The following is a 144179-nucleotide window of genomic DNA, read 5'->3' as shown; positions in this document are numbered from 1 at the left end:
CAATAAAATAAAAATTATTAAAATAAAACGTCGGCAGCATCATTTAAAAAAAGAACACACCCTCATTTGGCAGCAATGAGTTTCCTGGCCTCTGACTGCCAGAGAAGTATGAGTCAGAAACTCCAGTGTCATTGCTAAGAACAGTCGAGTGGCGGTGGCCACAGTGAGGGGCCATTCTCATCACATCATTGTACAGAAATTTGCTAAGTCCATTAAACCTTTCATTCAGTTAACTGCATCATGAAGGTATATCACAAATATGGAGCAGCTGCGACCACGGTTTACGGATATGCAGCTTGTGGCTCCAGGCAGTTGTGGAGATACATTGCACTGTTAGTCTCAGGAAGGTAGCTGAGTGCAGTCATTTAATATTGGTAAGAGCGTGAAATGGCGTTCATTATTATTCTGATTCATGAGTATCACATACTGTATGTTACGGAATATGTAGCGTGTAACGTTAACAATGCTGTGTTACGAAGTACAGTATGAAATAAATGAGATCCGTTTAAAGAGTGTTTAAATGCTGTTTACTGAAAGATAGTATCAGGTTTTCCAACAGTCCTCATGGATACACCATCACATCACCAATGAGGCTATGCCTCAGCATCATCTTATGCAGTGAGAGGGACATCTTTAAACGACACTAGATAGCAAAGCTATAATGTCCTAATTTGCCTGTAAACTTACCTATTTCTTCAATTAGTGGCTTTCAATAAATGCATTTATGTCTCCCTCACGCTCCATGCTTTTCATTCGTACAGAACGTTGTTCCAAACATTGCTTCATGTTAACGTTTTGTGGTCGTAGTGTTTATATTTGTGGAGAAATCTGGGGTATCTTGTTGCAGAAAGCCGTTTCGCTTTGTGTAACTTTTGCTTCTTCCTTCTATCTTCTACTATTCTCCACAGACCACTTCTTCAATACCCATTTCGGTCTTTTAGTAATCCACCATATCCAAATTGCTCCGCTTACCAGTGTGCACGTTTTCTTTTTGTTTCTGTACAAATTATAGCCAGAACATAGCATAAGTTTCGCTTCACCCACTTTCGGCAGTCACTGCTATGCCACTACCGGACACTGATTTTACGACATTGACAAACAGCTCCAATCTCTCCATATTCTTTTACAACCGTCCTTTTCTCTTCACTTCACCAATTTAGTGTTAACAATGAACCACCTTATTTACCCTTTCTCTGGTTTTTGGCTCTTCTATCATCCCTTCAGTTTTGACCAAACCAACCGATTTCTACAAATGAAATGTGAATTGATTGCAGTAGTTAGCAAGAATACACATTTTTATGCGCTACACATGATCAAGGGAGCGAGGGGCTTGTTGTAACTGGGGTAAGTAGTAACAGGCTCTTTTAACTAGGATCTTAAACTTTATTAGCGTATTTCTTTGACTCGATTTGACCTATAAACCGCGCCGCATCATGTTGCCATAGCCAGTGTCCCGCCGGCCGGCGCAGTGAGCGGAAGTGTGCACGCGCTTCACTTTTGCCAGGTAATATAAAATTGCACTGTCCTAACATTATGGTTTGCGTTATTATTATCGACCAATTGCAAACTTTCTATATCTTATTTATATTCAAATTTATCTATCTCTGATAATGTGTAACGGTTTCTCAGACTGCTGAATTGTTTAAATAGTTATCTTGATAAATGTTAAAAATCAGGTCATGGGGTTAGTTGTAACAAAAATCCTGGTGCTTGTTGTACCGTGTTTCAACATGCCCCACGTTGTGATGTAGATACCTACTTATTTTTTGTCCTTTCTTCTAGAATGAGGGTGTATAAAAGAAAGTCAGAGCGGGAAACACAAAGCCAAGAAGTATACGAGTTAGCGGCAGCTGAAGTTGTAGAAAAAAATGCAGTATTCAGAAAGCTAGTCAGACTTTCGGGTTATGTCACGTCTCTCTTTATAGATATACACTCCTGGAAATTGAAATAAGAACACCGTGAATTCATTGTCCCAGGAAGGGGAAACTTTATTGACACATTCCTGGGGTCAGATACATCACATGATCACACTGACAGAACCACAGGCACATAGACACAGGCAACAGAGCATGCACAATGTCGGCACTAGTACAGTGTATATCCACCTTTCGCAGCAATGCAGGCTGCTATTCTCCCATGGAGACGATCGTAGAGATGCTGGATGTAGTCCTGTGGAACGGCTTGCCATGCCATTTCCACCTGGCGCCTCAGTTGGACCAGCGTTCGTGCTGGACGTGCAGACCGCGTGAGACGACGCTTCATCCAGTCCCAAACATGCTCAATGGGGGACAGATCCGGAGATCTTGCTGGCCAGTGTAGTTGACTTACACCTTCTAGAGCACGTTGGGTGGCACGGGATACATGCGGACGTGCATTGTCCTGTTGGAACAGCAAGTTCCCTTGCCAGTCTAGGAATGGTAGAACGATGGGTTCGATGACGGTTTGGATGTACCGTGCACTATTCAGTGTCCCCTCGACGATCACCAGTGGTGTACGGCCATTGTAGGAGATCGCTCCCCACACCATGATGCCGGGTGTTGGCCCTGTGTGCCTCGGTCGTATGCAGTCCTGATTGTGGCGCTCACCTGCACGGCGCCAAACACGCATACTACCATCATTGGCACCAAGGCAGAAGCGACTCTCATCGCTGAAGACGACACGTCTCCATTCGTCCCTCCATTCACGCCTGTCGCGACACCACTGGAGGCGGGCTGCACGATGTTGGGGCGTGAGCGGAAGACGGCCTAACGGTGTGCGGGACCGTAGCCCAGCTTCATGGAGACGGTTGCGAATGGTCCTCGCCGATACCCCAGGAGCAACAGTGTCCCTAATTTGCTGGGAAGTGGCGGTTAGGTCCCCTACGGCACTGCGTAGGATCCTACGGTCTTGGCGTGCATCCGTGCGTCGCTGCGGTCCGGTCCCAGGTCGACGGGCACGTGCACCTTCCGCCGACCACTGGCGACAACATCGATGTACTGTGGAGACCTCACGCCCCACGTGTTGAGCAATTCGGCGGTACGTCCACCCGGCCTCCCGCATGCCCACTATACGCCCTCGCTCAAAGTCCGTCAATTGCACATACGGTTCACGTCCACGCTGTCGCGGCATGCTACCAGTGTTAAAGACTGCGATGGAGCTCCGTATGCCACGGCAAACTGGCTGACACTGACGGCGGCGGTGCACAAATGCTGCGCAGCTAGCGCCATTCGACGGCCAACACCGCGGTTCCTGGTGTGTCCGCTGTGCCGTGCGTGTGATCATTGCTTGTACAGCCCTCTCGCAGTGTCCGGAGCAAGTATGGTGGGTCTGACACACCGGTGTCAATGTGTTCTTTTTTCCATTTCCAGGAGTGTATAAAGAAAAATAAGAATAATGAATGTTTAAGAGTTGGTTATGTTAAGCCTAGACAAGTATTTACTACAGAGGAAGAGGGTAAGATGCTTCCTACCTACTCAAGTGGGCCGAAATATATTTTGGACTACTTTCTATAGAAGTAAGGAAACTAGTTTACCAATGCGGTGTGCACCTTAATGCTAAAAACATTCCTCCTTCTTGGCATCAAAATAACATGGCTGGTACTGACTCGTTCCAAAATTTTATGCTCAGAAATCCACAGTTATCTTTAAGCACACCAGAAGCGATGTCTTTAAGTCGAGCGACGTCGTTCAATAAGACTAACGTTAATTCATTCTTTGCAATATATCAACGACTTCTGCAAAAATATGATTTTAATGCTTCTCGCATATGGAACATTGATGAAACGGGGTCACAACGGTTCAAAAATCTAAGAAAATAGTAGCTGCTCGTGGCCAAAAGCATATTGGAGCTATCCCATGGGCTAAGAGGGGAACGCTTGTGCCTCTAAAACGTTACGGGTAATTTTATCCCACCGATGCTCGCTTTTCCCAGGCTCAAATATTCTGAAATGTTTATTCGTGGTGGACCTCCAGATTGCATAGGAGCTGGTAATTCCTCTGGATGGATGACCGAAAAAGAATTTATAATTTTTATGGATCATTTTATGAAACACGCCAAACCCACCAAGGAAGAGCCAGTTCTGCTGCTACTTGATAACCAAAGCTCACACGTGAATATTGGAGTTGTTGAAAAAGCCAAAGATAATAATGTCATCATGTTATCGTTTTTCCCGCACTGCTCCCACAATTTGCAACCTTTAGACGTAGGAGTGTACGGCCATTTTAAAAATTACAATAATGGGACACAGACAGTATGGATGCACAACAATCTGGGGAAAACGATGAAAGTAGATGACATCCCCGGTATTGTGAAAGAGTCGTTACCGCTTGCCTTAAACCCTGTTAATATTATGAGTGGATTTAAAGCTTCTGGTGTGTGGCTTTTGAATTCTGATATTTTCTAAGACTCCGACTTTGCGCCATCTTATGTTACTGATCGTCCAGATCCTACACAACATCCAGATGTCGTAAATGTGACAGAAAATTTATCATTTAATCTTGAAAATGCAGAACTATTAGATTCTGCCCCTGAATTAGATATCAGCACCACGGAAATTATAAGCCAAATCGAAACTGCGAACGAACTAACTCCGAGTTACTCCAGTCTACAAAAACCTTTTTCGCCATCGAAGATTAGACCTCTACCGAAAGCGCCACCAAGAAAAACTAATACAAATAGCAGACACAAAAGAAAATCTACAGTATTGACGGACACTCCTGTAATAGAAGCTTTACATAAGGAATATGAGGAAGAGATGAAGGAAAAACGGAAAAAAGATGACAAAATTAAAGGAAAAGGTAAAGGAAAGGGGAAAGGCAAAGATAAATAAACAAAACATGAAACCGGATTGAACAGAGATAAAAAAAAGATTTTATGTTCAGATTCAGAATCTGAATCAGAAGAGTGGTATTGTCTGGTATGTGGTGACGCTTACACAGATTCAAATAAAGAAGACTGGGTCGAATTTGGCTTTTGTAAGACGTGGGCACATATAGGATGTGTTACAGGAGACATTATATCTTTTATTTGTATTAATTGTAGCTTAGATGAAGACTGAACTTCATTATAATGAAAACCCCCAAATGTTGATTCGTATATAAATGCAATACTTTGTTAGATAGATATTAAAAACAGATAATTACGAAGCACACCTTAGATATAAATAATTTAATTACTCACTGTGATTGAAAAGAGCCGTGATGATTATAAGTAGTATTTAACTAAATAAAACTGTTAATTACTTAATTTTTAGGTGTTGATTACTTAAAAAGGGTATTTAAGTTGATTTTTGATAAGAATTTCATAATACCTACTTTAGAAAGATGTCAATTTTGTTAACAATAAACAAAGAATAAATGATTAGGTATTATTGTTGTTTTTTTGTCGTTACTACTTGCCCCAGTAGACGTTACAACTTACCCCAAGCACAAAATAAGTTGTAACACCGCACTTCTTCTAGCAAATAATTGATTGTAAAATAATGATCAATAGTTATGGTATTATTTTTACTTGATTTGGTAGAGGAAGAGTTACAGCATCCATCCATCTTTATTTAGTAGCAATTTCATCAATGGATCTCAAGATAAACTAGTTTTTGTGAAAACTTACAACAAGCCCCTCGCTCCCTATTATTTATACAAAAAGATGCGTTCTGCCTATTTAATAAGCCATCCTCAATCCTGGAGAATTAAACGATTTCCTGTCTTAAATATTGTTTCTTACATTTAAAACAGCCCACCAAATACTTTTTAACAAAATGAAAAGGTACTTATAGTAAAACGAATAACTCATTCCTTCAAGATCAGGCAGTTCTACCACTTTTGGAAAACCGGTCTAATGATGCGATTTTTCGTGTACCTTGTAATCTCGTACCATACCATTCATTGAACAGCCAGTTTTATATCTGAAACTTATGTACGCTCAACGGGGAGGTTATCAGCGCGTTAAGTTTCTATTAGTGATGCCAACTGCACGATATTTTTGTTTCTGTGTACTCTATGTCTGCCTGTGTGTATGTAAGAGAATATGTGTGCGTGTGTGCGTGAGTGCGTGCGCGAGTGCCCGTGTGTGTGTGTGTGTGTGCGCGCTTACAAGTTTTTATACAAGAATGGAAATTAACGATTAATGAGATTTACAATGTTTCTTATACGCACCTGGTTATTTAATAATAGTTCCATTCTGTCTTTGTTTTTGTATGTATTAGTTTTCTTATCAAGTCAGCAAGTATGTTTCATTATTTATTCTAACTATTTATATTTCTTTCTTTCTTTCTTTCTTTCTTGCACGAGGGAGTGCTAAAAAGTAATGCCTCCAAATTTTATACATGAAAACTCTTAAAGTATTTCAAATAGAAGAAAGGTTATTAACATTCTACATCTTATTCTTCATGTCCACATATTTACAGTATTCTGCCGCTAGAGGGCAGCAACTTGTAGCATGTAACATGCGATGAGTAACATGACTATGTCGGTGTGTAAGAAGCAGTGTGCTGTAATCAAGTTTCGAATTCGAAGAACTAGTCCACACATGGAACACCCTCTCCTTCAGCATGACAATGCCAGATGACACATGAACCCTGAGACATCTCCTACAATCCAACGACTTCAGTTCACTGTCATCGTTTATCCTCCGTGCAGTCCTGACTTGACACTAGCCGACGGTCATCTGTTTCCAAAAGTTAAAGAACACCTTCGAGGACTTCATTTTGATTGTGATGAAGTGGCGCAAGCTAAGCTGCGGCTGTGGCTTGTTAAAAATAGTCAAACATTCTACAGTATGGTGTCAACAAACGGCTCTCACGTTGGGAGAAATGTGTTCATCGCCAGGGCGATAATGCTGTGAAATAAAATTGTTGACATGAATAAATAACACTTAGAATGTTAATAACGTCTATTTTATTTAAGAAACTTTAAGAGTTTGCACATAGAAATTCTGAAACATTACTTTTCAGCCCTCCGTCGTAGTTAGTCCATGATTCATTTCTCTTCAGTGTTCTGCAGAAGTTGAGTCACTGTGGTATGATCTCTGTATCGGGTTCCTCTACTTTATCCTGGATGATCGTCATCACATGCATTGTATGGAAGTTGGTATGTTTCTGATTTCTGTTAGTTATGTGTGTTGAAAGTTATTTTTGGGATGTACTTTACACTGAATTTTTGTTTTGAAAGCTAATTTTATTCCGCATCTTTTAAATATATATTTCTATGTGTGAGTTTGTGGGTGTATTTAATTGTATGCCAACTTGAATCTTCTTTCTTGATGCCATGTTCTTTTTGTTTCGTTATTGTTTTGACATTGTGTGCGACTGTTTGTGCGGACTTCTGTTTCTGTGTGTAGCTGTATATTTATTGTATTTATTAATTGCATTTATTTTTTAATTTTGTTTGTGTGTTATTACATTTTCTACAACCACGACTGAACCACAAGCGAAACAAGGACTCATTGACTACTTTATGAGGGTAAACGACTCCATCTCCGAAAAAAGCTACCTAAAGCATGTTACTTATAACGCCGTTAAAAATTCCATCATGGTTATCAGATCAGCATCTACTGGACGTGGTAGGGTGACGTCCAAATGATGAAGCTCTTTATTGACGCTCCACTGGGCAATATAAAAGTGATATTAAACCAGTCGCCGGCTGGTATGTCCGAGTGGTTGTAGGTACTTCAGTCTGGAACCGCGCGACCACTACGGTTGCAGGTTCGGATCCTGCCTCGGGCATGGATGTGTGATGTCCTTAGGTTAGATGGGTTTAAGTAGTTCTAAGTTCTAGGGTTCTGATGACCTTAGATGTTAAGTCCCATAGTGCTCAGAGCCATTTGAACCAATTTTTAAACCAATCCTTAACCAAACTGTTTTCCCTCAGGCCTTGAAACAGAAACCAGTTAACCTACTACTTAAAGTGGGCATTGCCACAGCACTCTCTTCTTGCCGCCCCTATCGTTCTTCATCTTGCGCTGTCCAAGGCCTTAGAGCATGTAGCTCACAACCAGCTAAAATACTACCTAACTACAAAAAACTTATTAGACGAACACCAACCAGATTTCCGTAAATATCGCAGCACGGTATCTCCCTTAATAAAGGTACCGGATGATCAGAAGCTTGCAGTGGACGCACAAGAGGCAACTGTCCCATGCTTCGTAGACTATAACGAAGCTTTGACAGCATCGACTTCGACAATTTACTTGCCAAATTTAGGAGGCTAAATTTCTCGCCAAGTACAGTGGAATGGTTTCCCTCGTACCTTGTATCAATGTGCCACATCCAGCAGTATAACATCACAATGGTTGAAAGTAGCATCAGACGCCAACCAGGGTTCGGTATTAGAACATATACTCTGTTCATTGTACGTAAATGATGAGTAATCAGTTCTGACCTACTGCCTGCGCCACATGTACGCTGATGATCTCCACTGCAAAACCAATAAACTTGAAGACAGCTAGCGATAATTTGTAAGAAAAAACGAGGGCCTGAACTGCCAGGCATGTCACATCAAAGATTTGCATGTAAAGCTCCCTTAGCCATTATAATGTTACTTATTTACTAGCATGTTCTGTCCGGGAGCCGAGAATTTTACCGCAGCCACCTAAGAAATTCGTATCACGGAAGCGGAACGATGCATTTCATATCGCGCAGAGCCGACTACATTCGGAGGATGCGAGCAGACTTTGGGCGCTGCTGGCTGCCTTTCTTGCGTGTCTGCCTGGCATCGCTCCAGCGGTTGCAGAAATATAATGCGACCAGGGGGCGCACAGCGGAGCGTTCGGTCTCTAGCAGTGGGAAACTCTGGCATACATACAGTAAATTTCAGGATTTTAGCAAGAGCGTTCCAAAAGGATGTAGGTATTCAGCATCTTTCGGTAAATTATTCCCGGAAAACGGTGATCAAAAAATTAGAATAAAAGTTTTGAAACAAATATAACCTAGGATCGTATGTAAGGTGTTACAACTTAAAATTTACGATAAATGTGACCCTTTTTAATCTTGGTAATCACCATCTATTTAAAAGTTCTTGTTACTACACTACTATACATGAGTGCAATTGTTGCAAAAAACATGCATAGTGCTAGAGGTCCGAAAACAGTCAGGTGTCCTGATGTCTTGTAATGTAGTACACAATGGAGTGGGAAGTATCACCTCACAAACTCCAGTTCATATCACTCCAGCTTAAGCTTATGAAGATATGTAAGGCAACTCCAGTCGTATCAATTAACTGACGGAAGTGCTAGACGGAAATAAACGTTTGGATGGTAAACTGCCACAAGAGTCCTAAAATTGAGGCATGCAGTAACAGGGATTTCACACGATTTAACAGCCACATTCGCTGTAAATGACTGTATTGAGTTGAAAACTAAGTGAAAGGTAAATCGCAATGATTGACCAGGTAGATCTAAGACAGTAATGAATAAGAATAGCTAAAGCCTAAAGCACAATGTATAGGCGTTATTTTCAGTTACTGCGTAGGGATACCGGACAGCTGACAAGAGGTGCCATGTACGTGATCACACATATTTAATTACTCATCAGATATAGCACTTCCGTAATACCCAGCAATATTAATTAATATAAGAACACCGGTATCCAGACAAGATATTTGCTAGTCGGTACCATCTGGAAATGCTACAGAAGCCACAATCTGGCGTGCTGTGAAGCACTGTGTGCCAGATGAAAGCTTTCAGTCAATCACATGGATCGCAGGGACAGAACGCACGTGTACTAAATCGTTTTGGCTGCAAGGTACAGTAGGGTGAATGGCTGTCCAGCACATTTGGTAACAAAACATCAGGCGTTGTATGTCTTACAGCAACGCCTTTCATTGCTCGTCCAGAGCTTTCAGTATCTCAACAAATATCGTAGTGGTTCAAATGGCTCTGAGCACTATGGGACTTATCTTCTGAGGTCATCAGTACCATAGGACTAAGAACTACTTAAACCTAACTAGCCTAAGGACATCACACACATCCATGCCCGAGGCACGATTCGAACCGGCGTCCATAGCGATCGCGTGGTTCCAGACTGCACCGCCTAGAACCGCTCGGCCACTCCGGCCGGCATATCGTAGTGATAATGTGGGGTGCAACCGATTGCTCTTAAGTGGCCAGTTAAAGTCCTTCCGTCTGTAGTCGAGAAGAGCATTTAGCCTATTCGGCCATCATGTTTCAGGAACTCATCCATCCGACGAGTAATGTGCGGTTGGGCATTGTCATTCTTGAGAAAAGCATAAAAATACTCATACACAACCGTAAGGTAAATACGATATAGACGGCTGCTGCAACAGTACGTGCTCCTAAGGTAAAACCGTACAAAAGGACACTTCTACAGCCATACTGGTCTCTTCCCATAGTATTTGGAAAATATAACGCCTCTCAAGTATGTACCATATTAATCAGCTTTCAGACTCAACATGAAACTTCTACTGTTCCTCGGTGTTCTCAAGAAGGTCTAGACAATACACTCGAACTGTCATTTTATAGCATCTAGCAAGTAGATACGGCAACCTAGAGTTGTGTGACGTAGAGGCTTCTGGAAGTAATAAATGTGTGACATAAGATCACATAGAAGAGTAGCGACCGTAGATCTGTAGTGAAGCTGCCTAGGTTACATAAAAAGCCATAGAGCAAGTGAAGAATGACTTTCCTGACCACAAAGTAATGCAGGGCACGTTTCGGAATTATTACCACGTTATAAATCCAAGTGCAAACGTGGTACAAGGACAAGACCGTTGCCGGTTGTGTAACATATGACAGACTTCTACGAGTCTTGAAGGGATAGCCATTATGCATGTTGTACGTCTTCTGAAATGTGAGACAAGATAGCAGTCTTAGAAATCGATTGCAGCACATCGTTGACTTTGTCTATAATGTGGTTCAACATTTCCTCCCTTCTGCGATATTTTCCCCAAACTGTTGTGACGTTATGGGCTACTGTCAACTTCAGTCTCGTGCCGACCTCAGTCATTTTGTAATCACGCTTACATCCAATGATACTCATCGTGTATTTGCAGTACCATTATGTAATGACGGTTCGAATGCTGTGGTCTACATACACTATGCCACTTATAAACCCAATACCGAAATTTGTGTCGATACAGTCAGTACATACGCACTTAATGCACGTGAATTCGGCAGTTAAACACGTTCCTATTAGAATGGAACATCCAGAAACCTTAGGAATGACGTCAGATACCTCAGCCGCTCCGTAGCATGGACTTTGCGTGTGTTTCGACAAATCGCTTCCGCTGGATACAACAGATCACTCGCTGTTCTTCCGACCATCCTGTGGCTTCATACTGCCAGAAAGCTACTGCTGCTCCGAGCACCATTGTGAAGTACAGTTCAAATAAAATGTTCCATATGGAAAATTTCGTCTCCTCACAAACTAAGAAGGTCGAGGTGGATTATGTACCATCAGTCGTCGATTCAACATAGAAGCTGCAACGCAATATCACATCTTTATCTCGAATCCAAAGCAAAAATGTAAGTCCTGCTGCACTTCCTTGTGATACATCCAGTTATTTCGTCTGTATAGGAAGTTAGCCTGTGCATGTATCATAACCTGATGTGTTCTGCTTATCAAAGAGTTCGAAGTTTAGATACAGATATCGCTAAGAAACTATATGACGTCGGATTTCACAGGTATATTATGTTTTACGAAAAGAGCTAAGTATTAAATTAATCTGTTCATTGTTCCTGTCTGCAATGCCATTATCAGGTGTCAGTTATGATGTCATACGTGCATACACAGCATACCGAAATAAAAGTATTTTGTGGGAGATGGTGTGTGTCAAACCTAGAAAAACATACCCAACAGTGCTATATCCGCCAATATATACTTTTTGGGAGGCTGAACATATTATCTGTGTCGAGAACGATCACTACTCAGTGGCGTAAACTACCTCCCTGATGACGCTCATTTATCATTTCCCACTGGTTGTGATTGTCCTTGTATTTACAACAGGATTTTTTATTATCGAGACTCGAGTTTAAGCTTTAATAACAAGAGGACCAATAGGTCTATCGCAAAATGAATTACACCAATAGTTTTCTTGTTTTACTATGGGTCAGGTTATGTGAAGCAATTTTGTTTTAAAATTGAACACACATTTTTTATTTCAGATTATAGCGGGAATTGGCTGGTTTTCGGAGCTTGATGTATTGCTTGAAATGTATTTCTCCGAAATTAATGAAATTTTAACAGGTTATAGGCTTAAAGTTCTCACGTATTTTCTAAAGTAACTTTCCCTCGGCCCAAGATAAACATGTAACAGAAAGCGTGGGTTTGTTCGAAGGTTTCTTTTGTAGTTGGAAGAAGCGACAATCACTGTGACCCTACAGAGTGATATGAATTTTATGAGGAGTGATGTTCAACAGTGTTTCTGTGGGTGCTGAACAGTGAGAATAACAGTGGATGCAGTGGTGAAAACAGGTGCTACGTTGCCAGTCAGTTTCTGTGGGTGCTGAACAGTGAGAATAACAGTGGATGCAGTGGTGAAAACAGGTGCTACGTTGCCAGTCAGTTTCTGTGGGTGCTGAACAGTGAGAATAACAGTGGATGCAGTGGTGAAAACAGGTGCTACGTTGCCAGTCACAGACAAACCATTTTCCGACAGCTAGACGCATTCATTGTCTGAGCCGTGTTCGCTGTTAGTAAAGAGGTCCAGCACGCGTAGAATCAGTCTTAAATATCACTCATTATGAAACACATTAGACACTGGATTATCACAATGGTTAACCAGCTTACAATTACAAAGGAGATATTCGATACAAATCCCAAGCTTTCTGTTATGAGTTTATGCAGGACTCAGAAAAAGTTACTTTCGAAAAGTGACACGAATTTTTTCGTGGGTAATCGAAAAATTCTGTTAACTGAGATTTCGCCTACCAATACATGTGACTACAGCCTACTGAAATCTCATTGACAGCGGGCAAATGCATTTGAAACTATATAGTTCTGAATTTAGGATATCATAGCGAGAACACCGAAAACCAGACAATCCGTACTACAATCTAAAATGAAAAATATATATTGAACTTTAAAACTGCTGAAACTGCCCAAGTCCGTCGAAATGCACAATGGACATAAATGGTTGCAGGTGATCAGACAGGACGCTTACTTACGTGTCACCCGTCATAGTCGTATCTGGACGTATCAGGGGTCTCATATCACTCCAACTGCACACGCCCCACACCATTATCGAACCTCTACCAGCTTGAACAGTCCCATGCTGACATGCATGGTTCATTGATTCATGAGGTTGTACCTATACACGTCAAATGGCTCTGAGCACTATGGGACTCAACTGCTGAGGTTATTAGTCCCCTAGAACTTAGAACTAGTTAAACCTAACTAACCTAAGGACATCACACACATCCATGCCCGAGGCAGGATTCGAACCTGCGACCGTAGCGGTCTCGCGGTTCCAGACTGCAGCGCCTAGAACCGCACGGACCTATACACGTCCATCCGCTCGGTTCGATCTGAAACGAGACTCGTCCGATCAGGCAACGTGATTCCAGTCATCAACAGTCCAATGTCGGTGTTGACGGGCCCAGGCGAGATGTAAAACTTCGTGTGGTGCAGTCATGAAGGGTACAGGAGTGGGACTTCGGATTCGAAAGCCTATCGATGATGTTTCGTTGAATGGTTCGCACACTGATACTTGTTGATGGCTCAGCGCCGGCCGAAGTGGCCGTGCGGTTAAAGGCGCTGCAGTCTGGAACCGCAAGACCGCTACGGTCGCAGGTTCGAATCCTGCCTCGGGCATGGATGTTTTTGATGTCCTTAGGTTAGTTAGGTTTAACTAGTTCTAAGTTCTAGGGGACTAATGACCTCAGAAGTTGAGTCCCATAGTGCTCAGAGCCATTTGAACCATTTTTGATGGCTCAGCAATGAAATCTGCAGCAGTTTGCAATAGGGTTGCGCTTGTGTCACGCTGAACGATTTTCTTCAGTCGTCGTTGGTCCCGTTCTTGCAGGATATTTCTCTGGCCCCAGCGACGTCAGAGATTTGATGTTATACCGGATTCCTGATATTCACGGTACACTCGTGAAATGGCCGCACTAAAAAAATACCCACTTCATCGCTACCTCGGAGATGCTGTGTCCCATCGCTCGTGCACCGACTGTAACACCACGTTCAAGCTCACTTAAATCTTGATAACCTGCCATTGCAGCAGCAGTAACCGATCTAACAACGGAGCCAGACACTTGTCTTATACAGGAGTTGCCCCGTATTCTGCCTGTTTATATATACAGGGTGAGTCACCTAACGTTACCGCTGGATATATTTCGTAAACCACATCAAATACTGACGAACCGATTCCACAGACCGAACGTGAGGAGAGGGGCTAGTGTAACTGTTTAATACAAACCATACAAAAATGCACGGAAGTATGTTTTTTAACACAAACCTACGTTTTTTTTTAAATGGATCCACGCATCTCGTGGTCGTGCGGTAGCGTTCTCGCTTCCCACACCCGGGTTCCCGGGTTCGATTCCCGGCGGGATCAGAGATTTTCTCTGCCTCGTGATGGCTGGGTGTTGTGTGCTGTCCTTAGGTTAGTTAGGTTTAAGTAGTTCTAAGTTCTAGGGGACTGATGACCATAGATGTTAAGTCCCATAGTGCTCAGAGCCCTTAAATGGATCGACGTTAGTTTTGTTAGCACATCTGAAAATACAAACAAATACGTAATCCGTGCCTTTTGTTGCAATGTAAAATGTTAATTACATCCGGAGATATTGTAACCTAAAGTTGACGCTTGAAACCTCCGACGTTCAGTTGCGTGTTGTAACAAACACGGGCCACGGTCGGCGAGCAGCATCTGCAGGGACATGTTTACGATGACGACCGTGTTTACGAGTGTGGCTGTAGTGCACTGTTGTGGTTTGGTCTAGCTGTCGCAGTGTCCGCATGTAGCGCTTGCTGCTATTGTTATTCTGCATTCGTCTCCGCACGCAGACCAACAGTAGTACACCGTGTTACCAAACGTCTGTGATAGTGTAGTGTTGTAGGAACTGTGACCATGGTGTATTCGAACTCTGAAAAGGCGGAGATGATACTCATCTATGGCGAGTGTCGACGAAATGCAGCTGAAGCCTGCAGGGTGTATGCAGAACGGTACCCGGACAGAGAGCATCCAACTTGCCGCACATTGCAAAACATCTACCGCCAACTGTATGCAACAGGTATGGTCGTAGCACGCAAACGGGTCCGTAACAGGCCCGTCACAGGAGAAGCGGGTGCAGTTGGTGTGTTAGCTGCTGTTGCCATGAACCCACACATGAGTACACGGGACATTGCGAGAGCCGGTGGACTGAGTCAAAGTAGTGTCATGCGCATACTGCATCGTCACCGCTTTCACCCGTTTCATGTGTCGCTACATCAGCAATTACATGGTGATGACTTTAATCATCGAGTGCAATTCTGTCAATGGGCATTAACAGAGAATGCGTTGCAGTTCTACCTGTTTACCGATGAAGCGGGTTTCACAAACCACGGGGCAGTGAATCTACGGAATATGCATTACCGGTCCGTGGACAATCCTCGCTGGCTCAGACAGGTAGAGCGACAGCGACCGTGGACTGTAAATGTATGGTGCGGAATCATTGGCGACCACCTCATTGGTCCTCACTTCATTGCCGGTGCCCAAACAGCTGCAACATACATCGCGTTTCTACAGAATGATCTGCCAACGTTGCTCGAAAATGTCCCACTGGAAACGCGTCGACGTATGTGGCATCAGCATGATGGTGCACTTGCACATTCCGCAATTAACACTAGGCTGACCCTTGACAGGATGTTCGACGGGCGTTTCATAGGACGTGGAGGACGCATAAATTGGCCAGCCCGTTCTCCTGGTCTTACTTCTCTGGACTTCTTTCTGTGGGGTACGTTAAAGGAGAATGTGTACCCTGATGTGCCTACAACCCCAGAGGATATGAAACAACGTATTGTGGCAGCCTTCGGCGACATTGCACCAGATGTACTGCGGCGTGTACGACATTCATTACGCCAGAGATTGCAATTGTGTGCAGCAAATGGTGGCCACCACATTGAACATCTATTGGCCTGACATGTCGGGACACACTCTTTTCCACTCCGTAATTGGAAACGGAAACCACGTGTGTACGTGTACCTCACCCCTCATGGTAATGTACATGTGCGTCAGTGAAAAAGACCAATAAAAAAGTGTTAGCACGTGGACGTAATGTGCTGTTCCAGTCTCTTCTGTACCTAAGGTCCATCACCGTTCCCTTTGGATTCCTACGTGATTCTGTGCTCTCCGATACACACGATCGAACAGCGGAGGAGTGGTACTCAAGCGTCAACTTTAGGTTACAATATCTCCGGATGTAATTAACATTTTACAATGCAACAAACGGCAGAGGCTACGTATTTGTTTATATGTTCAGATGTGCTAACAAAACTAACGTGGTTCCATTTTAAAAATACGTAGGTTTGTGATAAAAAACATACTTCCGTGCATTTTTTATGGTTTGTATTAACCAGTTACACTAGCCCCTCTCCTCACGTTCGGTCTGTGGAATCGATTCGTCAGTATTTGATGTGGTTTACGAAATATATCCAGCAGTAATGTTAGGTGACTCACCCTGTATATGTACTCGAATACGCATGCCTATACCTGTTTCTTTGTCGCTTCAGTGTACATTGTAACCACCTAGTAACCGGTCTCATAATGCTATTTGGTCGTCGAGATCAGGATCAGGTGAGACGGTCACGCCTTACACATGTATGAGCTGTGGTTCAGTAATACACTCCTGGAAATTGAAATAAGAACACCGTGAATTCATTGTCCCAGGAAGGGGAAACTTTATTGACACATTCCTGGGGTCAGATACATCACATGATCACACTGACAGAACCACAGGCACATAGACACAGGCAACAGAGCATGCACAATGTCGGCACTAGTACAGTGTATATCCACCTTTCGCAGCAATGCAGGCTGCTATTCTCCCATGGAGACGATCGTAGAGATGCTGGATGTAGTCCTGTGGAACGGCATGCCATGCCATTTCCACCTGGCGCCTCAGTTGGACCAGCGTTCGTGCTGGACGTGCAGACCGCGTGAGACGACGCTTCATCCAGTCCCAAACATGCTCAATGGGGGACAGATCCGGAGATCTTGCTGGCCAGGGTAGTTGACTTACACCTTCTAGAGCACGTTGGGTGGCACGGGATACATGCGAACGTGCATTGTCCTGTTGGAACAGCAAGTTCCCTTGCCGGTCTAGGAATGGTAGAACGATGGGTTCGATGACGGTTTGGATGTACCGTGCACTATTCAGTGTCCCCTCGACGATCACCAGTGGTGTACGGCCAGTGTAGGAGATCGCTCCCCACACAATGATGCCGGGTGTTGGCCCTGTGTGCCTCGTTCGTATGCAGTCCTGATTGTGGCGCTCACCTGCACGGCGCCAAACACGCATACGACCATCATTGGCACCAAGGCAGAAGCGACTCTCATCGCTGAAGACGACACGTCTCCATTCGTCCCTCCATTCACGCCTGTCGCGACACCACTGGAGGCGGGCTGCGCGATGTTGGGGCGTGAGCGGAAGACGGCCTAACGGTGTGCGGGACCGTAGCCCAGCTCCATGGAGACGGTTGCGAATGGTCCTCGCCGATACCCCAGGAGCAACAGTGACCCTAATTTGCTGGGAAGTGGCGGTGCGGTCCCCTACGGCACTGCGTAGGATCCTACGGTCTTGGCGTCCATCCGTGCGTCGCTGCGGTCCGGTCCCAGGTCGACGGGCACGTGCACCTTCCGCCGACCACTGGCGACAACATCGATGTACTGTGGAGACCTCACGCCCCACGTGTTGAGCAATTCGGCGGTACGTCCACCCGGCCTCCCGCATGCCCACTATACGCCCTCGCTCAAAGTCCGTCAACTGCACATACGGTTCACGTCCACGCTGTCGCGGCATGCTACCAGTGTTAAAGACTGCGATGGAGCTCCGTATGCCACGGCAAACTGGCTGACACTGACGGCGGCGGTGCACAAATGCTGCGCAGCTAGCGCCATTCGACGGCCAACACCGCGGTTCCTGGTGTGTCCGCTGTGCCGTGCGTGTGATCATTGCTTGTACAGCCCTCTCGCAGTGTCCGGAGCAAGTATGGTGGGTCTGACACACCGGTGTCAATGTGTTCTTTTTTCCATTTCCAGGAGTGTAGATGGCTTGCTGGATGCCCGAAGGCGCTTATAAGACATCATTTACAAATGAGCAATTATTGTACTCAAATACACTTTGTTTTTATTTACGGTATTAAGCAGTAGCTGCGGGCAGCAGGGCACGAGCTTCGCCACCAGGTGCTGACACCCACGCCCGTTGCACGTTCTCGGCCACTGCAGGAGTGGAGGTGCACACTCAGCTCCCAGCAACATCACGGCCCTTTGGTCTCGGCTCGGCCGATGGGTACGACGTCAGATAGTCACACTGCTGCTACCGACAGGATTAATACCCACATCATCTGAGTACAAGAACAGAAGACAGACCGTGATTGCGTCCACGCCTCATATCGACTATCATTATCCGCTCCTTGACCCACCTGTTAGGCTGCCGGATGGCGTTACTGTCTATGTTTAGTCAGTTTCGACTCGAACGGCAGCTCTGCAGATTGCAATGGCAATGTCCCCTTTGCAGGACTCGCTGTTCCATGTGAGTTTGAAAATGGTCTCAACGGACGCGGAACAGACCGACACAGGTCCTACCTCTCAGTTGATCAGCTGCGAACTGAGGACAAGAGGGTCAAGCCGCTGGATGAGAGTAATATTGATACAAGAATGATCACATATGTGTTGCTGCCATGAGTCGGCAATGACTACACGTGGCCAGCTATTCTTCAAATGTGACCTTTCTTGCTGCTTATGTTGCGGCCGAAACGTTTCTTAGATTCGTCTTTCAGTGGTGGATTTATTTTACAGAGTAGGTGCCCTGAGTAATCGTTATTGCGTCCTACATATGGCTTGTTACTTAATTCTGCCTGATCAACACAATGACAGCACCCTCCATTCCCTGTAGTGTGATTTTTCTGTATTGGCGTTTCGGAGACCTAGCTTTTACGGTGTGCAGCAGTTACGTCCATCTTGCAGTAACATGTAACGTAAGTGGTCCCTACTCTTTGACACTCTGCCAGGCAGTTGGGTGCTGACCTTTCCTTGCTCACCTCTTGCACTACAAATGGAAAACTTGTGAAATTTTACTCCATTCCCAAGCCCGTTGTTTCAGATTGCTTCAGTATGGATACATATTCATGGCGAGTTGTGTAGGTGGCGTGAGTGTTGGAAAACTGAGCTACTCTGATGAGTAGCTCAAAATGGCTCAAATGGCTCCGAGCACTATGGGACTTAACTTATAAGGTCATCAGTCCCCCAGAACAAGGAACTACTTAAACCTAACTAACTTAAGGACATCACACACATCCATGCCCGATGCAGGATTCGAGCCTGCGACCGTAGCGGTCACCCTGTTCCAGACTGTACCGCCTAGAACCGCTCGGCCACCACGGCCGGCTTGATGGGTAGTGACAGTAAATCCCTGAATTTTTAAGCAATGCAGTAAGTATGAATAAGGACCCTCGTATAGTACCGATATTTTTGCAATAACAAGTGGAAAATGAAACTAAATTATTCATGCACGTCACGTTCCTTTTATAGTTCTCAGAAATTTGTCAACTGAATTGAACCAAATAAATTATAGACAATAATGAATGGCAACAGCTATCCAACATATACACTCCTGGAAATTGAAATAAGTACACCGTGAATTCATTGTCCCAGGAAGGGGAAACTTTATTGACACATTCCTGGGGTCAGATACATCACATGATCACACTGACAGAACCACAGGCACATAGACACAGGCAACAGAGCATGCACAATGTCGGCACTAGTACAATGTATATCCATCTTTCGCAGCAATGCAGGCTGCTATTCTCCCATGGAGACGATCGTAGAGATGCTGGATGTAGTCCTGTGGAACGGCTTGCCATGCCATTTCCACCTGGCGCCTCAGTTGGACCAGCGTTCGTGCTGGACGTGCAGACCGCGTGAGACGACGCTTCATCCAGTCCCAAACATGCTCAATGGGGGACAGATCCGGAGATCTTGCTGGCCAGGGTAGTTGACTTACACCTTCTAGAGCACGTTGGGTGGCACGGGATACCACAGGAGCAACAGTGTCCCTAATTTGCTGGGAAGTGGCGGTGCGGTCCCCTACGGCACTGCGTAGGATCCTACGGTCTTGGCGTGCATCCGTGCGTCGCTGCGGTCCGGTCCCAGGTCGACGGACACGTGCACCTTCCGCCGACCACTGGCGACAACATCGATGTACTGTGGAGACCTCACGCCCCACGTGTTGAGCAATTCGGCGGTACGTCCACCCGGCCTCCCGCATGCCCACTATACGCCCTCGCTCAAAGTCCGTCAACTGCACATACGGTTCACGTCCACGCTGTCGCGGCATGCTACCAGTGTTAAAGACTGCGATGGAGCTCCGTATGCCACGGCAAACTGGCTGACACTGACGGCGGCGGAGCACAAATACTGCGCAGCTAGCGCCATTCGACGGCCAACACCGCGGTTCCTGGTGTGTCCGCTGTGCCGTGCGTGTGATCATTGCTTGTACAGCCCTCTCGCAGTGTCCGGAGCAAGTATGGTGGGTCTGACACACCGGTGTCAATGTGTTCTTTTTTCCATTTCTAGTAGTGTATAATAAGGGAATCAAATGTCTAAATAGTAAATCAAAAATAGGAATACATACAAACGACTAAAGAAAAAATGTGATAAAAATCAAGTATTGAGTGAGACAGGTAACGTTTTTTAACTCACAATACTAACAGTTTTAAAGACAATGTCCTTATAAACTAGAAATCAGATATTTATCTAGGAACTGCATTGGATAAATACATCAAAATAAGTCTTTAACTATTCGCAGATGATAAAGTAGTAATGAAAGGAAGTGAAGACTAACCCCAAGAAGCAGTATACCAACCAAACCAAATATTTATAGAACGTAATCTAAAACTTTCATTAGGCAGGTTAGATAGTACGTCATTTCATGGTAAGTTCCCAGAATGGTATAACCCTAGAAGTTAACAACAAATTAACTGGAACAGTGTGAAATTTTTGACACTGTAGTCCCGCAATTGCTGGACGTTCTGAGCTCTTGCCAGTGGTCCTCGAATGTTTCCCCAGTGGATCTTTCCCGTAAATTTTAAAGGTGACGTGCCATTTTTGGTGATTGCAGGACTTTCTGTACACATGTCAGTGGTCCTCGAGTGTTTTAACCAATGTCTGATGATGCTCCTGTGAGATTAAAACGAGTCACAAATTAAGCAAATAAAAAACCAGTTGCAACAGAGACTCTCTATTCTTTCGTGAATGTCTCAAGAGGTTGCTGTACCAATAGCCGAAAGATGGAATGGCGTGATTTTCTTCGACATCTCCACGTCCTTGACAATGACCGATCAACATCTGTCACGCCCCTTATACACTGTACCAATACTATTAGCCACAGAGACCTTGAAATATAATCATTTACACAATACCGATGGCGCGTACCTGTGCGAAGCTACATTGAAATCCGACCGTGTGCTCAGTGTGCTTCACTTTTTTTCCGTGCGGTGTGACTGCTCAATAAAATCCTGAATTAGCACCCGACAAGGCAGACGAACATAGGCAAAGAAACTACAGAATTTAACTTTGTGAAGATGCTGACAAGCATTTCCTAATGTCCGTGTTTATGACAACAACATACGATACTGATTTAGCCATATCAGAAACATATGGTCAGAACAGTCTGAAAAGCATTTAAGTGTGTCGGAGCGTAGGTTGTGATAAAAAAATAAATGTCAAGAAAAAAGGCCATTGTGTGCCATTTGCGAATTAATCAACATCGAAATTAGCTAATCAGCCCGTTGCGTGCGCCAATTCAAGCGGCCCGCCGCAGACATTGTACTAAACGTGTCCTTTGGATCCTAAACCGGGACAAGAGATATATATAAAAACTGGGCGTGGGACAATAGTAAAGAACGAACCCGAGCCAAACGCTGAGCAGTTTCGTGCGCTATCATTTACGCTATGAGATCAACTGACACTAATTCTATCTGGTGGGTTGCTTGAATTGGCCCATCCAACGACCTGATTGGCTAAATTCAATGCTAATTACCTGGCGAAGGGCGCAACATATCGAATTTTCCTTTTAACAGTCATTTCTCAGCACAAGCTATCCTGCAATACCCATTCAATCTATTCACACTATTTCTGACCACCCTGTGGAAGGCATCTAACAATTATCAAAGCTCGAAACTACCTTTGCACTCTTAATAAAATATCATTGTAAACAATTTCATAGCGGTGACAATCTCCGTTTTGACGATAACCTTGTAGATTGGGACTTACAGAGTAATCAAAATTTCATTTACATCGTCGTTGTCCTTCTCATCAAAAATTTCATACAATCAAGAAACAGTGCATCGACAATGTTACCTCCCTTTATACTTCGTACGATATTACGTGTGAAATTGTTTCTTTGATATTTGAGTTCGATATGAATATAAGTCACTACATCGAACTTTGGGTTCCTAAAATACAGGGAGTCCATAAATGTTTACTCTGTAACGAAACAGTATCATACATTATTAGAGAAACATGTGTCATACCATTTTAAATTATTCATAAACATTTAATACAGGTAATACAGTTAAAAATTTAAATCAGTTCAACATGTGCACCCCTGGTGACAGCAAAATACACTCTTACTCATAAATTGAGGATAATTGCAGAATGTGGTGCCACACAACGTGGCACTAAACAAAACTGGCGCTAATAACATAGGTGCTAATAACACAGGTCTGTACGTCCACGGTATTGGTGATAAGTTGAGAAAACCGTCCCGAAACACGTGTGCTGCAAAACACCACTGTTTCCTGCGCATGTACCCCCGACACTAATATGGGATATGCACACGTACGGAGGCCGCACAACGGGTTGGCATACTCTGGATCAGGTTGTCGAGCAGCTGCTGGGGTATAGCCTCCCATTCTTGTAGCAGTGCCTGTCGGAGCTCCTGAAGTGTCCTAGGGGTTTGAAGACGTGCAGCGATACGCCAACCGAGAGCATCCCAGACGTGTTCGATGGGGTTTAGGTCTGGAGAACAGGCAGGCAACTCCATTCGCCTGAAATCTTCTGTTTCAAGGTACTCCTCCACGATGGCAGCTCACTGGGGCCGTGGGTTATCATCCATCAGGAGACAGGTGGGACCCACTGCAACCCTGAAAAGGCAGATATACTGGTGCAAAATGACGTCCCGATACACCTGACCTGTTACAGTTCCTCTGTCAAAGACATGTAGGGGTGTACGTGCACCAATCATAATCCCACCCCACACCATCAAACGACGACCTCTAGACAGGTCCCTTTCAAGGACATTACGGGGTTGGTATCTGTTTCCTGGTTCATAGCAGATGAAAATCCGGCGAGAATCACTGTCCAGATTATACCTGGACTGGTCCGTGAACATAACCTGTTAAAATGACCATGTACTGTGTTCTTGACACCAAGCTTTACGGGCTCTCCTGTGACCAGGAGTCAGTGGAATGCACCTTGCAGGTCTCCGGACGAATAAACCATGTCTGTTTAGTCGACTGTACAGTGTGTGTCTGGAGACAACTGTTTCAATAGCTGGTTCTTTGAGCCATTTTCAATTCACAGTGACCATTAGCCCGCCTGAAAACGTTTGCCCACCTACTCGCTGCACCATACTCTGACATGCATCGACACACCTCCGCATATGTTGACTGCTGCCAGCACCACCGTTCGACGACAGCAGGTCGTACCCCGAAGTGATTTAAACCCGCAAACCACCCACTAGAGCGTTGTTTCACCACGTATTGGCATATCCTTAATTTATGAGCATGAGTGTATATAGCAGATATTCTGTTTCCTACCACACATTCTGCAACTAGTTTGGTGTGATTTTGCCAGTGGCATCTCTGACGCTTTGTTGCGTACAATATGAGGAACTGCTGCTTTTTACACAGTATCTTACAATACACCCAAGAAAGAAATCTAAGCGGTTAATATCAAGTGATCTTACGGGATGATGGAACTAGGCCATCTCTGTCAGTCCAACCAAGGGGGAAGGTTTCATTACGAAAATCGATAACCTCTAGAGCCATCTTGCTGAAAGATTGGAGTGTCTCGCATATCCTGTAGCTGGGGAACAGCACAATTCATCAACATGTGTCTGTATACATGTCCACTAACATTGCTTTCAAGGAAGAAAAATGGTTTAGTCACTTGATCACACACTAACCCACACCACACTTTAACTTTTGCACTGTCATGAATGTATTCTCGTATGACATGACAATTTTCTGATCCCTGGATCCGGACATTATGGCGGTTAATTGAGCCACAAAGATGAAATGTAGCCTCAACGGAAAAACACACATGCTTCAAGAAACCATTGCCCTTATCGAAAGAATTTAGCATGTCCATTGCAAATTGTTCACATTTTAGGCGATCTTATGGTTGCAATTCTTGAACAATTTGGACCTTGCGCGCATAAATACACTAATTGTGACTTAGGAAGTCGGGATTAGCATGGAAGGTCAAGGCCCCTATAACGTCACTCCTTAAACACAACAACGAGCAGATCAATAAATTAACAATTTATTCAAGACCACATTAATAAAACAGCTAACATACAATCAACATGTGGCCGTCTTAAAGACAATATCCAAAGTGACAGATAGCTTCCTTCTCAAGCATGCTGAAAGTTAGAATTACTTAATGAACAATAAATTACAAACTGCAGTAATTTAATAAAAGTGGCTCACATAATTTTTTTTTGGTTCACATAATTTTTTTAGCAATAACACAACCAGCACAATACCTTACACTTAATATAACTCATTGGCAAGCAAATTTAATTTTTTTTTAAAAAACACATGAGAGATGTTAAGTCTTTATCAAATGGGCAGTCACGCCAGGCTGCCCTGGGCAAAAGGTGACTCAACTTAAAATAGTAGAAGCAGCAGAATAGCCGCCCAAAAGCACACCTAAACGCCGGGATCCAACCGGGAGTCACTTCCAATTACACGAAACGTCACAGCTTCCGTGCACCGAAGCGGAACGTGGTGCCGCTCCCACACACCCCAAATCGTAGAAAGCTGGAACACAAACAGACCGCAGAAAACGCGGCAAACGCCAAGCAAACATCAATTAATATAAGTTAATACATCAAAAAACAACAATATAAGTTAAAAAACAATAAGAGCTTTGGCCGGCCGCGGTGGCCGTGCGGTTCTGGCGTTGCAGTCCGGAACCGCGGGACTGCTACGGTCGCAGGTTCGAATCCTGCCTCGGGCATGGGTGTGTGTGATGTCCTTAGGTTAGTTAGGTTTAAGTAGTTCTAAGTTCTAGGGGACTTATGACCTAAGATGTTGAGTCCCATAGTGCTCAGAGCCATTTGAACCATCTTTTGAATAAGAGCTTTGAATAGAAACGACTTAAATTTTGCAGCAATATCAATGCTTTAAAACATTTAAACTAAGACTTGTACACAAATCCAGTGCTGTAAAATAGTATCAGACTTTTACACTCTCATAGTTTGCCAAACAGTATTTGCATATATGATTAAGGCCGTCAATGTGTACAAACATGAAATGGAAAATTTCAAAGTAATATCACGTTAGTCAAATGCACAACTTCACAACGAAACTAGGTTTTGTGCACATTAATATCGTTGCATAGGTCTGCAATGTAATTGGCAATTGTGTAAGCTTGGTATGCAGAAAATTACAACTAGACTATGACCTAATATCTTCAATACCTTACAGTTACTACATCTTTTGGGGACACTGATTTTCTTAAAGGAAGAAGTGACTGCTGGACTCCACACACCTTGCCGGCTGCTCTTATTTCAACAATACATACATTAGGGCAACCAACCAACGAGGGACAGTCTCTACAACGCAAATGGTTCCACGAAACGAAGGCACCAAAACCACTTACACCTTCGATGGAGAGCGTTCGAGATGCTCTCGAGGGATGGGTGTCTCTGAGCAAACAGGCACCAAAGAAATGCGTCGAGCAGCGCCCGAAGTTAACATCAGGCAGGTGCACCACAAACTCGCGACCATACTGTGAGGTAGACCGGCCGCGCCGCTGCTGGCCGAGACCGCGTGTTTTGCTCCTTCGTCCCCTCAATCACGTCCTAGCGCCTCTTAGCGAGTCCGACTACCAACTAGCCGACCGCAGATACCCGCCGCCAGATCACAAAAGGGGCAAAGATTGTAGTACAGCCGGCTAATCTATAATAGTGCCAAAGAGCTTGTGTGCCAGAAAAGGCGCACCAAGGCTCACTCATGTTCAGGAAAAACACAACACCTTGAGCGACTAGAGTCAGGACTTTCATATTCACGGGACATGTAAATTAATATGTTCTGCAGAAATTATTATCATTTCAGTCACCTCGGCTCAGCATGCGTCCTGTTTCCATTCAGACATAACTTGTTCCATGCGTGATGCAGTCGACGCGTATAAGACGCAAATGACGTCCCGTGGTATAGCCACCCATGCTGCAATCACAGTCCTAAAGTTTGCCTGTGGTGGTTGGCACTGGGTCAAACCGCTTCAGCCATCGTTTCACTACATCACACACAGATTAGATTAATTATTCATTCCACAAAAGAGGGGATCCTCCTGGGTGTGGAACATGTTAGATAAACACATTACAAAAATGTAATTAGAGAAACTTGAGTTTCATTAATTTTAATGATCCTCAACCAATAGACAGTAAAATTATGTACATGAATTAAAATTAAACTTCTAATATTTAGGGGTTTAATACTTACATCTGCTTTCATAAAATCCATCATTCACACAGTAGGTAGTTACTTGGCTATTACAACCAAATATTGTCAAACATTATAGTAAAGTATTCATTTCAATAATCCTCAGTTAAGAACAGTCTAATTATGTATATGATTTAAAATTTAACTTCCACTATTTACTAACTTAAGACTTACATCTGCTTTCCATTCATCCATCATTCACACAGTAGATAGTTACTTGGCTGTTACAACAAAGTATTGTCAAAAATTAGTGCATAATAAATTTTCATTAAATGGTCTAATGCAGTTGCTGAGAAATTCATGGATGGAATAGAAGGAGTTGGCCACCAAAAAGTTTTTGTAAATTATGTTTAAATTGTGCCTTGTCTGTATCTAAACTCTTAATGGTTGCTGGTAACTTATTGAAAATATGCGTTGCTGAATACTGTAATCCTTTCTGGGCAAGAGTAAATGATTTTAAATCTTTATGTATATTGTTCTTCTTCCTAGTATTGATACTGTGTACTAAGGAGTTAGTTGGAAAAAGAGATGTATTATTTACAACAAAATTCATTAAGGAATAAATATACTGAGTAGCTGTGGTTAGTATGCCCAATTCTTTGAATAGGTTTCGAAATGATGTTCTTGGATTTACACTACACATTGCTCTTATTATGCACTTCTCATTCTAAAAAATTTTTCTCGGTTTATGGAGTTACTCCAAAATATGATACCATATGACATAATGGAGTGAAAATAAGTAAATTATGCCAATTTTTTTATATCTATATCTCCTATGTCTGTCATCATTCGCATTGCTAACACAGATTTGTTAAGGCACTTTAGCAGTTCGTTAGTATGTCACTCCCAAACGAATTTATTATCAAGTTGTAATCCCAAGAATCTTACACTCTCAGCTTCTCCTATTTCCATGTCATCATATTTTATACACACGCTAGAAGGAAATCTCTTGGAAGTTCTGAATTACATATAGTGGGTATTTTCAAAGTTTAATGACAGTGACTGGCTATTAACCACTTATTAATGCCAGTAAAAATTTGATTAGCTGCGCTTTCTAAATTTATATTTGATATCCTATATCTTGCAATGGTTGTATCATCTGTAAATAAGATAAACTTGGCATCTGGTAATGTAACAGATGACAGGTCATTAATGTACACAAGAAAAAGTAGTTGACCTAGTATGGAACTTGGGGAACACCACATGTAATTTCTCCAAAGGCAGATGATGTCTGATTGCCTACTGCTGAAGTGTTACATAATGACACTCTTTGTTTTCTATTAGTAAGATATGACTGAAACCACTTTGCAGCACTACCAGTAATGCCATAATATTTTAATTTACTTTAAAAAATCCTGTGATTCACACGGCCAAAAGCCTTTGACATGTCACAGAATATGCCAGTTGCCTGTGATTTGTTGTCTAATGAATTAAGAACATTTTTAATGTAAGTGTAAATAGCCTTCTCAATACCAGAACCCTTAAGAAACCCAAACTATAACACATTTTCGGTTTGCAGCAAATATGGTCAGCTGGCTACCAGGGCAAAAGGCTGACACCCTGTGACACCAAAAAGGCACATGGTCGTGCAGCAACATGAGATCTTGCACTGTCTTGCTGAAAAATGGCGTCTGGGATGTTGTGCAGAAGGGGTATGCCTAGAAGCTGCAGGATGTCATTCACGTAGGTCACACTGGTCACCGTACCTTGGACAAGTACCAACTGTGATTTGTGGTTGTCCCCAGTAGCACACCACATCTTAAGGCGTTGAGCTGTTGTTATATGTCTTCTACGAATGCTGCTCGTGTGACATCGCTCCCCCTGTCTGCTGTGAACCAAAATGAGGGAATCATTTTCAAACAGACAGCACCTACATTCGTCTGGAGATGCCATTCTTATCTCCAGTCACGTCGTCACATACTCCGTGCTAACTAGCACGTTTCTGCACATTCGTCAAAGGTAGGCGGAGAACTAGACACGCACACGTAACCGCTGCCGTAATCAACGGCGACGGAGTCACCCCTGATAGGTACGATGTGTTACACTATTCTGCTGTTGCGCCGGAGCCGAGAAGGACGCAGATCTGTCCTCCAATGCCACTAGGATGCGGTGTCGATTTTCTCGGGAGCTGGTCTGGGTGGTACGACCCGATCCAGTAGTGTTCTATGCCCTCACGTGAACCATTCTGCACGCACCTGTTGCACTGCAGAAACACTTCGTCCGACGCGAGCAGCAATTTCCCGGATAGATGCATCACAGTCTCTCACGTCAATAATGCGCCCTCTTTCAAACACACTGGTTTGATGGGATGGTACGGTTCTCGCATATGTCTGTGAGGTATCTCGCACGTCCGCTCAAGTCACACAGATCCATTACTGTCTGTTTACAGCGAGAACGAGAGCCGCAAGCACACTTTACCCCCGGGCGGTGTTGCGCCGCGATATCGACGTTAAAGTTGAATCTGCGGGTCGACATGTTTCAAATACTAATCGCTTCTGCAGAACATACTAATGTACACGTCCTGCGAATATAAACGCCCTATCTGTAGTCGTTCAAGGTGTTTGGATTTTTCTGAACGTGAGAGTATAAATAACATTTAATCTTGAAATCAGGGTAAGCGTTTGTGGACACCGTATTTCTCACAGTCTGTAAGCACAAGAATCTGGGCGTAACGTGACAGTCCCTCCATCAGCGCCTAGTTGCTTGCACTTTTAAGACAGCGACGTGACGCGGAGACCCAGTCCGGCGCTGCGCTGTTGTCTCGCTACCCAGCTGCCGGCAACGGTTCTTTCAGACGGCCCGCAGCTCCCCCCCCCCCCTTCCCTACCACTCTCCGCCACACTGTTCCTCAGCTCTACGGCCCTTTAAAAGGAATTAGGGCGCAGCCAGCACGATTACAGCGCCCTGGGCGCGCAACGTTCACAAATTTCTCATTTAGAGACGTTAATTTGCTGCACGCCTTTACAACGTCATTCAGGCTACCGGCGACTCGCCATTATTACAGAAAAAAAGGTCTTTGATTCATTTGCGAGGATATTAAACTCTCGCTGCAGTCTTTTACCACTAGGCAATTGGATTTTATTAATTAAATCGACCCTTCCTTAGAATTTTCATTACTTAGAATTAACTCCGTCGGTTTCTTTCAGATGCATTAAATACTTGCATGTAAACGGCTAACAAATCTATAGCAAATTGTGTACATGTGAGTGTGCTTTAGTCTGAAATTCCCGACCGGCTGCGAAGCCCGGGAAACTTATTTATACGCGAAACACTCAAATCCCAACTAATTTTCTGTACCATTAGTAAGGTAGAATAGTTAAACTGCTTCATTACTATATAAGTCTCCAAATAAGCGATCTGAAACGGAAAAAATAACAGTACACATGTTAAAAATTCCCCTTAAAGGACCTCACGTCCATAAGCCTATTAAATGTTTTTACTTCACGTATTTTCTTGTAATCAGGTTATTCATTATCATATGGCTTCCGACAAGTAATAGCCACACAAAGGCAAACAAACACAATAGAACTATACGATTTTTTTTCTCCCACAACTGAGGATACTGGACTGATAAGATAATGCATCGATAATAAACAAGTGAGTCCTCAAAGTTATACAAAAATGGTTTACCTTACTGATGTCAAATGGGTTCTGATGTACTGATATAGAAGAGTTGAAGTGCGAGGACCAGAAGGTAATATGGAAGCTGGGGTGCAGTAACAATAAGTAAACGTTTTCACGCTGTTGACAACCTTGTAGTTTACATCGTTCATAAAGGGGTCAAACCTCTGAATGACTTCCGTCAAATGCCAGTCATTAGAGGTCAGGCAAGTATTGGTATAATATAGTCTTAAGGATTTCCCCCATCTTTTACATCGGAAGATCACTGCCCCCAACAGTCATGTGTTAGGACCTGAGTCCCTTATCATCTACAGTGATATAATTGGTCATCAGTACCCTCGGTGTTACGGAAAGCCCAAAAAAAGGAAAATATAATACACTCCTGGAAATTGAAATAAGAACACCGTGAATTCATTGTCCCAGGAAGGGGAAACTTCATTGACACATTCCTGGGGTCAGATACATCACATGATCACACTGACAGAACCACAGGCACATAGACACAGGAAACAGAGCATGCACAATGTCGGCACTAGTACAGTGTATATCCACCTTTCGCAGCAATGCAGGCTGCTATTCTCCCATGGAGACGATCGTAGAGATGCTGGATGTAGTCCTGTGGAACGGCTTGCCATGCCATTTCCACCTGGCGCCTCAGTTGGACCAGCGTTCGTGCTGGACGTGCAGACCGCGTGAGACGACGCTTCATCCAGTCCCAAACATGCTCAATGGGGGACAGATCCGGAGATCTTGCTGGCCAGGGTAGTTGACTTACACCTTCTAGAGCACGTTGGGTGGCACGGGATACATGCGGACGTGCATTGTCCTGTTGGAACAGCAAGTTACCTTGCCGGTCTAGGAATGGTAGAACGTTGGGTTCGATGACGGTTTGGATGTACCGTGCACTATTCAGTGTCCCCTCGACGATCACCAGTGGTGTACGGCCAGTGTAGGAGATCGCTCCCCACACCATGATGCCAGGTGTTGGCCCTGTGTGCCTCGGTCGTATGCAGTCCTGATGGTGGCGCTCACCTGCACGGCGCCAAACACGCATACGACCATCATTGGCACCAAGGCAGAAGCGACTCTCATCGCTGAAGACGACACGTCTCCATTCATCAATCCATTCACGCCTGTCGCGACACCACTGGAAGCGGGCTGCACGATGTTGGGGCGTGAGCGGAAGACGGCCTAACGGTGTGCGGGACCGTAGCCCAGCTTCATGGAGACGGTTGCGAATGGTCCTCGCCGATACCCCAGGAGCAACAGTGTCCCTAATTTGCTGGGAAGTGGCGGTGCGGTCCCCAACGGCACTGCGTAGGATCCTACGGTCTTGGCGTGCATCCGTGCGTCGCTGCGGTCCGGTCCCAGGTCGACGGGCACGTGCACCTTCCGCCGACCACTGGCGACAACATCGATGTACTGTGGAGACCTCACGCCCCACGTGTTGAGCAATTTGGCGGTACGTCCACCCGGCCTCCCGCATGCTCACTATACGCCCTCGCTCAAAGTCCGTCAACTGCACATACGTATCACGTCCACACTGTCGCGCCATGCTACCTGTGTTAAAGACTGCGATGGAGCTCCGTATGCCACGGCAAACTGGCTACACTGACGGCGGCGGTGCACAAATGCTGCGCAGCTAGCGCCATTCGACGGCCAACACCGCGGTTCCTGGTGTGTCCGCTGTGCCGTGCGTGTGATCATTGCTTGTACAGCCCTCTCGCAGTGTCCGGAGCAAGTATGGTGGGTCTGACACACCGGTGTCAATGTGTTCTTTTTTCCATTTCCAGGAGTGTATAACTTTACAATACAGATTCAAGTTCATTTGATTTACAGTGAGGGATTGTGCTGCCAAATCATTATCCTCTCACATATTTCTAAGGGACGGCAGCACTCCGTTATTTGGTTAATCTTTGGGTAGGCTAAACAGCAGCAAGTGAAAATTGCTTTTAAGTAGTTGTGTTTTTCACTACTAGCATAGCTGAGACATGCGAACGTCAGTTTATCATTACTGTTAGAGTTTATTTCCACATTTCCAGCCGGCCGCGGTGGTCTAGCGGTTCCGGCTCTGCAGTCCGGAACCGCGGGACTGCTACGGTCGCAGGTTCGAATCCTGCCTCGGGCATGGGTGTGTGTGATGTCCTTAGGTTAGTTAGGTTTAAGTAGTTCTAAGTTCTAGGGGACTTATGACCTAAGATGTTGAGTCCCATAGTGCTCAGAGCCATTTGAGCCACATTTCCATTTTCGTGGAGGTTCTTATACTGATATAAAACTGTGTTACTGTTGCAATACTAATTACTACAATAATAATATTACAGATAAGAAAAGTAGACTGGTCACGTCCAAGAGGTGAGAAATTCCTTTTAATTTTGTCTCTCAGGTTCGCTGAAGATGACCGTAAAAAATTACTGGACGAGGAAAATCCCAGGAAAAGTCACTGGGAAGGTGAAACTGATTCTGAAGAAGGAGACCATTATGGACGCAAAGAAAGAGACGAACATGAGTGCAGTGATCATAATAACGTTTAAGAGGTTGTGGTAAGCGCTGATAGAGTGATGTTTTTGGACAACGTCAAGTTTCACCCTTACAAACTATGACAAAAGAAAAACTTTCAGTAGCCATGATCGCACAAATTGGTCTTTATAATTGACAACCGGTGTGTAATGTTGTAACTGTAATCTTTTGGTACCCCAAAATTTTTGTTCCAAACTATGTTCCATTGTGAGTTAGTACCCCATGCCAGGCTGGCATGGACGTAGATAAAATATATCACTTTATACGCAGGTTGGTTGCAAATAAAACTATTCACAATTAAAAACACCTTGCACACATGGCCATGTTCGCATACGTGGCACAAAATATAATGCCGGTAGATCAAGACGTTCGTGTGTTTGTCCGAGGAAGGACGAGGGAAAAACTGCACATAAAGTGTTTTCATGTCCCGACTGTTAATAAATTAACATATTACAACAGCTTTCACTATCAAAAATTTCACAACAATATGACATGGTTTTTCACTGCTGAAAATCAAAAATCGTGGTATACACTTTCACAGTACCGTGTTCGCCGCTATTGTGCATACGTGCAGTATAGTAGGGTTAAACTGGAACGGCTGATTTGTTTAAAGAATAAGTTATTAGTTAGTAGGTGTTGAAAACACTTGTTAGAAACAATTTTGTATATTTTTCTGTCACATGAGAGACATCGAAATTAGAGTATGCTATTCGTTAGTAAAGAATATATTTCTCCATTAATCTGTTTGTTATATAACTGCTACCAAATTAATTTTTTTTCTAGTACTCTCCAAAGTGGTACAGACCGATAGGTTACTTCTTATGAAAGTCGAAGCGTTGTGTCTTCGTAAATTCCTTCCTGTCTTAAATTGTGGCAAAAAGGTTTTTCGAGCACTAATTTCATTAATATGTGAGTTCTAGGTAGATCAAGATTAAATCTGGTGGTATGTTTCATTGGGAGCTATAAATGGAAAGCGTCGCGCGTCAGACATTCGTTTATGGGGTCTGGCAGTGTTCAAACAGTCTACAATGCGCAGCTGTGGAAAGCAATGAACTGGCCAATATCGCACAGAAAGCTGACGTCATTTTTCCATTATGTTGCCTTCATTTGGCCGTAATATGTTTCAACACATACTCAGTTAAATTTTGTAAAAATGTTAAAGAAATGACCGGAGATAGCCCGCATGCCAAGTATGTAATGATCAAGACCGTACTGCTTTACGCAGTATGAGGGAAACGAATGGGATTAATTCACTTGCATGGGCCCTCCTAGGATTTGAAACACTTCTCTAGCACACAATACAGTCCCTTATCTGGGAGATAGTTCGCGGTTATAAGCAGTCAAAATATTCCACATTAAAAGATGTATAGAGTTCCCTAAAAATTAGTCTGAAGCAAAGCTTTTCAGGAACATTAGAAACACTCGCTCAGGGTGGTTGTTGTTGTTGTGGTCATCAGTCCAAAGACTGGTTTGATGCAGCTCTCCATCATGCTCTATGCTGTGTAACCCTCTTCATCTCCGAGTAACTACTTCAACCTACATCCTTCTGAATCTGTTCATTGTATTTATCTCACGGTCTCCCACTATGATTTTTACCCATGCTTCCCTCCAGTACTAAATTGGTGATCCCTTGATGGCTCAGAATGTGTCCTACCAACCGATTCCTTCTTCTGGTCAGGTTGTATGAAAAATTCCTTTTCTTCTCAATTCTATGCAGTATCTTCTCATTAGTTACGTTATCTATCCATCTCATCTTCAGGACTCTTCTGTGGCACCATATTTAAAAAGCTTCTATTCTTGTATAACCTGTTACATTTAGAACTATAGAAGTAAGTGCAGAAATATCAGTGGTTAGACAAAAGAGGAAGTTCCATAGCTTACAGAAGATCACGTCGGGAGGCACAAGAGAGGATAATTCTCGGGCAGTTATTAGCCTGTCAGACTAAGTCTTGACTGTAGACGAAGTTTCAGTACTCGCTAAGGGCGGAAATTTTGCAGTGACGCCCCGAATGGTTCCCACGGAAGATATTGTGGCTAATGTTGACGCAGGTATCCGTCAGCTGTCACAGCAGTCTGCTGATGTTATAAGAATGGAATGTTGCGCACATGTAAGCCACCTAATAGTAATCTATCACAGGCACAAAGGAAGGCACTGAGAGACATCAACGCAGATGAAAACATCATCGTGCTTTCTGCAGATAAAGGCAACGCCCCTGTCGTAATGATGAGTAAAGACTGTCATGAAAAAAATCATGGACATTTTGGATCCCAACAATTACAAACAACTTCAGAAGGATCCAACATCAAGGATTTTGAAAATGATCAATCAATTGGTGAAAGCGTCTTCCCTCTCTTCAGTCGACAAGAAGCACCTCTTTAAATCAGAAGCTTACTCGCCCAGACTCTATGGGTTACCCAAGGTACGTAAACCTCTGGTACCTTTGAGACCTATAGTCAGCGCAATAGCGTCTCCCATCCATGAATTAGCTGGACACCTCGAAGCTGAAACCTAATGTTGGTGGAACTGACAGTCATGTTAAAAATTCATATCAATTCATCGATATTATTAAGAAAATTAGTGTAGGCCCTAATGATATCCTGGTCAGTTTTGATGTGGTGTCGTTGTTTACCATGATTCCGGTGAATGAAGCGATCACATGTACAGCGGACATTTTTCCTAGTGATATTTTGGCATTATTCAGACATTGCATTACAACAACTTATTTTCAATATAATAATGTTATTTATGAACAGATTGACGGGGTGGCTATGGGAAGTCCTCTTAGTCCATCTGTGGCTAATTTGTTCATGGAGAACTTTGAACAACGGGCGCTGCAAACAGCTAGAAAAAGACCAGCCAGATGGTATCGTTATGTAGACGATACATTTGTTATATGGACCCATACGGAAGAGGAACTGGAGGCTTCCCTGTTACATTTGAATAGTATTAATCCAATAATCCAATTCACTATGGAAAAGGAAATCGATGGTCACCTGAACTTCTTAGATGTGACTATAATCAAACGAGAGGACGGATCATTGGGTCATAAAGTTTTCAGAAAAGACACACACACTGATCGTTATCTGCAGAAAGATTCTAACCACCACCCAAGACAAAAAAGTGGGGTGATTAAAACATGAATAGACAGGGCGCACAAAATATGTGAACCAGATCACCTTAGAGCACCCTTCAGGAAGAATGGGTTTTCTAACAGAGAGATAGATCGTGCACTACGCCCTAGACTGACAACCAGGACGGACGAGGATCGACACAAACCCAAGGGGAAAGTGTTCTTACCATTCATCAGTAAGGCCAATGATCGTATCGGAAAAAAATTTCAAGTACGATGTGGAAACTGTTTTCTGACCCACCACGAATATAAAAGAATGTTTAAGATCCGCAAAAGGTAAACGACATCCTCTGGCTACACCAGGTGTCTATAAAATTCCGTGCAGTTGTGGAAAGGTATATACAGGGTGTTACAAAAAGGTATGGCCAAACTTTCAGGAAACATTCCTCACACACAAATAAAGAAAAGATGTTATGTGGACATGTGTCCGGAAACGCTTAATTTCCATGTTAGAGCTCATTTTAGCCCGCATCTCGTGGTCGTGCGGTAGCGTTCTCGCTTCCCACGCCCGGGTTCCCGGGTTCGATTCCCGGCGGGGTCAGGGATTTTCTCTGCCTCGTGATGGCTGGGTGTTGTGTGCTGTCCTTAGGTTAGTTAGGTTTAAGTAGTTCTAAGTTCTAGGGGACTTATGACCACAGCAGTTGAGTCCCATAGTGCTCAGAGCCATTTGAACCATTTTTTTAGAGCTCATTTTAGTTTCGTCAGTATGTACTGTACTTCCTCAATTCACAATCAACATGTGTGGGCTGACGATAATCCGTACGCAATTGTGCAATCACGTCATCAACACAGATTTTCTGTGAACGTTTGGGCTGGCATTGTTGGTGATGTCTTGATTGGGCCCCATGTTCTTCCACCTACGCTCAATGGAGCACGTTATCATGATTTCATAGGGGATACTCTACCTGTGCTGCTAGAACATGTGCCTTTACAAGTAAGACACAACATGTAATTCATGCACGATGGAGCTCCTGCACATTTCAGTCGAAGTGTTCGTACGCTTCTCAACAACAGATTCGGTGACCGATGGATTGGTAGAGGCGGACCAATTCCATGGCCTCTACGCTCTCCTGACCTCAACCCTTTTGACTTTCATTTATGGGGGCATTTGAAAGCTCTTGTGTACGCAACCCCGGTACCAAATGTAGAGACTCTTCGTGCTCGTATTGTGGACGGCTGTGATACAATACGCCATTCTCCAGGGCTGCATCAGCGGATCAGGGATTCCGTGCGACGGAGGGTGGATGCATGTATCCTCGCTAACGGAGGACATTTTGAACATTTCCTGTAACAAAGTGTTCGAAGTCACGCTGGTACGTTCTGTTGCTGTGTGTTTTCATTCCATGATTAATGTGATTTGAAGAGAAGTAATAAAATGAGCTCTAACATGGAAAGTAAGCGTTTCCGGACACATGTCCACATAACATATTTTCTTTCTTTGTGTGTGAGGAATGTTTCCTGAAAGTTTGGCCGTGCCTTTTTATAACACCCTGTATAGGCACAACAAAAAGAAGTATCAACACCCGTTTGTGTGAACATAAAAGGAACTGCCGCCTCTGACATATTGATAAATCGGCTGTAGCGGAACATGTGTTTCAGTAAGGTGATCATGAAATAAAGTTTAGTGAGACGACCGTCGCATTATTATACGCGAATGTACAGATAGGTCATTGAGATTGCCTAACACTGCAATAATTTTAATAGAGAAGATGAAGGCCTTAAGGTGGATAAGATATGGATGTCAACATTGCAGCAACAGCGTGACAATCGATTAATTTCAACTTACAAAGTTGGCAATATCGGAGATCATAGCACAGCCGACGTCACATGATTGACAGCGGCGCCCTCTGGATGGCTTATACAGGGTGATTCAAAAATGCATGTAAATATTTCAAGGGTGTATTTGTGAGGTAAATATAAGACAAAAATGTTCTATACAATTTTTTCCATACTTGGCTTATTACAGAGTTATGAACAAAACAGGATAATACATTCAATACAACGTAAGGTATTTAATTCCCAGAGTTCACAGTTTAATTACAGTGCATTTGGACTAACAACGCAAACTGATAAATAAACGTGACGTAACAAACTGAAACAATTCCTCGCGAACACTGTATTAATTTAGGTCCTGTTGATTGAACTACAGCAATGCACAATAACTAAGGAAAATTGAAGCATTTTACAGACTGTACTGTACTGTACTGTATTTGCACAAATCTTAATGCAATGCATGTTCAAAATGCTGTCCCTGGACTTGCAGACAGACCCGTGCTCGTCGCATCAATGATCTCTGCACATTACACAGTCCGTTCAACTCTCCACGAATAATTTCACAACCACCTTCAATTCTTTGTTGTAGCACTTCTCTGTTCGGTACTGCAGAAGAATACACCAATGTCTTTAGTCGGCCCCATAAATAAAAGTCTAAAGGGTTCAGGTCAGGTGATCTGGCTGGCCAAGCAATTGGTCCTCCGCGACCTATCCATCGATGTGGATACGCAGAATTGAGGTACGCCCTTACGTTGCGGCTGTAATGGGCGGGAGCACCATCGTGCATAAACCACATGGTGGCTCGTGTTACAAGAGGGACATCCTGTAACAATCCAGGCAATTCTCCCTCCACAAATTCGCAGTACGCGTGCCCATTCAGCCTTGGAGGCAGAACATGAGGTCCGAGTAAGTAATTCCCCACAATACCACACCAAATGTTTATGGAGAATTGATGTTGATATCCACGCACAATTCTCGCGCCAGGATTCTCGACAGCCCACTGGTGCATATTATGCGAATTGATTACACCCGCACGAGTAAACATGGCCTCATCTGTGAATAATATCCGCCGAATGAACATTGGATCATTCAAATGACGCTCTTGTAACCACTGGCAGAATTGCTGACGGCGAGGATAGTCTTCAGGTGTCAATTCGTGCACTTTTTGCAGGTGAAATGGATGCAACTGTTGTCTCCGAAGCAGCCGCCATACAGTAGATTGTGGAAGTCGTACAGCTGCACTAATTTGTCTCGTACTGATAGATGGATCTTGGTCTACCAGGTCCAAAACATGTTCCTCGACGTTCACTGCATGCTCAAGTGGTCGACCTGAATGCGGCCCAGGACGAATGCCATACTCCCGCATACGTCTGTCCACAGATACAAACGTCTGATGACTTGGTAACCGTCTTCCTGGAAACAGCTCACTGTACCTTCGTCTTGCTGCAAGTGCATTTCCATCTGCTGCACCATACACAAGGTGCATATCAGCATACTCACTGTTTGAGTACATCATGTGCACGAAACCTTTGGCCTTCCGACGATGAATGAACGACAGGACGTACTTTTCCGTTACCAACAACATCAGCGCCATCTTCCGTACAGTAGGAGTAAACATCACGTGCAAACAAAAACAAACACTATTCATGCAGTTTCGAATCAACTGTTGGGAGATACGTATGTGAATTACGTACCAGAATATGGCATCCTGCTGCTTGCACTGCCGTCGTTTTGATACGGACATGACTTTCGTATTTAACGATAACTCTGGAATTAAACGTTTATGGAAAAACATTTATAGAACATTTTTGTCTTATATTTACCTCACAAATACACCCTTAAAATATTTACATGCATTTTTGAATCACCCTGTATATACGGCGCTCACTCGTGCTTTCGCTGCAGTTCGCCGCTTGTCCTCGGAGGATACCCTCCACAGTCGAAGGCGAAACGTCAGGGGAGAGTCTTATGTATGGAGCACGGCATCTCAGCCCGGAAGTGTTAAGTGATGATAAACTGTTTATAGTCCATTTTTCACTTCCATACATGGCTCCACTCCATACAAATAATTTTAGAAAAGACAGGTAAATCTATATTCGATGTTAAGAAAAAGCTTTTTTTTGCCATTGCCGGTCTACATTTTATATCCTCTCTACGTCGACCACCATTTGTTGTTTTACTGGCCAAGTAGAAATACTCACCTACTACTTTAGTGTCTCATTTCCTCAGCACCATCTGATTTAATTCGACTACTTTCCATTATTTTAGTTTTCCTTTTGTTGATCTTCATCTTATATACTCCTTTCAAGACACTGTCCATTCCGTTCAGCTGCTCTTCCAAGTGTTTCTATTTCTTCTCCCTGGAGTTTAATTACTATTGCAAAAAATTTTTTTGTCTCTTTTGCTGCCTTCTGAAAATACAGGTTGAATAAAATCGGGGATAAGCTACATCCCTGTCATTCTGAACCACTGCTCGCCTTTCATGCCCTCCGACTCTTATAACTGCCATCTGGTTCTGTACAAATTGTGAATAGCCTTTAGCTCCCTATATTTTCCCCCTGCCACCTTCAGAATTTGAAAAATAGTATTCCAGTCAACATTGTCAAAAGCTTTCTCTAAGTCCACAAATGTTATAAACGTAGATTTGCCTTTCCTTAACCTATCTTCTAAGATAACTCGGAGGGTCAACAGTGCCTCGCAGCATGTTCTTCCATTTCAACGGAATGTAAAATGATCTTTCCCGAGTTCGACTTCCATCAGTTTTTCCATTCGTCTGTAAAAAATTCGTGTCAGTATTTTGCAACCATGACTTATTAAACTAATAGTTCGATGTTTTCTTCTATGAGATGTCATGTCGTCAATTTTGCCTCGAGTGTTCCTATACTCCTCTGAAATCCAAATAAATCATCCCCGAGGACGGTTTCTACCAGTTTTTCCATTCTTTTGTCAAGAATTCGTGTTAGTATTTTGCAACCGTGACTAATTAAACTGGTTCTTTGATAATTTTCACACCTGTCAGTACTACACTCTTGTTGAAGTCTGATGGTATTATCGTGTCTCATACTTCCTGCTCACCAGAAGGAAAAGTTTTGTCACGGCTAGCTGACTCAAGGCTATCAGTAGTTGTAACGGAATGTTGTCTACTCCCAGAATCTTGTTTTGACTTAAGTCTTTAAGTGCTCTGTCAAATTCTTTATGCAGTATCATATCTCCCAAGTTATGGGTCAAATGGCTCTGAGCACTATGGGACTTAACTGCTACGGTCATCAGTCCCCTAGAACTTAGAACTACTTAAACCTAACTAACCTAAGGACAGCACACAACACCCAGCCATCACGAGGCAGAGAAAATCCCTGACCCCGCCGGGAATCGAACCCGGGAAAAGCGAGAACGCTACCGCACGACCACGAGATGCGGGCTCCCATGTTATCTTCATCTACGTTCTGTTCCATTTCCATAACATAGTCCTCAAGTATATCTCTTTTATGTGGACCCTCTATATACTCCCTCCACTTTTCTGCTTTCACTTCCTTGCGGACGACTTGTTGTCCATCTAAGCTTTTGACACTTATAGAGATTGTCCCCTTTTCTCCAAAGGCTTTAATTTTTCTTTGGACATCATCTGTCTTTCTCTAATGACACTGAGGCGTAGCGCCGTATACCGATCCTGCCTTGGAGACGGTTAAGTGGGAGATGTGTCTCAGAGCTGGATAGTGACAGATGGTGATGCGAGACTGGACGCGCACGTAGTTTAAGTATCAGCCGATAGAGGACAATATTGGATAGGGGGACTGTGATTTTAGTTTCTGTTGTGCCCATTAGAGTGCACTAAAGTCATAGAATGTTTTTTCATAAACTGTTCTAGTATTTTCATAAAGTGTTATTACGTCTTTTTGTGTACGTAAAATGCTATAAATGTGTTTTAGCAGTATGAATGATGCGTGAGTGTGGTTTAAGGTTAATATGAAGATAATTGTTTAACGAGTTATGTAGTAGGATTTAGTGTGGGAACATTTCGAAGAAGTATGGATATCGACAAAGGGGATTTTTGTAGAATAGATTTGTAAAGCAACTTTATGGTATAGAGAAAGTTAATTCAGGTACAAATAACAATAGTAAACAACTTTATGCATAAGCAAAACTTCAGCATTTTAGATAATTACGTCGGTAAAAAGTGCAGTCGTTAGGATTACTAGTTTTCTATTGGTTATTGATGAAAAGCGCGGATTGACGCTGGAGAATGTTGTTTTGCTAATGGCTGTTGAGTAAACTGACCAATGGTAAAGCAATATTCTGCGCGCGCCTTTCTCTGCTGGTAGAGAAGACTTAGAGTATTCTAGGGAAGAGTCGGAGCCTAGCCATGAAACAGTTCGGACGTGTGTAGTCTAACATTCTGCGTGGTGTCTGCTTGTTCTAAGTCGTGTCTCCCAACCACTTCCGTGCAACGACGCTCTGAGCGTGTTTTTTTTAGGGAATTGACTAGTTTGAACCAGGGGCCTGTTGCTGGTAAGGAGATGCCAGACCACACATGACATGTAGAGTTCAGAAGAGTTCAGTGAGACTAGCGATGATATAACCAAATACTTAATGATTTCAGCGTCAGCTCCACTGCACTCCCTGTAAAAGAATCTTAATACTAACTAAATTTAGGGGAAGGGGTTCAAGGCTTTCCTATTTTTAGTTAGCTGGTAAAATAACGTCGGAAAAGCAGTTAAGTTTACCATTTGAAATTTTATTCAACTCACAAAACATTGGTTATAAATTGCACTATTGATAAAAGGAAATATTTTAATACAGGGTGATAAAAACCAACTGCGTTCAACAAAAGTGTGAACGAATATTCCCTGAGTGGGTTTTCAAGTTCTACAATGGATCGAAGGATGACTTATGCCATATCACATCTATAATCTAGGTTTAAATTAAGTTTCACGAAAGAGAAAACTATCAAAATGGTCTACAGTGACCCTCAATTATCTTTAATTACTTATCTAACTTGTCGTAAATTACTGTGGCTGATGTGGCTTCTCAATAATTATATAACAGAAAAATCATCACATTTCAAGTTTTAACTTACGTAGCAAATGTGAATACCATGAGCTTCAATTGACGATCGACACTAGTATTACGCAAAAAGGGGATGTAACAGATGAGACTTCTGCAGTTCTGAGTGAAGCTCAAAAATGCTGCATCGCGTGCACTCATTACCTTGTCTGTGTTCATCAGGGGGCGACGGGCGGCACAGCTCCACGCACCTCGCCGTCTCGGAAGCAACTCCCTCCTAACTTCTCAGTACTAGAATTTACCGAAGTTGGTTTAAAAAAAACTATCTGGCTGTGTTTTCATCTGACCAGTCAGGGTCTCAATGTTAACCTTAAGCTCCGTCTACAAAAATTCTGTCTTTCCAATGAGAAACGTTACACTTTTCGTGGTGGGGCAATGTTTAACGTTTGCAACGTAACAGAGACGCGAAAAAGTCTCACGCTAAAATTTGCAGCTGGTGTGGCCGTTTTAGTGTTATCGTAATGTCTCTATTGTTCTTCTGGAGGGCTCTATCTTTTAACATGGGCTGTGGGGTGGTCCTGGCGGTTACTTTTCGTGCTGGGGAAATGTTTCTAACAATTGCAACGTAACAGAGACGCGAAAAAGTCTCACGCTAAAACTTGCAGCTGGTGTGGCCCTTTTAGTATTATCGGAAGATCTATACTGTTCTTCTGGAGGGCTCTATCTTTTAACATGGGCTGGGGGGTGGTCCTGGTGGTTGGCTGGCGACGTGGGTTCTGTCCCTTATCGTAGGGCCTTCTAGCTTAACACGGTTCTGCTCTCGGCTTCTGTTCTCGTTTCTTCCCTCGGAATTGCGTCTGTTTCACGGTGGGAAGGTATGACATGCATTTAGGCGTTCTTGTAGTAATCTGTGGTATTCCATTTGCTCACTCGTTGATCGTATTACTTTGGTTACTTTAATGTCACGATTTATTCGGAGCTATGTGACATACTGCCGGATTTGCTTCTCATGTCAGGGTTTTCGTGGAAGGTGTTGGATTTGCCTGACACGTTACATTAGTAGTAGTTCCGATGAAAACGATAAGTTGCCGGATCTAGCAGTGTTTCATACATCAAAAGTGTGGTAAAGTGACGGCATAATTATTCCGATGGGCGTGTAGAATTTTTCGAATTTTTAAGTGAATTTTGTGAAGAGAAAAGACATAAATTCCTAGTGGCGTATTGAGCAGGTCGGTGGCTGAAATCTGTGACTGCATTTTGTACCGACAGACTTAATATTTGGCGAGCAGTCTCAAACAAAAACAATCCGTATTTTTGTAGCTAATTCGTTTTCGGGAATTGCAACAACATAAACATGCTAACGTGAGTGAAAGGGATTGTGAGTGACTGTGTTAAGACTAGCACGGGCTTGGCAGTGATACTTGTTCACCTAAGTTTCAGAATATATTAATTGAGGACAAAATTTCCAACCATTCATTTCGTGTGAAAACTTTCTCCTGAAACGTGGATTAGTGACTTTAATTGCAGCCTGGTTCACGTCGAAGTACAGTGCGTTTCACTCGGCTTCCCTACTGATGATATGCTGAGACAATGTTCACAGGTAGGTGCTGGTTTGTCGTAAAAAGGGATGGAAAGAACCTCGCCGCCGCAACAGGTGTTCCTAAATCTTTACATTTGTCGTCTAACCATTCCTGTTTAGCCATTTTGCACTCTCTGTCAGTCTCATTTTTAGACGTTTCTATTGTGCTTCGCCTGCTTCATTTACTACAGTTTTATATTTTCTCCGTTCATTAGTTAAAATCAGTATCTCTTGTCTTACCTCAGTATTTCTACTAGCCCTCGTCTTTTTACGTAAATGATCCTCTACTGCCCTTACCCATTCTTCTCCTACTGTATTCCTCTTCCCTGTTCTTACCAGTCATTTCCTAGTGCTTCCTCTGGAACTGTCTTAGACTTCTGGTTCCTTCAGTTTATCCAGGTCTCATCTTCTTAAATTCCAACCTTCTTGTAGTTTCTTCAGTTTCATTCTAGACTTCATAACCAATAAATTGTTGTCAGGGTCCACATCATTCCCTAGAAATGCCTTACAATTTAAAATCTAGTTCCGAAACCTCTGTCTTACTATTATATAATTAATCTGAGACCTTCCGATGCCTGAGGTCCCTTCCACATATACGACCTTCTTTCATGATTCATAAACCAATGCTTAAATTATACTCTATACAAAATTTTACCTGTGACTTCCTCTTTCATTCCGTTCCTCCAGTCCACATTCATCTTTTATTTTTCTTATACGGTGCCACACTTTATAGATTCACTTTAGTGTATCATGACTCCCACTGATTTGCAACCTTTTGTCACAAACACAGGGGAATAAATTTCTTTATCATTATACCATATGCCGTTATTCTAATTTCAGAACTGTTTGCATTGTCTTATACGGCGAGAGTACGCACGTACTGTCATCCCACCTTAGGAAGTTTTTGAACATGTAACAGTAAGCAGCCCGCCGGAGCTTGTACCTGATTTGAGGCATTGTCGTCTGTACTGTCACAAGGCAGTCGGCGTGTGTCGAAAACCACGTGATAAACTCTTCAGTGCTGTGTAGTAATGTAAATAGCGTTATGTAGAAGGTGATATTATTTCCACAAATGCTTTTTTGCTATGTGGTTTGAATACTGTGAAGCCTCAAACTAAGATATTTTTACAGATGCGTACTTCATTTGCTAACAAATGACAAATGTCATACGCACGCAGTGTTTTTGTGTTCGGCAACATGAATTAGTATCAAGATTTTTCTGATGTATCACTGAGAAGCTGCAGTACCACTACTAAATTCTACAACGCAGCAGTTTACAAATATGTTTAGCGACCGAATAACACTAGTACTTATAAGCTTCAGTGCTCTTCCTGGTCGCAAAACGTATTTCTAACTTACGTTGTGGCTACTGATGTACGCTTAATAGTTGCAAGATTTAAAGTGCAGTTGGCTCTGGCTAAAAATATACGCTTAATACCTACCAGATTTAAAGCGCAGTTGGTTACTTTCTTGGAAGAATTTTCAGCACATACACGAGTGTATGTTCGTGTATGTGGTACCTTATCCAGATACCGCCTTGCAAACCGAATTGCTAACACTTTCAGATACGAATTGTTGTAGTGGGGATAGTGAACGATTGCAGCCTATGTACTTGCAGCCCATGTACCACTGAATGGTGAGTGACCGATATATAGTCCCTTGTCGTACTCTACATGTACATTAGTGAATATACAAATGAACCTCGCACGTATTATTTCGCAATTCGACATATAAAGGAAAGTACATAATGGTAAAATATCACAATAACAGCAATACCGAGACACGGATTGCTGATGTTGATGCGTGCGCCTTCTGGAGACGTCCATGTTAAGGCTCCAAACGCAGACATTAGGATGGAGTAGTGCTATTAGTTTCACGTCATCCGTTATCCCTCATGAGCAACAAAACCACGTACCCGTCGCTGCAACTTGAGTGCAGTACTGTAGAGATACACTGTTTGTCTTTGTCATCTGACGGAATACAGTGACTATGGGAAGGTCTTGATACCAGTCTTATGTTCACCATTTTCTTGCGTAAAACTACATTATTGATCAACTTAAAAAATATTTCTCGAACTTACAAGTTACAAGAGCCCTCTCTTCGGTATTAACATCAATATACTCCTTCAACCAGCGTGACAACTTGAAAGATATAGCACACGTGACTCTAACAGGTTTCGTTCCCAAACTGAGGCATTACTGGAGGTTTCTGTTATGAATTACACATCTGTGTTTAACCCCAGCGTTGTGATCAGCTTAGGGATGGAACCGTTGCACGGGACTAGACACTTAGGAAATAGCGGCAAATAGCCGCGAACATCAAGCAAATTATCGGGATATGTCAGTTCTCTCTCCTCTACATATCCCTCACCAGAATCAGCAGCCACACCAGAAAATTTACCTAATCTGAAGATTTCCTTATCGGACAGCCTTCGAAATCCTCCAATCTGCCGAGAATATTGCATCGCAATCCATATACGTTGTTCACTTCAGGGTATAAGATGTATCTCAAATCATCAGATGCATTGAGCTTCTCGCCAATTCGTTGTTTATTTGACCCCCTGTGAATCCCTCGTCAGGTAAAAAAAAAGCAACACGTCGATATCAGTCAATAGCTCGAAACTGATACATTCCTTTTTTAACATGGTGTTCCACAAAACCCCTTCGTCAGTGTAACAGAGGGCAGGATCCAGCGAGTACATGGCCATGCGTATACTCTGGAATTTTTCGAAAATAACCGTACGTAAACGTACATTGGTACACAAGTAGTTTACCATACTCACCTTAATAAGAGATGTTTAATTTGTACCAAACGTTCATCACAGGCCCATACTCTGCACGTGCTGTGGCATAGTTGTAAGATTAATGGTGAAAGTAGTTGTCAAGCAATGTGGCTGTGTTGAGCCTTTCCATTAAATCCAGATATTTATATATGAAGATCCATTCTTTCATCATCAGCTGAAACGTTGCGTCTTCAGAAAGAAAATTTGGAAAATTTGTGGTAAGATCCTATGGGACCAAACTACTGCAGTCATCGGTCACTAAGCTTACACACTACTTAATCTAAGTTAAACTAATTTACGTTAAGGACAACACACACACATTCATGCCCGAGGGAGGACTCGAACCTCCGGCAGGGGAGCCGTGCGAGACGTGAAAAGGATGTGCATTATCAGGATGTGCACATCTAGTAAGGAGTACTTCCTCCTGATTCACTGTGTCAGCAGTTTGCTGAAGTGGGGCAGGTATAAATCAGAGTGAGTCTAAGAAGTAGAGCGTGATGTTTTTGGTGATTTTTTGGAGAATTTGATCCATTTTTTTGATTCTCTCCGACAGGACGCTAACCTTTTCACTAGGCACAGTGAAACCACCCAACTGCTCAATAACGGAGTGAGCATCATACGCACACAAACTGTGGAAGAAATCGGATTATGGCAGTTAGTATTTCAGGTTGCACGAATTGTGTGGTGCACTGTGGAATTTTCCTGCAAGGTGACAATGGTATATATGTGAAGTTTTCACTTTCCTATCTAGCGTCAGACCACAGATATGACAGCTTTCTTATATAATATGTAGTTCTACTGCAATTTATTCATGGGAATTTTGGTCATAAACACATTTGGCAAGTCGTTTGAGCTCAGAGAGCAACGATCCTGCAGGATTACCGCCAACACATGAACGAAAACGATTGAGGTTGTGCGAACAATCTAGTACACCACCACATGCAGTATGTACCGCCTTGTGAAGGTTTATGGAAAGATCAGGGAGAGAGCATTTGAAGTCAGCAGATACGACGAAAGAACGTCGCCCGCCGATGATGGATGTTCTTAAACCTTAAGAACATTTCTGTCTCAGCACTATACTGGGTTGTGACTGAAGCACATGCTTAGCTAAACACTTGCTCATAGAAAATGAGTTGAGACATCTAGGGCAATAATTCCTTTTACTGTCCTGTTACTTGCTTGGGAAGAAATAGTGTGGGCCATGTTTTTGATATGTACGTAGCGTTGAACCACCGCTAGGGAGATAAACAACAAATCTACATGTGTGGAACTCTGACTAGCTACACGGGAGATTTACTTCTTCCTGCACATTGTGCTCTTGTTCTTTTCGCTTGCTTTCTTCTTTCTTCAGGCCCAAACGTGCTGTATTACGCAAGGATTCTGCCCTCAAATTTACGAATTTTGGGAAGGTCCTGAAGTTTAACGGAGCAGTTGATGGTTTCAAGTTAAAAAATGAACAAATATTGGCAATGTACATCTTTTGGGCAACTTCTCTCGCAAGCTCGTAGTGATGAAGCAAAGCAAAATTCGTTAGCTTCAATTTTGACATTAATACATACTTTTCCGCTGTATCCTCTGTAAGATGGATATACAATAACCCCTCCCCTATTTTTATAGGTAACTGACAAGTGAGTGGATGTCCAAATGGAGTATATGACTGCACCTTACCAGATTACCCTTCCGGCATATTGGCAAAATGGCCCTTTATGAAAATTTTTGGGCCCACCGTGATTTAGGAATCACTCAATATCACACCACTTTCCTCCTGAAAATAAATGGCCATTCTCTTACCATTCTCTTATAGTATTAGTACCAGTTTTGCGGGAATGAGTTTACAGCGTAAAACTGCGTAACGTGTAATGGTGGAGGTATCACGTTTCATGGAGCATTTTGAGGATTACCATTTACAGAATGAGTAGCCACAAGCTCTTGAAAAGAGCAGAATCTTGGAAACCTGCCAACAGACTTAATTATGTGGTCATCTGAGATCCTGCCTCAAATGCACTTGCTACCACAGAGTAGTTAGATTGTCGCCTGTGACTGAGTAGATGCTGCTGTGAAAAGCCAACATGAGGGGCAGGGGAGTTGCTGTTTTTGTTAGCGTGTTCCATATTATTCTAGCTAGAGTATGAGGAAGAGATTTATGGCAAGGGTGAGCAAGGAGACGGCCCCAAACTCTGGAAAGGTGATGTTCAGTGTTGAAGAATTCACACTATGGTCGGATGTGAGTGTGGTGTTGATGAAAGCCTATGGGACCTCTAGCATCTCTGAAATGAAATAAAATGACGATACTGGTAGGTGTCAAGAGATGATTCTGACAAAAATATGATATACACATTCAATCATAAATAATAATTCATTGTCCTGCCCTGCAGTTTATCGATATCTGCATTCTTATGCCACAAGGAGTGCGTATCGTCACTGAATAGTTAGAATTTTGGGATTGCGGTAACCGTAGCCATAATTTCCTCATCAAAATCCATCTCGCTGTTGCTGTCAACCTCATCATTTATGCTCCCTATAAGGAAAAAATGAAAATGTAAAATTACAGCACTTTTAACGTGACTTACACCTACTTAATCGGACATCAACGACGAGGGGCCATGCCCAGGAACTGTGGGTGGAGACATGTCACAACAACGTTGTTTTGATGTAAGTCCTTGGGTATGGCCTCAATTCACTTTGAGCTCTCGGTATCATATAGACTCACAAGACAAAGGAACATTTAATAAGTATTAGTGTGCACGAATTATTATCTTTATTAATAAAACATTTTTAATTGAACTGAACACTTACTTATTTACTCACTACAATCTGATTTATCCCCAACGAACTTGGGTGGAGAATGGTGTCATCATGTCATTGCAAGCATTGAACTGTTTACACAACATAAGGACCTTGTCTAACTCCCCTAGAAACAACGAGAAAAACGATATAGCATAAGCATTGTGTGCATGTGTAAATTGCAGAAGCACTTCTAAAGTGAACTGACACACATATATATTCCTTCGTCCTCGTCAGTATCATTTGGAGCCCCAGTTGATGTACGCTAGATGCTGTGTTCAAGTACAGTCAACTGACGCAGTTGTTTGACACCCAGCTGCTAAAAAATTTCACCAATTAAAAAAAATCATGTACATATGAAGTGTAGAATGGATACATGCACACAATGTTGCATAGCAGTTTGACCTTCTGCATTTAGTTCCTTTTTACTAGGCTCTGGAAATAGCAATGTCCTAATTTAATAATCCTAAAAAAACAATACGACGTCATATAACCTCTGTAATAGGTACTCACAAATATATGCAAAAAAAGGTGGCCAACAGTCTCCATTAATTCTCCTATAGTATCATCACCAAAGAGTGTCGCTGGTACGCTTTCGTTTACAACCGAATTTCCAACAGTTTATATCTATGTACAACAAAAAAGAATATACATGTAATGTACATAGCACTAATGTGCACAGTCTGCGAACCATGGAAGTAGTTCGTTAGTCAAGGATATCAACTGCTGTTACCTCTATAATCTATGTGACACCTATTAAACGATTGCTTGATACTTGACGGTTCATTATGACCACTGTCCACTGCGAGTTTGAATGCCTGCTGCTGGTGTTGTGGACATGCACTACGTAAGGAGCGTAAGCGGAAGAGGGCCAAATGGGAGTCATCATAAGGAAGATACGGATCGCAAATGGAGAAATCCACAGATGTGAGCAGTTTTTGACGAAGGGCAATTGTTGTGGCGCTGCGGCTAGAAACGACAATCTCTGAACTGGTGAAGCTGATCGCCAGTTGACATAGTACTGTCGTGGGCACCTATGGAAAGTGGCTGAAGAATGGTGAAACAACGAGTAGGCCGTATGATATTTGCCGACCACGTCTCATCACAAAATTTAGCGGTTGGAGGATACCCCATTGTGTAATGCTGGATAGGCAGCAATATGCGGCAGATCTGACGACAGAGTACAATGCTGGTGCAGGCAGAAGTGTTTCTGAACACACAGTTCAAGGTGCATTTTTGAACGTAGAGCTCCATATCGCATGATCCCTGCGTGTTCCTTGTTTTGACCTAACAACATCGTAAGTTACGATTAGAATGGGTGCAGCATCACTGAATTTTCATTGCTATGGGGCACAATGAGTTGGGCTTCCTTGGGATCTGTGAAGGTCATCAATCATGGCAGCAGTGAGCTACATGTGAATTATTGCAGACCACCTGCATTGATTCACGCTTGAAGTCTGCCCCTAGCACGATAACATCTTCCAACAGGATATCTGTCCGTGTTGAAAGGTCAGAGTCGCAGTGGTTTGACGGGCACTATAATGAACTCACATTGTTGTTTCCTCCAGGAAATGGGCCTGATATGTACCCAGTGAAACACATATCGGGCACCATCTGCGTGTCCGTAAAACGCCATCCCATAATTTGAGGGAATTGCTTGACCTGCGCATAGACATCTGGTGCTAGATACTTCTGAAATCCTGTCAAGCAGAATATCTCTTGTACTGTTTTTCAAAAGTGGAACAACATACTATTAAACAGGCGGTCATAATGTTTCGGTTCAACAGCGTATACTCTGGCCCTGTGGATGGATGGTAGGGAATATGAGTCCGTACCTAAATCGGCATGTTTGTGCCTGCTTGCGAAAAAGTGTCGAAAATACGAATGATCCATAGTAATTTTAGTGGTAAATACTTTTTCTTGTACTTGTCTGAAATATATCAGTACGTCAGTATAGTGACATGATTAAATTGGAATAACGCTGTCTAGCCGCATCAATGCGACAACTGCTTATGTTCAACATCAAGATGCAGTAACCACTCACTGATTTCAGTTGGTATCTCTGGTAGTGGAGGCTATATAAAATGTAATGGGGAACATGGAGAACGCTGAACTCGTTTTCGTAGCGTGGAAACAGAGTGATTTAGCTGACGTCCAAAAGGGCACGGTCATTGGCTTCCAAGGGTTGAAGCACTTCTGAAACAGCAAAGTTTGTAAACCGTTCGCCTGCCACCATGGTTAAAGTATACCTTACATGACAAAACTGCACAATCCGAAATGGGCGCTGAGGCAACTAGGTGGTGCACTACGGCTGTAGCTGGCAGGGTTGAATGACGGATGCGGAGATACGTATGGGCTAATAGACGTGCAGCAGTTGAGCAACTGAACGCCTAGGGGCTACCAGCGGTATCTCCTCAACGACCATCCAGTGAATCTTGCAGCATAATGGTCACCACAGTAGTTACCTGGTTGATGTATCCGTCCTGACTGTCCTTTATCGGCACGCTAGGCTGGAAGTAGCACGCCAATACGGCAACTCGATATCCAGTCATTGTCCACAAGTGACCTTGTAAGTAGGCTGTTTATGTTTTCTTTATGTAAGTAGGCTGTTTATGTTTTCTTATTGGCAACGTTACGTAGCGCTCTGTATGAAAATCACTGGCTGTGGTGTGTGCAGCCTGTGGCTAGTTTGCATTGTTGTCTGCCATTGTAGTGTTGGGCAGCGGCAGCTGGATGTGAACAGCGCTTAGCGTTGCGCAGTTGGAGGTGAGCCGCCAGCAGTGGTGGATGTGAGGAGAGAGATGGCGGAGTTTTGTAATTTGTCATGAACTGCTATATATATTATGACTACTAAGGTAAATACATTGTTTGTTCTCTATTAATATCTTTCATTTGCTAACTATCCCTATCAGTAGTTAGTGCCTTCTGTAGTTTGAATCTTTTATTTAGCTGGCAATAGTGGCGCTCGCAGTATTGCAGTAGTTCGAGTAACGAAGATTTTTGTGAGGTAAGTGATTTTTGAAAGGTATAGGTTAAAGTTACTCAGGCCCATTCTTTTGTAGGGATCTTTGATAGTCAGATTGCGTTGCGCTAAAAACATTGTGTGTCAGTTTAAGCACAGTCTTGTATAAATTGTTCTAAGGGGACGTTTCAACCTTGTAAGATGAATCACATTTTATTCTCTATCAGGCAGATGGATGCTAGGGTGTACGGCATGAAACATCTGAAAGAAAGCGCGCCCCATGCATTATCGTCTGAGGAATCTATTCGTAGTATTCCCTGGATGATCTCGTCATTCTGGAAGGCAAAATGGATCAATAGAAGTATGTAACTATCCTTGGGCAATATGTCCATCCCTACATGTAATTTTTTTCCTCAGTACGATGACTTGTACCAGCAGGAGAATGCAAACAGTCAAACAACATGCAGTGTCCGTGTGTGGTTTAAAGAGCACTCTCCTTGTTACCAAATTAACGGATTTAAGTCCAGTCGAGAATCTTCGGAACCACATCAATTGGACGGTGCAGCTTGCCAAGGAACTGGAGCTGGCATGGCTCCAGATCCGTGGCGGTACCTTTCAGAATCTCACTGACTGTCTTCCAGTACGTCTAGCAGTGGTCCCCACTGAAAATGGTAGTTATTAAGGTTTCTGTTCACATTAATGTGACTAGATAGAGTATTTCCTTTGTAACTGTCGGAAAAATATTTACAAGTCATTATGGTGTTTTAGAACGCTTGAAACACATATCACAGTGCAATGTATTCTTAATTAGGAACAAAACTTATTAGAAGGTCGTTGTAACTTAGAAAGTAAGGATAAGGGGTACACTTAGGATGGAAGGCCAAGGCCCCTGTAATGTAACTCCTTAAACAACAACTACCAAATTTATTGTTTATTCAAAACAGGTAAGAGATAATCAACGTGGGTATCTTTTATAAAATATTACAGATATCTTGTTTCTAAAGCAAGACAGCAGATAACAATTACCAACAGACTTGAAGAGATGACCCACAGAGATTTCAAATAAATTACAGTCTGAAGCTGATTTAAAGAAATGGCACAAAATTTTTATTTCAAAAAAATAATTAACAATATGAAGCTGGTTTACGAAAAGCATCAATTCGTTTAGAAACCCCAAAAACCCAACCAGCACAACACGAGACAAGAATTACAATTCATATTCAACAAATTTAAAACCATTTGTCTTTTTTCTTAAAAAAAAAAACAGTGCATGAAATAGGTTACGATTATCAAACGGGCAGTGACCCCAGGCTACCCTGGGCAAGGTGACTTAACTTAAATGCCAGAAGCAGCAGACCAGCCGTCCAAACAACATCTAAACGGGAGTCACTTCCCATTAGACGGCACGTCACAGCTTCTATGCACCGAAGCGGGACGTGGCGCCGCTCCCACGCACCCCAAGTCGCAGAAATTGGAACACAAACAGACTGCAGAAGACACGGCAAACACCAACCAAACATCAATCGATGTACGTTAAAAAACTGATAAACAATAAAATACACAAACCACTTACTGTTGAGTGAGTGCATCCAATAAGTGCACGTACATGACGAAGTACTTATAAATGACTAGCTGCACTAATCCAAGTTTTACTAATAACAGAATAACTGTTTGCAAAAAAAATCTATTTCTTTTACAGCAATATACCATGGACGTCGCTTGATGGCAATAACCCTAAATCACACTCACACCATCGTTCTAACCTGCCTTTTAATAGTTAACCAACCAGCGGATTTTAAAGCAAATAGTAACTGCTGGGCTGCATACAGTCACACAGACTCTGCTGGCTGCTCTTACTTCGACAACACGTACCGAACGAGAAATACACTCGCTGGAACGCAAATCGTTTGACGAAACGAAGGCACCAAAATCACTTACACGTACGATGGAGAGCGTTGTTCGAGGTGATCTCGAGGGATGGGTCTCTCCGAGAAAACAGGCCCCAAAGCAATGCGACGAGCAGCGCCCGACGCTGACATCAGACAGGTCCACCACAAACTCGCGACCGTCTTGCAAGGTAGACCGGCCGCGCCACCGCTGCCCGAGCCCGCGTGTTTGCTCCGTCGTCCCCTCAAGCACGTCCTGGCGCCTCGTAGCGAGCCCGACGACCAACTCGCCTACCGTAAATACCCGCCGGCAGATCACTACAGGGGCAAAGATAGTAGTACAACCGGGTAATCGATAGTCGTGGCAAAGAGCTGGTCTGCCAGGAAAGGCGCACAACGGCTCAGTCGCGTGTTAAACATGTCCCAGTAAGCCACACCACTCAGTTATGAGAAATAGCCGAATATTCTGAAAGCAGATTGACGTTATCTGCAGAAGTCATAAATACGAGACATCACAAAACATACTGGAATAGGACTGGGACTATTTGCAAGAGTCACGCAACTGGACGAATGCCGGATATTTGCCACGCCGGGCATTTCCCACGCTGGACATTTGCCACACTTGCCCCTTCGCCAGGTAGCTTGAGTAGCGATCCCTCAGGTAAGGGACGCCCTTCCCCGCACTACCTCTGTCTGCTTTGAAACCGCCGCTCCACATCTTACTCGATACAACCAGTACGTAAGGGACCTTCTTCTTCGACATCTTGGCCAAATACAGAGCTTCTTTTCCGAAATCGAAATATTGATAACTTTTGAGGAACGAAAGCAGTACCGACGATTATGTCAGTGTGTAATTACTTCTGCCAAAAGTATAAATATAGATTCCTCTGTCTGTACCGTAGCTTCCTTTCACGCTTACTGATTGCGATAGAAACAGTCCATCGGCATGGGAGCAACAAGAAAGGAACGATGAAACGAGAATGCGAAAGTACGCTAATCATTTCTTTTTGATCACTGCATTTGTGCCTACTTTAATTACTACAACTGCATACCCAAAAGACAATAGGGAAATAATAAATGGGTTTGTGAATGTTTGAAAAGAAGAACGACAAACTCCATCTCAATTTACTCTCTAAAAACATTAGTTAATAAAGTGTAGCGGGACAATGTTCAAAACATAACTGAAAACACGTTCACTAAATAGAGATAAGAACATATATGATTGACATGCCATCTAAAGTCGACTTACAATTTTAAAGTGTTAGAAATAAGGAAATGAAGTAATACAGAACGCTACGCTTGTAACGTACGTTGTTGTTCTACATTGTTTAGCTCTGATATTTACAGGGTCACAGAGAAAACATCTTAGGTTCTGGAGGGAAAAGCCGTAATTGTAATTATCTGCACTACAACAGAAACGAGGGGGTAGCCTATAAGAGAATGAGTTGCGATGAATTTGAAGAAATGCACTGAGAGGTTATACGAGAAAAATACATAAAGCATGCTTGGATAGGATTTTTTTGGTGGAAGCAAAGGTTGAAATAAGACGAAAGATCTATGGAATGAAGTTTTGGGTTGGACTGCAGTACCAAATGTTACACTGAAAACGAACCCTGTCCTTTCCTTTTGTGTTATCCCACTATGTGTTTGTGTACCCTTGTGTATTTGTGTTCATCCTGTCTTTATGTGTTTATCTGATACGATTTATGTTGTAGAATTTTTCTAATACTCAGCTACATTCACTATGATGAGGAATACTGTTATCCTAAAATATAATTGGCATTAATAACATGTTATTTACCTTGTAAATATGCTTAGACATTATTTATTCTGTTTTGTTTTAATGCTCATGTGTGAAGTTGATGTTTCAAAAGTTATTCTGATCTTTTATGTATGTACTCATGTCATAATTCCTGTAACACTGATGTATATGTTATTTCGATTCTTTTGTAAAGCCTGTACTACAAATGTTATCTGTATTGTTATGTTCTTTAATGATGTATTTTGTGCCTTTGTAATTGTATTCTTATGTTATAAAATTGTAATTGACACCAGTTCATCATATTATTAACTTGTAAGTTCCATTTCACTGCACACGTTTCTGTTGGTCATAGTATATGGACAATATGTGAGAAGTAGGGACTGTTAGTGTTTGCAAGTGTGTTAATAATTCAGCAAGGGACTGGATAACAGCATTTCTGGTTCTAAGGACAATTCCAAAGGCTTTGTGAGTACACAAGTGGTGGTTTATGGACTTGCTTTATTCTCCGCAAGACTCTTCGATGGTGATTGTGCACCTGCACAGTCGCAACAGATGGCTGCTGGCCATCTCTACAAGGACTACAGTGGGTCTGCATCTTTGATGACCCACCAATATCATTATTCCTACATGGATTACAGTGGGTCTGCATCTTTGATGACCCACCAATACCATTATTTCTACAAGGACTGCAGTGGGTCTGCACCTCTGGTGGTGCACCAATACCACAATCTCTACCAGGACTACAGTGGGTCTACTCTGTGATGACCTACCTACCAATATTCTTAAAAACTTCGACTGACTCTGCTGTGGGTTCGCTCTGTTGTGGCCCATTACCTGTCAGCATGTCAAGAGTCAGCACTGTCTTTCCGTTGGAAGGACAACACTACTTCTTCAAGACTGCATGGAAATCCGCTACTTTGGTGTGCAATTCCTTTTACTAATGAGACTTTGTGAAAAAAAACTGTAGTTCCTATTATGACGCATGATCAGGACTATCTTTATGGACTGTGAGAAAATTTTAGCTTTTGACCAACATTGTATCAATAAGTGTGTGCATTTGATTTCTTTGTTATTGTAATTATGAAAAATTTTATCAAATCATTCTTGGCCACTGCCCAAAACAATTTGTAAAATTTTTTGTGGGGAGCATGGGGGCTATGTAAGTAGGCTGTTTATGTTTTCTTATCGGCAACGTTACGTAGCGCTCGGTATGACAATCACTGGCTGTGCTGTGTGCTGTCTGTGGCTAGTTTGCATTGTTGTCTGTCATTGTAGTGTTGGGCAGCGGCAGCTGGATGTGAACAGCGCGTAGCGTTGCGCAGTTGGAGGTGAGCCGCCAGCAGTGGTGGATGTGGGGAGAGAGATGGCGGAGTTTTGAAATTTGTAAAACTGGATGTCATGAACTACTATATATATTATGATGTTAAGGTAAATACATTGTTTGTTCTCTATTAACATCTTTCAATTGCTAACTATGCCTATCAGTAGTTAGTGCCTTCAGTAGTTTGAATCTTTTATTTAGCTGGCAGTAGTGGCGCTCGCTGCATTGCAGTAGCTTGAGTAACGAAGATTTTTGTGAGGTAAGTGATTTGTGAAAGGTACAGGTTAATGTTAGTCAGGGCCATTCCTTTGTAGGGATATCTGAAAGTCAGATTGCGTTGCGCTAAAAAAATATTGTGTGTCAGTTTAAGCACAGTCATGAATAAATGTTCTAAGGGGACGTTTCAAACTATTTAATAGTATGGCCATAATATTGGAAGGTAGAAAAAAATTATCTTAACGTGACAACAATAGGGATACTTTTGTGAGGCTTGAAACACTTTTTAATTTTTACGTTAGAGGCTGATTCGCATCACACTTTGCACAGGCTTCGGACCGTGAAAATGATAAATGACCATCTACCATTCTGGCGCATGTAAAATCAGCCTAAACATTCTGAACTAATGTACACTCTATTTACAATTACAACTTAATATTAGCTCCTATAATGCTGCTTCAATGTTTTAATAATTTAATCTCAGTAATCTGCGAGGACTCAGTGGTCTTCATAGTTTTTAATACATTATTTTTAACGTGTTTTAGTCCAGTTTCTGAATATGGGCAATGGCTTTCAAGCAAGGCCTAATGTTGCCAGTCTCTTCATAATTCTTTACGATTCTCTCTGTCCTGTCGTCCAGCTTCAAGTACTTCTTCTTCCTCTTCTTACCTTCAAGATTCATTTCCAATTTCATGTACAAGTAGTTTGTGAGCTCTGCTTCCTTTTTCAAGCACTCCACCAAATAGTTGATTCTAGGGTGATGGTTTCTAATAATACTATTTATTTTGTTGTGCCACCCTTCAACAGCATTTGTCGTTCGGTGACTATTTCCGTAACAGTTCCACATTTCTATTGCGATATCCTCATTCTCTAGCCAGTTATCCACAGAGTAGTCAAAAATTGAGAGAACCTTCCGTTATCAGGAGCTTCTGCATGAATCTCAATCCATCCATTGCTTACGTCCTCCGGTTTTACAACTGCCATCGCTGCACACATGCTGACATGAAGTCTTAAATTCTCGTTCTAGCGGTACTCCTCAGACCGAGAACTCGAATTCTTCTCCATAAACTCTTCTTCGTATGGAAACAGAATCCATTTATTTCAGTCGTGGGAAAAACGTGACGAATGGTCGATATCGCAGCTGCCTCAAAGTCCACCTGTTAGTTGTTTAGGACACCACTCAGAGACTGACTGTTTTATCAGACGAAACAGACGAACATATGTGTCTTTCTTCTTATTAGGGAACAGTGCAAATATAGTAGGAAGAATTTTTGTTTCTTCAATCGGGCCTCCTAAGTCTACGTGTATGGTGTAGATCTGTGCAAACTGCTTCCTGCATATCTTAAATGTTCCATCCATAAAAAAATTGGAACGTGTTTTTAAACTTTCTTTTCCTTTGCTTCCACTAAAAATCATTATTCTCACCTCTACTCTATCGTCTTCCAGAAGAAAACTACTTCCATCTCCCATTTTAGTAGATCTTCATGAAGATCAATTGCATAAGAGTTCTTAGGCTCTTGTTGGTTGCCCCACTCTTGACTCCATCGACGACGCATGGTTCTCTTCATAGATTCTGAATTAGCCATTACTGTAACAAAGTCATAAACTTTATTGTGTGGATTTCCCATTTCATCCGCGTATATCTCTGATAACTGTGTAGCTTCTTCTCGAGACCTTCTCTTCGCTCTTTCCACTTGCTTTCTCACTTTCAGAGCTGCATCGTCAGGTGGTCCACAGAGATGTTCTAATACGCTCAACGCTTCTTCATTCCTCGAAAGCAGCTTTCCCTTACAATGATCCACTTTTCGGAGTAAGCACATCCATGTAACACCTTCTATAGATTCCCTCTGTTTAAGATACGCGTAAGCTTTGTAAAGAGCAGGAGGTCTGCCCTTGTTCGTTGCAATAACTTCCATACTGATGGTCACGTTAGGAACTTCGAAAGCAAACTGGGCGGGCGGGTGAGGAGAAGGAGGAGGAGGAGGAGGAGGAGGGGGGAGGGAGACAAGGGACCCAACCCTTCGGAGCAGGTAAAACCGTGGCAAATGTCCGGCGTGGTAAATGTCGGTGGTGGCAACTGTCCGGACACCTAACTGGATATGTCCCGCCAACGCTAGCAAAAAGTTGCGGCCACCCACCTCATGCCGTTTACGCAGCCAGAGTGCTGTTTTAATGGCCGCCATCAGCTGCTAATGTATTTGCACTCAGGTAAGTTCGGCCTGCCATGTTCTCGCAGGTGTATCCGGACTCGGGTAAGAAGTTTGCTGCTGGTGAGTCTGAGTCAGTGTTGCAGTTGGTTTGATGCGGCCCGCCACGAATTCCTTTCCTGTGCTAACCTCTTCATCTCAGAGTAGCACTTGCAACCTACGTCCTCAATATTTGTTTGACGTATTCCAATCTCTGCCTTCCTCTACAGTTTTTGCCCTCTTCATCTCCCTCTAGTACCATGGAAGTCATTCCCTCATGTCTTAGCAGATGTCCTATCATCCTGTCCCTTCTCCTTATCAGTGTTTTCCGCATATTCCTTTCCTCTCCGAATCTGCGTAGAACCTCCCCATTCCTTACCTTATCAGTCCACCAAATTTTCAACATTCGTCTATAGCACCACATCTCAAATGCTTCGATTCTCTTCTGTTCCGGTTTTCCCACAGTCCATGTTTCACTACCATACAATGCTGTACTCAAGACGTACATCCTCAGAAATTTCTTCCTCAAATTAAGGCCGGTATTTGATATTAGTAGTCTTCTCTTGCCCAGAAATGCCTTTTTTACCATAGCGAGTCTGCTTTTGATGTCCTCCTTGCTCCGACCGTCATTGGTTATTTTACTGCCTAGGTAGCAGAATTCCTTAACTTCATTAACTTCGTGACCATCAATCCTGATGTTAAGTTTCTCGCTGTTCTCATTTCTACTACTTCTCATTACCTTCGTCTTTCTCCGATTTACTCTCAAACCGTACTGTGTACTCATTAGACTGTTCATTCCGTTCAGCAGATCATTTAATTCTTCTTCACTTTCACTCAGGATAGCAATGTCATCAGCGAATCGTATCATTGATATCCTTTCACCTTGTATTTTAATTCCACTCCTGAACCTTTCTTTTATTTCCATCATTGCTTCCTCGATGTACAGATTGAAGAGTAGGGGCGAAAGGCTACAGCCTTGTCTTACACCCTTCTTAATACGAGCACTTCTTAATACGAGTACTTATTATTCCTACTTGGTTGTTGTACATTTTGTATATGACCCGTCTCTCCATGTAGCTTACCCCTACATTTTTCAGAATCTCGAACAGCTTGCACCATTTTATATTGTCGAACGCTTTTTCCAGGTCGACAAATCCTATGAAAGTGTCTTGATTTTTCTTTAGCCTTGCTTCCATTATTAGCAGTAACGTCTGAATTGCCTCTCTCGTCCCTTTACTTTTCCTAAAGCCAAACTGATCGTCACCTAGCGCATTCTCAATTTTCTTTTCCATTCTTCTGTATATTATTCTTGTAAGCAGCTTCGATGCATGAGCTGTTAAGCTGATTGTGCGATAATTCTCGTACTTGTAAGCTCTTGCCGCCTTCGGAATTGTGTGGATGATGCTTTTCCGAAAGTCAGATGGTATATCGCCAGACTCATATATTCTACACACCAACGTGAATAGTCGTTTTGTTGCCACTTCCCCCAATGATTTTAGAAATTCTGATGGAATGTTGTCTGTCCCTTCTGCTTTATTTGACCGTAAGTGCTCCAAAGCTCTTTTAAATTCCGATTCTAATACTGGATCCCCTATCTCTTCTAAATCGACTCCTGTTTCTTCTTCTAGCACATCAGACAAATCTTCACCATCATAGAAGCTTTCAATGTATTCTTTCCACCTATCTGCTCTCTCCTCTGCATTTAACAGTGGAATTCCCGTTGCACTCTTAATGTTACCACCGTTGCTTTTAATGTAACCAAAGGTTGTTTTGACTTTCCTGTATGCTGAGTCCATCCGACAATCATATCTTTTTCGATGTCTTCACATTTTTCCTGCAGCCATTTCGTTTTAGCTTCCCTGCACTTCCTATTTATTTCATTCCTCAACGACTTGTATTTCTGTATTCCTGATTTTCCCGGAACATGTTTGTACTTCCTCCTTTCATCAATCAACTGAAGTATTTCTTCTGTTACCCATGAGTTCTTCGCAGCTACCTTCTTTGTACGTATGTTTTCCTTCCCAACTTCTGTGATGGCCCTTTTATAGATGTCCATTCCTCTTCAACTGTACTGCCTACTGCGCTATTCCTTATTGCTGTATCTATAGCGATAGAGAACTTCAAACGTATCTCGTCATTCCTTAGTACTTCCGTATCCCACTTGTTTGCGTATTGATTCTTCCTGACTAATGTCTTGAACTTCAGCCTACTCTTCATCACTACTATATTGTGATCTGAGTCTATATCTGCTCCTGGGTACGCCTTACAATCCAGTATCTGATTTCGGAATCTCTGTCTGACCATGATGTAATCTAATTGAAATCTTCCGGTATCTCCCGGCCTTTTCCAAGTATACCTCCTCCTCTTGTGATTCTTGAACAGGGTATTCGCTATTACTAGCTGAAACTTGTTACAGAACTCAATTAGTCTTTCTCCTCTTTCATTCCTTGTCCCAAGCCCATATTCTCCTGTAACCTTTTCTTCTGCTCCTTCCCCTACAACTGCATTCCAGTCGCCCATGACTATTAGATTTTCGTCCCCCCTTTACATACTGCATTACCCTTTCAATATCCTCATACACTTTCTCTATCTGTTCATCTTCAGCTTGCGACGTCGGCATGTATACCTGAACTAACGTTGTCGGTGTTGGTCTGCTGTCGATTCTGATTAGAACAACCCGGTCACTGAATTGTTCACAGTAACACACCCTCTGCCCTACCTTCCTATTCATAACGAATCCTACACCTGTTATACCATTTTCTGCTGCTGTTGATATTACCCGATACTCATATGACCAGAAATCCTTGTCTTCCTTCCACTTCACTTCACTGACCCCTACTATATCTAGATTGAGCCTTTGCATTTCCCTTTTCAGATTTTCTAGTTTCCCTACCACGTTTAAGCGCCTGACATTCCACGCCCCGTCTCGTAGAACGTTATCCTTTCGTAGATTATTCAATCTTTTTCTCATGGCAACCTCCCCCTTGGCAGTCCCCTCCCGGAGATCCGAATGGGGGACTATTCCGGAATCTTTTGCCAATGGAGAGATCATCATGACACTTCTTCAAATACAGGCCACATGTCCTGTGGATACACGTTACGTGTCTTTAATGCAGTGGTTTCCATTGCCTTCTGCATCCTCATGTCGTTGATCATTGCTGATTCTTCCGCCTTTAGGGGCAATTTCCCACCCCTAGGACAAGAGAGTGCCCAGAACCTCTATCCGCTCCTCCGCCCTCTTTGACGCGGCCGTTGGCAGAATGAGGCTGACTTCTTATGCCGAAAGTCTTCGGCAGCTCATGCTGATTATTTATCAAAATCTAGGCAGTGGCGGCGTTCTAACCCGGGACCGAAGACGGTTTGATTATGAATCAAAGACGCTACCCCTAGACTACGGGATATGTTTGTTACAAAACAACAATCTAATCCCCTTTTCCTGCAGTCTTTAACCTGAACACGGAGAGAACAGATTTGTGATTAAGTGTAATTTGAATCGTAGGATGTATGTTTGGAGTTTTGCTTACCATTCAGCATACGTAGAACCTTGGGAGGCGGCTCTCCACGACTGCAGTTCAGTCCGACGATTTGTCGACGAGCTAAGTTATATTCTTTTATCTGTAGTTAAAGAATCTCATAGACAGCATGTGTGGATGAAATTCAGTACATATGTCAATAAATCCTGACCTGCACAGCTTGTTCAGTACTGTAGCAATGAATGAATAAATAATAACACATTGCATTTTCTATGAAATAATTTATTTCCGACTCAACTAAAGGTAATTTTATACTTTCTAAAGCAGACATGAGCCTCACCATGTTTCCCCTTTATCTAACAGAGTGGAGGACACCCACATGATTATGAGTGCTGGATAGCTGTGCTTTTTTAGTTTCCACGCAACTATGAGGTCTTCCCACCGTCTTTAACATAAACAATCGTGTCTACGTGTTCAAGTATTCGAAACGATATGCGCCTGTGTCACCCTATGATACTGAATGGCAAAAATGCATTAAACATAATACCGTTCACCGTGTTTTAGCACATTTGACGTGCCTGAAATGCTTTGAGGGAGTGAAACTTCCAGAGAACTTCGATATTACATGCCCTCTGTAGGTGACTGAAATAGATGCAGTATAATTTAACTCAAAGTGTCCGTATTTATCACTAAAGCCTTGAGAACAATGTTCATACTTTGAAGTGTGATACCGAAGTTAATTCGATATGACATAACATTTATTTATTTAAACAACGTGCAGAACAGTCACTTTGAGTAGTGAGTAGTTACTGAGTCAGTCGTGTAGCACTGAAGCATAGCCAGTAAGGCCAGATAGGAAGTTTATTGAAGACTGGAGTTCTATTCTGACCTCTACTGCTTCCAGTTTAATAATGTGGTTGTGTTTTGAGCATTTTATTACAATTATTCCCACTTAATCTCTGAATCTCCACAGAGAGAGAAGATTCTCTTCCTTTTTTGCTTTCAGGAATTCATATAAAGACTGAAGGAACCTGGCATACATACGGTAGACTGTATATACCCTGTATCCAGCACAGTAGTAAGTTGTCATCTGGACAGAGCTAAGAGATGGGTTCGTTGATTTCAACGCTGCGCGTGTCGGTTCTGACCTCTATCGCACAGGAGTCAGAAGAAGGCTTGAAATGTGGAAAAGAGGGGGTGTGAGAAACCTTCCACATCGTGACACGCCCAGGATGTCGTTGGGCAGAATTATGATGAAATCTTATGTCAGTGTGACCTTATTGACAGATTTCACACCTCTCACGAAGTTTTGGACTCAGTCCTTCTTTCGAACGTGACGACATTTCGCTGTTTGAACCGACGCTGAGCGCCGGATGACACGTTTCTGCACCATTGCAGGAAATGGTCGCAGGGCCCCCGTGAGCTCGCAGAGGTGCCACAACACAACGTGGCGTGGACTCGACTAGTGTCTGAAGTAGTGCTGGAGGGAATTGACACCATGAATTCTGCAGGGCTATCCACAAATCCGTATGAGTACGAGGGGGTAGAGATCTCTTCTGAACAGCACATTGCAAAGCATCCCAGATATCCTCAATAATGTTCATGTCTGGGGATTTTGGTGGCCAGCGGAAGTGTTTAAAATCAGAAGAGAGTTCCTGTAGCCACTCTGTAGCCATTCTTTACGTGTTGGATGTCGCATTGTCCTGCTGGAATTGTCCAAGCCCGTCAGGAAGCATATTGTACATGAATGACGCAGGTGACGGCACATGATGCTTCCGTAGGTGTCACCTGTCAGAGGCGTATCTAGATTTATGAGGAGTCCCACATCACTCCAATTGCAAACGCCCCACATCATTACAGAGCCTCTACCAGCTTGAAGAGTCCCCTGCGAAAATGCATGGTCGATGTCTTCATTATGCTGTCTCCATAACCGTATACGTCCATCCGCGTGATATATTATGAAACGATACTCGTCCGACCAGGTAACATGCTACCAGTCATCAACAGTCCAATGTCGGTGCTGAGGGGTCCAGGCGACGCTTAAAGCTCTTTGTCGTGCAGTTCTCAAGGGTACGCGAGTGGGCCTTCGGCTCCGAAAGATCATATCGATGATGTTTCGCTGACACCTGTTGATGGCCCAGCACTGAAATCTGCAGCATTTGCGGAAGGGTTGCACTTCTGTCACGCTGAATGATTCTCTTTAGTCGTCGTTGTTCCCGTTCTTGCAGGATCTTTTTCCGGCCGCAGCGTTGTCCGACATTTGATGTTTTACCTGATTCCTGATATTTACGGTACACTCGTGAAATTGTCCTAAGGTAAACTCCCCACTTCATCGCTTGGAGACGCTGTGTCCCATCGCTCGTGGGCTGACTATAACATCACGTTCAAAGTCACTTAAATCTTGATAACCTGCCATTGTAGCAACTGTAATTTATCTAACAACTGCTAGAGACACTTGTCTTATGCAGACGTTGTCGACCGCAGCGCGGTATTCTGTCTGTTTACATACCCCTGTATTTGAATACTAGTTTCTTTGGCACTTCACTGTATTGAGTGGCGCAGATTTAAACTGCCTGTTATTTGTAACGTGTTTCCCTCGGCTACGTATGTAACTTATGACATTGTAAGTTAAATCTTTGAATTTATTTTATCGTTTCATGTTGTAACGCATTTTATTTTCACAATTCTGAAGATGCTCACCTTGGTGGAGTGAAATATTTCCAGACAAAGAAAAAGTTACGTGAGACATGTGGCTAACATGTAATATTAATAAATGCTAATGATAGCCAGGCCTCCAGGTGGCGTCATTGTATCTGCCCACGAATGACACCTGTGCAGTGCTCTCGAAACTCTTCAAGTGACGGCCATGGGGAGAACATTGTGCTGTGTAGTTGTGAATGAATTATATCGGAGCTAAGTGAATTCTAAAATGGTCAGTTGTCGGTGATCTTATGGTAGGTACTTCTATAACCATGGTAGCTGGTGCGTTTGCTGTTTCAAGAGACACAGTAGAGAACATTCATATCGCGTACAGGAAAAGCGAAGAAACATCAACGGTGTAGTCGCAGTGTGAGCGAAACTCTTTGTCAAGTGATCCGACAGACTATCACTGAAGAACATTATGCAAAAATCGTTGGAGAACACAATGGCCCACTCGCGAACTCTATCAGTGCCTAGACAACACGAAGGGAGGTCCACAAACAGATGCTGGAATGCCAAACCACTCCTGAGTGATCCAAATGTTTCTAACAGGATAATATGATGCCCAAGGTATAAACCCAAACTTTGGAGCACTGGAACAAAGTGATTTGGTCCTGTAAGTTGTGTTTCACATGTTTGCAGCTTGTGGCCGAGTTTACGTATAACGCATGCCGTCCTAGGCTTACGATGCAGACTGCTTACGGTCTTGAGCGGAACATGAAAGGAGGGTGTTCGATGATGATTTGGGCAGTCAAATGGTGGTATTCCATGGATCCCATAGCTGTTCTGATAAGTCGTATTACGGCCGTACATTATGTGACCATTTTCGCTGATTATTTCCATCCTGGGCCACAGTATTCCAGTGGTGATGCTGTGTTCTAAAATGGTAGAGCCCCTGCTCATGCAGCTCACTTCCACAGCCACCGGATCTCAATATTATTGAATGTTTGTGGTCTGCATTGGAGATAAGCGTCACGTGAACTTGCCATTACTTTTAGTAAGAATGGTATAAGATTACCTGCAAAAACATTCATGACCTATTTTTTCCAATTCGAAACGAGTGGAACGCCAATGCCAGTGCTTTTCTTACACCGAGTTAGGAATGTTAATGTTTGTGTATTTGGCATTTCCACCTTCTTGTCGACCCCTTGCAGTTGCTCGTGATTGGAAAGAGATTCGGGATCGAATTTCCGCCTGTAATGCATTTTCAGTTATTATGATACAGACCTAAAATTGCGATGACTGTTAATGGAATGATTTGAGTCCTTTAATGGGAATGTTTCTGTAAGTACACTCTACATACACTCCTGGAAATGGAAAAAAGAACACATTGACACCGGTGTGTCAGACCCACCATACTTGCTCCGGACACTGCGAGAGGGCTGTACAAGCAATGATCACACGCACGGCACAGCGGACACACCAGGAACCGCGGTGTTGGCCGTCGAATGGCGCTAGCTGCGCAGCATTTGTGCACCGCCGCCGTCAGTGTCAGCCAGTTTGCCGTGGCATACGGAGCTCCATCGCAGTCTTTAACACTGGTAGCATGCCGCGACAGCGTGGACGTGAACCGTATGTGCAGTTGACGGACTTTGAGCGAGGGCGTGTAGTGGGCATGCGGGAGGCCGGGTGGACGTACCGCCGAATTGCTCAACACGTGGGGCGTGAGGTCTCCACAGTACATCGATGTTGTCGCCAGTGGTCGGCGGAAGGTGCACGTGCCCGTCGACCTGGGACCGGACCGCAGCGACGCACGGATGCACGCCAAGACCGTAGGATCCTACGCAGTGCCGTAGGGGACCGCACCGCCACTTCCCAGCAAATTAGGGACACTGTTGCTCCTGGGGTATCGGCGAGGACCATTCGCAACCGTCTCCATGAAGCTGGGCTACGGTCCCGCACACCGTTAGGCCGTCTTCCGCTCACGCCCCAACATCGTGCAGCCCGCCTCCAGTGGTGTCGCGACAGGCGTGAATGGAGGGACGAATGGAGACGTGTCGTCTTCAGCGATGAGAGTCGCTTCTGAGTTGGTGCCAATGATGGTCGTATGCGTGTTTGGCGCCGTGCAGGTGAGCGCCACCATCAGGACTGCATACGACCGAGGTACACAGGGCCAACACCCGGCATCATGGTGTGGGGAGCGATCTCCTACACTGGCCGTACACCACTGGTGATCGTCGAGGGGACACTGAATAGTGCACGGTACATCCAAACCGTCATCGAACCCATCGTTCTACCATTCCTAGACCGGCAAGGCAACTTGCTGTTCCAACAGGACAATGCACGTCCGCATGTATCCCGTGCCACCCAACGTGCTCTAGAAGGTGTAAGTCAACTACCCTGGCCAGCAAGATCGCCGGATCTGTCCCCCATTGAGCATGTTTGGGGCTGGATGAAGCGTCGTCTCACGCGGTCTGCACGTCCAGCACGAACGCTGGTCCAACTGAGTCGCCAGGTGGAAATGGCATGGCAAGCCGTTCCACAGGACTACATCCAGCATCTCTACGATCGTCTCCATGGGAGAATAGCAGCCTGCATTGCTGCGAAAGGTGGATATACACTGTACTAGTGCCGACATTGTGCATGCTCTGTTGCCTGTGTCTATGTGCCTGTGGTTCTGTCAGTGTGATCATGTGATGTATCTGACCCCAGGAATGTGTCAATAAAGTTTCCCCTTCCTGGGACAATGAATTCACGGTGTTCTTATTTCAATTTCCAGGAATGTATATAGGGCCTACATGTCAGAAGCTTTCACTGCTGTAATGTAACGCAGCAGCAAAAATCCAAAAAATGAAACAGGCAAAAGGAAATGCCGGCTTCTAAAAATGAGATCGTCAGGAAGTGCAATCAGACGATGCCGAAATGCCTAGACGAGAAATAAAAGGCTAATTAAAGAGATATTTGGAACAAGGGGAAACCACATGTATGAACATTATGAGTCTTTACGCAGCAGTGAAGGGAAAATTGAAATGCCTAAGGAATACACACCGTTTTTGAGTCAGCAGCCTTCTGTCTGGTTTGATGCGGCCCACCATGAATTCCTCTACGGAGATAGTCACTCCATCTTAGATCTAAGAGTAACACTTGCACCCTACCTGCTCATTTGTTTGTGAGCTTTAATCAAATCTCTGGCTTCCCCTATAGGTTTACCTCTTACAGCTCCCTATAGTACCATGGCGGCTGGCTACTCCCTTATCCTTAGCCTGCGTCCTATAATTCTGTCCCTTCTTCTTACCAGTGTTTTGCATGTATTCTTTACTTCGCCGTTTCTGCGGAGAACCTCATCATTCCTTAACTGATAGTTTTCACCATTCTTCTGTATCACCGCTTTTCAATCGCTTACATTCACTGCTACTCAGGAATATGCAGGTGACCTACACAAGGAAAACAATCACAGCGAGATTATTATGGAATGAGAAAAGATGAGGGATAGGATATTCTGAGAAGAATTTAACAGAGACCCCACGACACAAGTCGAAACACGTCTCAGGATTATTGAGATCCTTACTTGAGCCAGCCATGACGAAACCATTCCAGCTTGTATGAAAAATATATCAGACTGACGAAATACCACCAGACTCCAGCAGGAACGTAATAATCCTTATTCCAAAGAAGGTAGGTGTTACCATGTCAGCTTCATAAGATGTTATTTCAAAACGTTGACGGGACATGGCCACGAAAAATGGAAAACTGGGAGAAGCCGACCTCGGGAAAGATCAGTTTGGCTTTCAGAGATGCGTAGAACATGCAAAACCATACTGACTACCAATTTTCGTAGGAGGTAGATTGAACACAAGCTATCGTACATCCATAGCATTGGTTGTTCTAGAGAAACATCTAGCCAATGTAGACCGGAATACATTCTTTGAGATTTTGAAGCAAACGTGGATAAAATGCACAGGGATAAAATACCGGGAGCCAAAACTTATCTACAACTCGTACAGAAACGAGATAACAGTTATACAGGTCGAAAGGTGTGAAAAGGGGACGTAGTTGCGCTGTGTGTAGTTCTCAGAATATACACGATGGATATAACCATCGGATATCGGGCTTCAAGATACTGGCAGAAGTTGGATAGACCTGAAAGAGTGTTGCTGATCACTGGGCAGCACATAGAAGATACTCGCCTACTGAAACATTGGCATGTGAACACTTTGCACTAAGAGTGGGACGACAGTGATAAGGGCCGTCGAGTCTATTAATTTTTCCGCAATATCAGGGGGCAGCTTCGATTGTGCCGTATCACTCGCAGCCGTGGCATGGTTCATTTTGCAACTGGGCATGACCCTTATCCCATGCACTTGCAGTTAATTTCACTTTCAGAAAGCAATCGTTCCACGTGGAGGGAAATTGCTCCCCAAGACACTTCCTTTTGAAATGCATTAGATACCGGCACTTACGTAATACCATAGAACATATAACTGCAACAGCACTATACGATGCCCTAAGAAACTCAGATACATGGTCACAGTTGAACGCAATCGTCATCAACATTTCTAAAGTAGAACATGACTTATACAAACAGACTCATCAATACAGAAGGCGCTTAAGACGAAGACAGGCCGATATAGATAGCTCGTGTAGCTGGCCGGCCGAGGTGGCCGAGTGGTTCTAGGCGCTACAGTCTGGAACCGCGCTACCGCTACGGTCGCAGGTTCTAATCCTGGCTCGGACATGGATGTGTGTGATGTCCTTAGGCAAGTTCTAGGGAACTGATGACCTCAGAAATTAAGTCCCATAGTGCTCAGAGCCATTTGAGCTAGTGTAGCTCCAGTACTGACGATGATACTAATGACAGTGACAACACTGACATAACGTAGACACACAAAGTATACTTAACATAAATACATAAAACACGCACAACTATTTACATGAACATTAATCACAAACTGCAATTTATATCTTATTATGAATAAATATAATTAAAAGTCTGTTCATACATGTTGTTCTAACGTGTACCCAGCATTGTTAAGTAGTTACGTAAATGAACGCATCATGTTATGAATGTAATATAAATTTTTTATAAAGTAAGCAAGCAAAATAAAACAGTGTAAATACACAACATTAACAGTGCACATTTACACAAAATTAATGGGCTCACCACTTATAAAAGTTCTAGATTTATTCCACTGAAATGTTTTTGTAAGATTAATAATATGTTGTTGTTGGCTTGTAATTTCTCCTACAGCTTTGTAGGGACAGTGGATAACTTACTCAGATTACGTTGAGGCACAATACTGCGCAAAAGCTATGCAAAATTTGTTTACTAAATAACCTAGTGGTAGTAGTTGTTATTAAACCTAACAAACCTCAACTCACACCGCACTCTAACAAACAACACGAATTCGAAAGTAAAATTCTATGTACCGACTTGACAGAAAATCCTAGGAAGTTCTGGTCTTACGTTAAATCAGTAAGTGGATCGAAACAGCATATCCAGACACTCCGGGATGATGAAGGCATTGAAACAGAGGATGACACGCGTAAAGCTGAAATACTAAACACCTTTTTCCAAAGCTGTTTCACAGAGGAAGACCGCACTGCAGTTCCTTCTCTAAATCCTCGCACGAACGAAAAAATGGCTGACATCGAAATAAGTGCCCAAGGAATAGAAAAGCAACTGGAATCACTCAACAGAGGAAAGTCCACTGGACCTGACGGGATATCAATTCGATTCTACACAGAGTACTCGAAAGAACTTGCCCCCCTTCTAACAGCCGTGTACCGCAAGTCTCTAGAGGAACGGAAGGTTCCAAATGATTGCAAAAGAGCACAGGTAGTCCCAGTCTTCAAGAAGGGTCGTCGAGCAGATGCGCAAAACTATAGACCTATATCTCTGACGTCGATCTGTTGTAGAATCTTAGAACATATTTTTTGCTCGAGTATCATGTCGTTTTTGGAAACCCAGAATCTACTATGTAGGAATCAACATGGATTCCGGAAACAGCGATCGTGTGAGACCCAACTCGCTTTATTTGTTCATGAGACCCAGAAAATATTTTCCTTGACTTCCGAAAGGCGTTCGATACAGTTCCGCACTGTCGCCTGATAAACAAAGTAAGAGCCTACGGAATATCAGACCAGCTGTGTGGCTGGATTGAAGAGTTTTTAGCAAACAGAACACAGCATGTAGTTATCAATGGAGAGACGTCTACAGATGTTAAAGTAATCTCTGGCGTGCCACAGGGGAGTGTTATGGGACCATTGCTTTTCACAATATATATAAATGACCTAGTAGATAGTGTCGGAAGTTCCATGCGGCTTTTCGCGGATGATGCTGTAATATACAGAGAAGTTGCAGCATTAGAAAATTGTAGCGAAATGCAGGAAGATCTGCAGCGGATAGGCACTTGGTGCAGGGAGTGGCAACTGACCCTTAACATAGACAAATGTAAGGTATTGCGAATACATAGAAAGAAGGATCCTTTATTGTATGATTATATGATAGCAGAACAAACACTGGTAGCAGTTACTTCTGTAAAATATCTGGGAGTATGCGTGCGGAACGATTTGAAGTGGAATGATCATATAAAATTAATTGTTGGTAAGGCGGGTACCAGGTTGAGATTCATTGGGAGAGTCCTTAGAAAATGTAGTCCATCAACAAAGGAGGTGGCTTACAAAACACTCGTTCGACCTATACTTGAGTATTGCGCATCAGTGTGGGATCTGTACCAGATCGGATTGACGGAGGAGATAGAGAAGATCCAAAGAAGACCGGCGCATTTCGTCACAGGGCTATTTGGTAAGCGTGATAGCGTTACGGAGATGTTTAGCAAACTCGAGTGAAAGACTCTGCAAGAGTGTGTAGCTTCTTTCCAGGGTTCGAGAGGGTGCGCTTCTGGATTAAGGTATCGAATATATTGCTTCCCCCTACTTATACCTCCCGAGGAGATCACGAATATAAAATTAGAGAGATTAGAGCGCGCACGGAGGCTTTCAGACACTCGTTCTTCCCGCGAACCATACGCGACTGGAACAGGAAAGGGAGGTAATGACAGTGGCAGGTAAAGTGCCCTCCGCCACACACCGTTGGGTGGCTTGCGCAGTATAAATGTAGAAGTAAATGTAGATGTAGAACATCGACATAGATTGGATCTGCATAGACTGAACAGATCAAGTTTTCCCGGAGAGGGATATTTTTGTGGATGGTTACTAAAACGGTTAATACCACACGGGGATCTGGACTTTTAAGTTAAATACCAAGCCCCTTTCCCAGGTGGTGTCTGTGAAGGTATATCTACAGGGTATTTCTGAAGTGATGGTCAATATTCACGGATGACAGGAATGACCATTTGAAACAAAAAGTCAAGTAAACTTGGGACTTAAAACACATATCTTAAGAGCTGTTAGGAATTCTTGACCTTTGATACTGTGAAACAAATCTTTTCTACTACAAGGGTTTTGCTTTCTATGTTTTGGGAAGTGGCAGTATGGACCAAAACAAGAAGACAATGTCCAGTAAAAATGTGCTCTAAAATACATACGTTAAGAGCTACAAGCACTTTTTCATTTTCGCTACTTTGAAACATAACTCTTCTATTTACTTCTAGATTCTGCTACCAGACACTTTTTTATTTTATGTTTAATCTAACATAATACATAGCGTTTCGAACATGGTCTGTTCATCTTCAGGCGTTTATACATACAGAGAAATGTTACTTAACGGGGGGTAGGACGTCAAACAGGCCGACTTGGAGCAGGAGAGTCACCACAGGACATTTTAATTTCTACTGTCTATACTTTTAGAAATAAATTCGTAAAACCTTGTCACCATGACCAGGAAAGATCGAGGACTCCCACCCATTGCAGCGGGAGTTCAAAAACGTAGAGAAATACATTTTTTTACATGTGAATTTTCATCATTTTTTCGCTTATTACTGGCTGCATTTATTTCTATAGGTACATTTTTTGTCCTAAGTAAGAGAGGTTCTTCGATGAATTTTTCATAGCATACAAATAGTGGCTACAGGTGTAAGAAACTCTAGAATTTTCCAAATCTATTAAAAAACTGTGAAAAATTGAGATAATTAACTATAAAACTTGAATTTTTTCTAAACATGAAGTTCAAAATGTAACAGCTCATTAATTTTTTCATAAATTAAATAACTTCTAGAGTTTCACACACCTGTAACTATGGTTTGTATGCTGTGCAAAAGTGATCGAAGAATCTCTCTTACTTAGGAAGAAAAGTGTATCTATAGCAACAAATGCAGTCAGTAATAAGTGAAAAAATGATGAAGTTTCACATGTAAAAAAAAGTGTTTTGTTACGTTTTTAAGATTCCACTGCTATGAGTATGAATCCTGAATCCTTCCTGGTCATGCTGTTAAGGGTTTATGAATTTATTTGTAAAAGTACAGACAGTGGAAATTAAAATGTCCTGTGCTGCGTCTCCTACTCCAAGTCGGCCCGTTTGACGTCCTATCCCCCTTAAAGTTAAACAACACAAGATGGCGGGTGATGCGTGCATAACGTCGAAGCAATTTGTGCAGTGAATTACGTTGGAAATCAGTGACAAAATACAATGTGCCATAGTTTAATGTCAATCAACAGCCCCGCCATTCCATCAGTGATGCAAGTGAAGCAGCAAGATGATGAAATCGCTGTGATATCATACATAGTCAACCACAAGAAAGTAAGTCAGCAGCAGACATCACTGATTTCGATTCCTAGTCATACACAGCCCTCCTCCTTCCCCCCCCCCCCCCCCAAATGCCACACCAGCCGCTACAGTAACAACCAATGGACAAAGAGTTCTAGATCAATCCAGTTTAAGACTGTTTAAGTAACATTTCTCTGTATGTATGTATAAACGCCTGAAGATGAACAGAATATGTTCGAAACGCGTTGTATTATGTTCGATTAAACATAAAATACAAATGTGACTGGTAGCAGTAACTAGAAATAAATAATTATCCCACACTGTCACGGTTCACAAACATAGCCACTATGGCTGAAAATAATTATAAATCTTCTAATTAACAAATGCTCATAACTTTTAAGATATGCATTTTAGAGCACATGCTTGCTGGACACTTTTTTCTTGTTTTGGTCCATACTGCGAGTTTCCAAAATATGGATAGCAAGGAGCTTGCAATAGAAGTGATTTGTCAGAGTATCAAAGATGAAGAATTGCTAATGGCTCTTAAGGTATGTGTTTTAGACCCCATGTTTACTTTACTTTTTTGTTTCAAATGGCCGTTCCTGTCATATCCCTGAATATTACTCATCACTTCTGAAACACCCTGCATATCCATTATTTCCTGCCTATTTTATTGTCTTCTGAACTTATACCATAAATGTATAATTTCCTACTTCCAAATTCCTGTATTTTTCCGTAAAAAGTAAGTGTAAATGCTGTAAGTAAATAAAAGATAACACCAAAGTGCAGACAAAAGAATTCTAGGCAGCCTCACCTCCACGTGGTGCCGCATGGCAACATTGTCCGTGGCCTGAGCTGAGTAGCACAATTTTGCTGCGCGGTAGTGGCCATGGTACTGGCTAAGAGGTCTGTGCGGAGCACTACGACCTGCATAAAGTAATAAAATGGCAGGCTCTAGTAGTCATAATGCTGCTTGAAACCATATGCAGCAGTACCGACACAATATTACGAGGTTTACCATGACCTTCATCACGCCACTGTATGACTTACTTCACCTGCTTTATCCTTGACTTACTTTACCGACTGTGGCGCTGTTTGACATAGCTACCTAGCGTCACGACTAGCACGGGACATTTGAGGAACGTGAGAGTAGCCATCCCTGGGCGAACTGAGGGAAAAGAACATTAAGTTTATGATTGCCCGAGAATAAGGCAGTAGCAGTCACGTGACCTCCGTAATTGAAAGCAATGGGCGGGAATAACATTTACCGAGCACCTTCTGGCAGCCACAAGTCCGTAATGGTGATCACTAACGTCGTCTGAGGGCAACGTAGGGGGAGGAGGCGAGGAGGAAGAAGAGCGAGGGCAGAGAGACGAGGGTGGGGAGCGCGGCAGCAGCGCCTGGGACCCCATTTTTCGATGCCCCTCGGCCGCTCGCCTCCCACCTTGCTATTGGGGGCGGCGAGCGGCGCGGCGCAGGCGCTGGCCCGTCAAAGGGGCGGCGGCAGCGGCGACGACGACTGCGTAATTGCTTCCTCCCCCGGCGCGGTGCCGCTTCCTGCCCATTGAGGCGCGGCCCCTGGGCGGCGGCTTGCTTTACACCCAAAGAAGGCGCGCGGGGGCGGCCGGGCCCTCCGTGCCCGCGATAAGGTCGGCCGCCCTCCTCTGTCATCGGAACCGCGCCGGCCCGGCGTGCGGAGGCCCCGCTCACGAAACGTTTAACTCGCGGGCGCCCGGTGGACCCTTCATAATGAACGCCGCCGAGCGCAGGTGAAAGGGCTGGGCTGGCAGTGGCGCCTCCAGGGATTTAACGAACAGCGCCGACCGGAAGGGCAGGCCGCCTTCTGACTCATCTCGCCGGTCGGGGGAGAAAGAAGCGTAGAGCACCAGCGGCGAAAATATCGCTCGCCACGACGCATGTCTCCAATTTAACGACGTCGCAGAACATAATACTCATAAAAATCAATGAGCATAATTTATCCGTGAATAATATACTGAAAGAAAGAAATTGCAAAACCGAAAAATAAGTAATAATGTTTCGGGACTACACTTGTCTACGTGACATATGTTAGCGATTAACACTGCAAAATCGCAGTTTAATGTAACCTTGGGATAAGCCACTCCTAAAGTAAAATGCTGTTACACCCGCCAGGTTAACCGAGCGCACTAACGCGCTGCTTCCTGGACTCGGGTAGGCGCGCCGGCCCCGGATCGAATCCGCCCGGCGGATTAACGACGAGTGGCGGTGTGCCGGGCAGCCTGGATGTGGTTTTTAGGCGGTTTTCCACTTCCCCCTAGGTGCATACCGGGCTGGTCCCCACGTCCGGCCTCAGTTACAAGGCTCGCAGACATCTGACTACTTTCGCACTATTCCGTGGCTTACACCAGTCACAGACAGCTGGGGTACGCTAATTCCTTCCCGGGGGAGGGGGGGGGGGCAGGAGGTACGGGGTGACGGCAGGAAGGGCATCCGGCTACCCCTTCAACTAACATAGCCGCATCCGATTAACCATGCCGACCCTGCGTATCCGCGGGAAACACGGCACAAGCGAAAGGAAGAAAGAAAGAAATCTAAAATGGTGTTACATTAATAACCGGTGAAATCGCCAGAATGGTGAATGCAAGCTTTCAGATCTGCATCCCTGGTGTAGTACAGGTGCCGGATGTTGTTTGCGGGAGGAATTACACGCCTGTAGCACTTAGTCGGTCAGAACAGGGATGATGTCCCCTATGTCCTCGACTGAAGACAAATCAGGTGATCGAGCAGGCCAAGGCAACAATTCGACAGTCAGTAGAGCTTGTTGGGTTACGTAAGCGGTATATGGGCGAGCGTTATCTTGTTGGAAAACGCCCCCCGAAATGCTGCTCATGAACGGACAGCTCAAGAGGTCGAATCACCAGACAGACGTACGAATTTGCCGTAGGATAACCACGACAATGCGCCTGCTGACATACGAAATTGTACCCGAACCACAATTCCATGTGTATGTGCAATGTGCCTAGCATGCAGACAGGTTGGTTGCAGGTCCTCAACTGGCCTCTTTCTAACGAGAACACAGCCATCACTGGCACCGAAACAGAACCAGCTTTCTTCATAAAACACAACATACCTCCGTCCCCGCTCTCCAATAAGCTCCGCGTGACACCACTGAAGTTGCAAATGATGGTGGTTTAGGGTCAGTGAAACGCATGCTACGGGGCGTATGTCTCGGAGCTGTCCTTGAAGTAACTGATTGGTGACATTTTGGTGCGTCGCTGTGGTGCTAACTGCTGCTCCGATTTATGCTGCATACGCAGTACGATGTGGCAGAGTCCCACACGATGGTTTTCCCTCTCCGTAGTGCACGTGGTACCACCACTGGCAGTAATCATGTGCGGTGGCTACATTCTTGCCTCTGTGCAATATCGCTGAAGGAATATCCTGCTTCTACTAGCCCTGTTACACGACTCGTTGATACTTAGTGAGGTGTTGATAACGGCGTCTTTGTCGTCTTAAAGATATTCCTGACTAATATCACCTCACCACGTCCAGTCTCAAAGGTAACCAACGCTAACGAACGTTACAACGTGTGTTTGAAGTTACTTGCGTCCTCGTAGTGGCGCTACTAGCGGCACATTTAGGTGACTGACGTGAAAAAATGGTTCAAATGGCTCTGAGCACTATGGGACTTAACATCTATGGTCATCAGTCCCCTAGAACTTAGAACTACTTAAACCTAACTAACCTAAGAATATCACACAACACCCAGCCATCACGAGGCAGAGAAAATCCCTGACCCCGCCGGGAATCGAACCCGGGAACCCGGGCGCGGGAAGCGAGAGCGCTACCGCACGACCACGAGCTGCGGGCCTGACTGTCGTGAAATTTCAATAGAAATCGTTATCAGATGTAGAACGACGCCTAAACTTTTGTTATCGTCGTACAACTCCTTCTTGATGTTGCGATTTTTTTTCTGTCAGTGTATTTTCACAATTAATTACACAATCGAGTGTTTGCAGAGTGTAAATCTCAAACACTCATCTTCATCTACACATCTACCCAGGAAACCTACCGTACGGTGAATGGCAGAGGTTACCTATTACCACTATTAGTCGTTTCCTGTCATGTTCCATTCGCAAACAGAGCTAGGTTAAAAGGGCTGTCTAAAAGCCTCCTTACATGTCATAATGTCCTGCATCTTATCTTCATGGTGCTAAAGCGAAATGTACGTTATCGGCTTCAGAATCGCTCTGCAGTCGGTCTCAGATGCCGGTTCTCTAAATATCCGCAATAGTGCTATCCGAAAATAGCGTCGCCGTCCCTCCAGCTATTGCCAATTGATATCACAAAACATCGCCATAATACTTGTGTGCTGATAGAACACACTAGTGACAAAGATAGCAGCACGCCTCTGGGCTGCTTCGATGTCTTCCTTTAATCCGGCCTGGTGGGATCCCAAACACTGAAACAGTACTCAAGAATGGGTCGCACTATCATTCTATGTATACGCCGTCTCCTTTGCAGGGGAGCTATACTTTCCCAAAAATCTCGAAATAAAACGGATATTCGCCTTCCCTACTGCCAACCTGATGTGCTCATTCCGTTTCATGTCGCTTTCCTCCGTTGCGCCTAGATATTTACTGTATGTGGTTACGTGAAGCTGCGCCCTACTAATGCTGTATTCAAAGTTACAGGATTGGGTTTCGAACTCATTCGCATTAACTTACATTCTTCCACATTTAAGCAAGCTCCAATCCATCACACAAAGTAGCAAAATTTGGTCTCAGGCAATTTTTATACTCCTTTAGCACTCAACGACGAGGCCTTCCACATACGCCACAGCGTTATCAGCAAACAGCGGTACATTGGTGCTCGCACTGTCCGTCAAGTCATTTACACTATGCGATCAAAAGTATCCGGACACTCCAAAAAACACAAGTTTTTCATATTAGGTGTATTGTGCTGCCACCTACTGCCAGGTCTCCATATCAGCGACCTCAGCAGACATTAGACATCGTGAGAGAGCAGAATGGGGCGCTCCGCGGAACTCACGGTCTTCGAACATATCAGGTGATTGGGTGTCACTTGTGTCACAGTCTGTAGGCCAGATTTCCAGTCTCCTAAGCATCCCTAGGTGCACTGTTTCCGATGTGATAGCGAAGTGGAAACGGGAAGGGACACGTACAGCACAAAAGCGTACAGGCCGACCTCGTCCGTTAACTGACAGAGACCGTCGACAGTTGAAGAGGGTCGTAGTGTGTAATAGGCAGACATCTGTCCAGACCATCACACAGGAATTCCCAAATGTATCAGGATTCACTGCAAGTCCTATGACAGTGAGGCGGAAGGGGAGAAAACTTGGATTTCATGGTCGAGTCTTAAAAATTTAGCACCAATCAGGAATAAAGTAGGTAAACAAAACAAAAAACTAAGCTACAAACCTCTTTCCTGACGGCAATGAATGGTTTCCAGATGGAAACAGCTAAGTATGTGTGAGTAAATTATCCTCACTCAAGTTTTTGTTATAGAGTTACATACAAAATGCTGATAATTTCATTGCGAACGCGATGGTAAAGGGTTGCCTTAGGAAAAGTAGGCAAATCTTAGGGTTGTCCCGATTTTCTTTCTACACCAGTGACAGCCGAACTGCGTAGCCATGGAACTGCTCAGTACGAAAACTGCAGTATATGATCAGTCCATTTAATGATAGTATCGTTAAGAATCTGTTGTATGACGTTTCTAGTAATAAAGCAGTGTTTTCAGATATGACTGCTTACTGTTAAGTCAGCTGGAAAACAACAGGAGTTAACTTTTATTTCAGACAGCAATTCTGTTAGCGGAACAGTTGAGAAAATGATATCATGAAACGAAGATTTTAGCATCAGCCACAGTGCACCTCCAGAGTTTAGGTGAATAAAGATGAACAAGTAGGGCCGGAAATGCAATGAGGCGATTCTAGTTGGCTGCTCGCTATTAGCCTTGGAAAAATGAAAAGGAAGGACACTGCCGTTTCCACCACCACCAATGCTGCCTGCTCTTTCTTAGCGTATCGGTGAAGTGTCCAACTGAGACAAGTTCACATTAACTGACACACTGAAATTTCAAGACCACATCGTGCAACGAACGCAAATCAGCGTGGCAGTAGTGGATGGATTTTCCTTCTTACACAGATGGGATTATCCTTGCCACAAATCTTTCGTAAAGTAGCTTTGTTCATATAATTCTGCAGAAATAGCCGCTAAACTTCTTAATTCAAGGATTCAGAATGAAAAAATCGACAACGGATTCGTATTACAAATAGAATAACAGGACATCTACTGCATAGAAATCAGAAGAATTATCAATTTAAGAACGCTTTGGTGCACTTCTGGGAATATTACTGGGAGAACGAACATTTGATGTCAGCTTTGGAAACGAAGAAAGTGCTTATAACTGTTGGGAATCAGTTCTGCTTTTCTCAATCAAAGCCAAATCACGTAAAAACTGAAAAAAATGGTTATGAATGTCAACATGGACAAATGGACATGCGATTTGTGCTTTTTATTAGAAATGTTCCAGCAACTTTAAATATTTTAGTGAAAGCCATTTCTACCGATGGTTTATTAATTCTGATGGTCTATAGGAATAACGATGCTGAATCTGAAATTTGGTTGGCAGATTCTGCAATTACAGCAAAAAAATAATGAAGACGTTAAGAGCAATACTTACATGAAATTAGCACCGAAGTAGGAAACCTCAATATTTTTTGTAGAATGAGGGCCGATACTAAATGGATTTATTAGTATAAAGTTTGATTTTTATTTTTTCTCCTGATGTTCGTCAGTCCTTCTGCCTGGCGATAAGTTGCAGCGTCTAAGTCACGTTGCCCAGTACCCTGTAGAACCATCCTGAAACTCACATGTTGAACCATCAGCAGCTAAACTCACGTGTTGCTGACGAGGTAACGCTAACGAACTACGCGTCCTACGATCTGACCTACCAATAGGGAGGCTTGGAGGTGGTCAAGTGGGGGTGAAACCGTGGCCAGCTGCCGGGAACGGACACGCCGTTCACTCTCTTCTGCTGGCAGCTTGCTTCCAAACCGATCAGACGCCCTCCTTACCTGATGTCTTGGGCGGCTACCCATTCAGTCTCGGAGGCTCCTCCAGGTTGGCCTTTTTATGACATTAAAACTTCATACAGTTTAAACTTTGTTTTGTTCTTAACCTCAACGAGGTGCCTACTGCTTTCCTCTCCTGGCCAATCCTGACTCATTAACATTTTTTAAGAAACAGAAACCTACAAAAAGAACCTTTGCGTTACTAAAAGATGATGCTAACGTTTTCTTCGACGAAAAACCGTGGAGGTTTAAGTGTTTACTGCTTTATATGTGGCATAAGGCAGTGCATACATATCAATGAAGCAAGATCTCGTATTTACCAAACGAATGACACAGCCAAGAAAGGAAGCGGCAGTTTATGAAAGAAAATTGGAAACTTCGATTCAAATACAATTCCACCTTGCTGTAAATCGTTAAAACAAAAAATGTAACGCACGATAAATGTAAATCCACTGTGGCTTAATGCTACCACTACTTACTGCGTAAAATTGCAGCGTGAATCTTGCAGATGCAACATGGATGGCTATTTAAAGATAAGAGGCTTCCTAGAGCGCCCAATACCCTTACAAGATGGTAAATTTTATATGTTACAGACATGGAAAATAATTATGACACTTCAAACTAATTATGACAACTCTTGAGTATCGAATTTCAACACTGCAACTTCCGACGCATCAGCTTATGATATCTATATGTTATGGGGAGGTATGTGAATATTACAGTATATCATTATTATAATGTACATTTATACAATGGAAATTACCTCATGCTTCAAGAAACGAAACACTGAGTGAAGATCTCATACGCCACAAAACCTTTTACATATTTACCACATCTATTCAGCTGCCTCTTTTTCCGAGCTTTAACTGCCACCATCTGCTCCTTTGTTTGTTTCCGGTGTTGCTCTTTCCTCAGTTGAATCCACGCCTTTCCTGTCTTCAAGTTCTGCTTTTTCTGGAAACGTCTGTGCGTTCCTAGTTTTTCCTTAAAAGCATTACGCTCCTGGACATCATTAGGAGCAATTTCAGTTCTCGTAGTTCTTTATCGACTTCACTTCTAGGAACTATGACCCCTTTAGCTTTCTAATCTTGAAAGTAGGTTAATATCCTTTTAGAGGTCCTCTCTGGGCCCAGTCTCGTTACCTGGCAATAAAAGGCACTCCTTCTTATCCGACACGTGTAACTTATCTTCTCCATTACTTTGTATCGTTTGTGCCTCGTTCGATGGGACCGTATTTTTCTGAGAAACCTATTTATTCTCTTCAGGTTTCTCCATTAGACCCTTCTTGTTCAGTCACTGGCTGCCGTACAACAACAGGAAAGGTAGTGTCTAATTTTGGCATTTAAGGGTATTGATCTCTTATTGCAGACTCTTTTAGTTAGTTGACAGGCCACTTAGATTTCGTTACTATGTGATACGAAGCCCTGTTCCTTAGATAAGTTAGACTCTATCAATTCACCTAGGCATTTAAACATTTCTGCTTACTTGCATTTCTTTGTCCGCTCTCCAATTCTCATGGTTCGGATTTTATGTTTGTTATAACGTGCATCCTCTCAAAGGAGATTTGAAGTCCAACTTACGTTGCGTGTGTCTTCAGTTGGTTACAACGTTTTGTTGGCGTATCTTTGTAGTCTGAAAAGATCACCAAAACATCCGCAAGGGCTAGATATTCGATTGCGAAATTTATATGCCTGTAGCTTAGCCTACTAGTAAAATTTTTATTTATGTTTTGTACTTCAAATCAGAGTCTTGGCTGACATATTGTAAGTCTTTATCACTTTTTAAACACCATTATTATTTCTGTAGTTGTTATTAGTAGTAATACCATTATTTAAATTATAATTTGTATTTGTTATCAATAAAAATACTAGTTGCCCCCAAATGGATTCTAGGTGGTATAGAGAATTGTCTCTCTTTTACACTGCGACATGAGCAAGCTCACTCTCCATAAGTCAGTTACTATCGCACACGCAAGTGTTATTATACATCTTTCTCTACTATGTGTGTTTCTACCTTCTACACTACTGGCCATTAAAATTGCTACACCACAAAGATGACGTGCTACAGACGCGAAATTTAACCGACAGGAAGAAGGTGCTGTGATATGCAAATGATTAGGTTTTCAGAGCATTCACCCAATGTTGGCGCCGGTGACAACACCTACAACGTGCTGACATGAGGAAAGTTTCCAACCGATTCCTCATACACAAACAGCAGTTGACCGGCGTTGCCTGGTGAAACGTTGTTGTGATGCCTCGTGTAAGGAGGAGAAATGCAAACTATCACGTATCCGACTTTGATAAAGGTCGGATTGTAGCCTATCGCGATTGCGGTTTATCGTATCGCGACATTGCTGCTCGCGTTGGTCGAGATCCAATGGCTGTTAGCAGAATATGGAATCTGTGGGTTCAGGAGGGTAATACGGAACGCCGTACTGGATCCCAACGGTCTCGTATCACTAGCAGTCGAGATGACAGGCATCTTATCCGCAAGGCTGTGACGGATCGTGCAGCCACGTCTCGATTCCTGACTCAACACATGGAAACGTTTGCAAGACAACAACCATCTGCACGAACAGTTCGACGACGTTTGCAGCAGCATGGACTATCAGCTCGGAGACCATGGCTACGGTTAACCTTGACGCTGCATCACAGACAGGAGCGCCTGCAATGGTGTACTCAACGACGAACCTGGGCGCATGAACGGCAAAGAGCCATTTTTTCGCTTACTGCATCATAATGGTCGCATCAGTGTTTGGCGATATCGCGGCGAACGCACATTGGAAGCGTGTATTCGTCATCGCCATACTGGCGTATCACCCGGCGTGATGGTACGTGGTGCCATTGGTTACACGTCTTGGTCACCTCTTGTTTGCATTGACGGCACTTTGAACAGTGGACGTTACATTTCCGATGTGTTACTGCCCTTCGTTCGATCCCTACGAAACCCTACATTTCAGCAGGATAATGCACGACCGCATGTTGCAGGTCCTGTACGGGCCTTTGTGGATACAGAAAATGTTCGACTGCTGCTCTGGCCAGCACATTCTCCAGATCTCTCACCAACTGAAAACGTCTGGTCAATGATGGCCGAGCTACTGGCTCGTCACAATAAGCCAGTCACTTCTCTGTGAACTGTGGTATCGTGTTAAAGCTGCATGGGCACCTGTACCTGCACACGCCATCCAAGCTCTCTTTGAATCAATGCCCAGGCGTATCAAGGCCGTTATGACGGCCAGAGGTGGTTGTTCTGGGTACTGATTTCTCAGGATCTATGCATCGAAACTGGGTGAAAATGTAATCACATGTGGCCGGCTGATGTGGCCGAGCGGTTCTAGGCGCTTGAGTCTGGAACCGCGCGACCGCTACGGTCGCAGGTTCGAATCCTGCCTCGGGCATGGATGTGTGTTATGTCCTTAGGTTAGTTGGGTTTAAGTAGTTCTAAGTTCTAGGGGACTGATGACCTCAGATGTTAAGTCCGATAGTGCTCAGAGCAATTTGAACCATTTTTTTTTGTTGTAATCACATGTCAGTTCTAATATAAGAATTTGTCGAATGAATACCGATTTATCATCTGCATTTCTTCTTGGTGTAGCGATTTTAATGGCCAGTAGTGTATGTTTCTCCCACGCACAATGTTGTCGTACTCTACTACTGAAACTTGTACATCGCAACAAACCTAAGATTTGCCCACTTTTCCTAAGGAAACCGTACACCATCATGTTCACAATAAAACTAACAAAATTTTGTATTAGTTATACAAGGAAACCTGATCAGCGTCATTTATTTACGAGAGCTTTCACGTTCCCGCCTGGTTGGGAAAAAAGAGGCCACCATACTTCGGCGTCTTATTTACATCTTTTACGCTTGATTGGTACAAATTTTTTTAAGAAACTGTACGAGAACAATTACCGAAAAAAAATTCACTAAGTAATTTTTGAAAGTAGCTGTGCAGAGATATGGGACGGGAACCCCGGTACGTTTTGCTCCAGAATACATTACAGCCCATAAAATACACACTTTATTAGGAAACTCGATGAAGAAATTTAAGCCGGGCTCTTAGACGATGATAACGTGGTAGCACCGGTTCAACACGTCAGTATGCAGCACACGTTTGTTACCAGAAGTGTATAGCGACAATTAAAGAATTAAAAAAGTTAATGGTCCCAAATTTGGTGCGGTTACATGCGGAGGCTTGTTTATCGACCATTTTGAAGACCGAATGAAATGAAAACGAGCGCTCGGCGTCCCACTTCTGATCATCAGTTTGTACTGGATTGTGTAGTTAGAATGGAAGATGTGGTTGGTCAGGGGTTCCTGAAAGACATTAACGCAATACAAGTTATGTAGTTACATTGTATGCCTATAGCATGGGTCACTGAGCCTACAACATCCCTCTTCGTTCTGGAAATTTTTTACCAATGGACAGATTATTAGCTCTTTCGCTTAGTCCCATACAAAATTTCGTAACTATTAACCACATCGCCTACTTCGTGGGACAGCGAATTTTATAAAGAATATGTTTCACATTTTGTTCCTTTTCGGATAGCGTTCTGGGAACATATAAATCAATTTTGATTAATAAACCACATAAAAAACAAAAGTAGAGTTGCAATTACATTTCCCGGATTTCATCACGTTTGAACATCACGGAAATTTCCTCCAAGTATGCACTCTTCATAAAGTGCTTCATGAGTAAGCTTTATTTAGACATTTCTTCATCAGCATATATCACGTAAGTTCGTCTTGTAGTTTTCGTACTAATTACGCAATAGTTAACGGTGGAAATCTGTTAAAAGCGAAGCTGATTACAGAAGGGTATTCGTGACTTTGTTAGTGATTAATTGGAAATGGAATTCTTTTGTGTCGTCTCCGTTTTCGAAAAGACAGAGATAAAAGGACACGCATAGGGTAACGCAAATGATTCCTCTGTTATGTCGTAGGTGACAGCATCTATTTACTATTACTAAGGAATGAAAGAACCAATACAAGGTCGGTGACCAAAACTGAAAGACGTTCAGCGGTGAACGCTGAATGATAAGGAGAGACACAGGTTGGTCTGCTCCGCAGGACATACTATATAAATCAGTCCAAGGAGGAGAGTTGAAAGCGACAGAGAGTAAGTCAGAAGTGCCTTTCTGCAAGTAAACGCGAGAGGCAGTCCGATGACCACCGTTCCATGCCTCTTGACTCATTGTTCAAATAATACTAGGTCTGTACGGCGCATGGATTTTGTGCTAGTTGCATTCCCCTAATGACAAGAGCCGTCAAACAGAAACTTCGTTGGTGCTAAGCCATGTAACATTCTAGCTTCAACTCTGTTCCTATACTAACATCAGGATTAACGATTTCAGACATCAAAGAAAAGCTTCAGTGGTTATAAGAGATGCAGTATTTACCTACAATGTATAGAATTAGTCAGACAATGCGTGTGCTCCCTCCCTGTGCAAAGACAATCTTCATATGTAAACCACAAATCAGAGCACACTACTGTACATTTCATAACTTAAAAAAATAACATATCTATTGTCAACCATAAGTGTAGCTTTTTGTACTCATTTCTTTGTAATTTTCAAGTCTTTTAAAATTTCCTTCTCGTAGCCTTATCACAGCTAATACAGTCAGTATGAAATTCTTTTCTGGAAAGCGGGAGATAATGTATGGTTGTCATATATTTCTGCCATTGTCAATATTTCATCTTTACTGTACTGGGACAAACATGCAAGAGTGCACTGCACGAGTAATGGACGAAATCCTTGACTGTGTGTTTAATGTAATCTGTAGTGCACTTGGTCACCAGTCACTTGTGCAGCTGTAGGGCATTCTTATTAGAGCCATAGTAGCGAGCAGTTGAGTTTTAGAGAAGAAGATCCGATATTCGTGAATCTAGGAGAAATTATCTGGAATACTTTATTATGTGGTTAAGAAACTTCTTTATAAAGATATTTTCTTGACTGAATAGATGGGGAAGATTTTTAGAGGATCCCTTTGTCAGAACTATTAATCGAATGAAATCTTTGTCCATTAGATTACTAACAACATTCACGATTAGCATTAATTTGATCTCTTTGTTTTCATTAAATTACAAATAACGCGTGAGCTTTATATATCTGTAATGTTTTTAATAAGTGGTTTTCATAATTGTTAGAGAATTCTTATGTCGTGCGGCCTTTTTTCGCAATAATCAGAGTTTAATATTTCAAGAACTCTTTTCTTTAAAGTGAACCTAAGTTTAAATATTTTGTCGTGTGGGCATTACAACTTACGACACACGCAGCCACAGATTATTTCTGAGAAAGAAACGAAAAATTTAGTAGCGAGTAAATTATTTTTCTTTAGGTGCTGCGTTGGCTGATTTAAATTTACTTTAGAGAAAGTCACTACACCAGACACAAAACTTCATGCTGAGTAAAAGGTAAGTTAGTTTTCTTTCCGGGCAGATCTCACTTTGCGTTCTTGTAAGCAAACAGTACGTAGTCAAAATTTTCAGATGTTGTCCTAAGTAAGCAGATTAATTTATGGTGAACAGTTCAGATAATCTTAAACAATTACTTTCTTCTCGGTTGAGCAGTGGTTTATTTTGCTAATATTTCAAGTCAAACAATGAACTTCGTATTATGTAACTTTCATCACGTACTTCAGTATTGAATCAATTAAATAGTTTCCGCTGAGTACACAATTAGTTTGTTTTGAGATTTAACTAAGCTTTCATTCACGACACTGTTTACAAGTGTAATACAGTGCCAATGAAATATATGAAGTACAAGTTATATAAGGAGGAAGTTTTCGAGAAAGACTATTAAGCTTTTCATATAAACATTGAAGGCTCACCGGGGCAACGCAGCGGGCTTACAAGTAAATCAAAATCGCCCTTCAGCTATGCAAAGCCGAGAAACCTATTTAAAAACAGTTAATTTAGTGTTTCTTTTACTGAATCCTGTTTGATGACATCCACATCACAGTTTACAGTTCCGAAAATTCAGAGCGAAATGAATATCAATATGTTTTCATAGGGCTGCTTTTTACTATAGGCATCGATATTTTGCTTTGCACATATGACCAAACATTTCTTCTCTTACACTGAGGTGTTTAAGAAATACAAATGATTAGTGATTCAAAATATAAGAGCGAGGTTATGAATAATTGAAGTTCACGTACATCCCTGCCTACTTTTCGTCTGACCTGTAGCAGTGGTGCTATCTGGTCAGAAGACGATTTAGTCATGCCGACTTTATTACTGGTGTTGTAATGATAATGCAATGAGAATATGCCTGTGCCTGTGGTTCTGTCAGTGTGATCATGTGATGTATCTGACCCCAGGAATGTGTCAATAAAGTTTCCCCTTCCTGGGACAATGAATTCACGGTGTTCTTATTTCAATTTCCAGGAGTGTATATAGATTCATTACTCTACATTTGTGGGTCATCCATGTTCAACAATGTATTGCAGCGGTCTTATCGCTGACCACGATCAATTACTGTTTACCTGGTTCCAGAGCATCAATGTCGACTTTTCCTCTTATTCCTCTTGCTTTCATACTCTCGTTCCCCTGTACAAGATTCTTCCTGAATCAAACTGAAATGAGAGTATTCTCTCATACTCCCTCAATTTTCCCACATATTGTCATATTTTCGCTCAATTTATAGGTATTTTCCGTCAATTTTCGTGATTTTTACCGATTTTAAGTCACTTCTGCTCATGTGATCATGACGTCACTTCAGGTCATGCACCCTAAATAGGCTTGTAAATGTAGTACAGTCATCAACACCTTGCTCATCTTCACTATTTCTCTCTAAGTCCGTGTGTATGCGTGTGTGTGAGCTGTGTGTGCGTCTGTGTGTGTGTCTGTTTCTTGGAGGTGTGTGTGTGTGTGTCTGTTTCTTGGAGGGGGAGGACGTGGCACAAGGTTGACTTGATGTAGAACCGGGATACAGAGTGTAGATGGATCCATGTGTTGTTACTTACCATATAGGGTTCGAAAGTGGGTCCACCATGCATTATGTCCAGGCTAGGTTTAGAAGGTGGATCCAGCAGGCGTTATTGTTGGGATACGGTTTTAAGGTGGATCGTCCATGCGTTATGGCTCGGATAGAGTTCTAAGGTGGATGTTTGACATAGGGTTTGAAGGTGGATCCACCACACTTTCCGCCTGGGATAGGGTTCTAAACTGCTTCCACCATGTGTTACGGTCTATTTCACCCCTGTAAACTGTTCAACAGGAATTTGATAGGATAGTGCAAATGGACTATTTCTGCCATTTTTGATACTGCAGTTGTGCCAGGTCGCCATTTGTCCCAAACATTGGCCAATAAGAACACAGTATTCTGAGGAGAGAGGCAAATTTCCATCTACCCTCTTTGGACTCGTTGCTTCATGCATGTGTTCACACAAACGGGAAGTAACCACTTGAGAGAGAGAGAGGGACAATACGAGTCTGAAATTTCCCGACCAAAGGGATGACTGCATCTGACGCGTTATTTGGAGCTGTAAGATCAAAGGAGCACGACATCCAGATCAAACATTCCTCTAAGACATGGGTTGGACATGCAATTTCAGCAGCAATGCTTATGGCACCCTCTGGCCAGCTCTGTTATGAAGTACTACCCGGTATGCATGACTGATTGACAATTCACACAGTAAACAGTTTTACAAATACAGATGTTAAAACTATTAGATATAAAATTGGATGAAAAGTCTAGTAGTTCACAGTAGCTGTATTTATTGAAGTCGATTATACCACACAACTGGTTTCGCAACTTCACATCTTCTGGTGTATATAAGTGCTATAAAATACGGTGTGGGGAGTAGTTACAGAATGCCGGAGAGTAATAGTTGGCCTGGTTCGACAAAGTTCTCAGCCCTCCTCAATTAATAAAACACCATCATTAATCGACAAAGGACCACTATAAATAATAAATTTCGTGTCTGGGTTAAAATTACGAGCTGTCAGTGTACTGAATGAGGCTAGACGGGTGGCAGAGGGGTTGTAGTTAGATGTATTGTGCCTCCAAGAATCGCATACGAAGGCAGGAAAGATCCCCAGTATTCCAATAACAGCTCAGATGGTCAAAAAGGGCAGCGTCCTATAGCAGCAATAATAGTACTTAACAAGGCCATAACAGTGACAAAAATATCACAATACTGTTCAGAACACGTAATCTGTGTGGAAATGTTAACCAGAGCGAAGAGTTACAACGTGGTTTCTATGTATTTTCACGTTAGGGATGAGAGCAACGAGTATCTGCTAAGACTAAAGGATATTAGTCACCCAGAACGAACTAAGCCTCTTGTGTGCTCCATTGAAGCAAATTCGAAGTCAGTATTGTGGCATAGCCGCCTGACTGATGGCGGTGGAAGACTGCGCGAAGAAACCATTATGGAACTCAACCTACAGGTGCTGAATGCAGCTAACAGTGTACCAACCAACGAAGGGAGGAACGGAACCACGTCAAATACTGACGTCACTTTAGCAAATATGGCAGCGGCGCGACGCGTGAAAGACTGGACGGTTGTGAGTGGAACGACATTGAGTGACCACAATATCGTACACTATAGCATCACTGGAAGGAAAATCCAAGACGACACAGGAAACCTTCACATAAGGCACAAATATAAGATCACGGACGCTAACTGGAAAGACCTAAGAACAGTGTTTCAGTGTCCAGGAAGTCCATCGTTGGGTGATAATGTAGATTTCAAAGCGCAAGAACTAACAGTTGCTATATAGAGAACAATGGAGGCATCAATACATATCAGCAGAAGTCATTCTAAAGGAGTACCTCACATCTGGATGGAGACTCTGCAGAAATTGAGATGCGAGACAAGAAGATCCCGGAGACGGGAAAAGCATGTCTCAAGAAGAAATAGTCTGAAGGCTGCGTAGACATAGTTATTTTGAACAACGTTTGTGAAAAACAAAAATGGAATGATGGAAGCAATACGTGCAGGTTAACTTAGAAACCGATCCTTTGGGTGTACCATATAAAACCGTCTGTGAGCAAATACGATCACCACCAGTCATATCCACGCTTAGGAGGAATTGTGGGACAGTTACAGAAAGTTGGGAACAGTCAGCTGCACTGATAATGGAAACATTACTTCCTGACGATGCAGAAGAAGGCGAGATGATCAGCGTAAATTACAGAAAAAGTTGCGGGAAGAATATAGGAACAATAAACTTGTGTACCCCTTCGCAGAAGAAGAAATTTGCCGTATAATTTTAAGAGCGGAAAAAAAGTCTCCAGGACGGGACGGGATCCCTGCCGAAGTAATACAAGCCTTATGTGACCATGTGGATAGTTTCTTGTGCGATCTGTACAATGAGTATCTCTTGCAAGGAAGGGTCCTCGCACTGTGGAAGAGCGCTGGAGTGGTAGTAATTAGGGGCAAGGTAAAGACCCAGTGATACCCCAATCCTATAGACCAACTTGTCTTTTGAACGTCCTCAGAAAGATATTTGAGAAACTATAATGCAAAAGATTACAAGATCACAGACTGTTACGCGGGATGAGCCCTCACCAGTACAGTTTTCGAATAGGCAAGTCAACTGAAGACACGATTAACAAGGTGATTTCGCTAGCGACAGATACTCCTTCTACGTAACCTCTAGCCATGATGACTCATGTTGCTGGTGCTTCCGATAACCCATTGTGGCTGTCTTTCTTTGGTCATCTTAAGGATTTGGAGACTACAGAAGCGCTGTATAATTGCTTGGGAGATTACTGCCACGGACCACGTGCTTCTTTAACATGCCCAGGAAAGAAAATAACGAAGGCAATAACAAAAGTCATTCCTCAGGGATCAGTATGTGGTCCAGAGTTTTGGGGTGTAGCACTGGAGCCCATACTACAGAAGTTACGTGACAGCAGTAACATAAGGTATCTGGTGGCATTTGCAGATGACGTGCTGTTCGTTGTAAGTGATGACTTCTGAAGAATTATGGAAGACAAATGTAATGTGTCCGTCCTCAAATTTGAGGGCTGGTGTCAAAGGGTTAAATTGTCACTAGCACCTCACTAAGTTGTACCTCCTGCTGAAAGGAAACCTAATAAGAAATCCTAAAATAAAATAAAATGATATACCTATTAGAAGAAGCATATTAACGAGATATCTAGGGATATTTCTGAACGAACGTCGTAACTTTACACAACATGTAGAGGAAGCAGGCAGGAATGGTTCCAACGTAGTTTATAAAATCATAACCAGTGTGAATAGGCTACTATGGTTTCACCTGAACACAATTAGAGGATACCACCGATCTATAATAGCATCAGTCATAGGATATGGTGTGAACGTCTGGGCTCATAAACAGCAGCTAGTGAAGATGGCCTCAATAGTGAGAAGAGTTCAACGAGGCGTGCTGCTAAGCCTATGGTACTACCCTGAAGGGTGCTTTGTTGTCCACTGGACTTGGACATTAGGAAAACGGAAGCCTTTTACTGGTTAAAGAAAGGCAATCAAATGGAAGTATGAAGGGTGCTTCGAACTGAGACCAATTCGAAAAAGGCAATGACAGATCATGTATTGCAACTGTGGCAAAATAAATGGGACACTTCAGGCACTGGCAGAAGAACATACGAAATTCTCCCTAACCTCAGGCAGATATTCAAAATGAGTCTTCACAACCTATCGAGTGGTTTGATACCTTATCTGACAGGCCTTGGCCCTTATGCCACACATATATACAAAATCAGTAGACAGACGAATGATAGCTGCAACTGCGTATTTGTGGTCACACCAGAACACACATTGTGGACTGCGCGCTCTATGAAGAGGCAGCAGGTAATAGACATCAGTTACTAAGGATGTGGAATCCCAAAGCAGCACTAAGGAGCAGTCGACCTGGCGCATCTTAGAGGATACTGCAGACACAGTATACAGGAAGGCTAAGGAAGATTCCACGAAGCATTCAACCATAAATCATCATGCTGCCATTCAGCCTACACAACATAATCTCCAGATAGAGAAGAGGACTGAGGTTGGCGACAACCTAGTGAAATACTGTCTGCAGAATCTTAATTCATTGGTGCAAGTGATCATGTAAGTGTGGACTTTACGAAGTAACAGTGATGGTGGAATTACTCGCTACAGTGGAAACGCTGCTGAAGTGCTTCCCAATGTCCAAGGAATCTAGCAGACTAAGGTTGTTGGTCGGGGTACCACATGAGGGCGGATCCAGTAGCAGAAACAACCACGTACATGTAAATGCACCAAAACAAAGAACAAACACAGAACAAATTCTTGTGTTTGTAGTAAATTAGTAATTGGGTAATTGGTGTTTGTAGTGAAATTAGTGTTTGTAGCTAATTAGTAGCTGGGTAATTGGTTAAGGGTTTTAATTTAGTTTTGTAGTAATTTAAGTAGTTGTAGATTTTTCCTCACAGTCACTCTTTTTTTAAAAAAAGAATAAGTTCAGAAATAATAATTAATACGTAAGTTATAAATATCAAAGCAAATGTGATCTGTGTGGCTTATTTTAGCTTTTGAGATAATAGACTGTAATTACGGAGAATAAATAAAAAAAATTTCATCACTTTACAGATTAAAATGTGTTCTTGTCAGCCGAGTCAAGCCACATACGGTGCCCCTTATAGATTTTGTCCAGAGATGTGCTGGGCCCAAAAGCAGACACACTCAGGCGTGTTTGACACCAGCATAGCAGCTGACAACGTGAGCTATGAGCATCCCATGTGTTGTCAAAGCGTGTGCTGTGGCTGCCTTACATGTGCTGGGACGTTGGCAGAAGCTGAACTTCTGTTCATGCTTAAAGTTCTGATATATGTATTTAAAATTGCTTACTATATGAATTGTCAGTCAATCAAGTATAAGTATTTTAGCTGCTGTTGCCCCAGTTTAAAAACTATCTCTATTCAGTATGCACTGCGATGCCTTAGTGACCACATGTGTTGCATGAGCTTTAGGCAGCCCATGGCACAAGCTCAGTTGTTGCCTGCCGTTGGCAGTCCCTATGCAGAGCTGTAATGGTGTTTCTGTTGGGGGCTGTCAGTGCTCAGCACTCCACTCAGTGCCCAAAGGTGCCTGACCAGCAGACATGCTCGACCTCTGCAGGTGGATATTTGAATGCTTGACGAACCTCCTGACCCCTACCTGTGCCTGGATGACAGATACATGTACAGGCGACCCAAAATGGCAGCTAATGTACTGCACTTCATTCCATTCCTTGGTGCTTACAGTTATTATGTCATGGGAAGTGGGGGTGGGGGCTGCAGACATGAGCTCTATCCAAGTGAGGGAAGCTTTGCCTCCCACAAACTGATTAAATAGCGAATATGAGAACTGAATTGAACATTATATTATAGACACTGATTTGAATTTCGTATGGTGAGATCCTCCCTCTCTAGCATCATCGGAGTCCTTTTTCCACCAACTGCCAGATGGGAGGGGGCCAATGGAAGTAGAGGAAGGGCGATTTCCCAGAGATGGAGGGAGAAACTAATAGATCAGTTTAATTAATTAGTCAATTAATTTGACATCAAAACAATTACTTTCTTCTCGGTTGAGCAGTGGTTTATTTTGCTAATATTTCAAGTCAAACAATGAACTTCGTATTATGTAACTTTCATCACGTACTTCAGTATTGAATCAATTAAATAGTTTCCGCTGAGTACACAATTAGTTTGTTTTGAGATTTAACTAAGCTTTCATTCACGACACTGTTTACAAGTGTAATACAGTGCCAATGAAATATATGAAGTACAAGTTATATAAGGAGGAAGTTTTCGAGAAAGACTATTAAGCTTTTCATATAAACATTGAAGGCTCACCGGGGCAACGCAGCGGGCTTACAAGTAAATCAAAATCGCCCTTCAGCTATGCAAAGCCGAGAAACCTATTTAAAAACAGTTAATTTAGTGTTTCTTTTACTGAATCCTGTTTGATGACATCCACATCACAGTTTACAGTTCCGAAAATTCAGAGCGAAATGAATATCAATATGTTTTCATAGGGCTGCTTTTTACTATAGGCATCGATATTTTGCTTTGCACATATGACCAAACATTTCTTCTCTTACACTGAGGTGTTTAAGAAATACAAATGATTAGTGATTCAAAATATAAGAGCGAGGTTATGAATAATTGAAGTTCACGTACATCCCTGCCTACTTTTCGTCTGACCTGTAGCAGTGGTGCTATCTGGTCAGAAGACGATTTAGTCATGCCGACTTTATTACTGGTGTTGTAATGATAATGCAATGAGAATATGCCTGTGCCTGTGGTTCTGTCAGTGTGATCATGTGATGTATCTGACCCCAGGAATGTGTCAATAAAGTTTCCCCTTCCTGGGACAATGAATTCACGGTGTTCTTATTTCAATTTCCAGGAGTGTATATAGATTCATTACTCTACATTTGTGGGTCATCCATGTTCAACAATGTATTGCAGCGGTCTTATCGCTGACCACGATCAATTACTGTTTACCTGGTTCCAGAGCATCAATGTCGACTTTTCCTCTTATTCCTCTTGCTTTCATACTCTCGTTCCCCTGTACAAGATTCTTCCTGAATCAAACTGAAATGAGAGTATTCTCTCATACTCCCTCAATTTTCCCACATATTGTCATATTTTCGCTCAATTTATAGGTATTTTCCGTCAATTTTCGTGATTTTTACCGATTTTAAGTCACTTCTGCTCATGTGATCATGACGTCACTTCAGGTCATGCACCCTAAATAGGCTTGTAAATGTAGTACAGTCATCAACACCTTGCTCATCTTCACTATTTCTCTCTAAGTCCGTGTGTATGCGTGTGTGTGAGCTGTGTGTGCGTCTGTGTGTGTGTCTGTTTCTTGGAGGTGTGTGTGTGTGTGTCTGTTTCTTGGAGGGGGAGGACGTGGCACAAGGTTGACTTGATGTAGAACCGGGATACAGAGTGTAGATGGATCCATGTGTTGTTACTTACCATATAGGGTTCGAAAGTGGGTCCACCATGCATTATGTCCAGGCTAGGTTTAGAAGGTGGATCCAGCAGGCGTTATTGTTGGGATACGGTTTTAAGGTGGATCGTCCATGCGTTATGGCTCGGATAGAGTTCTAAGGTGGATGTTTGACATAGGGTTTGAAGGTGGATCCACCACACTTTCCGCCTGGGATAGGGTTCTAAACTGCTTCCACCATGTGTTACGGTCTATTTCACCCCTGTAAACTGTTCAACAGGAATTTGATAGGATAGTGCAAATGGACTATTTCTGCCATTTTTGATACTGCAGTTGTGCCAGGTCGCCATTTGTCCCAAACATTGGCCAATAAGAACACAGTATTCTGAGGAGAGAGGCAAATTTCCATCTACCCTCTTTGGACTCGTTGCTTCATGCATGTGTTCACACAAACGGGAAGTAACCACTTGAGAGAGAGAGAGGGACAATACGAGTCTGAAATTTCCCGACCAAAGGGATGACTGCATCTGACGCGTTATTTGGAGCTGTAAGATCAAAGGAGCACGACATCCAGATCAAACATTCCTCTAAGACATGGGTTGGACATGCAATTTCAGCAGCAATGCTTATGGCACCCTCTGGCCAGCTCTGTTATGAAGTACTACCCGGTATGCATGACTGATTGACAATTCACACAGTAAACAGTTTTACAAATACAGATGTTAAAACTATTAGATATAAAATTGGATGAAAAGTCTAGTAGTTCACAGTAGCTGTATTTATTGAAGTCGATTATACCACACAACTGGTTTCGCAACTTCACATCTTCTGGTGTATATAAGTGCTATAAAATACGGTGTGGGGAGTAGTTACAGAATGCCGGAGAGTAATAGTTGGCCTGGTTCGACAAAGTTCTCAGCCCTCCTCAATTAATAAAACACCATCATTAATCGACAAAGGACCACTATAAATAATAAATTTCGTGTCTGGGTTAAAATTACGAGCTGTCAGTGTACTGAATGAGGCTAGACGGGTGGCAGAGGGGTTGTAGTTAGATGTATTGTGCCTCCAAGAATCGCATACGAAGGCAGGAAAGATCCCCAGTATTCCAATAACAGCTCAGATGGTCAAAAAGGGCAGCGTCCTATAGCAGCAATAATAGTACTTAACAAGGCCATAACAGTGACAAAAATATCACAATACTGTTCAGAACACGTAATCTGTGTGGAAATGTTAACCAGAGCGAAGAGTTACAACGTGGTTTCTATGTATTTTCACGTTAGGGATGAGAGCAACGAGTATCTGCTAAGACTAAAGGATATTAGTCACCCAGAACGAACTAAGCCTCTTGTGTGCTCCATTGAAGCAAATTCGAAGTCAGTATTGTGGCATAGCCGCCTGACTGATGGCGGTGGAAGACTGCGCGAAGAAACCATTATGGAACTCAACCTACAGGTGCTGAATGCAGCTAACAGTGTACCAACCAACGAAGGGAGGAACGGAACCACGTCAAATACTGACGTCACTTTAGCAAATATGGCAGCGGCGCGACGCGTGAAAGACTGGACGGTTGTGAGTGGAACGACATTGAGTGACCACAATATCGTACACTATAGCATCACTGGAAGGAAAATCCAAGACGACACAGGAAACCTTCACATAAGGCACAAATATAAGATCACGGACGCTAACTGGAAAGACCTAAGAACAGTGTTTCAGTGTCCAGGAAGTCCATCGTTGGGTGATAATGTAGATTTCAAAGCGCAAGAACTAACAGTTGCTATATAGAGAACAATGGAGGCATCAATACATATCAGCAGAAGTCATTCTAAAGGAGTACCTCACATCTGGATGGAGACTCTGCAGAAATTGAGATGCGAGACAAGAAGATCCCGGAGACGGGAAAAGCATGTCTCAAGAAGAAATAGTCTGAAGGCTGCGTAGACATAGTTATTTTGAACAACGTTTGTGAAAAACAAAAATGGAATGATGGAAGCAATACGTGCAGGTTAACTTAGAAACCGATCCTTTGGGTGTACCATATAAAACCGTCTGTGAGCAAATACGATCACCACCAGTCATATCCACGCTTAGGAGGAATTGTGGGACAGTTACAGAAAGTTGGGAACAGTCAGCTGCACTGATAATGGAAACATTACTTCCTGACGATGCAGAAGAAGGCGAGATGATCAGCGTAAATTACAGAAAAAGTTGCGGGAAGAATATAGGAACAATAAACTTGTGTACCCCTTCGCAGAAGAAGAAATTTGCCGTATAATTTTAAGAGCGGAAAAAAAGTCTCCAGGACGGGACGGGATCCCTGCCGAAGTAATACAAGCCTTATGTGACCATGTGGATAGTTTCTTGTGCGATCTGTACAATGAGTATCTCTTGCAAGGAAGGGTCCTCGCACTGTGGAAGAGCGCTGGAGTGGTAGTAATTAGGGGCAAGGTAAAGACCCAGTGATACCCCAATCCTATAGACCAACTTGTCTTTTGAACGTCCTCAGAAAGATATTTGAGAAACTATAATGCAAAAGATTACAAGATCACAGACTGTTACGCGGGATGAGCCCTCACCAGTACAGTTTTCGAATAGGCAAGTCAACTGAAGACACGATTAACAAGGTGATTTCGCTAGCGACAGATACTCCTTCTACGTAACCTCTAGCCATGATGACTCATGTTGCTGGTGCTTCCGATAACCCATTGTGGCTGTCTTTCTTTGGTCATCTTAAGGATTTGGAGACTACAGAAGCGCTGTATAATTGCTTGGGAGATTACTGCCACGGACCACGTGCTTCTTTAACATGCCCAGGAAAGAAAATAACGAAGGCAATAACAAAAGTCATTCCTCAGGGATCAGTATGTGGTCCAGAGTTTTGGGGTGTAGCACTGGAGCCCATACTACAGAAGTTACGTGACAGCAGTAACATAAGGTATCTGGTGGCATTTGCAGATGACGTGCTGTTCGTTGTAAGTGATGACTTCTGAAGAATTATGGAAGACAAATGTAATGTGTCCGTCCTCAAATTTGAGGGCTGGTGTCAAAGGGTTAAATTGTCACTAGCACCTCACTAAGTTGTACCTCCTGCTGAAAGGAAACCTAATAAGAAATCCTAAAATAAAATAAAATGATATACCTATTAGAAGAAGCATATTAACGAGATATCTAGGGATATTTCTGAACGAACGTCGTAACTTTACACAACATGTAGAGGAAGCAGGCAGGAATGGTTCCAACGTAGTTTATAAAATCATAACCAGTGTGAATAGGCTACTATGGTTTCACCTGAACACAATTAGAGGATACCACCGATCTATAATAGCATCAGTCATAGGATATGGTGTGAACGTCTGGGCTCATAAACAGCAGCTAGTGAAGATGGCCTCAATAGTGAGAAGAGTTCAACGAGGCGTGCTGCTAAGCCTATGGTACTACCCTGAAGGGTGCTTTGTTGTCCACTGGACTTGGACATTAGGAAAACGGAAGCCTTTTACTGGTTAAAGAAAGGCAATCAAATGGAAGTATGAAGGGTGCTTCGAACTGAGACCAATTCGAAAAAGGCAATGACAGATCATGTATTGCAACTGTGGCAAAATAAATGGGACACTTCAGGCACTGGCAGAAGAACATACGAAATTCTCCCTAACCTCAGGCAGATATTCAAAATGAGTCTTCACAACCTATCGAGTGGTTTGATACCTTATCTGACAGGCCTTGGCCCTTATGCCACACATATATACAAAATCAGTAGACAGACGAATGATAGCTGCAACTGCGTATTTGTGGTCACACCAGAACACACATTGTGGACTGCGCGCTCTATGAAGAGGCAGCAGGTAATAGACATCAGTTACTAAGGATGTGGAATCCCAAAGCAGCACTAAGGAGCAGTCGACCTGGCGCATCTTAGAGGATACTGCAGACACAGTATACAGGAAGGCTAAGGAAGATTCCACGAAGCATTCAACCATAAATCATCATGCTGCCATTCAGCCTACACAACATAATCTCCAGATAGAGAAGAGGACTGAGGTTGGCGACAACCTAGTGAAATACTGTCTGCAGAATCTTAATTCATTGGTGCAAGTGATCATGTAAGTGTGGACTTTACGAAGTAACAGTGATGGTGGAATTACTCGCTACAGTGGAAACGCTGCTGAAGTGCTTCCCAATGTCCAAGGAATCTAGCAGACTAAGGTTGTTGGTCGGGGTACCACATGAGGGCGGATCCAGTAGCAGAAACAACCACGTACATGTAAATGCACCAAAACAAAGAACAAACACAGAACAAATTCTTGTGTTTGTAGTAAATTAGTAATTGGGTAATTGGTGTTTGTAGTGAAATTAGTGTTTGTAGCTAATTAGTAGCTGGGTAATTGGTTAAGGGTTTTAATTTAGTTTTGTAGTAATTTAAGTAGTTGTAGATTTTTCCTCACAGTCACTCTTTTTTTAAAAAAAGAATAAGTTCAGAAATAATAATTAATACGTAAGTTATAAATATCAAAGCAAATGTGATCTGTGTGGCTTATTTTAGCTTTTGAGATAATAGACTGTAATTACGGAGAATAAATAAAAAAAATTTCATCACTTTACAGATTAAAATGTGTTCTTGTCAGCCGAGTCAAGCCACATACGGTGCCCCTTATAGATTTTGTCCAGAGATGTGCTGGGCCCAAAAGCAGACACACTCAGGCGTGTTTGACACCAGCATAGCAGCTGACAACGTGAGCTATGAGCATCCCATGTGTTGTCAAAGCGTGTGCTGTGGCTGCCTTACATGTGCTGGGACGTTGGCAGAAGCTGAACTTCTGTTCATGCTTAAAGTTCTGATATATGTATTTAAAATTGCTTACTATATGAATTGTCAGTCAATCAAGTATAAGTATTTTAGCTGCTGTTGCCCCAGTTTAAAAACTATCTCTATTCAGTATGCACTGCGATGCCTTAGTGACCACATGTGTTGCATGAGCTTTAGGCAGCCCATGGCACAAGCTCAGTTGTTGCCTGCCGTTGGCAGTCCCTATGCAGAGCTGTAATGGTGTTTCTGTTGGGGGCTGTCAGTGCTCAGCACTCCACTCAGTGCCCAAAGGTGCCTGACCAGCAGACATGCTCGACCTCTGCAGGTGGATATTTGAATGCTTGACGAACCTCCTGACCCCTACCTGTGCCTGGATGACAGATACATGTACAGGCGACCCAAAATGGCAGCTAATGTACTGCACTTCATTCCATTCCTTGGTGCTTACAGTTATTATGTCATGGGAAGTGGGGGTGGGGGCTGCAGACATGAGCTCTATCCAAGTGAGGGAAGCTTTGCCTCCCACAAACTGATTAAATAGCGAATATGAGAACTGAATTGAACATTATATTATAGACACTGATTTGAATTTCGTATGGTGAGATCCTCCCTCTCTAGCATCATCGGAGTCCTTTTTCCACCAACTGCCAGATGGGAGGGGGCCAATGGAAGTAGAGGAAGGGCGATTTCCCAGAGATGGAGGGAGAAACTAATAGATCAGTTTAATTAATTAGTCAATTAATTTGACATCAAAAAAATGTTCAAATGTGTGTGAAATCTTGTGGGAGTTAACTGCTAAGGTCATCAGTCCCTAAGCTTACACGCTACTTCACCTAAATTATCCTAAGGACAAACTCGCACACCCATGCCCGAGGGAGGTCTCGAACCTCCACTGGGACCAGTCGATTTGACATCAAAAGTGTGCTGTATTGGCGAGGGGAATGGGGAGGTTGGGGAATTCGCAGAGGGGTGGGGAAGTGTGAGATAGATAGGGTAGATTATCCTCAGGGGATCATAAATCAAACCCCAGGGGTCATAAATCAACTAACATAACAATCGGTTAAGGGAAGGGATAGGATATAGTTTGCCCCTGAATATATGTTTGCCCCCTCCCCCCGTCCTATGTACTGAATAATGTTGCTGATGCATGAGCCAAGACCCTCGTCTTTTCAGGGTATTTTGTGTCCATTTTACAGGCCATGCTTCACTAAGGCCGACTTGTCAGGCTCACTTTGTCAGTTGTGCTCACTATGATGCTATGTAACTGTGAGAACTGTTTGATCTACATAGATACTTCCATATCCACATTTTATGCGTGATGAACACAAAGAGCTGAGTCGTTCTTGACAGGGTGCAGCATATCTCGTGTCTTGGGGGTGGGTAGGAACACTGGTCTCAGTCTATGTCCCTGCAGTAAACTTACTAACTTGCTGCCTGTTGCCTCATAGTATGGCAGGAAACCAGTCGTTTGGCCTGTCGATTCGCATGACTTCGTTGGAAGCGTTTGTACTTCCTATAATCATTCTCTCTGAGCACTCATCTCAAATACTGCAATCCAGTCTGTAGTTGGTCGTTGTCGGAATCAATCTTTGCTCTGTGTACTAACGTGTGCAGCACCACTGTCTTGTGCGCAGGGTGGAGAAAACTAATGATATTAACGTTCAGAGCAGTGAGCGTTAATTTCCTGTAAACTGAATGAGCAAGCCGGCCTCCTGACTTCTGCTCAACTGAAACTCCCAAGAGTGTTAGCTCGGCATCCTTTTACCCCAATGATAAATTTAATATTGGAATGGATATGAGGTAGTGAGATGGATGAACTGATGCAGTCCATTTTCAGTGTGAGGCTGTATCAGCAAGATGTCATTAACATATCGTACGAAGCAGGATGGATGCAATGTTCAGAGTTAAGAGCCTGGTCCTCAAAGTGCTTCATGAAGAAATTCACGACTTCTGGAGAAGTAATGATGCCATTGTTGTGTTGTGTGTCATCTTATAATATTCGTCACAGCCATTGAAACCTCGAGTGTATCATTCAAAATAATGCGTCTCGAAAATAAAGAAGATTTTATTTGTAACTCTTTGTTCAAGCGAATTATATGGATGGAGTTGGAGTGAAAGTGATTGGCCCCACCGACGAAGGTGGTTGCCAATGCACATCATGCCACTGTCAGCATATCGCCCGCCCTGCATGCGATGTGTGATGGAAGCCACAGCTGCTGATGCCCATATTGGAAACCTGACAGAAGCATTGCACTATCAGCACTGGATTGTTGTGGCTACTTCTTGTGGCTCGACCGCGCTTGGACAGTGTTTAAACGTGAGGCCGGCGTGACTGAAGATGATGGTTCAAAAAATGGCTCTGAGCACTATGGGACTTAACATCTATGGTCATCAGTCCCCTAGAACTTAGAACTACTTAAACCTAACTAACCTAAGGACAGGACACAACACCCAGCCATCACGAGGCAGAGAAAATCCCTGACCCCGCCGGGAATCGAACCCGGGAACCCGGGCGTGGGAAGCGAGAACGCTACCGCACGACCACGAGATGCGGGCTGAAGATGATGGCTTGTGCCAAGTCTGAGCATTGGTCAGCAGCAGTGTAGGACGGCAGAGTCCAGATGATAGCAATTATGTGCGTGGGCAGCAAGCCAGTCGAGGCTTAAACTCATTCCCCATTAGGGAGGTGGCAGGCAACAGAAGGTAGTCAGTCATCAGAGCAGAGCCACAAAGTTAGTCACACACAGCTCTCAGTTGAGGCAGGAGGCTGTGGCAACTGGGAACAGAGTCCGTAGATGGCAGCTGGCTGCCTCAACTCATACTGATAGTGTTCTCCATCATGAAGTCATCAGTTGGCAGAGAGTGCTTCGCATGACATACCGTACACAGCCAAGATAATTCTGGAGGCAATGAACAACTGAGAAAGAGCTTGTGATTAAGAGAGTTGTGAGCCGTAGCGCCACTGAGTTAGTAGACTAATCTGCCTGGCGCCACTGGCTCAAGGGTATCGACTATCCCTCTTGCGGCCCCATTGTCAATATCTACGAGGGAGAGTTGGTATCTCTGGGTTGTGTCCTTAAAAGGCCTTTGCTTGCCGATGTACGAGTCTGTTGGTTGACAAGGTTCGTGTCGGACGACTGCTCGTGGCCTGGCTGCCTCTTCTACCTGGCTTTCATCGCCACCACTCAGTAACCGCTGCGACGCACCGTGGGTCCATGGAACTGCTTGCTGATAAAGGGGAGTAACATTCTGCAATCCTCGTGGTGATTTGTGTCATTCTCTACTTGCCCTCCTTATTATTTTCTGGTTTGTACCTGACCCTCAGAGTTTTACTCGGTCGGCTCTTCTGTCGTAAATTTGTACTGTACTAGGACACCAGTCGTCGTTTAAAAACTGGCCCCACTATTATATTGTCTTTCCTTATTATTATTTTCTGGTTTATATCTGACCCTCAGAATTTTACTCGGCCGGCTTTTGGCCGTAAATATAGGTTTTAGTATGACACTAAGACACTGGTTGGTTCTGATGTCTCATATAGATCACGGCCTATAAAGAATTATTTCTACTATATGCAGTGTATTTAGAATTTCTGCTAAATATATAGCAATCAATGCAGTATGTGTTTTTGTTAGTAGGAAGAAAACATCTTTCCTGTCCCATTTATTTAATTAATTACGTAACAATTAAATGTTACCTTGGCCATTTGTAACTACATTGTTGAAGCGACGCCGTTGCTGTTAAAATTGATAAAAATTTCTTCATAGCTATTTAATTCTGAAAATATTGAAAGGATTTAATCTCAGTAAATGTAAGACGGCGTCTCATAATAATTCCCATTTCATATTTGGGCCAGAGGTACAGTTTTATTGAAAGGAATTATTTTAATTCCTAATGGTGTTCCGAAAGGATAGGCTAAACACGGTTGGCGGTGGCGTGTTTGTTGCTGTCAGAAGAAATTTAACTTGTCGCGAATTAGTTAGTATGGGCAGAGGTCACTGTTGGCAACCGGAATAAAATAATAATTGGGTCCTTTTCCCGACCTACCAATTCAGATGACACAGTTGCTGAAAGGTTCTAAGAAAACTTGAGTTTGATTTCAAACACGTACCCTACTCATACGATGATTGTTGGTGGTGATTTACCCTCAATATGTTGGTGAAAATACATACTTAATTGCGGAGGTACGCATAAAATATCATCCGAAATTGTGCTAAACGCATTCTCTGAAAATTATTTCCAGAAGTTAGTTCGTGAGCCCATGCGAATAGTAAACGGGTGTGAAACATACTTGGCATCTTAGCAACAAATATTCCTGAGTTAATAACGAGCATCAAAACCGATTCAGGGATTAGTGAATACAGGGTTGTCGTAGCGAGACTGAATATTGCAATCCTCAAATCCTCGAAAAATAAGAGAAAAATATACCTATTGAAAAAAGCAGATAAAAATGCACTTGACACCTTCCTGAGAGACAATCTCCACTCATTCCAAATTAATATTATAAGTGTAGACCAGATGGTGGCTTAAATACAAAGAAATAGTTGTTGTTGTTGTTATGGTCTTCAGTCCTGAGACTGGTTTGATGCAGCTCTCCATGCTACTCTATCCTGTGCAAGCTTCTTCATCTCCCAGTACCTACTGCAACCTACATCCTTCTGAATCTGCTTAGTGTATTCATCTCTTGGTCTCCCCCTACGATTTTTACCCTCCACGCTGCCCTCCAGTACTAAATTGGTGATCCCTTGATGCCTCAGAACATGTCCTACCAACCGATCCCTTCTTCTGGTCAAGTTGTGCCACAAACTTCTCTTCTCCCCAATCCTATTCAATACTTCCTCATTAGTTTTGTGATCTATCCATCTAATCTTTAGCATTCTTCTGTAGCACCAAATTTCGAAAGCTTCTATTCTCTTCTTGTCCAAACTATTTGCCGTCCATGTTTCACTTCCTTACATGGCTACACTCCATACAAATACTTTCAGAAATGACTTTCTGACACTTAAATCTATACTCGATGTTAACAAATTTCTCTTCTTCAGAAACGCTTTCTTTGCAATTGCCAGTCTACATTTTATATCCTCTCTACTTCGACCATCATCAGTTATTTTGCTCCCCAAATAGCAAAACTCCTTTACTACTTTAAGTGTCTCATTTTGTAATCTAATACCCTCAACATCACCCGACTTAATTCGACTACATTCCATTATCGTCGTTTTGCTTTTGTTGATGTTCATCTTATATCCTCCCTTCAAGACACCATCCATTCCATTCAACTGCTCTTCCAAGTCCTTTGCTGTCTCTGACAGAATTACAATGACATCGGCGAACCTCAACGTTTTTATTTCTTCTCCATGGATTTTAATACCTACTCCGAATTTTTCTTTTGTTTCCTTTACTGCTTGCTCAATATACAGATTGAATAACATCGGGGAAAGGCTACAACCCTGTCTTACTCCCTTCTTAACCACTGCTTCCCTTTCATGTCCCTCGACTCTTATAACTGCCATCTGGTTTCTGTACAAATTGTAAATAGCCTTTCGCTCATTGTATTTTACCCCTGCCACCTTCAGAATTTGAAAGAGAGTATTCCAGTCAACATTGTCAAAAGCTTTCTCTAAGCCTACAAATGCTAGAAACGTAGGTTTGCCTTTCCTTAATCTTTCTTCTAAGATAAGTCGTAAGGTCAGTATTGCCTCACGTGCTCCAACATTTCTACGGAATCCAAACTGATCTTCCCCGAGGTCGGCTTCTACCAGTTTTTCTATTCGTCTGTAAAGAATTCGTGTTAGTATTTTGCAGCTGTGGCTTATTAAACTGATTGTTCGGTAATTTTCACATCTGTCAACACCTGCTTTCTTTGGGATTGGAATTATTATATTCTTCTTGAAGTCTGAGGGTATTTCGCCTGTTTCATACATCTTGCTCACCAGATGGTAGAGTTTTGTCAGGACTGGCTCTCCCAAGGCCGTCAGTAGTTCCAATGGAATGTTGTCTACTCCGGGGGCCTTGTTTCGACTCAGTTCTTTCAGTGCTCTGTCAAACTCTTCATTCAGTATCGTATCTCCCATTTCGTCTTCATCTACATCCTCTTCCATTTCCATAATATTGTCCTCAAGTTCATCGCCCTTGTATAGACCCTCTATATACTCCTTCCACCTTTCTGCTTTCCCTTCTTTTCTTAGAACTGGCTTTCCATCTGAGCTCTTGATGTTCATACAAGTGGTTCTCTTATCTCCAAAGGTCTCTTTAATTTTCCTGTAGGCAGTATCTATCTTACCCCTAGTGAGATAAGCCTCTACATCCTTACATTTGTCCTCTAGCCATCCCTGCTTAGCCATTTTGCACTTCCTGTCGATCTCATTTTTGAGACGTTTGTATTCCTTTTTGCCTGCTTCATTTACTGCGTTCTTATATTTTCTCCTTTCATCAATTAAATTCAATATTTCCTCTGTTACCCAAGGATTTCTACTAGCCCTCGTCTTTTTACCTACTTGATCCTCTGTTGCCTTCACTACTTCATCCCTCAAAGCTACCCATTCTTCTTCTACTGTATTTCTTTCCCCCACTCCGGTCAATTGTTCCCTTATGCTCTCCCTGAAACTCTGTACAACCTCTGGTTCTTTCAGTTTATCCAGGTCCCATATCCTTAAATTCCCACCTTTTTGCAGTTTCTTCAGTTTTAATCTACAGGTCATAACCAATAGATTGTGGTCAGAGTCCACATCTGCCCCTGGAAATGTCTTACAATTTAAAACCTGGTTCCTAAATCTCTGTCTTACCATTATATAATCTATCTGATACCTTTTTTAAAGAAATACTATCGGCAGCGATTGAGAGATTTATACCAAATAAATTAACAAACCACGGAGCTGATCCTCCTTGGTACACAAAACGGGTTAGAACACTGTTGCAGAAACAACGAAACAAAACTGCCAAATTTAAACAGACGCAAAATCCCCAAGATTGGCGATCCTTTACAGAAGCTCGAAATTTAGCACGAAGTTCATTGCGAGACACCTATAACAGTTTCCACAACGAAACTTTGTCTCAAAACCTGGCAGAAAATCGAAAGAGATTCTGGTCGTATGTGGAGTATGTTAGCGGCAAGAAACAATTAATGCAATCGGTACCAATGGAGATACTATCGAAGACAGTGCTGCCAGAGCACAGTTACTAAACACAGTCTTCCGAAATGCTTGCACAAAAGAAAACGAAGTAAATATTCCAGAATTCGAATCGAGAACAGCTGCCAACATGAGTAACGTAGAAGTAAATATCCTCGGAGTAGTGAAGCAACTTAAATCACTTAACAAAAGCAAGTCTTCTGGTCCTGACTGTATACCAATTAAGTTCCTTTCGGAGTATACTGATGCATTAGCTCCATACTTAACAATCATATACAACCACTCGCTAGAGGAAAGATCCGTCACGAAAGACTGGAAAGTTGCACAGGTCACACTAATATTCAAGAAATGTAGTAGGAGTAATCTACTAAATTACAGGCCGAAATCGCTAACGTCAATATGCATCGTGATTTTAGAACATATATTCTGTTCGGACATTATGAATTACCTTGAAGGAAACGGGCTATTGACACACAATCAACATGGGTTTAGAAAACATTGTTCCTGTGGAACACAACTAGCTCTTTATTCACATGAAGTGCTGAATGCTATTGACAAGGGATTTTAGATCGATTCCGTAATTCTGGATTTCCGGAAGGCTTTTGACACTGTACTTCACAAGCGGCTGGTAGTGAAATTGAGTACTTATGGACTGTAGTGTCAGTTATGTGACTGGATTTGCGATTTCCTGTCAGAGACGTCACAGTTCGCAATAATTGACGGAAAGTCATCAAGTAAAACAAAAGTGATTTCTGGCGTTCCCCAAGGTAGTGTTACAGGCCCTTTGCTGTTCCTTATCTATGTAAACGATTTGGGAGACAATCTGAGCAGCCGTCTTGTTCGCAGATGACGCAGACGTTTATCACTAATAAAGTCATCAGAAGATCAGAACAAACTGCAAAACGAATTAGAAAAGATATCTGAATGGTGCGGAAAGTAGCAGTTGACACTAAATAACGAAAAGTGTGAGGTCATCCACATGAGTCCTAAAGGACGCGTTATACTTTGGTTACACGATAAATAAGTCTAATCCAAAAGCCGTAAATTCAACTAAATACCTAGGTATTACAGTTAAGAACAACTTAAATTGGAAAGAACACGTAGAAAATCTTGTGGGGAAGACTAACCAAAGACTGCGTTTTATTGGCAGACCTGCTTTGGAGCATGCCTACACTACGCTTGTCCGTCCTCTTTTAGAATACTGCTGCGCGGTGTGGGATCTTTACCAGATAGAACTGACGGAGTACATCGAAAAAGTTCAAAAAAAAAAAAGGCAACACGTTTTGTATTATCGCGAAATATGGGAGAGATTATCACAGAAATGATACTGGATTTGGGATGGAAATCATTAAAAGAAAGGCGTTTTTCGTTGCGTCGGAATCTTCCCACGAAATTCCAGTTACTAACTTTTTCCTCTGAATGCGAAAATATTTTTTTGACACCGACCTACATAGGGAGGAACAATCACCACAATAAAATAAGGAAAATAAGAGCTCGTAAGGAAAGATATGAGTGTTCATTCATTGCACGCGCTATACGAGATTGGAATAAAAAATAATTTTGAAGGTTGTTCGATGAACTCTCTGCCAGGCACTTAAATGTGATTTGAAGAGTATCCATGTAGATGTAGATGTAGAATTGTGTACGCTGCCATTGCACGTAGACAGCTATACTGGAGCATCAAGCCTCACAGACAAAAATAACATCGCGTAACATTAAGGAAAGATAATTTTTTTATCCATCGTGAGGAAAACGGCTGTCTTCACGTTGGAATATGCATGATATTTCTGGCCATAGCGCCCTGAGAAATTTAGCAGTGGGTTTTAATGAAGTAAAAGAGATTTTATTTAATCAAACCTTTTCATTCCTAATTAACATAACATTTTTTCTCTCTTTTCAAAAAAATTATTTACGCGATACTTTCTGGTTTGTGCCCGATCATTAATGTTCTAATAAATCAGCTCAGACTAAGTTGTCATCTTCAGGTCTTAAAATCTTTTGTTGTAAAGACGCTCATTTTACTATGACCTCACACATAATATGTCAAATGGATTAAAATTGCACATTACAATAGGTTTGTCATTGTGCAATAGGCTTTGTCCATATACATATTGCTCAGAGTTGCTTGTTGCATCATACAAACATGGTACACAATAGCACAATTGCCAGCATATGTAGACATTTGTGCTATTATGTACCGTGTTTTTACAATGCATCAGCAACTGTGAGCAATATGTATATTGACATAGACTGTTACACAGGGTGCTTTATGTTTCCAAAGATTTTAACGATGAGAAAAATTATATAATGTGCTATTTTTATCTACTAGACATCTCGTATGTGAGGTCAGCGTAAAATAAACCTGTTTTACAACGAAAGCTTTTAAGACCCGAAGATGACGGCATAGTCAGTTGAAAACGGTTGTCTTAAATAAAAAAAATTTTTTATGCGATATTTGTTGTTTAATGGTTTCTAATAATCAAATGTGCTAAAGTGGTATACATCATTATTTATACACTTTACTACTTCTGCTTCTATTATTATTATTATTGCTTTTAGTGCCAGCTATTATTTTAATTACTGTTATTATTGTGAATTACTTTTATCATTTTTAGTGTCAGTTACTATGAATTTACTGTTGTTACCACTACTACAATTTTAATAATTATTATTCTTTTGACTCGTTTTATAATGTCTTTGGTACGTGTTGTTCCTAGACAAATGTAAGAGAGGGATTTAAGGCCCTAATCTAGTCAGGCTAAATAATCACTAAATAAATCAATAATATGGAAATACTTCCCAGTGGTGCTAAGACTTCTTAAGTAACAGAATGCAGTTCGTTGTCCTCAGGGCATCGTCAGGAGTGCCCCATAGAAATGTGAGCGGACACTACAATTTTCTGTATACGTCAATTATCTGCAAATTTGTGGGTGTTTGCTAATGGTGTTGTGTTGTACGGGAAGATGTCTGTCTTGAGGGACTGTGGAAGAATACAAGATGACGTAGAAAGCCTTTCTAGTTGGTGAGATGAATAGCAACTAGCAGTAAATGCATAAAAACGTAAATTAATTTATAAGAGCTGGAGAAACAAACCCAGATTGTTTGAATACAACATTAGTAATGTGCTGCTTGACACAACCACGCCGATTTGATATCTAGGTGTAACGCTGCAAGGCAATATGAAAGGAAATGAGCATGTAACGATTGTAGTAGAGTGTAGAGAAGATGAGTGGTCGACTTAGGTTTGTTGGGAGACTTTTAAGAAAGTGTGATTCATCTATGAAGAAGACTGCATATTAGAAACTAGAACAATCCATTCCTGAGTACTAGTTGAGTGTTTGGGATCCGCACGATGACCGACTGAAGGAACTCGCGAGGCAATGCTGACCCAACGACTTCTCACAGAAGATAGCTTAAGGAAAGGCAAACCTACGTTTAAAGCACTTGCATTATTACAGAAAGCTTATGAAAATGTTGACTGGAATAATCTCTTCCAAATTTTAAAGGTGACAGGGGTAAAATACAGGGAGTGAAAGGTAATTTAAAATTCGTGCAGAAAACAGATGGCAATTATAAGAGTCGAGAGGCACGAAAGGGAAGCAGTGGTTGAGAAGGGAGTGAGACAGGGTGTTAACCTATCCCCGACGTTATTCAGTCTGTATATGGAGCAGGCAGTAAAGGAAACCAAAGAAAAGTTTGATGTAGGCGTTAAAGTCCAGGGATAAGAAATAAAAACTTCGAGGTTTCCGGATGACATTGTAATTCTCTCAGAGACAGCAAAGGACGTGCAAGAGCAGTTGAACGGAATGGACCGTATCTTGGAAGTAGGATACAAGATGAACATCAACAAAAGAAAAAAGAGCATAATGGAATGTGATCGAATTATGTCAGGTGATCCTGAGAGAATTGGATTAGGAAATGAGACACTTAAAGCAGTAGATAATTTTTGCTATTTGGAAAGCAAAATAACTAATATTAATCGAATTAGGGGGGATATAAAATGTAGACTGGTAATGGCAAGAAAAGCGTTTCTGAAGAAAAGAATTTTGTTAACATCGAGTATAGGTGTAAGCTTCAGGAAGAAAGTATTTGTATGGAGTGTAGCCAGGTATGTATGTGAATCGTGGACGACAAACAGTTCAGACGAGAAGCTTTTGAAATGAGGTGCTACAGAAGAATGCTGAAGGTTAGGTGGGTAGATCACGTAACTGATGAGAAGGGTCTCGGAGAAGATGAATTTGTGGTACAAATTGACTGAAAGAAGGGATCTGTTGGCAGGACACATTATGAGAAATCAAGGGATCACCAGTTTAGTACTATAGGGAAGCGCGGCGGGTAAACACTGTAGAGGGAGACCAAGAGATGAATATAGTAAGCAGATGCAGAGGCATATAGATTGTAGTAGTAACGTGGAGATGAAGAGGCTTGCACAGGACAGAGTAGCATGTAGAGCCGCATCAAACCAGTCTTTGGAGTGAAGACCACAGCAACAAGGTAGGCATATGGACAATGGCTCTTCCTCGTTTTATTTACGAGTGGAACAGGAAAGGGAAATACTAGTAGTGGGGCAGGCTACCACTAATAGTAAGTATGTAGATGTACAAGAGTATATATGTGAGCTGGCACTGGTTAGTATTTCTCGAATAGCAGCTTTCCCAGCCCCAGAACACAGCGGACTGAAGTGACACGGGGTTGCGAATGGTTGGAGATGATTTCGCTTGCTCTGGTTTTCTTGTCTGGTCAGCTCATCCAGAGTCCTGGTTTAACTCTAAGATTTAGCAAGTTTGTCTTTCAAAGACGTTGGTTGTCGCGTTCTTCGATGCCAGCGTCCTCAACGAGTATTCTTGCACTCTGAATACCCCCTTCGCATAACAACGGCTGGACGTCAGTATGACACTTGTTTGCGCCTCTATGACGTCGTTCTTCTGATTGATACAGGACATTTCGTCACCCCTGTAGAGCTGTGGCCCAACTGTATTTTACGACAAAGCTGAAAGTGATATGAACACTGCGCCATATGCAGAAAATGAAGTTGCGGTACCTTTCAGCTGGCACACTATAAGGCTGAAAGGTTCAGTACCTCTGTTTCCGTTTTCGTTCGTTCTTGTATACCTCAACCGAAACCACAGGTCTAAATGTTTCTTAATTATTTCATAATAATTACGTTCAGTTTCTTCAGACGAAGAATTCACACCCATGCACCATTTAAACGTTTGTTCCTATTCAGAAAACAAACATACTCCGTTTGTTCCTAGATATTACCTAGCCAAACATCTTGTAACATTGTTGTTAATTTGACGGGAATGTTCTCTGTTGACTTGAACGTAGTGAAAAGTATTGTATTACAATCGTGATTTTGATTTCATTTCCCACTTTGCTCAATGTTTCTTTGTGCTGCACAGCAAAGGCTACGACAAGCTGCTCGTCACAACTGTGAATCAGTAGAAAATGTATTTAGTCCACAATATTTTCTTACCTCTTCTCCGCCAGTGGCAAATACGTGCAGAAAGCACTACATAGCAGACTTACACACACATACCGTTGCCTCCTAGTTTTGGATTATAAGGATGAACAAAATGATTGCTGTACTCAAAACAAACTATCAAAGAAAAAGCAAAATAACATAAGTAGCAGCTGAGAACTGAGGTGCTTCCAAGTCATCGGATTCCATTGCTCTTTCAAGTCATCGAATTCCACTGCTCCTTCGTTTAATGCTCTTAAATCGGATTATGTGACTGTAAAATATTGAAATCGGGCCAGTCAAAGCGGTTCCATTGTTACAGTATTTTTCGTCGATGCTTGGTAAAATAAATTCGTGCTTGCCTTTCATCACACGAACTATGGATAATGTGTAAAACCTGGACTATTTTTGTTTTTTGCGAAGAAGCATTTCATATTCGCAGATTCCAATATTAGCATGAACAAGTAGGATGAGAGTTGATCCATGAACCAGATCGCTTGATAACAGTATACACATGTCGATAGTGATCTCGTCAGACAAAAGAATGACCTGTGGGACCGGACTGACAGGCAGCTGACCGCTTGATGAGGAGATGAAGAGCGATATAAACGCAGCGACGAGAGAATCGTTAATCGATTGCGAGTTTGATGGGTTCAGGATTTCGACATGCGTCACACGGACGGGAAAATTAATATTGCTCACCCGTTCTCGGTTCCATGGTCGGCGACCATGCAAGCGACCAGCTCGGTGAAAGAGTTTCATGAATGTAACTTGTGACAATCTACTTTGTTCACAGTTGGGCTGCTTGCTTCTGTAATACCTTTCATGGATAGTATCCAGACGTAGTGCATCACAAATTTGATATTGGCGATACACGAAATGAAGTTAATGTCGATTATGGTGTATGCAGTAGAAATCAACATCATAAATGACGCAATAAATGTCTCTTACAACGAACTGCTCGTCAGCTAAGGATTAAGGTATTTCAGTTGCCTTCTCGTACACACAAAGTATTATGAGGAACCTGCTGTCGTTTTTGGTATACACATTTTGCGTGAACAGAAATTTGTAATACCTGTTGTTGTTGTTGTTGTTGTTGTCTTCTGTTCGAAGGCTGTCTTTATGCAGTTCTCCGCGCTAATCTGTTCTGAGCAAGCTTTTTCATCACGGTGTAGCCATTACAACCAATATACTTCTGAACATGTTGAACGTATTAAAGCTCTTGTCTCTCTCTAAAATTCGTTCCTTGATGCCTCAAGGTGTGCGCTAGGAACCGACCATTTCTCATAGTCAGATTGTGCCGTAACAACTACCCTCAGTTCGATCCAGTACCTCCAAATTTGTGACCCGATATAACAATCATTCTCTTTTAACGTCTTTCTGTAGCATAAAATCTCAAAACCACTAACTTCTCTTATGAGCTACTTATCGTCCACGTTTCACTTCCCTACCAGGCTACCCTCCTGGCAGATACCTTCAGATTTGTTTTCTTTCTAATGCCACTACGCATTTTGCGTCCTCTCTACTTCAGTCATCGACAGTTACGTAGCTACTCTAGAGTGTCAACTATTTAACTCTTTCTACCTGTCTCATCTAATTTAATTCGACTTCATAACATTCACGATGAATTACTTTTGTTGTTCCTCATATTGTAACCTTTTTACAACACGCTCTCCTTTAAGTTTTACATACCTTGAATGCCGTTTGCAGTTTTTTCGCCTAATGTTACATCTTTTATTTCTCCTTCTGATCTTAAATGACGTTTCCAAATTTCTCCTTGACATCACTCTCATATCGCTCAATGTGCAGACTGAATCCATGGGAGAGAAGCTGTACCACTGTCTCAGTTCTTGCATCACTGCAACAGATGTAAAATCTGAAGCGTCTACAAATAGTGCTAGATCACTGTTTATAATCGGGTATATGGAAAATGCTGCGTTTTCAAGGTCCATTTTGCGCTTGTCAAACTGCTTAATGCATCTTCTGTCCACTGAATGCATCTTTTGTCGTTTTTCTCGGTATTCTTCAAGTAATCATTTAGAATAGCTCAATTTTCCGTGTAAATGCTTTACGTGTAAATACAGTATGGCAAGGGAACGGCGTGATTCTGATACAGTTCCTGGAAGTATGAAGTTAACTATCACTTGTAGTCCTTTTGGATCTGGTTCGGTACGCTCTGAAATATCCCATGACGCAAAAATTTTATTTTTGGAGCTCTAAACACCTATTTCCGTACAGTAATCCTCAACCCAAAATTGTACAATCGTTCAAACAGGGTAGTTAAATGTTGAGTGCGTTCTTCTGGAGAGGTGGAAGCTATCAGCATATCAACTAATTATGCAACATAGAAATCTATATCTTTGAAAACTTCATGAACGTATCTCCGAAAGTTAGTGAGTGCATCCCTCAGCCCAAACAGCGTGAGATTGAATTCATAATGTCCAAAGGGTGGGATCACAGTACTCTTTTATCACTTTCAGCTAATGGTACTTGATAACAAGCTCTGTGGAGTTCACCTTTAGGGAATATTTTCTTGCCCAGTAGAATAAAAATTACCTTAGTTTTCTGAGGAACTGGATAGCGCCCAGGAAGGGGCCGTTCATTGAGGCGTTGATAGTCTGAAGTTGGCGGTCCTCTTGTACAGATCTCACAAAACACAGTATTTTAAATTATAAAATATTATACGGAAACTACCAATTATTATAAGAAAAATATAATTTACATCTAGATCAATTACTAAGTGCATTTCAAAAAGTCGTTTGTTTTTAAAGAAACGTAATGTCATTACAAAGAAGAATTACTTACAGAACTGTACATTGTAAACATAAACATAATCCTATATCAGTTACTTAACAACCATTTTTTCAGTCATCAGTCTTCTGAGTGATTTGTTGCTCCCCGCCACGAATTTCTCTCCTGTGCTAACATCTTCATCTTAGAGTAGCATTTGCAACCCACGTCCCCAGTTATCTGCCGGATGTATCACAATCTCTGTCTTCCCCTACAGTTTTTGCCCTCTACAGTTCCCTCTAGTGCCGTGGAAGTCTGTCCCTGATGTCTTAACAGATGTCCTATCATCCTGTCCCTTCTCCTTGTAAGTCTTTTCCACATATTTCTTTCCTCTCCGATTCTCCGCAGAACCTCCTCATTAGTTACTTCATCAGTACATCTAATTTTCAACATTTGTCCGTATCACCACATCACAAACGCTTCGATTCTCTTCTGTTCCGGTTTTCCCACAGTCAATGTTTCACTACCATACAATGCTGTGCTCCAAACGTATATTCTCATATATTCTCAGAAATTTCTTCCTCAAATTAAGGCCTACATTTGCTACTAGTAGACTTCTCTTCGCAGGATTACCCTTTTTGCCAGTGCTGTTCTGCTTTTGATTTCTTCTTTGCTCCGTCCGTCATTGGTTACTTTGCTGTCTATGTAGCAGAATTCCTGAACTTCATCTACTTCGTGATCATCAGTCCTGATGTTAAGTTTCTCGCTGTTCTCATTTCTGTTACTTCTCATTATTTTCGTCTCTCCTCGATTTATTCTCAAGCCATGTTCTTTACCCATTAGACTACCCGTTCCATTCAGGAGATCATCTAATTCTTCTTCACTTTCACTTATGATAGCAATGTCGTCAGATAATTATATCACCTGAAATTTTAGTTCCACTACTGAATCTTTCTGTTGTTTATATCATTGCTTCTTCCTTGTATTCAACAGTAGGGGCGAGAGACTACAGTCCTGTCTTACAACCATTTCAATCCGAGCATTTCGTTCATGGTCGTCACTTTTATTATTCCCTCTTAGTTCTTGTACATATTGTATATTACCCGTCTCTCCCTATAACGTGCCCCTATTTTTCTCAGAATTTCAAACATCTTGCACCATTTTACATTGTCCAACGCTTTATCTAGATCGACAAATCCTAATTTTTCTCTAGTCGATATCAATTGATGTGGTACCGAGCACCTCAGATAGTCTATCACATTCCTGTTCCCCCGGCTAACAGTGATCCTGTTCATGACGAGAACGAGTCTATGTTCCCATGTACTAGCTGCAAAGCTCAATACCGACTAGAAAAGCGCACAATAGTACATTCTTATGTGTGTGAATGGTAGCATGCATTGTATCGAATTTAATGTAGCTTTTTGTTTGTAATTTGTCATATGTATTCGTTGAAGCTATGTCGCTCGTCAGTGTGTACCCTAAGGTTTCTCGTTACTATTTTGCGTTTTATGTTTGTGTGGTTTATTTTAATTGCCGGATGCCTTTGTTGTGAATCTTTAAGCATTATGTATGTTGTTTTTTTTTGGGCTGGTATGAATAATTTGTTTTGATTGTTGGTTGTGTGTAAGATACCAATGGCCTTGTTTGCCAACTCTCTGTTGGCTGTTGTCACAACTAACACGTCGTCAGCATAGGCAAAGATCCCGTCCGAACGTTCATCCTCCTCGATTAAATTCAAGAGTGGTTCAATTGTGCAGAAGATGGGTCCGCAGGTAGAGCATTGTGGACATCCTTCGGTAAAACTTTTTACCAGCTTGCGGTTGCCCTTTTGCCACCCAACCACTCTGTTTCTATTATAGGTTCGAAGACTATTTTACAGTGATCAGAGAACCTGTAGTTCTCGAAATCGTACACACATTGCTGGTCATGAAAGACAATCAGACGTGTCAACAACCAGAATTGAAACTGCATACTTCTGTAACGTCTGTTCTACAACTTGGAAAATCCGATTAATCAAGTCTTCAATAGATTTTGCCGGTATAAAAGCCATATTGGTGGTGACTAGAGCCATGGAGTTACCTGTGAGCTTGGAGGCGGTTACATAGAATCCTCTCACGGACCTTAGCCAATGTATATAACAAGCAAATTGGTCGATTTTAGTTTTGATGTGCTCTGTTGTACATGTATGCTGTCGTAGAGTTCCCAATGTTTTTGTTTAGTCGTGATTAGTGCTGTTCTGGGCGTAGTTTTTGCTTCCCTGTATTCCGATCTGTCTGTCCAAATTGGTAATTGCCTTCTGGTGGAGTCTTCTCTGAGTCTCATATCCTGTCTTAGACTAGATAGCTCAGAGATCCAGGGAGCATCTCTCTCGCGCTGGTTACTGACTTTTCCGTAATTCTAAATCCCCTGAAATATGTAATTCTCTTATCACCTGTGCTAACTGGTATTGTACTTCTCGCATTTCCCATTTATGTCGCGAATTAATTTTTTTCTGATTTTGTTTGAATTTCCTAATTTCCTCGTACGCAACTGTATCAGTAAAGGCTACCAGTATTGTACCATTCCGATCATCTACGTTCGTAGATAAATTTGTTAACTGATCCGAAAGTTCGCCTACTTTTCCCGATAATATGCTGATTTTCTACATGCGCTTTTCTGAGCCAAGTTTTAAAGCGTCCATTTGTGTCGTAATCGTGTCTACTGTGCCCTTAAAATTTTACTGATTTTTTTACAATTTACGTGACCGTATCGTTAGATGCAACAGCGTCAGTTTTAGCCTGCAAGGAGCCGTGATTTTTGAGAACAATGATCTGCAGTTCTTTTATGGCTGCTTCATGTTTCTGTAATGCGTTTTCATGTCGCGAAAAAATAGGCTGAAAAAGCTCACAAATTACATTTTCACAAATTTTTTGACATTTCGATTCGATTTTAAGTAACTCAGAGGTTAAACCTTCCCGTGTTTGTTAGAGCATTTGCTCAATTATGTCTAACTGTTGGAGTTCTTGCTGTCTTCGTTTTTGTTTTTGTCCCATTTCTTGCTGTATTAGTTTCTGATTTTGTTCCATTTCTTTGTGTGTTTGTTTCTGATTTTGTTCCATTTGTTGAATTAATATCAATAACAATGTATTAGTGAATGAAACATGTTGCATTGTGCTTTTCAGCAGTGCATTTGCACCGGCAATATTCGTATTTTGAAGAGCAAAGAATGAATGTTGACTTAATTGAGAAAAAGGTAATGATGTAAAACCTGAATCTACGGTATTTGCAAGATTTTGTTCTGTTGTTTCGCAGTCCTGAGCCGAACACTTACCGACCGATCGATCGACAATAGTTTCCTGTTCACTGATTGTTTCCATTTCTTCACTGTTATCAGCTGCCTCGTTTATGTCCGTATGCACGTTATCAAATTATTGCCTCGAACGTTTGTCACTTGATTACTAGGTCGCGCTAACTAGCTACACTCGTCTTCACTGACATTTCTCAATTTGCTTTGCATCCTAGTTTTACGTTTTTCACACGCCATGATTGTCACACGGTCACACACGATAACACACAAAAATCAATTGGAAAAGCAAAAATAAGAAGACAGACTAAAATAGCACTAAAAATAATCAATATCTAAACATATAAACAGGCTACTTACAACCGATGTTAAGGGCTATCGGCCTGGGCAAACACTTGGATGGGTGATCATCCGGTCTGCTGAAAGCTGCTGGCAAGCGGGGTGCAGTCAGCCCTTGTGAGACAAACTGAGGAGCTACTTGATTGAGAAGTATCGGTTCCGGTCTCGTAAACTGACATACGGCCGGGAGAGCGGTGTGCTGACCACATGCTCCTCCGTATCCGCATCCACTGTCGCCTGTGGGCTGAGGATGGCACGGCGTCCGGTCGGTACCGTTGGGCCGTCCTGGCCTGTTCGGACGGAGTTTATTGTTCTATAAGAATTTTCCACTTAATTTCTTTATAAGTGAAGAATTTCGCGAATTGCTGAAGTATAACTAAAACCATAGTTTTCATTACCACAAATTACACAAACAACTATATTGTAATTAATTTTTATATTTCTACAGTATGTAAGTAAGTGGGAGACTTTGGTTAGAGATGAGAATGTCTTTACGCATCTCTGGATGGGTTCCTCTCATTTGTTCTCAATGTTCATCTATTAAGTCAATAAAGTTATTTTTTGTGTTTCGTATTTGAAATTGGTGTGTTCATTAAGAATTCCATTCAGATATCTTTTGTGTCAATATATATCCCAAGTTTTTCCAAAATATCTATTCTAATCCATTTGGTGCATTACAAATGAATATTTGGGAAGAACTTGAGATACATATTGACACAAAATTACAGGAATTGAATTCTTAGTGAAGACACCGATTTCAAATAAAAACATTAGATAACCTTATTGACTTAACAGATGAACTTCGACAACGAAACGGTGCATACACATGCCAGAGATACCTAAAGTCATCGTCATCTCTGACCAAAGCTTGTTCTTACGTATTTGTAAAGCATTTGTCATCACAGTCATAAATCACGCTAATTATTTACGATTTTACACTGAAATGTCACGCCCTGCTGTATGAAACCTAACACCATAAAATCTACCTGACACTGAAATTTCTTGAATTCCAATTGAAATGTAGCAAGAACAGCCACACCAGATGTTATTTACATGTCAGAACAACGTTGACATAAGTTGAGAACCAAAGATAGGATACACATACTTGAGATACCCAGTGATATAATCGTCTCTCACCATAGTCTGTTACTATGTAAGTATGAACAATCTGTGGTGTGAACTCTCAAAACCTGCAGGAAATATTACAATATAATACCACAATACTACGTCGCACTGCATAAAACACCACAAAATCGACATGAAGTCGGTATTTTAGAATTTCACGAGAACAGTCACTAGATAGAGTCAGACCAGATGGTATATATACATCAGGACGAAGTAAACAGGCGTAAGTCTCCCTGTAACTTACGTAACTTAGAAACATAAAATTTAATTTCAATATAGTGACCAGTGTAATTTATATTAACGAATATTTTGACTGCAGTTTCAGTTATACCTGAATAATTCACGAAATTCTTCGCTTATAAAAAGTTACGTCTAAAATTCCTATACGACTACAGCACGTGGTAGTTCTTAAACTTTGTATATGCAGGTACTTTAGAATAGAAACCTTTCAAAACAGCTGTCATAATAATCAATAAATAACTTGAACAGTGATATTGAAACTTTACTTACAATGCCCTTTCAAGACATATATTTCTTGCAGGCCGAGTCATCAGGAAAGTCCATGTTAAGTTCAGGTGGTAGATGGCCATGGAGCACAGAGCCAGAGGGTCTGACTCCCATTTGTTCAATTCTGGATTACAAGGGAGAGAAGCAAATGTGTTCTGTTCTGCAAACGCTCCAGAGTCCACACATTGTAACCTACCCGCAAAAAATTATAATGAAGTAAATATTATGGATAATGATTCTAATTTTAGTGTAAGCTCAGAACAAAATTGGTTCCCATTTATAACCTACCTACAGAAATTCATTCACATTTAACCTCCACACAAAATTCGTTCTTTCTCATTTAATGTACCCACAAAATTCTTTTTTTCATTTAATGTAAACTCGAAACAGAAAAATTCCTAAACCTCGAAATAAAAAATAAATTCAGTAAACTGGTAAATTTTGGACGACAGCAGTGCTGCGTCATGGCCCTGTATGATCATTCTGAATAAAAAAAAGGAAAAAGTCTTACCTCAATAAAAACGGCGAATATATCTGCTCTTACCTAAAATTTTTCCGGCACAGCTCTGTGCAATGCTGGCCGATAGATTTGTCATTTATGAAAGGAAGCAACTGATTTTTCTTTTGCAACAATAGGAATGATCATGGATTGAACAAATTAGTAAATTCTTTAAATTGAAATGAATGTTTGTTAGAAATTACTTTATATCACAAAGATTATTATTAGGACATTTCTTTAAAAAAGATTTACATGGGAGTTCACGTAACATTATTCGATATGCGCGAGGCTACTTTTTACCTTATACAATAATACTCAGTCTCCGGTATCGCTGCACCGCGACCGGCCCAGCCAACATGATACACTATACCAGACCAGAGCAGACTCCAGACAAGCGCAGACTAGCGCAGACTAGCAACTTACTGCTACAGCTACACAGTCAACACAGTCAACACTGCTCTCTGGTCAGCGATTCTCTTATACCTTGCATATGGCAGGCAGCGCATGAGCAATACATCGAAATTACATCTGCTCGGACCTCTTACATAACCCTCCACTGGGGGGGGGGGGGGGGGGGGGGCAAAAATTTGGCAATGATGGTGAGTCAATTGGACTTGCCACGAGCAACAAATTTTTCTTAATTAACTAAGTTTACAGTCACAGAATATATACATATATAAATAAGTGCAGAACATGAAATGAAATAGAGTGCACATGCACTGAGTACAGAACATATCAAGAAATTTGAAAATGTATACACAATGAGTACAAAACATATTAACAAATGACATAAAGTTCACACGCACTGTATATATTTTTTACCATTTTACAAGAACTAGGATAGGAAAGGGAAGGATTGTATCATGGTTGTAGCACAGTAGGTTGCACGTAGCTGCACTGAAAGTCCATATCTTTCTACAGAAGCACAACAGCAAGTGAGACAATCTGAAGTTCTCTTCCCTGAAGTATTAATCAATTAATCAGTGTAGCCAAGACACTGAAATGTCATATTAACATTCAATGTTATCATTTTGGTAGTACATTAGGTACACCAAACAGTGTGACCATAATAACATCTCAATCGTTCAAGGTGGTGGACAGCATGTTGTGTCAACACCACATTCTTGTAAGGTACACCAACGTAGAATTAGTGCAAAAACCAAATATAGTGCTCCATGATCATGAGGATGGACAGGACAAACGGATATTGCAGTAATTTCTGGTAATTAGGTCAGAAGGTGAAGGACATTAAGTCTTATGCTAGTCATCATTGAGAATTACACTACTCTATCAACCGATTTGAGTAATTGGTGGCACTCATTGCCTAGTTACTAAACATTTATGTACTATGTATGAAGTATTACATAATATTATTCCTAAGTCATCTGATTACAGTGAATATTGGCACTCATTGGCCAGTTACAAACCATTTTTATGCATTATTCAAAAGTGATCATTCAAAGCAAGAGTTAATTAATGGCATACCATTTACATAATTCATCTAGTTATAGTAATCATTGGCACTCATTGGCCAGTTACAAACCATCAGTAGTCATCATTCAAAACAAGAGTTAATTAATGGCATAGCAGTAACATAATTCATCTAGTTATAGTAATCATTGGCATTCATTGACCAGTTACAAACCATGAGAAGTCATCATTCAAAAAAGGAGCTAATGAGTGTAGCATCAAGCTACTGGTATTCATATATACACTCCTGGAAATGGAAAAAAGAACACATTGACACCGGTGTGTCAGACCCACCATACTTGCTCCGGACACTGCGAGAGGGCTGTACAAGCAATGATCACACGCACGACACAGCGGACACACCAGGAACCGCGGTGTTGGCCGTCGAATGGCGCTAGCTGCGCAGCATTTGTGCACCGCCGCCGTCAGTGTCAGCCAGTTTGCCGTGGCATACGAAGCTCCATCGCAGTCTTTAACACTGGTAGCATGCCGCGACAGCGTGGACATGAACCGTATGTGCAGTTGACGGACTTTGAGCGAGGGCGTATAGTGGGCATGCGGGAGGCAGGGTGGACGTACCGCCGAATTGCTCAACACGTGGGGCGTGAGGTCTCCACAGTACATCGATGTTGTCGCCAGTGGTCGGCGGAAGGTGCACGTGCCCGTCGACCTGGGACCGGACCGCAGCGACGCACGGATGCACGCCAAAACCGTAGGATCCTACGCAGTGCCGTAGGGGACCGCACCGCCACTTCCCAGCAAATTAGGGACACTGTTGCTCCTGGGGTATCGGCGAGGACCATTCGCAACCGTCTCCATGAAGCTGGGCTACGGTCCCGCACACCGTTAGGCCGTCTTCCGCTCACGCCCCAACATCGTGCAGCCCGCCTCCAGTAGTGTCGCGACAGGCGTGAATGGAGGGACGAATGGAGACGTGTCGTCTTCAGCGATGAGAGTCGCTTCTGCCTTGGTGCCAATGATGGTCGTATGCGTGTTTGGCGCCGTGCAGGTGAGCGCCACAATCAGGACTGCATACGAACCGAGGCACACAGGGCCAACACCCGGCATCATGGTGTGGGGAGCGATCTCCTACACTGGCCGTACACCACTGGCGATCGTCGACGGGACACTGAATAGTGCACGGTACATCCAAACCGTCATCGAACCCATAGTTCTACCATTCCTAGACCGGCAAGGGAACTTGCTGTTCCAACAGGACAATAAACGTCCGCATGTATCCCGTGCCACCCAACGTGCTCTAGAAGGTGTAAGTCAACTACCCTGGCCAGCAAGATCTCCGGATCTGTCCCCCATTGAGCATGTTTGGGACTGGATGAAGCGTCGTCTCATGCGGTCTGCACGTCCAGCACGAACGCTGGTCCAACTGAGGCGTCAGGTGGAAATGGCATGGCAAGCCGTTCCACAGGACTACATCCAGCATCTCTACGATCGTCTCCATGGGAGAATAGCAGCCTGCATTGCTGCGAAAGGTGGATATACACTGTACTAGTGCCGACATTGTGCATGCTCTGTTGCCTGTGTCTATGTGCCTGTAGTTCCGTCAGTGTGATCATGTGATGTATCTGACCCCAGGAATGTGTCAATAAAATTTCCCCTTCCTGGGACAATGAATTCACGGTGTTCTTATTTCAATTTCCAGGAGTGTATATTAGCATGTAAGTGACATAAGATACATTTAAAATATAAGAAACAGTGGCATTCATTGGCCAGTTACAAAGTATTCATATAGTTTTGTAAAACATTATTCAGTATTATTCAGAAGTCATCATTCAGAATAAGAGTTAATTATTGACATAGCATTTATAGAGTATAACAAAAATATTATTTACACAAATTATTGGCATAGCATTTATACATTGTTACAAAACATCATTCAGTATTACTCAGATGTCATCAGTCAAGTGACATAGTATATATTTAAAATGTAACACACTGTAACTATTACCCAAGGTCTGTTGTTAGAAAACATCATTCAGTATTACTCAGAACTCTCTTAAACTGGTAGCATTATTTGGGACTGGTAATACATTTCTTTTTTTGTGCTAGCAATGCATTGTGTTGGGATCGATGATTAATTGCTAGGGCATGAAAATATTTGCTTTTGACTTATTGCTGCAATTAAGGATTAGTAACGTCATTCGTCATGAGTCAGCTGTAGCAAGAATATGAAACAAGTAGAGTATATGTGATCACATTCATGAATGACACACACAAATGGGTAAAAAAAATGCGAGTACTAGAACAGGTTTAATAATTAACTGCATATAGCACATTAATTTCATGAATAGCTTCTCCTAGAAAAAATACAAAATGGATTATTGAGCTGAAAGAAGAAACGCATATTATGCTGAAAAGTAGTGAACTTCGAATTAACAGGTAATGAAACGTGTACTCAATATGTATGTACTCTAGCTGTCCTTTCCAAACATTCAGTCATTATACCATGCAATATAAGACATACTGTTAAAACGAACTGCAACAAAATACTTAAATAGCTACATAGCATTTCTTAACTAACAGTAAATATATAAACTTCATTATTATCCTCATCTGCAAAGAAAAACTTTATTCTTCATATTACCATAATTTCATTACTATCATCACCTGCAAAGAAAAACTTCATTATTCATTTTAGCATATTCTTTATGTAACTATTCATCACCATTCATTATCAACTGCAAAAAAGACACTTCATTATTCATATCACCATTTACTTCATACAACTATTCATAGTATAAAATTTATTATTTCTAGCATATTTCATTACTAAAACTAAGATGTGTAGTTCTGTCTGACAGTCTGCATCAATGGCCACGTATTCTGAAAGAAAAATAAGTAGTTAAGACTGCTATCATACGATGTGTATAGTATATTCTTGTTAATGCTTGTTAATTCTGATCCATTTACTCTTCATGACGAGGTATTGCATCTTCTTTCATTCATTCCGAAGGTGAAATTCCCATTTCATAGTAATCCACTGTGGTTTGTTTAATTTATTTCTTTTACACGTTATTGCTTTCTGAAAATGATGAATAAGGATTAATATCTTGCATTTAAATCATATACCCAATAAATAAAAACTGGTTTCTAGTGATATAATTAAGCATACAGCATATCATGACAGAAAAGTATTATGTCAAAAATATAGACAGTGTTCAGGTGCAAAAATGTACACAGAGTATCATAATGTAGCAGCAAAAAAAAATGTAAAATAGTCACGATGTTGAGATATCATAAGGCAAAATGTCAAAGTCAACTGGTGTTTGTTATATCTTAAAGATTTCGTAGTGCATACAAACAAAACAGTAAAACAATCATAGATACACGAAAAATGGAAAATGTGCACGGTATGATATGTAACAACAAGAAGAGCGACCTGCTAACCTTACCTTGCCGGGCACTTGCCAAGAAAAAATACGATAATCATCAGTAAGTAGTCGCATAAATATAATTGCATAAGTGGTCATACAAAAATCAGGAAATGGCATTACAGTGTGATAAATCAAAAAGTATGTTCATTCAATAAAGGGTTTAATATTGGAGAGATGGTGATTGCCTTTACTTTTTCTGGTTCTCAGAGTTTCGACGTGTACTACATTGGGGTGAGGAATGCTGCGAATTCGATATGGACCTGCGTATAGAAGCTCAAATTTACTACATCTATTCTTTCCTCTGTTGGATAAATACGTACGTGTGTACGTACTAATATCTTCTGTCCAATGTGAAAGTCGTGGCGTGTACAAACCTGTTTTTGCTGTCTTCTCCGGCGCTCTGCGGCACGTTTGATGTTGTTCAGCGCAATGTCAATTATTTCATGGTGTCGTAGTCGACGAGATGTAGGAAAGGATACTAATTCTTTAATTTTGTTAGGTGGTTCAACATTTTTCAGTATAACGGTCGGAGACAGCATAGTAGATTCATTTGGTATGGAATTAATTACATCCTGGAATGAAAGTATGTGTGTGTCCCAATCAATATGTTTTTTATGGCAGTATATTCTACACAGTTTACCAATTTCTTTCATTAGTCGTTCACAAGGGTTCGAAGAAGCGTGGTACCTGGATATATAGATCGGAGAAATGTTTCTAGCTCGTAACATACGTGTCCATATAGCAGATCGAAACTGTGGTCCATTGTCGGAAATTACTTTCAATACATGTCCTACATGGGAAAGAAAATGTTTTACAAATGCTTTCGAAACAGATTTAGCAGTAGCTTTGCGTAACGGAGTGAAGGTAACAAATTTTGAAGTGAGTTCAACAGCGACAAAGATGTAGCAAAAACCTGTATTAGTTCTGGGAATCGGACCAAAAATATCTACAGCGGCCATGTGTCTCAATTTAACAGGTACAATGGGATGTAATGGAGGAATATGTGAAGTCGTATTTGACTTAGCTTTCTGGCAGATTTTACATGACGCTAAAACTCGTCGAATACGTTTCTCCATGTTGGCAAAATAACAGTTCTGTCTCAGTATAAGAAAACATTTTCTGGCTCCGTAATGTGCGTAACTTAAATGAGTATACCAAATTAATTTGTTAACAAGTTCGTCAGGAATGCATAGTAACCAGTTGTTGCTGTCAGGGTGAGAGCGGCGAAACAGAATATTATTGCGTACAGTGTAATGGTTTCTAATGGTAACATTATTCCTATCTTGCCAAAGGTGTTTAATTTCTTTCCACACGTTGTCTTTACCCTGCTCTTGTGCTATGTCTCGTAATGACGCTGAAATGAAATTTTCAAATGCAACTTGTTGAATATACATGAAGCTGAAATTTGCTTTGCAGAAGTTGGTTGCGATGTCTTGCTGATTGTTGCTGAGAGAACGGGACAGTGCGTCTGCTACAATATTTTGTGTACCGGGAATGTGAACAATTGTAAAATTAAATTCCTGTAAATAAAGTTTCCATCTGCTTAACATGTCGTGTGTAAATTTTGCTGAAAGTAAAAACTGTATCGCTCTATGATCTGTGTAAAGGGTCGTATGTCTTCCATAAAGAAAATGCCGAAATCTCGTAAATGCCCATACAACACATAATGTTTCAAGTTCTGTAACAGAATAATTGCATTCAGCAGGTGACAAAATGCGACTAGCAAAGGCGATGTTTTTAATTACTGTAGAACCATCTTCTTCAATTTCCTGAAAAATGTGTACGCCTAAAGCAGTGTTAGAATTGTCGGTGGCAATGGAAAATTTTCTAGTAAAATCTGGATGTGATAAAAGTGGTGCATTCAACAAGGCATGTTTCAAATTAACAAAATTAGACTGCGCTTGGCTATCCCAGGACCAAATAGCGTTTTTACCCGTCAATTGACATTATCTAGGGGTGTCTAAAGCAGAGTAATGAATAAATTTGCGAAAAAAGGTAATTAAACCAAAAAAGCAGCGTAGTTGTTTCTTCGTCGTAGGAACAGCAATGTCACGCAAAGCTTGAAGTTTTTCCGGGTCAGGCGCAATGCCTTCTGCTGAAATTACATGCCCAAGAAATTTTATAGAAGTTTTGCCATAGTGCGATTTACTGAGATTAACTGTGAGTCCTTATGCACGAAAAGTTTGCAACAGTTGTTCAAGAATCAGATTGTGTTCAGACCAGTTAGCTTCTGCAATAAGAATGTCGTCCACATACGTTGTGATTCTGTCTTTTAATTCTGTCGGAAGTATAGTATTCAATCCGCGAATAAATGCTGCTGAAGAAATAGTTAAACCGAACGGTAATTTACAAAATTGATAACAGTCACCAAAACAGAGGAAAGCTGTGTACTTTCTGCAGTTCGGATGGAGCTGAATTTGCCAAAATCCCGATTTCAAATCTAATGTGGAATAAAGAGCAGTACCATGAAATTTCTGTAGAAGTTCTTCTAATGTCTGTGGGCGATCTGTTTCATTAATAATAATGTCATTGATGTGACGCGAATCAAGTACGAGACGAAGTGAACCATCCTTTTTCTTAACAATATGGAGCGGGTTTATGTACGGACTAACTGCCGGTTCAATAATACCTTGGTCAAGCATAGTTTGCAATTCTTTCTTAACTTGTTCTCTGTGAATATACGGAATGGGATAATGTTTGGCTTTAAATGTGTCGTGCTGTTTAACTTGATTCATGCATAAAACCGGACATAGTACCAGGGATGTTGTCAAAAACTGGAGCTTGCTGTAAAAGAATTTTGCGTAGTTGCGTGCGTTCGTCGTCTGTAACTTTATCAGAAATCATCTGTATAACGTCATAATCGGCTTCGTCTGTAGTATTATAGTTGTGTACGTACGTATCTGTGAACAATGTGAAATGACAGTCTATGTTACGTGATGCGGAAATGACCTCTGTACGATTAATTGTTTGTTCTTCTGCAGATAAAGAGTGCTGAAATTTTATAGCCAGTTGTACATTTTAATCCTTTAACATTAAATAGGAGTTTTGAAAGTCAATAATTGCGTCGTGTTGTACCCGAAAATTCGTACCTAAAATTACGTCTGTTGTCAATAAAGGAACAATCCAAAAATTTCAGTGAAACGTATGACCTACAATACAAAATGATAAATGTGTCTGTAATTTTACATCTACTCCTTTACCAGATACTACACCTTTTACTTTAGGTTTGCCTAATGATGATGATGAGCGTTTGGCGTCATTGGCCGGGAGGCCCCTCGCGGGGCAGGTCCGGCCGCCTTGGCGCAGGTCTTATTACATTCGGCGCCACATTGGGCGACCTGCACGCCGGATGGGGATGAAATGATGATGAACACAACACAACACCCAGTCCCTGAGCGGAGAAAATCTCCGACCCAGCCGGGAATCGAACCCAGGCCCGGAGGACGGCAATCCGTCACGCTGACCACTCAGCTACTGGGGCGGACGGTTTGCCTAATGGTAACGTAGGATAGATATTCTCTTCGTTACATTCGTTGAAAGTTTCCTCATTTATAACTGACGTAGGTGATCCAGAATCGATTACTGCTGAAAATTTGGATGATCCAATCTTTACTTCAATGACAGGGTGTGAAATGGTTTTTTGAATAACTGGTCTTTCCTGCAAAAGAGTGTCTCGGATGTCGTCAAAAATAATAACATTTTCGTGAACAAGATTCTGTGTGTCAAAAGTATTGCTTGCGTTGCTGGTAGATGCAACCTGTACTGTATCTAGTCAAATTTTATCTGACGTGCTATTATTTGCGGGAGGATGCTGTGGCATTTCGACTATTTGTACTGTTCTGTTATTTCGTCCTGACGTATTACGTTCGGGATGATACCTACTGTCTGGTTCATTCATGATAATCTGTGGTTGCTGATGATTTTTCTGCTGGTAAGACCGACTGTTACGCTGAAAACTGTGCCCATTACTTTTACGTCTGTCATGATAATCATTGCTAAACGGCGCGTTGCGATAGGAATTGAAATGATCTGTTTTCTGTACGTAGTGGTTTCCTTGTTGCTGTGCGTTTTTATTTGGTGTGGCCGACGCTATACGTGTAGGCGGCGAAACATTAAAGCTTGGTTGACCTTGCAGACTTCATTGTTGGTTAGGTATGCTAACCGGCTGGTTTTGTTGCTGTTGTAGGGAAAAGCCTCTATTGTTACCAAAATGTGGTTGCTGATAATTTTGACGATTGCTCAAAATGTTGTACATACTGATGATTACAATTTTGTCAGTTATTAAAGTTCTGGTGGTTGTCATTTCGCGAATATCTAATGAAAATTGTCACTTTCGGTAAAACGTGTCATATTTGGTTTTCCTTACACGTTTCTAATCCTAGATAGATCGGTAGTTGAAGAGCACACACACACACTCTCTGTCTCTCATCATTACTTTCATAACATCCAATGGAGTAAAACTACCAGCTATAAAAATTTCGCCAACGTCACCTAGTAGAGACTCGATAAGGTTTTACTCTGTATTTCTCTTTTGGTATATCGAAAACAAATACCATCAGCATGTTGACATCGAGCATATGTTGTGATCCCATTAAATATGCACGTATTCGTCCACTGGAGCAGGTGGCTAGTGGTCGAAGTGCCTTGCACAGACCTGTGTAAATTTTTCTCGCCTGTACTGTAGGAAGACCATATCCCACAGACTATCAATCAGAAGTGAGGGTTCTTGTGTTGTTCTTTCATAAGCTGTTTCATGCTCTGTTTTTCTTTCTTTTTTTGCTGTAACATGTCGTATCAGTGTATGATTGCTGCATTATGCATTGCCACATATTTTGTTTTTCTACAATGACTGTGAGGTCTGTATCAGGCGCTAAACCAATGTTGACACATTTCGATCCGTCGGCTCTCACAAAAAGCTGGATATCACATGGTGTAAGGTAAGCTGCTTCCACAACACAAAGGATGGCTGAAATAAAACACAGAGGCCCGGTTTCTTATTGTCAAAAATGTGGAAGACATAGCAATATATGGAAACTGGAAGAGTCTGCAGAAGTGTGAGGGTTTCCAAGCAGCTATCAGAAGGAGATGATCTCTACAATTAATCTCATCTTCGAAAGAGTTGGGGTCGCAGATGTGTTGGTGTTCCATTTTCAAAGAGACCAAGAGCACTGATTCCTCGTATTGGTGGTTTGTATTGCACCCAGGTATACCAGGGTATATGATCACTATTTTGTTGTAGTGATCATAACGACCTGCAAGTCTGTGGACACTGCATCTTTCATTTTTATGGCTTACAATGCCTAATAACATGTGGAACACGGAGGTAATCTGCAGGACGTGAACCACAGAGCACAGATAATACGCACAATCAGTTACCAATCTCACCAGTGAACGAATCGAGTGATTTTCATATACAGAGGGCAGGCATGTAAGTAGATCCATTCATTCACATTTTTATCATATTTACCTCAATTTTACGTATTTTCCACCAGTTTTATTTATTTCACGACTTTTCCAATGTTTGAAAGAATTTTACCCAATTACTCGAGTTCCAGACCACCGCTCTCGGCAACTTGTCATGTCAAGAAAACATCTCATGGCATCAATCTCGGATGCTATCAGCCAGTGACATTGTAGCGTGGTTCTCAATTTACACAGCATTGCTAAACCACCACCAAACATTGCGTTGCCAGTGCTCTATACACGTGAACATATCGCACTATCTATATAACATAACACAAATATCGTTTCTTAGTGTAAGATATAGACATCATCAGAGAGAAGGAGCAAAAACTACATCCATTAGGTAAAACATTTCATAAATTCCATACGTTTTTAACACGATTACCCGTTTCTTCCCATGTGGATGGGAGTCACAAAGTATTCTCACATTCGTGGATTCCTGAGAGAAGCTCTAGATGATCCCCCTATGTCTCTTGTAGCTGTTGCTGTTGCCGTTTTTGTTGTTGTTGTAGCTGCTGTCACTGAATCTGTTGCTACTGGACTAGTTATTGCTATATATATATATATATATATATATATATATATATATATATATATATATATATATATATATAGTTAAGGCTCACCGGCCACTTGACCATCTTCTTCTTCTGTGCGAATGCACAAACTGTGGCCGAACTCTTACGGGAATCGGCAACGCGCAGCGAGTAATGAGTATAATAGGCGGGGGTGCACTATGAATGTAACGGGGGACAATACGTTGAGAGTGTGGGTTTCGCGGGAGGCGTGCCAGAGATAAATCCCTGCAGTCGCACTATCCTCTGTGTCCTCGGAGGCTCAGATGGATAGAGCGTTTACCATGTAAGCAGGAGATCCCGGGTTCGAGTCCCCGTTGACGTATGTCAACGCCTGTAAGCAGCTAAGAGTGTTCTTTTCATTGTACTTTCACTAGTTATTGCTGCTGAAATTATAGTTATTGGTGTAGAAGCTGCTTTTCCTGTGGTGCTGTTGCCTCTGTTGTAGAAATTGCAGGTTCGGGATTGGTGGTTGACCTTGCTGCGTCTCACAACGAATTTCAGGCTATCCGTGCATTCTGAAGATTTCTGAAGATATCTAGTGCCGACTGTATGATCTGTGGAGTGTCATGGGGATCTGCCATTTGTCGCGTTAACTGTGTAACTCTATCACCAAAAACATACAAAATTGTAACTTACAGTGCTGTGATCTATGATACGATTATAGAAACATTTACAAGAAGAAAACAGTCGGACTCGTCTGTGAAAACCAAACAGTGATCCAGCGGCCATAGAAGAAGTATCCGAGTGTTGTAGTGACTTAAGCTGCATTGGGTCACGGAATTAGTGGCAACTGGTGAAAATTTGTGCCAGACTGGACCTCGAACCCGGATCTCCCTCTTAATAAAAGCCATCGCCGTAACTGATTCGGCGATCCGAACTGAATGAAATTTCAAGCCTGATGCACACTAGTAGTGTAACGTCACCCTCACATGAAACCATAACGCACCATTCCGACCTACCACAAGAGATCGGGCTTGGTGGGCAACCGTATTGAAAGATGAAAGATTAGATCTTTGTTCTTGTCTACTGACGGAAAAATAGGAAGACTTAAATATAATTACTCTGAAGTAACGACATTTCGGGAATACATTTGTGTCGGGAAAATACTTAAGTGATTAACAATCTAACCGCTGCAACCGACAGAATGGTGAATGAAAGCATGCAAACGTACATGCATTGTGTTGTACTGGTGCTGGACGCCAGTTTACGGGACGGAGTTGCATGCCTGTGGCACTTCGTCGGTCAATACTGGGACTGTTAATGCTGGTTGTGGACGACGATGTAATTGCCGTACGATGATGTCCCATATGTGCTCGTTTGGAGACATATCTGGTGATCGAGCAGACCAAGGTAACATGTCGACACTCAGGAGAGCATGTAGGGTTACAACTGCGGTAAGTGGGCGAGTGTTAACCTGTTGGAAAACACCCCCTGAAATGCTGTTCATGAATGGCAGCAGAACACGTCGAATCACCAGATTGGCTTGAAGGCAGGTTGCGTGGGATAAACACGAGAGGGCTCGTGCTGTCAGATGAAATCGCACCTCAGATAATAAGTCCAGGTTTAGGTCATGAGTGTGTAGCACGCAGACAGGTTGGTTGCAGGCCCTCCCTGGTCCCCCTTCTAATAAGCACACGGTCGTCACTGGCACCGAGGTAGTCACAGTTTCACCAGACAACACAACAACATCTTCCACTGCAATGAGCTCTCGCTTGGCGCAACTGAAGTCGACAGTGGCGGTGATTTGGGGTCAGTGGAATGCATTCTACAGGGCATAAGGTCGGAGCTGTCCTCGAAGGAATCGATTTCTAACAGTTCGTTGTGTCACTGCGGTGCCAACTGCTGCTCCTATTGCTGCTGCAGACGCTTCAAGATGCGCCAGAGCCATACACCGTACACAATGGTCTTCCCTCTTGGCCCTGCCACATCGCCTTGCAAAGACCGGTCCCCTTGTGATCGTACATTCCCGAGACCACCGCTGTCAGCAGCCATGTGTGGTGGCTACATTCCTGCCGAGTCTTTCTGCACTATCGTAGAAGTAACAACCAACTTGTCGCAGCCCCACTGCACGACTTCGGTAAACCTCTGTGAGGTTTCGATTGACGCCTTAAAGTCAGTCTTGACTAACACAGTGGAACCACGTTCAACCTCAACGGTAACACGCCCTCACGACCGTTACAGCGTGTACTTAAATCAAACCTGATTTACTTCCACATTGTGGCTGTACTATCGCCCCTCTTTTGCAACTGTCGCGAAATTTGAGTAGACATCGTCTTTCCAATGTAGAAACACGCCTTCTAATGTATTTGTGTCGCATAACTCCTTCCCAGTGTTGCAATTGTTTTTTACGTTAGTATGTACATATGTCCCTCCCCCCCCCCCCCCCATGAACAATGGACCTTGCCGTTGGTGGGGAGGCTTGCGTGCCTCAGCGATACAGATAGCCGTACCGTAGGTGCAACCACAACGTAGGGGTATCTGTTGAGAGTCCAGACAAACGTGTGGTTCCTGAAGAGGGGCAGCAGCCTTTTCAGTAGTTGCAGGAGCAACAGTCTGGATGATTGACTGACCTGGCCTTGTAACAACCAAAACGGCCTTGTTGTGCTGGTACTGCGAACGGGTGAAAGCAAGGGGAAACTACAGCCGCAATTTTTCCCGAGGGCATGCAGCTTTAATGTATGGTTAAATTATGATGGCGTCCTCTTGGGTAAAATATTCCGGAGGTAAAATAGTCCCCCATTCGGATCTCCGGGCGGGGACTACTCAAGAGAACGTCGTTATCAGGAGAAAGAAAACTGGCGTTCTACGGATCGGAGCGTGGAACGTCAGATCCCTTAATCGGGCAGGTAGGTTACAAAATTTAAAAAGGGAAATGGATAGGTTAAATTTAGATATAGTGGGAATTAGTGAAGTTCGGTGGCAGGAGGAACAAGACTTTTGGTCAGGTGAATACAGGATTATAAATACAAAATCAAATAGGGGTAACTCAGGAGTAGGCTTAATTATGAATAAAAAATAGGAGTGCGGGTAAGCTACTACAAACAGCATAGTGAACGCATTATTGTGGCCAAGATAGGCACGAAGCCCATGCCTACTACAGTAGTACAAGTTTATATGCCAACTAGCTCTGCAGATGATGACGAAATTGATGAAATGTATGATGAGATAAAAGAAATTATTCAGGTAGTGAAGGGAGAGGAACATTTAGTAGTCATGGGTGACTGGAATTCGAGAGCAGGAAAAGGGAGAGAAGGAAACATAGTAGGTGACCATGGATTGTGGGTAAGAAATGAAAGAGGAAGCCGTCTGGTAGAATTTTGCACAGAGCATAACTTAATCATACCTAACACTTGGTTCAAGATTCATAAAAGAAGGTTGTATACATGGAAGAATCCTAGAGATACTAGAGGGTACCATGGTATAATGGTAAGACAGAGATTTAGGAACCAGGTTTTAAATTGTAAAACATTTCCAGAGGCGGAGGTGGACTCTGACCACAATCTATTGGTTATGAACTGTAGATTAAAACTGAAGAAACTGCTAAAAGGTGGGAATTTAAGGAGATGGGACCTGGATAAAATGACTAAACCAGAGGTTGTACAGAATTTCAGGGAGAGCATAAGGGAACAATTGACAGGTATGGTGGAAATAAATACAGTAGAAGAAGAATGGGTAGATCTGAGGGACGAAGTAGTGAAGGCAGCAGGGGGTCAAGTAAGTAAAAAGACAAGGACTAGTAGAAATCCTTGGGTAAAAGAAGAAATATTGAATTTAATTGATGAAAGGAGAAAATATAAAAACGCAGTAAATGAAGCAGGCAAAAAGGAATACGAACGTCTTAAAAATGAGATTGACAGGAAGTGAAAAATGGCTAAGCAGGGATGGCTAGAGGACAAATGTAAGGATGTAGAGGCTTATTTCACTACAGGATAATTAAAGAGACCTTTTTATATAAATATCAAGAGCTCAGATGGAAACCCAGTTCTAAGCAAAGAAGGGAAGGCAGAAAGGTGGAAGGAGTATATAGAGGGTTTATACAAGGGCGATGTACTTGAGGACAATATTATGAAAATGAAAGAGGATGTAGATGAAAATGAAATGGGTGATAAGATACTGCGTGCAGAGTTTGACAAAACACTGAAAGACCTGAGTCGAAACAAGGCCCCGGGAGTAGACAACATTCCATTAGAAGTACTGACGGCCTTGGGAGAGCCAGTCCTGACAAAACTCTACCATCTGGTGAGCAAGATGTATGAGACAGGCGAAATACCCTCAGACTTCAAGAAGAATATAATAGTTCCATTCCCAAAGAAATCAGGTGTTGACAGATGTGAAAATTACGGAACTATCAGTTTAATAAGTCACAGCTACAAAATACTAACGCGAATTCTTTACAGACGAATGGAAAAACTGGTAGAAGCCGACCTCGGGGAAGATCTGTTTGGATTCCGTAGAAATGTTGGAACACGTGAGGCAATACTGACCTTACGACTTATCTTAGAAGAAAGATTAAGAAAAGGCAAACCTACGTTTCTAGCATTTGTAGACTTAGAGAAAGCTTTTGACAATGTTAACTGGACTACTCTCTTTCAAATTCTGAACGTGGCAGGGATAAAATACAGGGAGCGAATGGCTATTTACAATTTGTACAGAAACCAGATGGCAGTTATAAGAGTCGAGGTGCATGAATCGGAAGCAGTGGTTGGGAACGGAGTGAGACAGGGTTGTAGCCTCTCCCCGATGTGATTCAATCTGTATATTGAGCAAGCAGTAAAGGAAACAAAAGAAAAATTCGGAGTAGGTATTAAAGTCCATGGAGAAGAAATAAAAACTTTGAGGTTCGCCGATGACATTGTAATTCTGTCAGAGGCAGCAAAGCATTTGGAAGAGCAGTTGAAGGGAATGGAAAGTGTCTTAAAAGGGGATATAAGATGGACATCTACAAAAGCAAAACGAGAATAATGGAATGTAGTCGAATTAAATCGGGTGATGCTGAGGGAATTAGATTAGGAAATGAGACACTTAAAGTAGTAAAGGATTTTTGCTATTTAGGGAGTAAAATAACTGATGATGGTCGAAGTAGAGAGGATATAAAATGTAGACTGGCAGTGGCGAGGAAGGCGGTTCTGAAGAATAGAAATTTGTTAACATCGAGTATTGATTTAAGTGTCAGGAAGTCGTTTCTGAAAGTATCTGTATGGAGTGTAGCCACGTATGGAAGTGAAACATGGACTATAAATAGCTTGGACAAGAAGAGAATAGAAGCTTTCGAAATGTGGTGCTACAGAAGAATGCTGAAAATTAGATGGGTAGGTCACATAACTAATGAGGAGGTATTGAATAGAATTGGGGAGAAGAGGAGTTTGTGGCACAACTTGGAAAAACGATTGGACCGGTTGGTAGGACATGTTTTGAGGCATCAAGGAATTTAGCATTCGAGGGCAGCGTGGAGGGTAAAAATCGTAGAGGGTGACCACGAGATGAATACACTAAGCAGATTCAGAAGGATGTAGGTTCCATTAAGTACTGGGAGATGAAGAAGCTTGCACAGGATAGAGTAGTATGGACAGCTGCATCAAACCAGTCTCAGTACTGAAGACCACAACAACAACATGTACATATGGAGCCTGTTTTGTTGGAAATCTTTTGTCTTCACACACACACACACACACACACACACACACACACACATCTAAAAATAATTGAGACGCTAATGTTGATGGAGCTCTGTTGCATCAGTCATTTCAAAGATAAGCTCTTAGTAGTATGCACAAGAACGAGTCTGAAGGTCAGTCGACTTCCTATTCAAAGGCTTTCAAAGACATTAGTAGCATTTTGGCATTTAAGATCCAATTTTTGTGTTGTGTTCTCAGACATTCTATTGTTGCCTTTGTTTCATTTTAATGCCAAAAGCCGCTAATGTCGTTGAACGTCTTTGTAAAGGAAGCAGACTGGCCTTTATACTCGAGCTTGTGCATACCACTAAGAGCTTATCTTTTAAATGAATGATGTGACAGAACTCTATCAAAATGAGCCTCACCATTAGTTTTAGATGTATGTGTAAGATGTTGCTGTAACATTGGTAACAGTGCACATAGGATGTCTACATCTACATCAGTACTCTGCGTTTCAGATCTAGTGGCTGGCAGAGGGTTCTTCGAACTACCTTTAGACTTTTTCGCTACCATTCCTCTCTCTAACAGCGCGTGTGAAACATGTATACATAAATCTTTCTGTAAGAGCTTTGATTTCTCTTGTTTTATTACGATGAACGTCTCTCCCGATGTAAGTTGGCGACAGTAAAATATTTTTACAATCAGTTGAGAAAGTTGAAGACCGAAATTTCGTGAAAATATCTCCTCACCACGAAAAACACCTTTGTTTTAATGACTGCCACGCCAATCTCTGTGACTTACTCTTCTCCGTTTCGCAAAAATATAAAACGAGCTCCCTTTCCTTGGACATCATTTTAATTTGCACTATCGCAGCATCGTCTCGAAAGTTTTGAGAAAACAACAGGAAATTAAGTTCCGGAATACTAGATTAACGACCATGTTTGCCTTTTTCGCGAATGGAACGTTCTTGGATATAATTTACCTAAATAATTTACACTAACATCAGTAATAGTGCCATTTCAGAGAAGAGAAGAGTGCGTATACAGAGCGGGAAGCGCTTAATTTTAGTTTGACAAGATATGGTTTGTCACTGATTATGAGTGCCTTTTAAGCATAATGTCCATAGTAGTAGTTATATTATCTGAACCACAACACTCGCATAAGAATAAATGTAATACGTCGTTATATTTAGAATATCATCTTCCTATAGAAATTGGTTCATGAATCGGCATCATTCACTGAAGGCCAAAGAAACTGTTAGAGGCATGCGTGTTCCAATATAGAGATACGTAAACAGGCAGAATATGGCGTTGCGGTCGGTGGCGCCTGTATAAGACAAAAAATGTCTGGCGCAGTTGATAGATCGGGTAGCAGTTATTAAGATTTAAGTGAGTTTAAACGTGATGTTGTAATCGGCGCACGAGCGATGGGACACAGAAGTTCCGAGGCAGCGATCAAGTGGGGATTTTCCCGTACGACCATTTTACGAGGGTACCGTGAATGTCACGAAACCGGTAAAAAATAAAGTCTCCGACACCGCTGTGGCGGCAAAAGGATTCTGCAAGAATGGGTCCAACGATTACGGTAGATAATCGTTCAAGATTACAGAAGTGTAGTCCTTCCGCAAATTGCTGCAGATTTCAGTGCTGGACCATCAAAAACTGTCAGCGTTTGAACCATTCAACGAAACACTAACGATATGGGCTTTCGCAGCCGAAAGTGCACTCGTGTACCTTTAATGACTGCACATCACAAAACTCTACGCCTCGTCTGGGCCCTTCAGCACCGACACTAGGCTGCTGATGATTGGAACCATGTTGCCTGGTCGGACGAGTCTCGTTTCGAGCGTATGGACGTGTACGGGTATGGAGAGAACCTCATGAACCCATGGAACCCGCATGTCAGCAGGGGACTGTTCAAGTTGGTCGAGATTCTGCAATGGTGTGGGGCGCGTGCAGTTGAAGTGATTGGGACCCCTGATACCTCTAGATAGACTCTCACAGGTAACACGTACGTAAGCATCCTGTATGATCACCTGCATCCATTCGTGTCCATTGTGTATTCCGATGGACTTGGACAATTTCAACCGGCCAATGCGACACCCCACACGTCCAGAACTGCTACAGGATGTCTCCAGTAATGGTCTTCTGAGTTTTAACATTTACGCTGGCCATCAAATTCCCCAGACATGAACATTATTGAGCATATCTACGATGCCTTACAACGTGCGCCCAGGAGAGATCTGTATCCCATCGTACTCTTAACGGATTTATGGACAGCACTCCAGGATTCATGGTCTCACTGCCATCCAGCACTACTTCAAACATTAGTTGAGTGCATGCCACGTCGTATTGCGGCACGTCTGCTTGCTCGCGGGATCCTACACGATATTATACAGACGTGCCAGTTTTTTTGGCTCTTCAGTTTATATGGCACATTTGGTACACTTATGGATTAAAAAAGTGAGACCTTTTGAAAGTTCCCAAAGAAAATGAAATTCAGCCAAGAACAATGTCATTTACAAAAATCATCCTTCCTACGGTATAACTCTGGAATTACGTTCGTCGGTCTTGAATATTTACCTTCTACTCTAAGGGAAGATCAAGATTTGGTAAGGCTTTAGGTGTCCATCTAGGATTTTTATGTTAACAAACGTGTCACAATGAACCACAGAAACGGTCAGTACCAACTGCACTCTAAGCGCGTCGTAAATATATAAGATCCACACTATCGAAATTCTATGTGTCTATGTGCCAACACGTCAATGAGCTATCAGTTCATTCCACTCATTCTTCGCTTAAGGACCACGAATACCAAAAACATCAGAGAATTTTCGCAGATATTTAAGGATATGAATTAATATATCAGACTGAAATATATAACTCCTTATAATTCATAACGAGCAACATATCTCCGAAAATCCTTCGTATATGTGTTATTATTGAATCTGTAGCTGACATATTCATCCAGAGAGAATCAGTAACTATACCGCTATTTAAAACAAACATCACTTAATCTTCAGTCTTAACTGTACATTTTTAATAACCTAGATGACATGATGGATCACGCTGGATCGTCTTCAGATATAAAACAAAGTAAAACTAAATAAGTACCCTCAAATATTCTACAATAATTAGAAAATAATAGTTCATAATTGTAGAATTTACGTAAGTAACTGCGTTAACAATCCTACTTTTTTCTTCAGAACTTCCTATCACAGTACTGTGATTGTCAACTCCATCCACTGTTCAAATAGGTAGCTGGTGTCGGCTGGGGAGAAGGGAAGAGATAGAGGGAAACAGGGAAGGAACGGGAGAAAATGAAGCGAGAGTGATTGGGAGAGGAGAAATGAAGTAGGGAAGAGGAATGATAGCGATGTCATGAGTTTAAGAAGAAGGGTTGGTAAAATCATAAAAAATATAGTTAGTAAGAATTCTCATTAAATGTTAGTAGTGTAGGACAATGGGTGTGTACACTATAATGGCATAGAATGATAAAGTTATGAAATGTAACGTGGGGCGACTGAGTGCGGTGAAAGATGACAGGGACAGAGAAGGGGGGGGGGGGGGGGAGGGCACACATACTAGTATGGATGTTACGGGTTTAACAAGGGAGGATTTTACTCTAAATCTGTAAAAATTCAATCCTGTAAATATTAAAAGGGTAGATCTATGGTTCTGTAAAAAGAGTACAGTAACGAATTATGGTAGTGGAAATAAAATAACTAAAGCTAGATTAGTATCTTAAAACATTAAGTATGAAACATTCCAAGTACGAACCCATCGTTAAGACAAATCTCAGCAATAATTCTTACTAGGAAACCCTACAGGTTTGTGGTATATCTTTCTGTTAAACCTGAGATAATTACAGGACAACGCCAGTTCTAGAAGCTCCGTTAATTCAACTTTTCTCCTGTATCCATTTTCCATGTATTTTAAGAGTGGTTCACAATAATTGATAATAATTAGCGGACAGGCACGTTAATGTATAAATTCACCACATCTCGGGGTACAAGGATGCAATCGCCTAACATTCGTTTAAGCAGAGCATTGAATGCGAAATTAGGACTCTGCCTCTCGTTGGGTGTAAGCCTCGTGGATTTTTTATTTTTGTGAAGCGAAATGCAACCGTAATTTTTATTTACAAAGAAAATGTAGGCCAAAGAAAATAAATTGCTATTCCGCTAAAAGTCATTTTTCATATGCAGACAATAATTTACAAATGAAACTCATACTAGAAATAGCTTCTGTTATTTCTACTATTCAGGTTAATTAGAATTAAAAGTAAAATTCGACATTTTTCTGAACCAATATATATATATCATACGTCGTACTGGTCCAAAACAACATAGGAATTTATCCATCAACCGAAGAGGATCATATTACTTGCGAAATTTAGAGAGGCCGGTATTATGTTTCATCGGATTCCATTCCACATTCCATTCCGCACTTATCATATGTAGACCAACTACTCTCATAGTGCGAAATGTCCTGCTACCTGGAGCAGTGGAAAGATTTGCAAGGTTCTCGGACGTGGAAGATCATACTGCTGAGCAACTCATCCAAAGCTTACTGCATTTTAAAAAAAAATGAGAGTGATAAGGACTGTCGCTGGCAATGCTGCGACAATGCCAGGTACATGAGTGTGATATACAGTGG

Source organism: Schistocerca cancellata, chromosome 5 (assembly GCF_023864275.1).
Source record: "Schistocerca cancellata isolate TAMUIC-IGC-003103 chromosome 5, iqSchCanc2.1, whole genome shotgun sequence".
Classification (NCBI taxonomy): Eukaryota; Metazoa; Arthropoda; class Insecta; order Orthoptera; family Acrididae; genus Schistocerca; species Schistocerca cancellata.
This window is presented reverse-complemented; position numbering follows the sequence as displayed.